General features: G+C 44.0%; 1 protein-coding gene across 2 annotated transcripts; it reads right to left on the minus strand.

The window, feature by feature from the left end:
* Positions 1–13,234: 13,234 nt before the first annotated feature.
* On the minus strand, positions 13,235–94,095 carry TIPARP (TCDD inducible poly(ADP-ribose) polymerase). Of its 2 annotated transcripts, none has more exons than XM_078667597.1 (6): positions 93,288–94,095; positions 81,838–82,820; positions 33,615–33,777; positions 24,907–25,088; positions 15,672–15,950; positions 13,235–13,940 (listed from the first exon to the last, which is right to left on the minus strand). In XM_078667597.1, exons 2-6 carry the CDS (start codon positions 82,785–82,787, stop codon positions 13,493–13,495), a joined length of 2,022 nt encoding a protein of 673 aa, XP_078523723.1. In that variant the 5' UTR covers positions 82,788–82,820; positions 93,288–94,095; the 3' UTR covers positions 13,235–13,492. The 2 variants fall into 2 exon arrangements, with proteins under 2 accessions (XP_078523723.1, XP_078523724.1); XM_078667598.1 differs by lacking the exon at positions 93,288–94,095 and adding an exon at positions 90,848–91,165.
* Positions 94,096–144,179: the final 50,084 nt, after the last annotated feature.

The following is a 144,179-nucleotide window of genomic DNA, read 5'->3' on the forward strand; positions in this document are numbered from 1 at the left end:
AAGAACATTTCCCAGGACTTAAAGACTTGTCAAAACATTGTTCCTAAGGACTGTCCCGCAAATGACATTGATACAACCCCTCCCTTGTTAGAGAAAACTCCGCAGCAGGAGTATAAACAGAAACTCCGGTCTAGTAAGATAAGTCAGTCAGTTTGATTGTCTAAGTCCTCCCCTAGGTGAAACGGTTAGACTGTTTCTGACATGTATAAAATAGACCCCCATAGTGAGAGAGTTAGTCAAAACTCAATCCGATGTATCGTTTTTCTAAGTTTCATATTATTCATCAGCATAATGGTTTCCTGCACTAGTTACGCATTTTTCCTGTGTTTTCCAGTTCCTCATGTAAATAAGCCTTCTAATGTTACAGTAGAGCACACGTTTAGTGATCTGCCTCCTCACGAATATTCATACCGCCTCGCTATGCGTAACAATACATTTATCCGCATGTTACATTACTCACACCAGGCCAGCAATGCCACTAATTGTTGGGTGTGTGGTCGACTCCCCCCTTTCCAGACGTCAAAGGGAGTTCTGCCACTTTTTCCTTATCCTTTTTCACATAATGGTTCGTGTGGAGCATGGTCCACGTTAACGTCATCCTCAACAGATATGTCTTTTCTTAACAGTACATGTTTCCCAGACAAGCAAGGTCTCCCCCACAGAACAGGTTTAGATCTAGAAAATGAAGTGTATAATTTAGGTAATTATTCTTCGAATTTCATGGTCCTGAATGTTCAGTCTGATACTACTCCAGACTCACCTGCTATTTCAGTATTACCAGTCAAAGGCGAATTATGTGTCCGAGATAATGGTTCTGTACACGTAGGACATAGTGATTGTACTACTATTATCAAGTATAGTGACAGTGGGAAATCTATTTTTAAAGCTTCACGTCATTCTTATTTTGTTTGTGGTCAAACCGCATATGTTCATCTGCCCCTCGATTGGGAGGGAACCTGTTACATTGCCTTCCTACTGCCACCTGTTTTCCTAGCCCCACCTGACTACCATAGGAATTCCTTCCTAGTACATACTAGACACAAGAGAAACCTCCCGATTGTCGACTATACTGAAACTGCTGCAGAGCAATTCATTGATATTGATAAAGGTGTGTTCCCTTATTTAGGTACAGTTGTAAATAGTAAGCTAATCCGTAGGTTAACAAGAACCCTTGAAGCTGTAGTAGATGAGACTGCCTCCGCTCTAGGTAACTTAACCGAAGAGCAATCCTTTATGAGAATTGTTGTGCTCCAGAATCGTCTCGTCCTTGACGTCATACTGGCCGATAGGGGCGGGGCCTGTAGAGTCATCGGATCCAGTTGTTGCATTTTCATTCCAAATAACGCGCCGTCTGTTTATTCAGCTATAACCAGACTCCATAAAATTGCCCATCTGTTACACCAAGATCCAGGCACCTGGACATGGTCCGGTTGGTTCTGGAATATAATTTCCGCCTGGGGATGGAAAGTCCTGTCCTTTCTAGGTATCGCAGTAGCGATCATATTCAGCTGCTGCCTCTGTATACAATGTGGCCCTGCGATTTGCGGCATGTGTGCTACCTCTTGTATTCCTAGTCCCAAGCCCCGTTCTAAATCCCGTTCCAAGACAATTCGAGATGAACAAATGGTACTGTATGAAATGATAGATGGTATCATGAATATTGATGTTTCCTGATGGAAACGTAGTGACAAGGAGGGAATGTGGAAAAGTAAATTTTGCCATGTTCTGTGTCTCTACGTGTCATCCATCATATGTTATGTGTGCATGACCAATATGCATATGTTATTCCCCATGTCCGATTCAAGACGCAATTACAGTTGTGTCCTCCTCTAGTATGCCAGTTTCCAGTCCTCGTGAATACTACGAATATCAGGCCTATGTAAAGCTACGTTGCCACGTTTCTCAGTGTGCACGTTATTTCATTATAAAGTCCCCGTTTCCAGGCCTCAACAGGGCCCGGACATCAGATTCAGCTCCTGTCTCCTGAACCCTCGCTGAGGAGCGATCCAGCCCCCACCTGTATCCTCGACCTTTCACTTACTTCCTGCCTCGCAGTGCCCGGTGCAGCTTGGCTCTGCCTCTGAGTCTGCCAAGACTATGTTGTGATTCCAGCTATCAGTTTAGTCCTCCTTCTCTGCATTTCTAAGCTACTGAACTGCATCAATAGTTTCCGTCATTGTCTAGCCTATGCGGCTCCATGTTAAGAGAAATACTGTATTTAATGGTCATTTAATATTCTTCATCACGCACTACATGTAGAATAAATGCATGCTCTAGTCTTAGAGTCAATTAGCTTTTCCCCTCATGACTTCTAGTTTATATCAACATGTTCCCTAAACATCAGATACTAGATAGGGTTTAGGTACATGTCGCTCCGACCCTCCAGACTTTAGTCTCTGCTCCTAGCACAGAGTTCATAGCCCCCAGCTTCTCCTAGTAACACGTCATTGCCAGTTTGCGCGCACCACCAGGTTAGAGGTCCCGGCTCCTTAGGTAGCCCCCTCCTATGTTTCCGCCCATTCATGACATATTCTGTTACGTTTGTATCACATGTCTGAGTTACACCTTCTTTTTACTCTTATCTTTCGCGACTGCTACGCGTCACGCCTTCTGCTACACCCACTGCTACGCCTACTGCAATATAATGCTATGTGTTCGCGCTATGTGTATATATGCTCATGTATTGTTATTAAAAGTTAGCGCGCTCATCCCAGATCGAGCCCCAGCAGCTGCTGGGCCCTGTCATCCTATTCCTATGCAGGTTGTCCTGTTCCTGTCCTTATGCTGTATTAAACCTGCAAAACTCCTACTACCTCGAATTTTGACTCTTATTTATTGAGCTATCTGTTATTCATTCATTCATTCAAAAATAGATCCGGTATTATTTATTTATATACCACAGAGAAACCTTATTACAAGCTCGACCGAAATCCACATTGGAGAGACTGGTCTGTGTCACCACGTTTGGACCTGATACTCATAAGCTTAGGAAATCAGTGCTGAGTAACTGGCATCTACTGGACAATCTAGAATGCCCCTTTCCACGCCCCTTGTTCGCTTACAAAAAAAAACAGAACATAGGCGAACAAATCATGAGGGCTGATGTATCCCTACCGAAAAAGAAGAACGACTTATTGAGTCAATGGAATTTGAAACCAATCACGGGGCACCATAAGTCCGGTACCTGTGTGGTATGCCCTAACACTATCGAGGGTAGTGAGTTCCAACAAGGTGACGTAAGATGGAAGCATACAGACTTTTCAAACTGTAAGACCAAAAATGTGGTCTACCTGGTTCAATGCCCTTGCGAAAAGATTTACATCGGTAAAACTACGCAACAAGTTAACACCCGGATATGCCAACATAGGTCAAGAATAAAAAATAGGATTAGGACTGCTCCAATGGTCGAACATTTCTTAACAGCAAAACATGATGAAAACTACTTGAGATGGACTGTGTTACACACCATCCGCCTCTCAAACCGTAATGTGGATATAGACAAAATGCTTCTTAAAAAAGAGGCATATTTAATCCTGAAATTCAATAGTGTGCAGAAGGGACTTAATAGTCTCTCTGAAATTGCTATATTGTAAATAACGCCCATTGCCTTGGCGCCTCGCAGCGGCCTGGGTCGCTCTGCTCGTCTCGAACTGTCTCCTCCTACCAATTTCTGTACTAGACACCCAAGCAGTGTAACACTAATCCATCTGCGCAAATTCTACTCCGGGTTTTACATTACCGGCATCCGCTGACACAATAAACTACAATTCCCACAAGTAATAATCATTCCAATGAGCCAACTACCCGGGCCACGACTTCCGGGTCCTACACTGTTCACCTGCGGAACACCGCAGACTGAGACTGAGGCTGAGACAGGTACGTGGAATCTGCCGCGCTCAGCTTTGCTGACAAACACACGCGCACTTAGAGAACCTCAGACAGATTACTGTTCCGCATTTATTTACAGCGGAAACGTTAACTAACGGGAGCCAGAGCAATCAACTTCTTGCAATTTCGACACGTGAAGAAGCCACTTGCGAACGGCGCGAATTTAAGGTATGCCACGACCCAAAACCCGCCCTTTAAGGGTTCTTTTTACAGAGAAAATATATCAAAACCCTTTTTCTTGCTCTCTTTTTGGTTTCAGCGCTGACGACCCTCTTCTCCTGAGAATATTAGACAGGACACCAAGCTAGAACGGCGATCGTCGCCAGGGCCCCCCCTCAAATCAATGAAGGTATTTTGCCCATAAATCTCTTAATTTTGTGCGTAGATACACACGCCGGTAGTTGCTTATTGTTCTGATTTTTTCAGGTGGCCTATGGTCTTTTCTCGACTGTACCCTAAGAAGCCCAAGCCCAGTCCCACACAGCCAGACTCAGCGGGCCTTGTCCCCTGAACTAATTTCGTCTCCAATTCTGGTAGGTTTCATTCCAGTATGAGTGCCACATAATGAGAAGGCGAGTTTAGCAGTCAAAATAATTTACATTCCTGTTTTTAATTGTCCCCAACAGACAGAGTAATTATGCCCTGATGAGACTCCAGAAAGTCGTGCACTGGATTCGAAACGCGTCGGCTAGTTAGAAAGGATAAGATTGGAAATTAGTCCTTTTGATCAGCAACTGCTGGCGACAGAAATATTTATAAATTGTCTGTGTTCTTTTTTCACTATTTTCCTTTTTGGTTTATTCATTTAAATACCTTATTGTCTTCTTACACATGTCAATATTGTTCTGTTTTGTTGTAAAAAAAATTTTTTGTTCATGATCACATGTTACACATTTTTGTAGAGTGTAAATATGTATACTAGATAAGTGTCTTTGTGTGCTTTGATGTGTCTCCTTCGACAAATTTTGAAAAATTAAAAAAATTGTTTGGTATAAATAAAAGTACCTTGTTGAATTTGACAGTGAGCGTTTTCAACTTTCCATAAAATGTGGATTTAAATGTAGGTGGCTAGGCAAAGTTTTTGGTGTTGCTGTTAATATAAGGTCCAGCCTTCCCACTTGTCCTTATGGGCCTAACTCCTTTTGTTTCACTCCCTTCGCTATGTAGGCATGACGGCCAGGAAGGTAAAGCTCAGAATCCAAGAACATAAAAGCAGCATCAGGCGCAATAAACAAGCCACCCATCTCACTAACCATTTTTTGACGATGAAACACTCTGTTGATGACATGGAATGGCTAGTTCTTGAACAACCATTCATCCCCTCGCATGTCAGTGATATTTCACACTATCTGTTCACAAAAGAACAGAAATGGATTTTTAAGTTAAAATGCGACACGGTGGGGCTGAATGATGAGATTCAGTGGATCCAGCTCTGATGATTGCGACAAATGACCCCATTATCTGAGACTCCGTTGTAGAGTATGTATCATATATTCTAAGTCCCTTTCATTCTAATCATAGACAGAGACTCAGTTTATATATTATATTAATACACAATTCGGTTCCTAGCTTGCTCAAAGCTGGTTAGTTACAGACAGGTGGGGCAGTATTCACAACAACAGAATAGGCACACCACATTGTTCGCCATCAATGAACCTATAGCTTCACAAGCAAATGAGGCCTAATGCATTATCTATGGAGTGTCGGTGAGGGTTCTTTTCGACCATCCAGTATTAGGGATTGCCCCTCCCCTCTCTGTTTCGAGTGCGTTTTGACTATGTCCTGCTTACTGCACTCCCCTGCTCTTTTCTTACTCCTGGTCCTCTATAAGGGCCTTATTTCTATATGCATGGTGCCTCTTTGACCCACGCCAGGACAGTCCCAACACCCTAAACAGTCAGACCCTCCTCTGTTTTTTAACGACAATCCCACTATTGTGGCCATGTTCGCTATACTCTTTAAAATCCCCGTCACAGGCCGAAGTTCACTTTTGGTTTTAGATCTTCGGTTTACGTGCGAACCTATTTGTCACACAACAAAGGCTGTCTTGTGTTACTGGTTCTTTTCCCTCTTTTGGTCCGTGTTCCGGAGTTTTATTTTTATAATTATACTTATAATCATTTCCATATTCAGTTTTATCATTTACTGTTTATGTGACCAGTGTGCGACTAACTATACTGTGACTGACTGTTCTAGCGATATTTCCGGGTCTATATTTCCATCCGGATGCCGGTGTAAGCGATGAATCCTTTACATCAGGAACCATCACGATACCGCTAGCATGTCCCCTTTCTGGTCCGCTCAGTCGGTATTTCAAACTAGACTGAGGGGTTTGCCCCGACAGGACCCCATGTCTCTCTACGGTCCGCATAGTGACGGATTCACTACATCCTCACACTTCCATACATTTGACCAATTACATTTGGGTGACGATGTCCACAATACTCGTAATGCCTTCCCTGACGATAAACTCTCTTCAGGCAGCAGTTGATTTCCGGTTTCCGGTTTCTGCATGAACCTATCATCACGCTGCAAATACGGCTCTGTCTGATTGATGTATGCTTACATGTTGGTCCGCATTTCGATGCTCCAACTTGATTAAGATCTGACTTCCGGCCCTTTATTTTCCTTCCGGGTAACGGTTTAAGCCATTGACTAATCGTGACGCACTTATGGGATGAACCAATCACGATACATCCACTGTGTTCCCTTTCTGGTCCGCATCCTATGCATTTATAGCGGACCTAGTCGCCATGTGAATCACCTTCCCCTCGGCTCAGAAGCCAGACCGTGGCACCGACGGACAGGTGGGTGATTTTACTCGCAGGATAACCTTTCATCAGCGTTCTTCATCGTTGATTTGTTAACCAGCCCATACTCGTGATTTGCTGGTTTATGACGATGCCTCTTTTCTCCGCTATTACAACTGATTTTTCAACAGGCGGCATGTTCTGAGTCTCTCAATTATAGGAATCATTTACCAATGGGTGACATAAGGTCATCTTCTCTGCACCGTTGCATGTACAATCTACGATGCAAGGTGTTTTTATTCCGAGCCAGATTTTGCACAGACCGCACAGACTATGCGGCGACTATAACTCGGAATGATGTAAATCTCCATTTTTTAGTGTCTATTATTACTCGACATCTACTACTCCTATTAGTAAAATATTTAGAGAATCCCACATGAGAACTAAGCTTTCCACCCTTAAATCTATTTCCCTTTACCCCTCTTTTTATACAGAGTGGGGTCCCCTTAACCTGAGCGAGTGCCAGGCGAGGTGAGGTTATCTCCATACTATTGATGGGTGAGTAATTCTAATCAATACGCCGAATACAGATTTACACACGAACGGTTGTTTACATTTGTTTTGCTGTGTTTATTATTTCTGTATTGACAGAAGAGTTCTAGTCATAATGACATGAGACTACCACACAATAATCATTGACTGGTAGGTCCACTTCATTATTATTCTTTTCTTTTCACTGTTGCAGTAGTGTTTAATATACAGGTCCTGAAGAAAGCCTGGTGAGGCTGAAACATGTTGACCAACCTTCTTCACAACCAATAGTAATATTTGTTTGAGAGACTATCGTCACTCTGCTTTTAACTTTGCCGTTATGTTGATCCCCTGTAATAAAGTTATACTTTGGCATCATAACAGGCAATTTTAATATCACTTTTACACATCTTTCTGAGCACTGCAACTTTCTACCCTTCAACCTATCAATATATCCTGCTGGCTGTCTTCCTCATACTGGTGGATCTCTCACTAGTATCTCTCTATACACGATTTGAGAGATATCTAGTAGATACCAGTTTCCAGCCAAAACCCAGATGATGAGACTCCGCCAATGGGTGGGCTGATGGGTCGACTTTCACCCCTTTGTATTCACACTGTTGTGTTTCTCTCTCCTCTTAGTGGCTACTTTCTTCACACTACATTTTGAGTGTTTAGTATATTGTAGTCTCTCCCAGACCCTTAGCATCCCCTGTGTGTTATTGTCAGTTAGTTGGGGGACAGGATGCAAGCTGGTCTTTAAAATAGGTTTCCCCTTAGACCCTTGTTCACATTTGTGTCTTTTGTATATTCTTTTCAATACCTTGCTTATTGTCCAACTCTTGAATATTTCAAAACATTTCCTTCAAAATTGATCTTCCCAATATAATTTCATGTTCTATCGGAAGGCTTAATTAAATTCATTCTTTTTTTGGAAATTCATGTTCAAGCAATAACAGCATAGTAGTAAAAGTGCAAGATAATTAGAGTACAAAATGTGACATAGATTTCATAACCTCCACTATTTTAATCAAGCAAACCCTACATACATAGCTTAACACTGAGGTACCCAGGGCTCTTGATCGTAGTTGCTGTTGAGGAAAGTCCTTTACTCATATTAAAGTACATAATGCTATGTCAATATTGCATAAGAATATGAAACCCAATACAAACAATATTGTTTCCACCATCTTCCTATTCGAAATTAAGATGCAGTAAAGTCTATTCAAAGTGCACAGTGCAATACAATATCTACTATATATCTTTTTCTTCTTTTCTTTTTTCTCCTTCATCTATTTTTTTTGTTCAGGTGGTCTAATCCCCTCTTAAAGTGACACCTGTGTTTAAATAGTATACCTCCGAGTAATACTCAAAAATAGTTCTAAGATTAGAACGTCTATGGAGTTCCTGTGATACAACTAAATGATTATTATATACAATATAAATTGATTAATTCAAAGGAAGAGGATTGAGAGAAAGAAAGTAGATGGATAAAAGGGAGAAAGGGAGGTAAAGAGGGGGGCAGAAAGGGGGAGGTAAAGGAAGAAAGGAGGGATGTGGGTTTTTACAGTTTTCAAGGGTTGTGCAAATTCTGAATGTGATCCATATTAATTTCTTCGCCATGCAATTGCCGCTATTCCAACATTATAGTTAGACAAACCGTTCTGCATCCATGTTGTGGCCCCAAGGTAATTCTGTCCCGATCGAGAGTATCAAACGTGATTCTTGCTTCCTCAGTTCTTTTTCATGGTCACCTCCTCTTGGGTGTGCCCTCACATGTTTGATACCCCAATATTTAAATGTTGATAAGGATCAGTTATGAGTTTGATCAACGTAACAGGCCATTGGGTAGTTCTTATCACCATTTTTTATCGCTCTCATATGTTGAAGGATTCTTAATTTCAAAATTGCTTTGGTGCTACCAACATATAATTTTTCGCAACCACATTTTAAATCATAGATGACATTTTCTGTGTTGCATGTTATTCTTTCCTTAAATGGCACCACATGGCCTTCAGCTGTTCGATAACTCTTGTAGTTCCGTCCATGTTTGCAGAAATTGCACTTTATAAAGTCCTCCATGTTCCTGGTCAAACAATTCCCATATCATTGCTGTTCTTATTTGCCAACATAGTGACCTGAGCTTAAAATGTCTCCCAAAGATCTCACTTTTTTAGATGTTACTTGTGATCCTTTCTCAAAAACTTCTCCGAGATTTTCATCATTTTTTAGGATGTGCCAATTATTTGTGAAAATTTTCTTAATGCCCAGCTGGGCCATATTATATTCCAGGTACAGTCTCTTTACTGTTTTGCTGTTCTCTTCCGGATTATTTTCCAGGTACAAAGACTGTCCTCTCTTTTTTTTCTTTTGACCTTCTCCTGTACTGTCATTGAGTATCCACATTCTCTGTAAGGTCCTCACCATCCTACACACTTCCTCATCATACAACTCATCTGTTGAGTAAACCCTCCTTGCTCTTAACATTTGGCCATATGAGATGCTCCATTTGAGGGTGTCTGGGTGGCCACTATTCGCATGTAGGATGGAGTTGGTTGCTGTCGGTTTCCTATGGATATTGGTTGTCAATATGTTGTCCCTGACCTCCAACTCTACATCCAAGACATTGCATGACTGACGACTCTGTATGTATGTAAATTGTAAATTAAAATCATTATGATTCAATCTTGCCAAAAAGAGTTTCGATTCACTTTCACTACCTTCCCACAGAATGAATAAGTTGTTGATGAATCAGGTCCATAGTGCCACTTTCTTTGTAAATTGGTTGTTCTCATCAGCCCAGGCTACCTCCTTCTCCCACCACCCCATGAATAAATCCGCCTAGGTGAAGGAGGTGCCCATCGCTGCCCCTTGTGCCTGCTGGTAAAATTTGCCATCAAATATATATATATATTTTTTTCAAAGTAGGTAGATGTGGAGTTAAGAATAGTAAATCTATATCTCCCTATATTCCCTTACTTTTTGATGTTTTTGCCCTCACTACTTCGACTTGGGTATTATGGTATAATGATATTCCCTTCTCGATATTCCAGACTACAGCCCCTGGATTTAAACACCTGGATTTAAACACCTCCCTTGATTCTCTGTGCTGAAGACAATTCCCACTGAAATCCGAATGCCCTGATCTCGAACCTTGCTAGGATTTCTGTCACAATATTGCAATTTTGTTTTTTACACGTTTCGTTTTATTTACTTGTTTATGAAATAATAATATTTATGGAATAATAAAAAAAGCGATCAGCCACTGGCTAAGAAGCTCACAGTGGTGCTTGGTTGTCCAATAGTTCCATCTGAGTCCTTTGTTACCTTAAACCCATTATAAAATGGAGAGCTTGACAGTCAGACTCTTCCTGGTGTGAATGAACTTAATATAGAGATATAGGGTGTGGGTTCTCTTGCAGGCACCTAGAAGACAATTGAGCCATTGCTTTGACAAGCAGGATAAACCCAGTAGCAAATTTCGAAAATCACCCTGGGTATTGCAAGAAAGGAAACTTCTCAGCATTAACATGCAACCATACCAAACTTTACAAAGAACACATCACAAGATGTGCATGTCTGCTTTTAATGCTTCACTTCCAGCATCAACCATATATTAGTAAGTATGACTCATGTTGATGTAAACCACAAGCCCACGATAGCTAAGTATGCAAGGACCATCTTCATTATCTATGGTGGTGGGTTCAGAAGGAAGAAGATGGCCGCCATTGCAGGAACAGGTGTGAAGTATGTGTTTCTTTGGAGTTCAAGAACCGCTGGAAATAAACAGTGAAAAATGTTCACATGACATCAGTAAAAGTTGGCCACATTGCTAACCAGATGAAAAGTTTAAACAAGTATCCGCTTGCAGACAATTCCTGTAGGTCTAGCTGTAATTCACTAAGACTTGCAAAAACAAGCATGCAAAAATGCTCACTCCTGCGTGCCTGTTTGACTCCACCTGAAGAGTGGCATATTTAATGATGATTTCACAACTAGTCTTTTGAGTGGTGTTGATAAAATATAAGTGAAATTTGGGAGAAAGGTTTGAACATGACAAATAAACTTATGAGATGGGAAGAGAGAAATATCAAAGTTGGTTTGAGGGAAATAAAAAGAACAACAACATGCAATATTGATCAGAATAAAAAGAAAAAACAGGAACAGCTAATGTTTTGCTCTCAAAGAGTGTCATAATCACTCTCTGACCATCTGTACTAAATGTACATATTTTCGCTGCTCTACAGCTGAAATGTAAGGGGCAGGTAGGTTTGTGTTCTTCTCCTTCTCTATATACCAATCACTTGTACTATGGGCATAAACACTATCAGAATAATCCCTTGCAAAATAAACATATTATCCTGAATAAGCAGGCCTGGCATGAATTGATCTCTCAAGAGCAAAGAAGAACAGTTGTAAAACTGGAGACAGACTCCTATTGCCAATCACAAAGCAAATAGTAAAGTTGTGCACTACTACTGTAAACTTGAAAATGGTAAATATACTTTAAATAATCAATGGCTTAAGATAGCTGAACCAAAGGAACCAATGGAGCCATGGTGTTGACCCGGCGCCACAAATGGCTGCATGGGGCTGATGCAAAGCCCATTTTCTGAATGAGATGACAAGAGTAGCGAGTTGTCACCACACCCAACTATACCGAGATTTGAAAAAGGAAGCAATAATGTGGGCATTAATTGGCCAATGGAGTGCATCATCTAATGACACAATATACAAATTATTTCCCTATGTGATATTTGTCTATTTAGAAACAGACAGCGATACCAGGAAATTCTGTCTAACCAGTCAGTCTTAATTATATTGTATGCAAAATTATGTTTACAAAAGTTACAATTACTGTCAACTCGTTGTTCGGGAGGCCTATATCTCATTTGCATTCTTCTCTGGGTGGCCAATCCTTTAATTGCGGAGTCGATAAATCAGATGAGACCTAAGACAATGTGTTTCATGATTATTTGGGTGTGTCCAACTTATCCTGTGAATTCTGTCTCATCATTTTTCGGTTTCCAAACTGGAGGTGAAACAGAGGTCAAACCATTCCTTTTGGAATTACATACAATTGGTAACAAAGACTGATGCACCAAGGTTGTGTCCCCGCCTGACAAGGAAACTCTTTGTTTTCAGCGGTATGTACATTTGTTACATTAGTCACATAAAATGGACAGAGTGTGGGCAAAGAAACAAATTGTCTGAAGGCTCCATAGAACATCACTCAAGTACAGTGTTGACACTGACACCTAAAAATGGCGACATTTTGAGAACACAAAGACAACAGCCAAAATGATTTGTAAAATTTAGATCTTGAACAAAGGTCTGCGATTCACACTGTGAGCATTGCCTGATACTGTTCCGTGGGACTGCTGGAAAGCCTTTTTATTTTAAAAAATCCCCTGATTTACCCTAGTCAAACAGCAGAATGCAACAGTAACAAAGCCATTAGATCAACATCTGCCATTGAGGTGCAGACTTGCTGGCTTTCAAATTTATTTTTCCAAGATGGCCACCCAAGTGGGGCTTGAGAGAGAGAGCAATGATTAATAGAGAGAGAGATTGAGAAATAGGAGGGGGAGAAAAGCGAGAGAGGGAGCTAAAATAGTCCCTCGTGAACTGAAATGCAAGGTCCCGACATCAGAAGTGGAAGGACACAACTTATCAAATAACCAAATTGAGGCGGAAATGCGCCTTCGATGGGACAACTCCAAGAATAGGAGAGAAAGCCATTTAATCAAGAGAATTGTATAAAAGAAAGCTATTAAATCATTAGCAGGGGATGAACATAAAGTTTGCAGTCCTCAGTGCGCACAATAGCTCTGTTGCTAAGAGACAGCTTTAGCTTTCTGAAGGCAAGATCTAAAATGTATATATCTATTAAATTAATTTCTTTCCAAATGTTTTTTCTTTTTCTGCCAAAAAGGTGCTGAACGTTGATATTTGAAATGCCTCCCATTGACATGTTTTTTAATTGAATTGATGAACAGTAACCAGTCCCACCATCTCAAACCCAGCCAAACGGTGCACGTCAACAGATAAACTTACACCAAAGCTTTTTCTTAAAACATGAATATTTACTAACATAAATAAAAACACTGTTTTATTAACAAAAGGCACACATTAAACGTTAAAACAATGGAAATATATTTACAATATGCACATATTAGAAAAGTGCACCATTGGTCATTGTTAAACTATCATATTGTACTAGCAACAATTTATGAGTTAGATGAACCGCCGCAGGTATCGAACGCCGATTCCACATTCACGAAGCCGTTTTCAACCAAGAATTCAGCAGAATCAACCATTTTTCAAATGGAAACAGTGTTACCAACTTCTTCATATTGAATGACAAAGTAGGGAAAAGTCTGGTCGTCATTGAATATAACGAAAATCTGAGGCTCAAAGAAATTGTCCACACAGGAGTCATAGAGGTCGCTAGTTGTGATGCCTGGACTAAGTGGGGGAGGCCTCCGCATCGTGTGATTCCCAATTGTGTACCTTCCAGTCAGTACTTTAGCCAGAAACATGTAATGGATGCCCTTGGAGGAGCGCTTGGAAAAGTTGTGAGAGTAACTCGCTTTTTTAGCAAAGTAACTGCCTTGTCCTAACATGGTGGCGTGTTTGCCACAAACTCGAGGATCAAAGTTGTGCTTGCAGATGCTGTCCACTGCGTCCTGGGATGTCCCGTGGAATAAATGTCTTTCGTTCTGCATCTTAACCAGTCCAGTCATTTTCCTAGACATATATTCTTTTTTCCTAAGAAAGGGAAGAAAAGAAAATATTTTGTTCAGACATACAAGTGTTTCCATGAATAGCAACAGTGTTCTTTTTTTTATTTCTAGAAGTGGAATTTCTAATGGACTCCCAAATTTTAAAAAGTCGGTCTGTTGTCTTTTGATAAGTGGAAGTTCTAGAAAATGGAATTTGACCAGAATAAGAGCCTCACAGTTAGCGCAAAATAGTCCCTTTAAATATGCCTTGTGAGTATGAGTGTAGTAGAAAAATCTGAGCTGACTTTCCGCAAAGAACTAAAAACAATCCTGTTCCCCAACCCTTAAGGCCTCTTATAGGGCTTCGAGCCGCAACCAGAGTCCCACGACTAAGGAAACAAACAGTAGCTTCTAGCGCGGGGACACACCAGCAGGTGTAACCAAGCGCTTTATAAAATGTATAATAATAATAAGTCTTACGTTTTTTTTTTTGTAGCCAGCACTATGGTATTCACAGTTATTTTCCCCTTGCACTGCATTCATGCCTCAAAACAAGAGTATTAGTTTTGTTATGTCCAATACCAAGATCCATAGCATAGCGTTACATTTATTTTTTACTGGCCCAGCATAAATAAATACTAATATATATATGTGCTTTGAAAACCCGAGTAAAATCTGGGTTAACAGTTTCCCACGAGTGCTGCGCCTTGTGTACCTAGCAGCAGTAATACTATTACACATCAAGTTGCTTGTTTCAGTATGTCATATGTACAACGGAGATGGAACTTTGGTCTAATGTATCTTTAGTATTGTTCTTGATTTTTCTTTTAAGTTACACAACTGTCCCTTTTCTGTATTTATCATTAGGATGTATTTTAGCAAAAATATCCTTAGTCGGGCGATGCTTCCGTAAGGGTTGTTTTAAGTGAATAAACAACGTTTACAAAGAAGCTTGATTGGTATGATATTTCAAAGTAATTTTATATTGTCTCTTGAAAATAAATATAAAAAAATACTGTGAAGAGGTTAAAAAACAATCTTTGTGATGCTGCATATCTTCTACAGAATAAGAACACAGTTTTAATTTGAAACTCCTTAGGGATGCTTGTTTCAATGGACTATTAGGTATGGTTTACACAAAATCACCCTAAACAGTTACGAAACATTCCTTAAAATGTTTTTTTAAACACCCCTTAATGCAAACCTTTAATGGTAGTGGCCATCACAAGGCAGAATAAACTGCCCACTGTTGCCAACTGGTTCTTGTTTATAGTGTGGGCTCGGCTACAGGTGCACACCTTGTCTACACAACCTCTGGGACGGCACTATAAAGGTCAACCCTGAATGCAGCGTTAACATCTGCATTGTAGATCCAGTTGCAGTTGTACAATGTGGGTGAAAGAAGACATGGGTCTATGGAATTTAATATTCTCCCAGATACCGGTCCAGAGGTGAGACACAACCATGTTAAAAAGGCTCATTAAAACAGGTGTTCTTTTCGGTAGAAATATGGGAAAGGTTGCAAAGGGGCCACCCAGGATACATAAAACAAACTGTTCTCTTCACCCAGCCCTGCATCAATATCAATCATAACCAATGGGTAATGCAGAATCCTTCTTTCTTTGATGATGTCTACTTGTGTTTTAAGACCAATCTTTCTTTCTAAAAATAGTACTGTCCAATTCCTGATGTCTCTATTATTAACCCCTACAGGCTGTAGTTAAAAACACTGTTGAAGGCCACAAACTTTACTACCTCGGAGGTTGCAATCACTCACCTCTTATACTTCTCCCAAAGGAAGAGGTTTTGCACTCGCAGAATCTTCAGAATGCGATACTTGGTCTCTGGTATGGTCTTGTGGAACAGATTGTAAACTGTCCTGAAGCTCTTATCTTCCTTGGGAACAGGCACTTGAAGGAAATCCAGGTGGGGGTCCACCATAGGGATCCAGGTTTCAGGGTAAACATTTGGTGTTGCGATGGCAGTGGGCGCTATGGTTTGCAAAGTTGTGGCTTCCACAGTGGTTGGGGCGAGAGGCGGGAGTGCACCAAGGGTCCTATGTTGGGAAAGAGGATATAACAAGAGATTTTAGACATGTATCCATAACTATAGGCCAGTGCATCACAATTCATTATAATCAGATATCTGCTATGCCCTAAAGTAAACAATGAGATTAGCAAATGTGAGCTTAATTTATTTTCAATATACATTTTAGGCCTTGATTCGTACATGCGATTCTATGCCAGATTTCCAAAGACAAAAATATTGTGCCTCAGAACTATCATAACCAATATTGATTCCCAGAATATTGTTAAAGTAAATACATGCATACATAAATACACACACATACATATCTCCATTTGACTCACTTGCCTTCCCAATATTTTGCTTTCTCATATTATGGGCGAGACGTTTTTGAGTACAACATTTGAAACTCGATATTCTGGCATGTTTACCACACGTGCAGCAGCTACCTTTTGCAGTCAAACAAGCATCACGGCAACGAGATCCGCTATTTAGGAGGCAACTGTACGTTAATTCCCACCAATCCCCACCGTCGGGTGCAAACACAGGGGACTGTTACTAAGAATAGCATCAAGGAAGTAAAACATTTGGGAGCAGAGGCAACTGTGCTGCGCCTTTTTTCCACTTCTCCTCCTATTCTGCTGCCTTGTGGAAAATGTTCCACTGTGCGCACATGGTTTCCGGGGATTATCTGTAAATTGTGCATTGCAGGAGGTGGGGGGAGGGGCGGATGTCTAGGGGCGCGGAAAGGGGTGCGCATCCATTTACAACGTACATAATCAGGGTGAACAAATACCTACGTCACTCCAAGCCTGCCTCAGCCACTCCGTGCCACATAGCATATTTAATGTGACAATAAAACACACCGTGAATCAACCGAGACTCTGGGGAGGCGGCAGGCGGGCAGTGAAACTGCACGCGCTGAGGCACTCGAAGCCTTGTGGGTTTTTTTTTCCAACCTGCGCCATTATGTTTTCAGTCACGCTCAACCCATTCCGCGCCCGCTCGCTCCAGGAGCATTTCAACAGTGTGCTGGGTCAGACTAACACGTTCTGAACCTGTGGGCGCCTCGCCACTTCCCCGAAAAGGGAAGAAGAAATAACTGCAGCTGCGCGCAGGAAATTGTTTTGCTGAAGTGTACTCGGCGAAATTATCAAAGGTCATTTGACGATTGGGCACAGAGATTGAGCTTCATAAATACAAATTTAAAAAGCTGAAGGAAGAAAAAGCAAGCAGGGAACCGAAGCCGGCAGGGCCTTCGTGACGACAGTGTCAAAAATATCACTGTTCAGCAAGGTGGGACTGGAAACCAAACTCAGCCCTGATAAAAATGTTCAGGCAAGACCCACACTGCACCGAGGCTGGTCTAGAATGGGGCCATGATGGTCATGGCAGCCCACCCTGCCCTAAAAGTCATTCTATAGTCCGCAGCCACTCTGGACTGGGTCATGGAAGAGTGGTAAAATGGCCACTCTGGACCGGGACATGGAGGAGTGGTAAAAATGGCCACTCTGGACCGGGACATGGAAGAGTGGTAAACATGGCCACTCTGGACCGGGCAGAGCTGGACTGGGAACAAAAACCGGCCCTGACAAAGTTCTTGGCCGGCTACCTCCACCTGTTCCCCCCCCACCCCCACCCCACCGGGGGTTGGGGTGCGGCCGAGCTCTTTGTCGGGGCTGGCAAAAACAGCCCCCAGGGGCCCAAAACCGGCCCACCCGTGTGGTGCACCGGGGGATTGCCCGGTGCCCGCTACGGCCAGCCCAGCCCTGGAACCGGGACATGGAAGAGTGGTAAAATGGCCACTCTGGACCAGGACATGGAAGAGTGGTAAAAATGGCCACTCTGGACCGTGAAAAGGAAGAGTGGTAAAATGGCCACTCTGGACCGGGACATGGAATAGAAGTAAAATGGCCACTATGGATCAGGACATGAAAGAGAGGTAATGGCCACTCTGGACCGGGACATGAAAGAGAGGTAAAATGGCCACAGTAGACCGGGACATGGAAACGTGGCAATGCCCACTCTGGACCAGGACATGGAAGTGGTAAAATGGCCACTCTGGACCGGGACATGGAAGAGTGGTAAAATCGCCACTCTGGACCGGAACATGGAAGAGTGGTAAAATCCCCACTCTGGACCGGAACATGGAAGAGTGGTAAAATCCCCACTCTGGACCGGGACATGGAAGTGTGGTAAAATAGCCACTCTGGACCTTGGCATGAAATAGAGGGAAAATGGTCACTATGGACGTGCTCTTCAGGCTGGAGTCTTTTCAAGTGTGCCACCGAATGGGTGCCTGCACAATTCCCCCCCTTCTCGAACCCTCACACCCACATCTCCACAGTCGTGATCAGTGTCCTATTTGGGGGTAGGGTAGGTACAACATCCAAAGGAGAAGCAGATAAGGGGTCGGGTGAAGGAGTGGAGCAAGGTGGGGCAACTCTGAGGATTTTCAGCAGGAATCAGGCAGGGGAAAGTCGAAGTGGGTTATTTAGGGTTTTGTGAGATTGCAGCTCTGTTCTAAATCAGCACCACAGTTGACACACCACATTTAGAGGTCAGCAACCTCCATGTTTACAATGATGGGACCTCAGTTGGCTCAGGTGAGGGAACCCTTCGTTTGGTGATCCATTCACACTATGAAGTCGCAGAGACACCTAGATGTGGCTCAGTTTGCAGTGTATGCTACGGAATATCAACAATAACTGAATCACTGGCTTCATCACCTTAGGCGTTCTCGCACACACTCTTGATAAAGTAATCAGTAATGTAATCCTTTCTTGCCTCCAGTTTGGTGGTCTGGCTGCCACATAGCGAATGGCTTTTATGGTTCCTAAGTTAGTAGTAGGCAAGTTAGTCAGCAAAGCACAATACAAACACACCTATGACTGCGCTAAATGCTGAACCACAATATTAGGGCAAAGGCGGCAATCAAGAACTGCCATTGTATTTGTTTCCTAAATGGGTAGAAACAAATAAGCTTGGGCTCACCCTCAAGGCAAGATCACTTGTGAGTTAACGCCAGAGAAGGTAACTGAATCCATGCAGTGCTACTAGACTCATGCAAGTCGGCTGCCTTGGATACAGCTAAAGTGCTGCTACACTAGTGCAAGTGTGCTGTGTCTGATACAGTTGCAGTGATGCACTTGTACAAGTGTGCTGCTCTGGATACAGCTGCAATGCAGCTACACTTGTGCAAGTGTGCAGCGTTGGATAAAGCAGCAGAGCTGCTACACTCGTGCAAGAGTGCTGCTTCCGATACAGTTGCAGTGCAGCTGCCCCCTGGCAACTGTGTTGTTTTGGATACAGCTGCACTGTGAATACACTTGTGCAAGTGTGCTGCTTTGAGTACAGCTGCAATGTGGCTTAACTCGTGCAAGTGTGCTGCTTAGAATACTGCTGCAATGCAGCTACACTCATGCAATTGTGCTGTTTTGGACACAACTGCAGTGTGGCTACACTCATCCAAGAGTGCTGCTTTGGACAAATCTGCAGTGCTGCTACACTCATGCATGAGTTGCACTGGATGCAGCTGCATATTTTGGTAGCGCAAACCATCAATCAACCATTGAAGGTGTAAATTAGGGCCACTGGAATTATGCGGGAGGAGTAGACCAAATTCTGTACCAGGGTTGTATTGGCAAAGTTTTCACCTCATTAATACCAGCTTAAAACTCAAACACATCAATAAGCAGCTGCAAGATGTGCCCTGTCAACCTGTGTTAAGGGCCATTCACTGTTCGCCAACAGATTACTACGGTTGCAGTCATTTTTAGCCCATTTGCAATAAAAACATTTTGTAAAAACCTGCGATTGTGTAGCAGCTAATGGATTGTGTGTTATGTTTTGTTTTTTAACATTTACCTCTGTATTTATCCATAATTTATTTTTGGCCATCTTATTGGTATTTAGCCATATTTTTTGTGTTTTAAGAATAAATGGAGCTGGAAAAGGGTGTATTACCACATTTAATTAACTGTTGGAAGTGCACTCAAACATGGAGGCCTGTCACGTTTTGGAAAGTTAAGCAGCCACGTATAACAAAAGACAACACTTACAGGTATATATTAGTGTTCTACTTTAAATATATGATAATACATGTCTGTATTCATGGAAATCTCATCCTGTTGTTTAACTCTCCATGCTGTCTATCTGCTCACCTGTTACCTGGAATTCTTGAAAGACAGCATGGAAAATCTCGCCCAAGAAGCACCATTTTCAGTAATTTTCCACTTTAAAAAATAAATACAGATAGAAAAAACATTGTTTTCTGTCTGTATTTATCCACAAAAATCACTAGAAACGGCAAAACGTAATCCTTAATTACGTGGCACAAATATAATTATGAAGACAATGAAGTTGATGCACAAACGCATTATTTCAGTGGCCTTGTTTTTAGCATTTAAAAAATATGGATACGGCTAAGCATCAAAAAACTACAGCTTTCAAGTATTTTAGCCCATTATATAATAATTTAATCCAGTATGAATTATTCACTCTAGTGTACTACACACTGATGACAGTTTCAGGACATAATTAAACAGCATGCGGCATTAATCAGATTACACATTCCAGTTCGTCTGAGTAAGCCACAGCAGGCCTCCTGGGAAGGCCGGCATCGCTATTGGGGCGGGGGTAGGGAGGGTGGGAGGAGAGGTTGAGGGTGGGCGGAGTGGAGGGAGGTTCGGCAACAGCCAGGGTCACATTGTACAGTCGGCATCGCTGGAGGTAGGGGCTCTAGTGAGGGTGCACCACCAGTGACTGACACTGGAGGGGGGTGTTCTGACCAGGTGCAGAACGGGCATCATTACAGTCGCGGGAACTGGTCAGGACTAAAATTGACATGTCCTGATGAGTCAACATGGATGATCATAATGACTTCATTGTAGATCAGGGCAGAACAGAAACATTTCAAACAAATTATCAATAAACCCACTGCTAAGGACTGCTGCTGGCCGCAACGGTGCGGCCATATAGGACTATACACTAACATGGAGGATTGGTGGCCGCCAGACTGTGTCGGCACTGGACTTGTCACATTTCTCTTTTTTCAGGAATGGGACATTTGCTTTGCTGTGGAACACACCAAGGGCAGCCATCTCCTAAATCGAGGCATAGAAATTAAGACTCAAAAAAGATGCACATGCAAAGTGAATATATTAGTGTGGTTTGGCCAGTGATCATTACTCATGTACGTTGAAAATGCGTGACCCTGTAGGCGCACTGCGTTCATCCCCTGAAAAACGTATTCAGAGGGTCATGGACTATGGAATGAGGATGTAGTCACAGCAGTAATGTCATAGTCCGCTGGATGGCTCTGTGATGTATATGGTGGTGACCGAGCTATGCAGTTATTTGCGGGCCACGAGCTGTCCACGAGCCTTCCAGTCTTCAAGTGTTAGCAATTTGTGTATCATTCAACTCCGTAATGACACCCTCTGCTTTTTACGCCATTTACAAATCACAGAAGAGTAGCCTGAAGCAAGATATGAAAACAAGATATTCTTTCCACCGCTAAAAGTGGCAAATAACTTATTTACGAGGATCACTGAAATGTCGAATCCTTTGACTTCCTGATGTTGTCATCGTGAGTACGAACAGCTGGGCAGATGTCTGCCTTTCGGAGGTAACAGAACCATCACTTCCAACACCCACAAAAAAAAAACACAGTGACATGACCAATGGCAAATCTACCTACACTTGGCCTACGTCATTCACAGTTCTTTAAAGAAATGAGGGGGACATTTATTTTTTCACGCAACACAGCGTCATATTTACTGAGATTGGCCTGCTGCTACCATCATCTCCAGGGTTGGAGGCCCAATAGGGATCTCTTCTGCGAGGCACAGACATTCCAGATGAGAGGATGTGGTCCCTCGGCTAGACTGCCGACTGGTGCTGGAAACCAGGGTTCGAGCCTCCGGGTCGCGTCCACATCCTATGATTATGGGCATATCACTTAATCTCCCCCGTGCCTGAATGTGTAATGTAAATACGGTGCTCGTGTAAAGCGCTCCAACACCTTCTGGTCGAGTTCGCGCTATATAAATATACAAACATAAAAACACCATGGTGCAGAGGAGTGTTGTGGTTTCCGGAAGCACGTCCCCTTTCAGCATCAAATCATGTGCCTGCTGGACGTGTCCTGTTGCACTTCAGCACTGATGCAGAACATAGTTTCTTTTCTTAGAAATGCGCACAGTTTCCCTTGCTAACACTTGCACGTGCTATTTTCTGAAGCAAAGCCTGGCCTGGTTATCTTAGTAGATCGTCACGATTAGAACTTGTAATCGAGCGGGGTAGAAATTCGATTAAAAAAACCAAACCGTGGACGTGCCTCTGCGCAGGCCTCCGAATGCAAGCCTGAAAAGGGACTAGCTGGTGGGAAACGCATTCCTGGGCATGCTGAATATGACCGCCATGAAATAGCTCTCGGTTTAGCAAAAAACACAAGTGAAAGTGTGTTTCCACGGCGATCTTTATCCCAGGCCCCACTTCCACATCGCCTAACGCGAGGCACCACTCGCGGACAATCCGCGCTGGGGCCGGGGAGCCCCCAATGAACTCGCTTTTGATTGGCCCAGCGTGCTGGCCTGCCAGTCACACTAATGACTTCCACCCTTCCTCCTAGGGGGACAATGTGTTCCTAACTACTGGACTCCAACAATAACGCTTCCAGCTGTGCCATGAGATCACGGAGATGGCATTTTTATTGGTTCTAATCAAAAAGGGCTCAAAAGCTGCACTCCGCTCGCGCGGCCTTTGATGCGTCAGCACGCCCCGCGTCGCGGCGGAACGTGGAGGGGCTGCGCTCAGAGTGTTCACGGGAACGGAGGAAATGCTTTTGAACTTTCCCTTCATGGATAATTGGAAACTCCTGGGAGGCACGAAACAGATTAGGAGAAACTCGCGTAGCCCACCAGCCCGATGAAACGGGAATGTCTGAAACGTGGGCAGTGCTTAATTTGTAAAATAATAAGAAGGGCCTGTACCCAAGGTTTTTCTCGGATTTTACATCTCTAATGTCGGTGGGTTAGATCATTTAGATTCCACCTAATGCCTCTTTCCTCAAGCGCCAGGCACTCCGTGCCCCTTTAATTCACTCTTGCACGTTCTTTTACATCCATGCATTCTATCTTTGTGTTTGTTTTTCGGTCTTTCTCTTCCTCCTTTTTCCCACTCGTGTTTTCTGTCTTGTTCTGGGTCAAAGTCTGATGAGGTTACAAAAAATCCCACCTGCAACTACCCGCCACGCGGGATTAGGGCGCTGGTTAGTTTTCAATTATAATCCGGTGTCTCTTTGCTGCAGCCCGTTTCACAATTTAATAATTCAAGCGATGTTATGCTCTGCTGGTTTTACAACATGATCTTTCATGTTCAACAGACGACCAGACGTGCCTGGGGAAGGGGGGATTAATGGGTTTGAGGGTATATTCCATCATGAAGGTATTGCTGCATTGATGTCATTTCGCATGAGAAGCCTGTACAAAATGTCAGCCTTTCCAGACAAATAGAAATCTTCTTTCAAAGATGAGGAAGATGCAGTCCGTCTTTTGCCAGGCATCGAGGTTTTAGAACCTTCTAGTGAATGAACTACGACCACAGTGACTGGGGTTATGCAATTTTGCAGCCATTATATTTCTCTCATAGACATAAATTTTCTACAAAATGCATAATCCTCAAATGGTGCAGAAAAAACCTTACTGAAAGCGCAGCAACACATGTTGCGAAGCAGTGCAAGGCTCTTGGCTTGGGTTGACTGGTCAGTTTTTGATTTCTTATTTTTGTATTTGGGTGTTAAACTGGTACTAATGAGGTGAAATCTTTTCCCCCCCAGAAAGTGTTAAAGTGGAAAAATGGCAATATAGTGAAATAATACGACCACAAATGTGTGCTGCATTAAGCCACGTAATGTGGCCAACCCTGCAGAATAATGTGGTCCAACCGTGCCACATAATTCCCAGACTAAGACTCATTCTTAACTTGCTATCTTCCTGGAAAGACTTAAAAAACTGCATCTGTTTAGTATTTTCCTCAATGACTAACTTCTGCTTCTCCCCGCCCAGTTCTGAGCACCTCCATCAAGATGGCTTCTTGTTACATCATTCCAGTTTTATGGGAAGTGCTCTGTTGTCTTTGTGGCTAGGCCTGTAGTTTACAAAATCCGTAAATAAGTAAGAAAAGGCTGCCTGATCAGAAATGCACCTCAAAGGGATTAAGAGGAACCATCTTTTGGAGCAGTAATAATCCCCAAAAGCTCATCAGTTTGTGATTAAGGCAGGGCTGATCAATCCCACAGCTGTGCAAAAACACTCCGCATTAACTTGCACGCAAACCTCTATCTCCTAAGACATTGCCTTCACACAAATGGATAAACTGCCGGAGCAAAGGTTTTCAGGATGGGAACAAAGATGACCCACCAAGCCTTTCTGTAAACCCTCCCAGGAAGAACTTTCACAAGAAAACTCAGTCTTATCTTTAATGCTTCCCTGTGACCACTTAGAAAGTTAATTCAAGTTTCTATGCCCAGAGGTAGAAATTGTCTGCCACTTGTTGCCACTGCCTCCACAGACACTTTTCTTGGTTACTCCAAGTGGCTTGCTTGTAAGACGCAAGGAAGCAGGAGACAACAGTGTGTCTTCTACAACTAGGCTGAGACTGCATTGAAAGGTCAGACCGTAGGTCACCATCTTCGAAGGCAAAGGTCTGTTCCCAATGGAGCCCATAGAGTTAAAGCAGATTAATGGTTTTATATATGTAGTTTTATATATGTAAGCTCTCAAAATAAAGTATGACCATATTTTGCTTACTACTTGACCATGTGGCTATTACGCTGGTGCTTTGTAGCTCAAACCATTTCCAACAAGCATATGAACTAGTTCAAAATAACAACAGCCAGCTTTCTGCCAATGATTCTCAAAGGCAATGCACAAGCCAATTATCAAGCAGGTATTAGTGACGTCATCACACAGGTGAGTACTTACTGTAAATGGGGTGTCAGCATTACAGAAGAGCGGAAGAGTGGCCTCCTCTTAATCTCTCTTCGGAAGCACGCGTTCTGCTGGAAGCCGTCCTTGATGTTCAGGATGTACTGGTTGTGCCACGTCACAAAGCGGACCTCGTTCAACCCCCGGCAATTGGCCTCCTCGATCAGTCTCACAACGGGCTGTTTTGGATACAACAAATGCCGAGATTAAATCATGACATAGAAAGGGAATGTTTCGCCAACAACATAAAGGCACCAGTACAAGCACTGCTATAATAAACTAGTCCTTTGAGCTGTTTATCACATAGAAGGCACTGACTTGGTTTATTACTGGTGCTGTCGGTAGTGGTTTGATAATGGTGTTGTTGGTTGAATGCTGGGGAACTAAGTGAATGGCAGTTATAATGCCAGCGGATTGCTTATATCTGTGGTTTCCATATGGAATTTGTCTAGAAATACAGTAAAAATACCACAAAATGCTGGAAGGAAGTGCCAGCTACTATCAATGTTGTTTTTCTCCGGGAAGTTTGTAAAAAGCCAAAATAAAACTGACCATGTGTTCCTTATATTTGTGTATTGTGTTTTTTTTGTAATAGTAAAAGTACATGCACTCGATTGGGCCACTACACAGTTTTGCAAGGAAAATTATCAATAATTTAGTCAACTACAGTTAGACATCGTGTAAGAGATTTTGTACATCATTTTAAGAAAACGTTCAACAATACTATGCTATCAGCTGTCTGGTTTTTGACGCATCATTTTGACCCATTGGATATATATACTGCGTTGTGTTGATTACGTTCCCAAAGGCACAATTAATACCAGAAAGCGACAACGTGCTAAGTCCTCCAGAAATGAAACCATTGATGCTATGCTCCAATCTAGCCAAAACGAGGGTCCGTAACACAGAGCCTGTACCCCAGCTAGCTATATAAAAAGGTAAAGGTTGTGTGGGGTAAACAGAGGCTTGTCCTTCTTCGCTGTCAGATTCAAACAAAGATCGTGGTGCCGATTCACAAAAGCATTTATGAGTACAGGAAGTAGCCCACAGGATTACTCATTTATGTACTCTTACATTTCTCTGTGATTCAGCCTGAAACGACCGGATGAGTTAGTAAAAGTGAAAAAAGGGCACAGACATTTCTATTTGTACTGTCTCTGAATTCTTACTCAATATTCCTAGTTTTCAGAACAACTCACAAAGATATTTTAAGAGTACATAAAAGAGAACTAGAGGAGTACAACTTTGTCTGCTCCAAAAAGCTTATGTGAATAGGCCCCAATGCCACCTCTTGGAGGCAGTGCTTAATTTGAGGCAGTGGTTTCCGGTGCTCTGCACCAGCACTTAATCATCAACAACAGCACTTTTCATGAGCACTAACTAAGTGCACATTCATTTTTGGTAGGCACATGGGGACTCGCTCCTGTTTCCCCAGCTCTAAAGTCGGCAATTCTGGCCATTATGCCACATCCTTTCCCCACTTTCATGGTAGTAGTTGGTGCTAATAGGGGAAATAAGCGGATCATCCTGACGAGAGCCCCAGCACTTTTTTTTTTACAAATTAACAAATACTAGGTGGGCTCTGCAGTTGATGTATTAAAGTTTTCCTCGGAGGCGAGAACTGAACCACTGTCTCCGGTGCACACGGGGTGAGGAACGAATAGTTTTCTTACCTGTCGGTGTAGTTTTGCAGCTTGAAGATCTTTCTGGATTCACTATGCTGTGCATTATTCCGCGGTCTTGTGGTTGGGTCCGGATTCGTAGTCTTTTCTTTGTTTTTTTTTTTTTTTTTTTTTTTTTCTCTTTGCCCAGGTGGGCGTCGGCGTCACACCCCCTTTGGGTGTATTTCCGGTGACGTCGGCATGCTTCCTGCGGAAGCTCCCACTCTTGGGCGCCATCTTCGGGTTCTTTTTTTCCGTGTTTCTTTCGTTTCCGAAGTAATGGCAATGTTCTTCTTAGTTTGTATTTACCGCTTTGTATTTTCAAAGTCTATTCTTAGTTAACCACCTCTTCTCTCTCCAGCCTCATCTTTCTGGCGGAGGTGGGTGGGTTCGCTAGTGAATCCAGAAAGATCTTCAAGCTGCAAAACTACACCGACAGGTAAGAAAACTATTCGTTTTGCAGCGTGAATCTTTCTGGATTCACTATGCTGTGCATAGATTTTGTAGCGGTTTCTCATCTCTGTGGCGGCTGGGTGGAAGATGAGCGTTGGGTGTTGAATATGTGCTGTAGCACCTTCTGTCCCACTTGAGCTTCCTTGTTCATTTGTATGTCCACACAGTAGTGCTTCGTGAACGTGTGCACCGAAGCCCATGTTGCCGCCAGGCATATGTCCTCTATGGGTGTGTTAGCCAGGAAGGCTATTGTAGCGCCCTTCTTCCTGGTGGAGTGGGCACGTGTCCCCTCAGCCAGTTCCTGTCCTGCCCGTTTGTGGCAGAGTTGGATTGTTTGTGCGATCCATCGTGCAATGGTCCTTTTGGTTACTGCTTTGCCCATGAAGCTGTTTGCGAAGGACACAAAAAACTGTTTCGTTTTCCTGTGCCCCTTTGTCCTTTCAATGTAGTGCATGACTGCCCTTCTGGCGTCCAGGGTGTGCAGAGCTCTCTCTGCGCTGGTTGTGGGTTTTTGGAAAAAACTCGGTATCTGTATAGACTGGTTCATGTGAAAATTGGATACCACCTTCGGCATGAAGTGTGGGTCAGTCCTCATCACAACTCTATCGTTGTGTATTTGTATGTATGGTTCTTGTAGCGTCAGCGCTTGAAGCTCGCTTACTCTGCGTAAGGACGTTATCGCAACCAGGAAGGCTGTTTTCATAGTTAGCATCTTTAGGGAGGCCTTGTGAAGTGGTTCAAAGGGCTCTTTCATGAGTTCCGTTAGGACTGTGTTCAAGTTCCATGCAGGTGGCGGCACCCGCTTGGGTGGTGCGATCCTTTTCGCTCCTTCTAGGAATCTCTTCACCACCTGTGATGTGAAGAAGCTCCTGCACGTTTCTCCCCTTGTGTAGGCTACTATCGCTGCCAAGTGAACTCTTAACGAGGATGAGCTAAGGTTCTTCTCCAGTAAGTGCGTCAGGTACCTTAGCACTGTGGAGTCCCTCTTCATCTTATTGTGGAGTCTTTCCTGTCTGCACCATATTGTGAATCTTTTCCATTTCGCAACGTAGCACTTTCGAGTGCTGGGCCTTCGTGCCTCCCGAAGTACCCTCAGGGTGCTTTCTGGTAGTCTCAAATGTGCGAACTCTATGTCCTCAGGAGCCACGCTACTAGGCTCATGCTCTCTGGCTCTGGATGCAGTACCTCTCCGTTCTGCATGGACAGTAGATCTTTCCTCCTGCTGAATCTGTGGGGTGCACACTGTGTCATCTCCATGATCTGCGAGTACCAGGTCTGCCTCGCCCACTGCGGTGCGACCAGTATCAGTGTCATGTTGCTCGCTCTGCACTTGCTCAGTACTCTGTGCATCAGTGGTATCGGGGGAAAGGCGTAGGCAAATGTCCTTGACCAATCTATCCATAGGGCATTCCCCAGTGTCCCCTCCTCGGGCTGCCTGGATGCGAAGTTTTGGCATTTTGCATTCTGGCGTGTGGCAAACAGGTCCACCGATGGTGTCCCCCACCTGTCGAACAGGTATCTTGTCTCCTGAGCATTGAGCTCCCACTCGTGGGATGCCGATGTCTGCCTGCTGAGCCAATCGGCTTGTATGTTGTCCTTCCCTGGTAGGTGTATGGCTAGCAGGTCTATCTTGAGAGGGATGGCCCATCTCCATATCTCCTGCGCCAGCGTTGAAAGCGGTGCGGACTGTGTGCCCCCCTGCTTGTTGATGTAGAACATCGCAGTGGTGTTGTCTGTTTGTATCAATACCCTGTGCTTGTACAGTCTTGTTTGAAAGGCCTTCAGTGCAAGGAAGATTGTCTTCAATTCTAAGTAATTGATGTGCTTTGTGGCATCCGTCGGTGTCCACAGTCCCCTCACCTTGAGCTCCTCCATGTGAGCGCCCCATCCCTTCAGGGATGCGTCTGTGGTGATGGTCACTGTTGGCGTTGGGGGCGTTAGAGGCTTTCCCCTTGCTATGTTCTCCATGGTCCACCATGTCATCTCCTTCTGCACTGCGTGCGTTACAACCACTAGATCCTCCCAACTGCCTGTAGCTTGTGACCATTGCTCCTGTAGCCATTCTTGAATGGGTCTCATGTGGAGTCGTACATTCGGTACCAGGTGGATGCATGATGCCATCATCCCCATGATCTTGCTCGCCGTCCTCACTGTCCGAGCTTGTCCCTTCCGGTAGAGGCGAGTTTCCTTCACCAGCGCCCTCGCCCTCTTCTCGCTGGGGAACACCTTGCCCTGTAAGGTGTTGATCTGTGCTCCCAGGAAGATCTTCACTTGTTCCGGCTCCATTGATGATTTCTTCCAATGGATGGAGAACCCCAGGTTTATGAGCGTGCTGGTCACTGTATGTGCGTGCAGCTTGCATTTCTGGTATGAGTTTGCTTTCACCAGCCAGTCGTCCAGGTAAGGGTATACATGTATTCCCTGCCTTCTTAGGTGCGCTGCGACTGCTGCGAGGCACTTTGTGAAAACTCTTGGTGCCGATTTTAGACCGAAGGCCAGTGTCGTGAACTGGTAGTGGCTTTCTCCGACGGTGAACCTGAGCATGTGCTTGTGCTTCCTGTTCATTGGGATGTGCAGGTATGCGTCTTTGAGGTCTATAGTGACCATGAAGTCCCCGGTCTGCAACTGTGGGAGCACCTCTTGCAGGGAGGTCATTTTGAATTTTTGCGTTCTTATGAATTTGTTCACGAACCGTAAATCGAGAATGGGCCTCATTGTCTCGTCTACTTTTGGTACCAGGAAGTATGTTGAGTATACTCCTGTGTTTCTTTCCTTGAAGGGTACCCTTTCTATGGCCTGCTTCTGCAGGAGTTCTTTTGCTTCTTCCTGAAGGCACTGCAGCTGCTTGCTTGCTAGCGGCTTTCTTCTTGGTTTTCTGCTTGTTGGCCTCGCCTCCAACTCTATGCAGTATCCGAATTGGATAATGTTGAGGATCCATTTGTCTGATGTGATTCCTCTCCACTCCTGGAGGTGGAATCTTAATCTTCCTCCCACTGGTGTCCTGTGGTCGTAGGTGTCTAGTTTGTCTTGACCCATCTGTACGTGCTGCCCCCTGGGATCTTTTTTGTGGGTGGGCACACGGATTTTTTTTGAAGTCACTTGGAGGTGGGCTGCTGGCCCCCTCTTCTATTTTGTCCCCGTCCATTTCTCCCTCGAAAGGACTGGCCTCTTTGTTGGTACTGCCAGGGCTGTTTCTGATGGCCCTGCTGACCCTGCGAGTCTGCCTGGTGCGTTTGCTGGAAAGCCTGGTGTGATGTACCTGGCTGGTTTCCGCCTCTTCCGCCGGGCCTCCGTGACGGGGTGCCCCTCTTGTTCCCTCTGAACTGCAATGCTCCCATGGATCTTGCTGTTTCGTTATCCTTCTTAAGTTGGCTGAGTTGCTCATCAACTGTTTGTCCGAAAAGCGTACTGCCGTTGAATGGTGTGTTCAGGATGCTGTGTTGCACCTCCGGTTTGAAACCGGATATCCTGAGCCAGGCGTGTCTCCTTTCCGTGACGCCCATCATCATGAGCCTGCTGGCGGTGTCTGCCCCATCCAGGGCCGTCTTAAGGCAAGAATTTGCAGCATTCTTCCCCTCTTCAATTAGCTTTTCGGCTTTCTGCTTGGCATCCTGGGGCAAGTCCTTCACCAACTGCCCCAGTCCCTCCATGATTTGGTACATGTGTCTGTTTACCAGGGCGTTGGAATTAGCCATGCGCCAGTGGGTCGCGGCATTCCGTTCGATCCTTCTGCCCACCAGATCCATCCTTTTGCTCTCTTTATCCGGTGGCGGGCCCGAGGTAGTGGGTACGTTAGCCCTCCTCCTTGCTGTGGCCGTGATAATGGAGTCTGCGGAGACCGTGCCCTGAATGTAGGCCGGGTCCTTTGCGGCATGCTTGTACTTCTTCTCAGTTCTGGGAGTTACTGCCTTGCATGTTGCGGGCTCCCTGAAAGCTTCCTTCCCCTGAGCCAAGACGCTCTCGAGCATCGGGAGGAACTGGCTCCTCGTTTGTGTTGGGAGCAATGTTTCCAGAAGGAAGTCTGCTTTCTGCTTCTCTTCGTCGAGCTTGAGCTTGAAAGCTGCTGCGGCAGATTGTATCACCGCGTTGTAGGCCCCGATGTCGTCCGGCGGCGAGGGCCTCGAGGGGTAGGTGTCGACCACCTCCTCCGGGCTGTCGGTGTCGACATCGATGTAATCTACCTCCTGAAGGTCATAGGGCGCCGACTCTGTGTCTGTCCTGCCCTCATCTTCCTCCCCATAGCTGTAGCTCTCGTGGGGATTCTCGTACTCCTCCTGGTCGTCGAACACCTCGACGTCCTGGTCTTGCTCGGTGACTTCGGCGACCTCTTCTTCTTCCTCCTCGACCGCCTCCAGCACTGGTGGCTTGGTCTTGTGAGGGATCGTGAAGGCCTTCATCCTTGCGTCGAAATCTTTTTTCCCGCTGCATGAAGTTCTCCATTTCTGCCTCGAGGCGCCTTCTTTTCTTTTCCATCTCGGCCGCGTGTTCCGCGTCGGATGGTTCCGCCGCTCTCTTCGACGGATGGCTCGTCGCCGTGCCTCTCGGAGTCGAAGTTTTCGACGTCGAACCGGATATCGGGTCTCTGGTCGTCGTCGACAGTTTCGGGTCTTTCTCCCTCGTCGATCGATCCTTTTCGGGGACGATTTTCGACGTCTTCTGCTGATCAGCAGCTCTCGGCGCCGGGGACTCCTTCTCTGAGGATCCGCTGGGCCTGGGAGTAGTCGCGGACGCCGCCTTTTTTGGCGTCGGCGCTTTCGGGGTCTTGCCCTCGATTTTTCGAGACTCAGAGTCTCTCGGGTTCTTGGGGGCCGAAGAGTCTCCTACCTTGTCAGAAGTCTTCGTGTAATCGGTCTCTACGACCGTGTAGCTGTCGTCTTCGGCGGCAGCGTTGTCTTCTTCCTCGGAGGACATCCCCAGCTCGTAGAGCGACGGGGTCGGGGCCTTCCCCTGCAGGGCGGCGTGTGCTACCCTCTGCCTCTCTCTCACACGAAGGGTCTTCGGGGTGAAGGCGGAACAGGCGTTGCAGTCTCCGCTTTCGTGGTCCACCGGTAGGCAAAGGTTGCATACCGGGTGCTGGTCCTTCTGCGCGTACTTGTGGTGGCAGTTACGGCAGAACTTGAACGGCGTGTTGTCCATCCTCGAGCGTCCAGGGCCTCTCTGGTCGCGTGTTCGTCGACGGTCGTCGAAGATCTGGATGGAAAACGCCTTATCTTTGCTTGTCTTTCGTCGGTGAAGTCCCCTGGAGTCTTCAGATGACTTCTCCTCGTCTTTTCTGTATTTTCTTTCTTCTTTCTCCAAAAATGTCTGGAGCCCAAACGGGAACGATCCAGACCCGACCGCGGAAAAAAAGAATCTGAAGATGGCGCCCAAGAGTGGGAGCTTCCGCAGGAAGCATGCCGACGTCACCGGAAATACACCCAAAGGGGGTGTGACGCCGACGCCCACCTGGGCAAAGAGAAAAAAAAAAAAAAAAAAAAAAAAACAAAGAAAAGACTACGAATCCGGACCCAACCACAAGACCGCGGAATAATGCACAGCATAGTGAATCCAGAAAGATTCACGCTGCAAAACTTCATGCGGCTGTCACTATTTTCAGTACTCTATGGAAGATTGCATTGAGTGGACGAAAATAATCCAAAACCTGAGACAAACAACACGATAAATATGTAAAAAGAAATGAAGAGTCCAACTGGTGCGACTTTATCCAGCCAAATATCCTGTAGACTAAACAGCTGTGCAGGAGACATATGGTGTGGACCAGTAATAGCTGTTGTTGCGATTCTTACACAACCGCCTCCGGCATATGGTGGCTGTTTCAGGAATTCCGCAGCATGGCAAACATCTATCTAGGGCAGAGGTTGCAATATATCCCTACAGCCTCCTAGGACAGTAGAGATAGCTTAGTAGTAGGGTGGTGTACTACATATTCTGTTAGAAAACGTGGGGTAGTTGTGGTAGAGATATACTGATTCCATGTTTCAAGACAAAACAGGAATATTGTCAGACAGGAGTGGCCAAGTGGCTCCTATCCGCTGCCACTATCTATATATTTGATTTTCTTTATTTGAATGGATTGGTAAATTCTTGCACTCCTAATACCTCCAAAAATAGATGTTTACTGTCTCCCACAGTAGAGCAGTCAATCTTTTTGGACATAGTGTAAAATATACCATTGGACATTTTGGGTCCTGCAGTTCTTCAAACACTGATGGTAAAAGCGTGTTTCTTTGTAGCTGAAATTTGGACATTATTTAAAAATGGATTTTATTGCAAGTGTATCTGCACTCTTATTATATTACTGTGTTATGCAATATGGAAATATGTTTAATTCAGGGCTTTTCTGGGAAAGTGCCTACATTTTGCTGGAGCAGAATTATTGTTTCTCTGACTAGTGTAGAGTAGAAGTGTGGACCAGTTGGTGGCACACACACATGCATGGCGGAGAAGAACACACAACAGCAGAACTTGTGAGAACGCATGTACGTTTTTAGCTGTAATTCCAAAACTGTGGGATTTTCAGTCTCATGGCAAGCAAAATAATTATTGAAATATTAGCAATAAACGTCTTGTTGACGGAAAAGACTGGCTTACCTCTGAATATTCTCTCCAGCCAAAGTGGTCCCTACAGAAGTACTTCCATACAGTGTGGTAAGGGGTGCTGGCACAGGAAGGGGTTGCCAGCCGCCGGATTTGGTCGAACTCATCAGAATTGTAGATGGTCATGAAATTCAAGTCTGCTGAAAGGTCGTGTCCCCTGAAACGAAAGAAAAACAAGAATATATCTCTGTTAATGCATTGCTACTTGCTAGGCTAAGGTGAGAAATAGAAAACAGTGACTGACCTTTTCTTACTTGTATAATTTCATGAAAGAAAGACTGACTTTCAGAAGTAACTCCCCGATGCTCTTATAACCTGGTCCCTAATCAGGAAACAGAGAACCGCTTTCTGTCCCTAGATTAATTCTAGATTTTCCACCCTACTGGTCTAACTGCTGGTAAGAGGCAGTAGGGTTACATTTCAGCTCTTGGATAGGCTGATCAGATAGCAGACTGCCTTATTGGCGCCATCATGTCCGACTTGGCACTTCCTCTTACCCTCCATGGTAAACTGGTACTTGTGGTTCCATCAGTGACAGTGGAGCGAATCAAAACTTCAAGTCCCATAATGCTTTATTTAGTAAGTTTAGTGAAAGCCACGATTTAGAAGGTTGTGGACACAAACTCCGGTAGTATCATTAGCAAAAATGCATGGCTCTTCACCTGGACCAACACTGGAAGGTGCTGGGTGAGGACAATGTTGGGGCGCTGGGGGGTGATATTGGGGCTGTTCACAGGGGATCTCAGGGTCGTATATGGAAACATTTGCGTGCTAAGGAAGTGTCCCAGAAGTGGGAAAAAACAGTGATCGACAGGTCACAAGTTTTCATCTCACTTGCCAACGCAGCTTTCCACCCTACTGAAGGCAGTAGGTAAATGGAGTCCATTGGTAACAGCAATGTATCTTATTTACAGCACTTACAAACAGCAAACGTGTGGTATGTAGTGCTATATAAAAAGAATGCATTAATATAGCTCCAGTAACACACAAACAAGGAGCTATGGGCATGGCTGTTGGAATAAATAATAGACATGCTTATTGAAAAAAGATCTTGGCAAGGCAAGGAATTAGGAGGTGCCTACGGAGGGTGATAGAGGGGCCCCTTTGTGATAATATACGGATGAAGTGCAAGAAAACAGCACTCCGTCCTATACCACAGGTATCTATGGGAAAAGTGAAGAAAACCTGTCTCTGTTTTCAAGATCAATACTTATACAGCAATATTTTTTTGTCAAAAACTGACATAAAAACGGTAAGCTTGTACACATGTAGGAAAATGCCAGAATATTCAATAAATGCATGTACTGTAAACCGGAATTATTCAGTTAAGATTGTGGCAGTTTTTCTCTTTTACATATGAGGACTACACATCACAAATCACTATTTTAGTTGCTGTGGGTGTCATGACAACAGAAGTGCAGCAATAAGATGATACAAAACAAGTATATAAAAACACGCACCCTTATGAGGACCTCTTGGCACCAAATTACATGTTAATTGTTACCCAACACAATGAAACTCTTTTTTATCGACCGTATAGACATGAAAGGCTGAGCATACACCTCTCTGACTAGAAGTTGTGACCATGAGGTCAAGCACATATCTCTGGAGGGAGCAGATACACGAATCCACTGATCCTCAAGACCCGGATGTAAGAGTTTGTGAAGGGATAATTGCTGTGCTGGACCCCTGAATACCCAGGTCTCTACTCATTCTCCGCCCCAAAAACATTGAGTTCAACTTTGGGAAATTGAAGCATGCCCTTGCTGCCCTTGGTTGTCCATTGTCTTATCCAGGAAGGACAGATTCATGCCAGATTTTCGGGATTTCAATACAATAACTACATCCAAAGAACCAGACCTATTTACTTACTTATACAATGCTTATCCTCCTAAATCTGTCATGGACCTAAGCAACCCTCAGGACCTGCAATGGTGTTACCAACAGGGGATCAACTTTATCTCCTTCGCTGCGGCGGCTATTCCGCCGCAGCACTAACGGTCGCGGGCGGGCGCGCGGCTCACCTGCGCTGGTGACAGAACCGTTCCGTCACGGCTCGCGGGTGAGCTGTGCTTGTGACGGAACGGTTCCGTCACGGCCCCGCCCGCTTAATGAAACGCGCCGCGCAGGCGGGAAATCAGCGCCGCGCAGGCACGGCAGCCGGGCCATGACGGAACTGTTCCGGCAAGAGCACAGCTCACCCGCGAGCCGTGACGGAACGGTTCCGTCAATAGCGTCGAAGCAGTTAAAGAAAACTGCTATTCCAAGCCCACAGAGAAACTGGAACACGGGGTGGAATAGAAAACGGCCAAAGGAATTGAAAAAACTTAAAAGCAAATAAAACAAAGAGAGAAAAATAATATACAAAAAAGAAAGGATTTAAGATTCCTTGATGAGGATCCAATTCTAACTTGCAGTTTCTGAACAATGTGGCCCTTTAAGCCATTGGCTTTCTTTGACCAGGCTTTTTTAGCCATTCACTTGAGATCAGCCCAGTGGAGCATTCGCCTCTCACTTAAGGTATTGACTGGTTAGATGCAACCTTCCACCCCCACTCAAGTGTTTGGTTTGAAAGGCATGAGGGATTACTTTACAGCTGCAGCCCTCTCCGCTGACCCTCTCCCGCTTCTTGGCTCCTTGTGTTAGCACATTAAAGCCAGACCTATAGGCTTTGCCAATGATAGCTTGGTTCGTGTTTATTCTCTGATCGCCCCATTCAGTAACGCAAAGCCAGGTGCGGTAGGACTTTTTGTCCCAGGTTCGAGGCGCTGTTGACTTGGATTATCCAGGAGAGACACACTGAAGCAGGCAAACTGTTCACATCACTCTGCTCAATATTTGTAATCAAGCTACCCAACAGGTGCAAGAATCAACAATTCCTCCTGATGATGAGAGGATATTATGGGGGAAGGGGTGTCAAGGATCAAGATGTGGCCTCGTCATTAACCACCTGCCGCTCATCTGCTATAGAGAGGTGGTTCATCGCACCACGAATCTGCATATGCAGAAAGGGAAAAAAACTGGCAGAATGTGAATGGAAAACTGATTTTATCGTTCTGAGCTTTATGGCTCACAGGTTTTTTTTTTCTTCAGTTTTTTCCTGAACAGTTCTCGCTGTCAAATTAGCAGGGTCATGTGCAGTCTTTCACTTAAGCACTTCCAAACAATATGAAGGAAAGATGAAAAGATTGAACGAGCGTGCACAAAGAGGCGAAATAAATAATGTAATCACAGTTCAAATTTTTTCAATTTCACAAAGTTGCTGGACACATTTTCAGGCAGGGTGTCGGATATATTGGAAAAGACCCATTGAATAACTAAATGTCAATTCATCAAAGACAGGTGATTTGGTGGCAGCGTTAAGGCACCTGACTCAACTGTTTGTCCCTTCTAACTCGAAGCTTCCTTTGAGGTTTTTTTTCCACATTCAATGCATAGACAAAGTGACAGATTAGGTGTGCCTACAACTTAAAGGGATACAAAAGGGGATGATGGACGGTGCGTTTGAACAAATCAAACACTCACCTCCAGTCAACTGATCTGGGTTTAATCCATCACCATTTGATTTGCTCAAACGCTCCGTCCATCATCCTCTTTTGTATCGCTTTGTTCGCCCTAAGTGTGGCAGGGTATGCTCAGACGCGAGTCCCTTGCTCACTTGGCCACTGGATTCAAGATAGCCTGGCTGATGAGGATTATGAATCCGAAACCGGTCCCAGGATGCTTGTTTCCGGTCCATGGAAGACATGGCTTGGCAGTTCGGGCTGGACTGTTCCCATGAGGCACAGGGTCAGACTGATTTGCATATAGCCATGTCTGAAATGGGGTGGCTGAGTGGGCTAAAGAATGGTGATGGATTAAACCCAGATCAGTTGACTGGGGGTGAGTGTTTGATTTGCTCAAACGCTCCGTCCATCATACCCCTTTTGTACAACTTAAAGGAGCACTAGCAAACCCAATATTTCTCGATTTTTGTTTTTTCCAAAGCACATCTTGTCGATTGAGGCATATAGGTAAAAAGAAAGTGTATTGCTGGTGCTCAAATGCATTGGCAAAAAAGAGAAAAGAAGTGCAAATACGTGTAAACACATATCATCGAGGAAGCCCACTTAGGTATCATCGTGCTACAGCTACCATCATGAAATATTTGCATGCATTCGTCACCACACATGCACACGCGTCTTGACACAGCTGCCATTTAATTTGTTTGATATTTATTTACCATTCCAAGATGATTATATATATATATATATATATATATATATATATATATATATATATATATATATATATATATATATATATATATATGTATATATATATATATATATATATAGGCAGATTTTATTTATTTCCAGTTACATGTTTCGACTGTGAACAGTCTTGATCAAAGACTGCTCTCTGCTTCAGGTTTTGAATCTAATCAAAATTGTCTGGCGTGCTTCGCCGGCACAGCACACCACCTACTAATGGGCCCTGAGATCGAAAGGAGCTCTTTGTTGAAGGATTTTTATTAAACCCTTAGAAATTCGGTGAAAAAAATGGTTAAAGTAACATTAGAGTTAGGTGAAAATGTCAGTACCAAAACACAGACATTCACCAGTTATAGTAGTTAACTATAACTTGCACCCTGCCATACGTGCTTATGATCTTGCATATTAGTTCATTCATTAAATGTTCTAAGACATCATTTAGGAGATCACTGATGACATCTCCATTTACATGATTGATGACATCAATGATGACATCGTTCAATGAGGGAGTTTGTTTTATACTTTGTAAAGTGGCAGGTAAGTATCAACCTAGTTCACTATCTGATGTTGTAGGTATTAACAGTGAACTTGTACTTGCACCACAATCTTATAGTAAAATTGTCGAAGATTTTTCCCTATTGGCCGTATGGATCTTTGTTGGTTGACATGAAGCGCTGTAAAGTGAGAAGACCTCAGTGAACACGTTTCTGGCTTCTGAAGTCAATGTGACTCCAAAATAAGGACCAAGAATCACCAAATAGGATTAAAAGGGATTTTATTTTAGGGTACTAATCAATCCAGTATATAAACAGAATAAAAATAAGTTCCAAAAGTACAACAAAGCAGTAGGCAAGCTGAAATATATTAGTAGATTGAGCCGTAATAAAATGAGATACAGAATAGTGACAGCCACAATAACATTTAAATAAATTAAAGTAAAAAGGTGTTCCATAAAGTAACTTCTTTTCTCTCTTCTGAACATAGATCGACTACAGAACCATCTATCATGTATGTCTATGTGGGGAGCTTAGAAGCTGTCAGCATAATTTAGACTTCTGTTGTAATCTTGGAAAAGGAAATACATGTGTAGCCTAAAGCTTCACACTTGCAGGAAAAGGTAAGCAGAGAGCTCTGCCCATCTCCAAGTCTTGAAGGAGTCTGCCCCCCCTAACTGTGGGAACACCTATTAAAATAACAAGAGTTTCAGAAGCATCCTTATCTCCTCCCACACCACCAGGAACCAGCCAAATCATTACTTGAGAGGAGTATCTGCACCCTCCCTTAAGTTTTCAATGGCATTGAAACTGGGACTGTAAACCGTAACCTTGAACACTCCACCATCCTAGTACATAATGAACAGAACTATTCAATGTTCAGGGCCAATTTCCTCACTTCAAGCCTCACTACCAACAGTCTAATACAAACAATGCTCCTTTCTCTAACTTAAGAGAAGCATGATAATGCACCTGCAAAAAGAAAGAAAGAATGTACTGTCAAGGCTAAACCCTTTTCAGTTGAGGCCTCTAGTCAGGCTACTTTAGCTTAGCAGTCAACATGAACTTTGAATATATTAATATATATAGACAAGTATAACATTAAGAATAAGTGCAAAACATGAATAAGAGAAGACGATTACATGTTTCAATGGAACATTAGTCCACTCGTATATACACCTCTAATCCGAACGATGATTACATTTCATTAATACATTTCAATGCTTCACACACATTAAGGAAGTTAAAGGCACACAGTGAATATACAATGTCAGATATGAGTATATAATGGCAGAATTGTGGCATATAAAGGGTGGAGCCTAAATTGTGCTGCTACAGTATCAATATTGGCTACTGGGCAGAGAAGACGTAGCAAAACATCACCAATGTATTAATTATGTAGAGTGCATCAATCACTATACACACAATTCAGCTGTTTTGAGTGCTGTGGTAAGAAAACTATATACATTAGCACTTGGCCCAAGGGTACAGCCACTCAGAATATCAGCACGCCAGGAACGGAGGCTATACATATATATATGTATATATAAATGTATTTCTGGTTAGAGTGTTTTCCTTTCCTAGCAGCTACTATAGCCTGCTGGTGTGCGTTTCCGGTTAGGAGAGGAGCAGTAAAAGCCGAGTTGTGAATCCTTTATTTCAGTGTAAAGTGCTGGCGCTCCCGGCAGCTGTGTTCTGAAGTCCTGGTAATCCCTCAACGGTGGCATAGGAGAAACAGCGGGACAAATGTGCTCAGAGGGCACAAAGTCAATAATGACATGATGTAACGTGTCTGAAACGCGCCATCTGCAAAAGGGCAGCGCTGTGCAAAATCTCAATTGCAGGCAGTGACCTGGAACAGGGAGGCCTTCCTCTCACGCGATGGACTTTGGATAATGGCGGTTTCCGTACCTGAGGCTCTATGGGACAAAGCAAGCCTTACCGACTCTGAAAGATGGTGCGAAATGCCATTATGTCACCGCTTAAACTAATTTATACTTCCCTTTACTAATCCACCAATAATCCATTTTGGTTCCGGAGTAGCGTGCTACTCGCCGAAAAGTGCTTTGACGCCTCATCAGAGGTAGTAAGTGCTATATAAATACAATTATTGGTTGGTGAACGTTCCTATATGTGGGTCTGCAACATTTATATTCCACTGCAAATCTGCTCGGCCTTGATATCCCTTCACTTGCTGCACTGCAGTCGCTCCATAACCCTGACAAAATGTCCGCCTTCCACAGAAATCTCCGATTTGATTGCAGGGCCTTTAAGTGGGCCCTTTAAATCTCGAGCGCGTGAGGCGTGAGAGTTAAAGTGAGGATTTGCATGAGAGACTCGGGAAGGACACGCGCTCCTTTCATGTGGTGCGCCGTGACCAGAGATTTCGCAATTAATTTCGCCCTTGCTATGGCACGACTCCGGCTAACGAATCAATGACAATGCACCGGCAGCGGGGATAATTTGAGAAAAGGTACACTTAACTTTGAGGCTGTACTTGTTGGAGGATGGGCTGAACGAACATGCACGAATTGACTCAACCATGTATTTTATAAAAAAAAAAGAATAACGTGCTTTGTAAATGACAAATGCTATTATCCACTGTAATGGTTACGAATAGATTTAATTCGGGATGAAAGCTTAGTTGACGTTTGCCAAGATTTGAACTCCTGACCTACAAACGGGAACAGTGGTGGTTTTCAGTGCTCCAGACAAATGGGAGTTTTGCCAGCTGGAGTGCTCTCAGTATTGGGGGGACGGACACTTTTTTGGCTTATTTTCAGTAATTTCATAAAACCGCTCCCCAAGGCAGAAAGTCTTTGTGCACCTATGCGTGACTCTTTGAGCCATCTATCTTGTCAGCCATAGGACTTCCTATCCTGTGTAAACATAAGGGTAGGGTGACCTGATTTTTAAAACCAAAAAACTGGGACATATAGAATACAGCCTACAATGGTGTATCCGCAAGTGGCACAGAATGACGTAGAAAACCCAAACAATGATGCACTAAAGAAACTTTTACCGACAGTTTCTTCTGTTTTAAGAATGTTCTTTTCCGAAAATGGCTGCCATCTAATCCTGCGCTGAAAACATGGCGCAAGCCTCGCTTTCTGCTTCGTTGACCCTCTCTGAAGTGTGTTCAGTTTACTGAAACTTGCGGGAACAGATAGTTTAAAAAACACAAAATAAAACCAAACTGGACTGTTAATGCAAATCTGGGATGCCTGGTCGCCCTACCAAGGTCTCGCAAGACCCCGTATATAAGTTATAGCCTCTCTTTGGCTATCATGTCAAACACAAACTGCATATACATATGTGCAGTGCAGGTGATGTCAGTGTGGCCCCCGGGGGGAGCAAGGGAGGCACCACCAACGCTCTTTATGCTATGGATACAAGCTCACTTTATTATCCAGCTTACTTTATTGTGATAATACTCACAACAACACATCCTTATCCATTCACTTTGGAAACTGATAAACCCAAAACAACAAATGAATGCATATAATATTCCAACCCACCACTTTGGTTCCAACAACCCATCCCCACCCTTTACAAAATTCTGCAGCATGTAGGCCATGCACAATTTCTGGAACCTACCAGTCCCCAGAGAGGCCAGTGGCACATTCCTCCTATTCACTCAACAGGAAGGCCTAGATCTCAAATAATGCTACTTTATCTCATGTTGCGTGTATTTCTCAGGCGTACATTCTGCAAATGAAACGGCCTGGGAGAGCCAATCAGGTTTGGTACCTTCATGCCCTGGTTTTGAGGATTCCACCACAGACTACAGTTCGGTGTTGTTTGAGTGAGTAGCAGGCAGCGTAAAACTATTTGTTTTATTTTTGATAAGATGTATTTGTTGGTAGTGTCCATCGGTTTGGTTTAAATGTTTAGACACAATCTAAGCTTTGTGGCTTGAACGCTGTTCGGCAAGTTTGTATGCTCGCTTGCCTGGGCTTGTTGTTGTATGGTAAGTGCTGACGATGGGGCTTGGTGCTGTTGTAGGCGCGATGGGTGCACCGCAACCCTGCCCTCACCTTGATCAAGCTGGTTAACAGGGTAATGACCCCATTCCTTCTACTTGCATAAATCAGTGCTCTACCCTTCGACTGACAGTGGCCCAGGGTGGGTATCTTACATGGTGCTGGGTGAAAGAGTGTCCTCTTCACAACAAATGAGACAAAATGAGTCCATTAGCCTCCTTGCCAATACCTAAGTGCGCACTGACAAGAAGGGCTACTGGCCACCTTGTCCCATTCCTTCCTCCAAGCCCTTTGCCAGAGTGATGTGGAGGGAGCTGCCTCTCTACATACATGACCCATGTACTGCGAAGCCCACTATATGGAGATATTGTCCCAGGAAAAAATTAGGATGATTTCAACCACACACTCCTTGCGTCTTTTCACTTCCTAGTGATAATACCCACAAGGGTGTCACAGTGCCAACTTGGGGTCCTGCCAAAGCGCATGGTCACCCAAGGTATAGAGGTGCTTTACAGATAAACAATAGTGTGACACAAGGTCTTACATAGAATTGATAATTTGCTGAAATAATATGTATAAGAAAATCTAATTTAACAGGTCCTTGGAGATGGGGAGAAGAACGAAAGGGGAGAGAGGAAAAGAGAATGGGAAGGAGAGGAAGGCGAGAGGAAGACTTGCAAAGGGAGTAGTAGACCCATCGAAGGGAGGAGGGTGGAAGTGGAAGTCTATGGTGGGGGAAGAGGGAAGAGTAAAGTGACAAGTGCGAGGGCAGAGGAGGGCGACAATAACAATTTATCTAGAACTCTATTAGAATAATAGCTTAGCTTAAGTTTTAGTCCAGTGAGTTTTTTTTAAAGTTTAGTTTAGTCTTATGTTAGATTACTTGTTCTTTCCAGAGGGTTGCATCCAGAAATGACTTGATGACTTAGCATTTCACATGCCTCAAGTGAGTAGTAACTGTTGTTAATGCGACCTCAAAGGGAAGGACTCAGGAACAAGTTACATATTAGCACTACGGGTAGAATGGCCCCTTATTACACTTCAGTTAACGCACATTTTGTCCTCAGCTATTACAGTAGGGAAGTCCCCTCGTTGTGCTGCCTTTAAGGGTGCGCAATCAGTAGACCTTGTGAAATGTTCACTTAACCTGCATTTTTCTCTTCAAGCACGCCCCTCTGTGCCACCTCATGAGACCGTCTTAAGGATGGATTTAAGGAACACAAACCACACCTTGCTAACCACCTCCTTAATCAGTGGTGCCATTACATTGAAACCATAGTAGTAGTAGGGAGCACACTATCGACTCAATCACCCCATTTCCCAAATTACACTACCCTAAGGGACAAATGAATTCTTATCTAGCTCATAAATGGGACCAACTTAGTTGTGAGATTTTCTAGCCAAAGCATTTTCAGTATAATTATGGATTTACCACACTTATCACATAATCCACACACTGCTGGAGAATGTGGGCATTTCACAAACAAATATATGCTTGTAACGCAAATGGATTGCAAAGTTACTTAACACATCACCACTTGTGCATGCACAATTGCAGCCCCTTTACAAATTACAACTGGTCATCGGAGTTGCTTTTTGCTGGTTTGACGTTAAACTGGTACTACTGAGGAAAAACTTTTGTCCAGGCAATATTAATGTGGTACAACGACAAAACATTAAAATAATACGGCCACAAATGTACTGCATAAAACCACACAATACTCTGCAGCGTCATCTTCAATTGCCACATAATTCCAGCGGCCGTTTTCCTAAACTACTGCACACGAATATTTGAAAAGCTGTTATTTTCGTGACCTTGAGGCTGCATCATGGCAATAATGTACGGTTATCTTTTAACTGGTTGCAATCGTTTCTGACGGAAAGATGTTTCCAGGTACAGCAAGGGACATGCCGCTCAGTGGAGATGTCATTAGACCAGGGAGTGCCTCAGGGCTCAGCTCTGAGCCCCACTCTTTTTAACTTATACATGGCCTCCCTGGCGAAAGTTGTACATTCCTTTGGGGTGGAATTGGTGTCGTACGCGGACGACACCCAGCTGCTAATCTCTCTATCGCAGAACACCTCCAACACCCCTAACAACTTTAAATCCTGTATGCAAGCACTAGCAGAATGGATGGATGCCCATTGTCTAAAACTCAATGGCTCTAAAACAGAGGTACTGGTGGTAGGGGGTAAAAGCGAAAACTGGTCGGCTGAGTGGTGGCCTTCATGTCTGGGCCCCACCCCCATACCCTGTCAGGAGGCTAAGAACTTAGGAATCTGGATGAATCCCACTCTCTCATATGATGACCACATAAGGCGTCTTGTGGGCAAATGTTTTGGAGTACTAAAGACCCTAAACAAAACTTTAGACCTCCTCCCTTTATCGGCCAGAAGGACACTAACGCAGGCACTGGTGACCTCGCGGTTAGATTATGGCAACATACTGTTCCTTGGGGCAACCGAGGGCAGCATAGGTCGCCTACAAGTCATACAGAACTCCGCCGCCAGACTGGTGTTAAGAAGACCCAGGAGAGCCAGCTCGAAAATGGCGCTGGATGCGCTTCATTGGCTACCTGTGAAGAAACGTGTGCTGTTTAAGTGCCTCCTTTTCTGTCACCGTATCGTCTGGGACAGGTCTCCGACTTACCTAAAGGATCTAGTCAGCCGATATGAACCTACTAGGACCCTCCGTTCGGAGGGTACCGGACTGCTGACAGTCCCCAGGATTAGGAAGGCTAGAATGGGCGGACGCTCCTTTGCGCTCCATGCAGCTCAACAATGGAACAAACTCCCCCCTGCTCTGAGACTGGAGAGCAGTGAAACACGGTTTAGAACCTTACTTAAAACACATCTATACACTGCTTAGATCCTGGTTTTTTTTTCTGTCTGCTGCTTTTCCTGGGACAGCTTCAGCGCGGGGACACGCCGTGATGGCGTTACTGAGCGCTCTATAAGCTCAATATTATTATTATTATTATTATTTAACTACAGAGCGGAACGCTGACATTCTTCTAAATACCATTCACGAGCATTTTCTGGCACTTCTAGGAGCTAACAAAAAGGCAGGCCAGGATGGACATTGTGTGCTACGCACCGTCCGATAACGCGTGAGCAGAACTCGGCTGCGTGTAGATCCCAGGCCACGGGAGGTAATTTGCCGTCGGCAAGGCTAAACCTTCTCGATAGGTCAGAGGCCCGGTTTCAACTCTCCACGTGGCGCTGAAGCACATTACCTCTCGCCTACACCATCGTGACAAGTAAAGTGTTAAGGAAAGGCCAGCCACAGGCTCAAATAAATAAAATAAATCTTGTCTGCTACTCCGTCAACGCTGAACACAAACATGTCCTGCACCCGACCTCTGGCGTTTTAATTCTGCAATCGAAGCCCAAACAGACCTTGGCAAAGGTCTAGCCTTGGCAAGCCAGTGTTTTTTTCATTTATTTATTTTGAAAACTTATATAATGTGCTTTAAAAATGCGTATGTTTGCAAAATAGAGTAGGTAAAAATACATATCGCAAAAATAAATCAACAGCATGAAATGCGAACAGAAGTTAAAGGAGAGACAGGCCTACCTGCCTTGGCACTGAAGAGGGGCGTAGGTGTGCATGGGCAAGAGGAGTATGCCGCCACGTGCAGTGACGAGTCCCGATAGCAGTTGTGGGCTGACCCTTGCCTGCATGGTGTAGGCTTTGGTGGACAGAAGCAAAATGGGACTGACACTTCAACCTACCAATGGACGATGAGGACGCGCACACATATTGTTATGATTTTTTGGCAAAACTTGGAAGAACCTAAAACTATCTTTAGGCCAGACCTAAAAAAAGCAACGGCAGTGACGCAAGCGATCACATGGACAACCCCCTTCTTCTTTGTAGAACCCTGGAAAGCAACCAAAAAGACTCAACACTTCAGTCAGTTTGTCCAAAAGTGCACTCTATTTTTTCTTTCCGTTATTATTTTTAAGAGGCTTTTACTATGCCTTTTGGTTACTTTACAGTACTATGAGCAACAACAGCTTATGAGGGCGTAATGGGGACCAACAGCCCTCAATAGGTGATGGTGGATCCATTTTCATGTTCTCCATCACAATCTCCTGGCAATAAAATTAAGTTATTGATATGGACGAGATGGAAGAGCTTAGTTTTCAGGCCCTTCCTGCATTCCATGTTGTTGTTCTCTGATCATTCATTGGAGTAGCATGAAATGAGGTCCCCGACACAGACAATTCAGCGATGGTCCCCTAATATAGCATCCTGGCAGTGTTAAACTAAGGCACTATATTAAGTAGGGGAACACCCTATCAGGTGGGTGTCTCCTCCATGGCTCATCCCCACTTACCCATTCCCAACTCCACCCCGATATTCACTGTCAACTTCCAAAAACAAACAAAATTCATGGCATTCAATTATTTTGGCTTCTCAGTGTGTATGTGAAGCAGAATCTTTTTTTGTGACTGTATGATTTAATAATACGGTTTCTAAATGATGAAGAAAAACAGGATTCACAACATTTAAAAGAAAATCAGGCCCTAAACACGAACCCACCTATTTATTTGTAGCTTACGAACTTTATCATCCGCCTCTCCCACACGCTGGAAACCTAACAACCAATTATATCTGACATTATGCGGCGTGTTTAATCAATGCAAAGTGCACAAACTCCCACGCCGATTCCGAGGCATGTTCCACACCATTATTATCTGTCTGTTCCCGAGAAAGCGGAGGCCGCACGCGGAATGCAAGAATAGCACTGCCTTCAGGAATAGACTACACGGAAGCACCAAAAACAGAAACGGCGACTACTGAAAAACATTTCACCAGAAACCTGTACTTTTAGCTAATGCATCACTTCCGAGGTCGTAACTAGGCCAGAGCAAAGTTTCTATTACGCCTGGCATAATGTCACATAATTTCAGTAATTTTATGTTACACTTGTTACATGAAATTCCCAAAATGATGCTATTACGCCATGCCACGCAATAATGCGCCATCTGCGGCAACAATTTAGTCCACGCAATAATGCGCCATCTGCGGCAACAATTTAGTCTGAGCATACAGGAGCAACGTGAACGACCAGAAAGCGAGCAACTACTGTTTGCGGCACTTGCGTTTTTGTGTAATTTTTTTGTACGAAATGAGTCCAAAATGGATGCGAGGGCACATTGCAAGATAAAATACTTTGCAAAATTACAGTTTTTCATGACTCTTTATTACACACGATTTCTCCACAATTTTTCATAATTGTGCAAATGCAAATTATGCAAATTTCTCATGCATCTCTAGTTGTAACAGCAAGTCTAGCAGATGCCCCTTGGTTTCTCTCACCCACTGTTTGCTTTAATGCATACTCTTCGCCTTTGCTCCGCTAAGGCGCATGGAAATAATTTTACGGGTCATAGTGAGCTAAGCCAGGGGAGTCACATGTTGGGTTGCCCCTCACCAGACGGTCATTATTACACCTGATTCCATTATACATCAGTTGCATATAAATTCATCTTGTGTTGATACCCTGATGATAATTCTTGGTTCCTAACTGGACCAACATTCCACACTCCAAGTCCAGCCATATTTACAGTTACTGGCCTAGCGAAGTTCAGATTTATCTATTTTCTGCTAGCAATCTCTACAGTCCCACCACTGCCAACTCTCTCTTCCGCACCTTGTCCCTCTCTGGGACAGCATAGTGAACAAAAGACTCCCATCTAGTGTGCAAAAGGCAGCCTTTATGGAAGTCTGCACAATCCTACAGAGTGGCATCACCTAACTCCATTGGTGTCCACATGAAACGACGTGTGGCACAATGGTTAGAGCGGCAGACCCTGATGCAGAGGTCTAGCCCGGGACCAGGGTTCAATTCCCCGCCTCGGCGGGTCTTGGGCCTAAAATTCCACGGACCTGATAATTCTCGCCTCGGTGCCTATTCCAATCATGGAGTCCCACTCTGCAACTCTGGGCAATAGTTTGCTTAATCTCCACAACGGCCCCCACAATGCTAAGGATGCCTGGCCTCCACCTTGGGGGTGCCCAGGAGTGGACACCTCACAGGGAAAGCCAGGATGGGTTCCACAGCGGTATTCGTACAAGCGCCTTGAGACCCTTGCGGGTGAGTAGTGCGCTATACAAGTATCAATTTACATTACATTTACATTTACATTACATTTACATTTACAAACCTAACCGAGACACCAATGCAAATTTACTCTTGCACCCTCCTCCTTTGCGTGCACCTCACACTTGAGCTTACCAGCCTCTTTCACCCACCAGGATACCATTCACTAATCCTCAACTCCTGAGATTTACACACAAAAAAAATCCTAACAGCCCTATCCCCACTTCCTGCTGCAAGTGCAACAAACGTACCCTACCAGCTCAATGCGCACTTCCAGCTGCCTGTGCAGTAAATGTTTCTTAACAGTCATATCCTCACTTCCTGCTGCATACGTAAGAAGGTGCCCAGTCAGCTCTATTCTCACTTCCTGCTGCCCGTACAAGAACATACCCTACCAGCCCTTCAAGCAGTCTTCATACTCTCACACCTTTCTTGGATCTATTAGTCACCCACCATTCAGAGAGATCTAAAATTGATTGCATCATTTAATGGCTGTGGTCCAAGTCCTGCCTCAGGACACCAAAGACAACTGGCATTCAATGCAGACTACATTCTGGACCTAAAATGTTTTCCGCATGGTGCCTTTGCTTCGACTGGGTCTCCTATAGCATCCCAAAGAGAAGCCATGTAGGTGGAAACTTAGTAATATCAATGCATCGCCAAGCAGCACATATAGACAAGGACCATGAAATTATGGAGTTACTAGGTTATCACGCAAAGAGAATCGCAGGGCATCGATCTGGAATGTAGATGGGACTACAGAGCCGGAAGATCTTCTAAACAAGGTCAAAAGGAAATGATGCCAAGGTCAAATATTCTAGCTCTCATGAGGTCTCTTCCAAAAAGTGATCCAGTCAGAGTGAAGAATCGGGCAAATGGAATAATTGTGACCAACTGGTTTGTGTAAGTGAGTAGGGAAGGCAGCTGAATGCTAGGGTAATCCAGTGGCCCAGGGATGTAGGGTGCTCCCCATACTTGTCATGAGATCACAGTTTCTCTCAAACAAATGGCTCAACGTGGGTGCAAGAAGATTATCTCAAGGACAGACAGGCATGTGGAGATTGAAGCAGTACCATGAAGAGAAGAGGAAAATGGCAGCACTGTGTCACTTTGCCCACGGGGCCAGTGAGTGCGTGCTGAGTCAACCCTTTTAGGAGAAAAATAGAAGCTGTAAAGATCGAACCAGAGGAACTAGAAGACTCACTGCACGTGGTTACTGACTCAAAGTAAAATATGAAATACCAACAATTCTTGTCCATAGGCAAATAAAGCCAGTTTCTAAGCACTTTTGGGATTGATGTTCATGCTACCTTCTTATGTTGACTAAATTGCCATCAGATATACAAAACTTTTTTCACACACCTCAAACAGATCGAGCCCAATCTAGCGCAAATCTATTTTGTGTGTGTGCACGCGTGCGGGGTCCCTATTGTTCCTAAACATCATAACTTTGGCCCCATGCCAGATGGCGAAGTCCCAACATTTAAATTGTCCAACGCAGCAAAGTCTGCTCCAGAACCGGTCTTAACAAATGCCCTTCTATCCGATTTAAAGCGGACTCCTGTAATGGAATAAATGAGGGTAGTCCATTCTTTGTCAATTCAATGATGTATTTATTCCAGTAGTATTCAGGAAGAGAGCCCCGCCAGGAGCAGACTGTGCTCTGCTCAGCCCATTCAGCAACTGATTCAATCATACCAACATTCTAACATTCAACATTCTAAGCTACACACATCCTGGCTGAGCAGCATACTACAACTCCATAACCTGCTCTCCACCCAGCTGGAAGGAGCGCCCCACCGCCACCCTCCTCCCCACCCACTGTCGCCCGACTTTGAATAAATCCTTGATCACGTGGCTGACATCTCTGGCTCCTCCATGGCCTGGGACACAGGCACGGAGGTGCACGCCTCGCCCTCAGCCCTCTGTGTCATGAGATAATGCAGTCTGCACAAAGCCCATTGTACTTTGGGAAGCTTGTCTGCTGCTTGTCAGAATACAATTCAGCAGGTGAAGGGTTAATTCTGTGACTACGCAACAACGCAGCGTTAAAGGGGCAAAGCAAGTGCCAGTGATGGAGTAATGATGTACTTGAAATACCCCAAAACTGGACTTGCACCATACACTTGCTTCTTTTTTTGTCCGTAAGTACAACAAGCATTGGCCAAGCCAACTTTGGACTTTAAAAGCCTTTTTTTTTCACAACATATACAAAGTGGAGTACATTTTTAAATAGAAAGACAACATGCACCTGTTTAAAGGTGGCATGCAAATGGTTGCAAAACAAATAAATTAGTACAAAAATATCCCACCATAAAAACAATTTTTAAAATACATCATATCAGAAATGAAAGCAGAAATTGGACCACCAATGAAGTGGTCTACTTTTTAGCGTACATGCTCGGTGAGGGAAGTCAATGACTTAAGTTGTCCTATGTTGCCAGGCATTGGGCGGGGGGAGAGGGGGGGATTTGAGCAAAACGTGAATGACGCTTGAACATACCAATGGATGACGAGGGCTGAATAAAAGCTGCATGCTATGACCTGCACTGCAGGTTACCAGCACTAATCCAAGTAGTAAGCCTTGTGCCGCTATGCTAATAAAAAATAAAAAAATCCTCCTTTCAACCTCTGGCCTATCCTTTCTCTCTACTATGAACCCCCAAACATCCTTCTCAAACATTCCCCTTCTTTTTTTTAGCAGTGTCACCCAACAAGCACTCATTACCACTACTTAGAAAAACAACTTATTACTCCCCCTTTCATATCCATTACGTTATTGTATCCCTACTCTAAACTCTACTAAGGAACAAGGTATCAAGAGCGCAAACCTAACACAACCAAGTCACAAAGGAAAGCATATACTAATCTACTACAAATCGCTTCAACGCCTCATCAGTGGTACCAAGCGGTATACAAATACAATTTACAATTACAACTTTATGCAGTAGCATGCAGTTTCCAAAAGGTAACTGTCATGCATTTCACTTTGATGAGGGGCAACGTTGATGATAAGGTGATAAAACCGTAAAGGGCACCCGCTGCCCCTGTGCTGCTGTTCTGCTGAGAGGGACCCGCTTCTGTTTTTACTGAGCAATGCCTTGGCGCCCTCATCCTGACAACGGAAAGCTGGCATTGGTCCAAACTGCAGGAAGGATGCTGCTGTCAGCACAACCCTGAGCTGAGCACCTTCAGCCATGATCAGTGACGCACAGTCAAGTCGCTGCCTGCCTGTGCCTCGGTGCTACAGCATGTGAGCGCCCGACACCGGCATGGTGCAAGAGCTGGAACCCTGTTCACAATTACAGGAGTAAGTCAAGGGTAGCACTGACGTACTTATGGAAGGAGTACTGCAAGAGTAATATTGATCATAATTTAATCTTTATGTCTTGGTCCTTGGGCTTTCCTCTAAATATCTTTCATGGATTACTGAGTTTTTCTGGTGTACGGCATGGTCATAAGTCAGGGACACTGGAATCATGCGATTGTGCAGCTGCAGCATTTTCCGCATAGTTATGGATTTGCCGCGCTTGCCACTTAATTCATCATCTGCTGTATTTTCTGCAGATTTTAACCATCAAAATTGTTTTAAGCTCAATCGGTTAAAAAGTTACTAAAATCATGGCAACGCATGCTCCAGCGCAGCGGAAGGTTCTTCACAAAGGTTGACTGGCCATCTTTTCGTAGTTTGTTGTTGTATTTTGTTGTGAAACTGGTACTAATGAACTGAACTCTTTACCCAGGCAGTGTTAACAAACAAATAAATAAATAATGAAGCAATACTATTGCAAATTGTGCGGCATTATGCCTCATAACTTGCCACATAATTTATTTAACCCTGCTGTATACTTTGCTCCTCCCCTGCTACATAATTCCAGTGGCTCTGTTCAAAATATGCTGTTACCCATAGACAAAATGTAACAAACTCACTGTCTAACTAACCTAAGTCGATCTCTGTTCCTGGGACATTCTGACAGGCACCTATGGATTTTGGTAACTATGACCATACATAAACAGAGCGTGAATATAACCGTGGCTATGCCTAGGCAAACAAATTAATTCTATGGGTTAGCACCTAGCATACTTATCATTTAGACCACAGAAGATGAAAACATGCCATGTGAATGGAATGTTCTCGTGTGGGGACGGAAGCCATGATCTTTCATTGACTCTCTGCTCACCCAAGCATGCTGCATTGGCTGTCAGTGGACCCGTGTATTTTCTTTCAAAATAATTCGTCTTAAATCATAAAGTGATCTATGCAAAGGCTTCACAATTCCTTGTTCTACAATTTACTCCTTATAAGCTTGGAAGGGCTTTGAGATCCTCTAATGAAAGTCATAGATTGGCACCAAAATGTACCAGAAATACCAAGAGGAGGGCTTTCTCAGCTCTAGCAATTAAGGCCTGGAATACATACCCATTAACTCACCTGCGTGTTTAATGGTATTAACCCTTCTAAAACGCATCATACTTCTGTAGACTTCAATAAAGTTCCAAAAATTATTTTTCTATATTGAATTGAATCGCTAACCGTCTTAAACATCTGGATTCACCCTCAATCGAGAGCCATCAGGTTGACAAGCGTGGAAATACAGGGAAATTAAGAATGTTGATATCTTATCCCATTTACATGATCTAATTTCCAAGAGAATGTGGTAGTAACCATTTTTGACTGGTTATCTGGAATGCTTGACAGAGTACTGTATAGTGTAATTTAACCTCTCAGCACAGAATCAAGTTACACATACATACTACCTCTCGTGCGCACTTCACGTAGTGACCCTTTAAAGCTACATCACAGCATTCATAAAAACAGATGTCCTGCTTTTCACTTGTCTTGAAAAGAGTCACAAAATGAGGCCAGCAGCCCTGTGAGTCTTTGAACAACCTTCAGTGCTGACGAACAGATGCTTTTCAAAGGGATCACCTTTTCCCCAGCTCGCGCTGGCTTTACAAGTCACGTGCTGGCGCGGTTACTGAGCAATGTGCAATATCTGCTTCGCGTTTGTGAGATGATAAGACAAAAGCAAGCTATAAAGCGCAGATGTGGCTTTGATGTAATCAGCCACAGGTGCCTTGCAGGTGTTGTTTTCATATGGCACCGCATAGCCGAGAACACCCAGCTCACTTCCTCCTCCCACCGTTGCATCTCGGTCAAACCAGTCACATACTGTCCCGTGGGCTGTCAACACACACCAACTCTTCAACCGATGTTACAGGGCATTTTGTTAAAAAACTGAGAGGAAGGGATTGTGGGCAGGCATAGGTAGAACAAATAACACGCAGTGCTGAGGTGCACTCACTTCTAAGCTGCAGCATACTTGAATTTGAATCCCTTGGGCTGCACTTGTTCGCAATGCCCTAACCAATCCTTTCAGCTGGTGCATGTGCGGCACCCAAGTCCTGGTCCGCAGAAGTAACAGTCCACCAGCTTCTTCATCTATAACCAGGGCCAGAATGGAAACAAAAATCAGCACTGGCACCAGGGTTGCAACCATCCTCACAATGCAGGAGGCTACAACTGGAATGGGGCTGTAGGTGCATGGCTGAGTCCAAGCAGATTATCCTTCTCTGAAAGCAGCCCCTTATCCTGCATCCCCCTGGAAACATTCCAGATTGGCAGAGCTCTGGCCACAACAGGGATTTTTCAACTTCACACTGTGAGATCCCATTGGACAGTACTATGAAACCCACTCCTCTATATCTGGGTGAACCCATTACAGTAGGGTTGTCCATCCAAGATCATGGACATCCAGACCCATGTTTGGGGCTAGTCAGTTAAGAAACATTCACAAGCAACTGATCCAAGTACAATGAAAAGGATCCAAATGCAAATACACTAATTTGAATGATCAGTGATTTTACTGAAAAAGTGGCTTGGATCCGCACACCGTGGACCTATATTGTAAACCCTGCATTACAGCCCGGTGGTTGCAGATCAATGGGGTTCAAGAACCACCAACTAGAAGATTCTGACCAGTATCCCTTAAGACAGTATCACTGAATCCTTATGCCAATCCCGCATGGTAACATTCAGGAAGACATATTGTCTCACCATATCACCTCTCTTTTGGAAAAGAGAGCCCTGCAATCAAGACTTGTAAACACTCGTGCAGATTGTTATATTTACGTAACTGGTCTCTGAGGATTTTCATGAAGCAAAATGGAGCTGGTAATCGCTCAAGAGCATCAGGTGTTTTGTTGCGTGATATACGCACCTCTTCTCCAATGAGGAGCTGAGGGATCGGTAGGTTTCCTGTAGTCATTTGAGTACCAGCTGCCATCTCAGTCCTAGACTGCAGTAGGCATGACTCAAGGGCAGATCTTCCACTACCTGCATTCTCCTTGGGTGTGAAACCACTTGCACGAAGACATCCTCAGAGATTGTACCTCTTTGCATGCAACATCAGGGCTCTGTATACCAAGAATGCAGGAGGACCTAATTCCTTTGGGTCAACCTGGTGAGGTGGTGTTCCCCTTGCGTGAGGACTGTGTGGCCACCGAGGATCCAACGAGAACATGGCAACAGGCCAACCACACAGAAGTACAAGCACACTGCTGTGTTATTTACCTGGAAAACGGGTGCTTCCACATTCCAATATAGACAACATAGGTATTAACCTGGGTAGTCCCTTTGTGTTCATGGTGACACCGATGTTCGTTCATTTTGTGTATAATTATGCTATGCAATGCATTTTTAGTCTTTCACCTTCACTGATCTATTCAACTTAAGATAATTTTAACTAATTTTAGTATGATGATAATTTTAGTATTTTAACTCATTTTAGTATAATACCTATTATAGTTTAACAGATTTGGTGAATTATTAGTAAGGCTTCCAGTTTACCGTTTTTTTACTGATTTTTACAGATACATACAGACAGAAAACAATATGTTTCTTATTTATATTTATTTTTAAAGGCAGAATAAATCTGGAAAATTCTGCTTCTTGTGAATTGATTCTCAATGTTGTCTATAGTGAATTCTAGGACAGCAGCTGGGCAGACAGACAGCATGGGGAGTTAAAAAACAGGTTGAGATTTCGCCAAATACAAGCATATGTTAACAGATACCTGTGGTATAAAGCCGATATCTACCTGTGGGTGTAGTGTTTTGATATATTTGGCTGCTTAATTTGCTATAAAGCGACAGGCATCAAAGTATAAGCCCATGTCTATCAGTTAAATGAAAATCTACCATTTTATTTATTCTCAAAACACAAAACAAATATAGATAAATAACAATAAGATGGCCAAAAAATAAATATGGATAAATACAGATGGAAATGTTACAAAAATAAATACCATAAAACTGGGAGCCTTAATTATTAGATTTTATATGTCCACATTTTATGAATAGATGAGCTGGTATTTTCCCACAAGTCCAAGAGAATCCCGAATGACTAAAACAGAGTTCTTCGAATGCAATATAAAAAATAAAAAAAGAGTGCACCTGAAAACATGTGGGTTCGTGCCTGCTCTGATGACAGCACATTTTTGTAACAGCATGCACGGCCTTGGTCTGTGCCTGAAGCAACCAATGAGTGGGAGCCGCCGCACATACCAGGACTGCGTGGTTGTTTACGCAATGTAAGGAGGGGGAACCTGTAATCAACAGTGTTACCAAAGGCCTCCACCCCTCTTCTAGACCTTGTTTATCAGAACCCCAACCCATACGGAAAGACGTAGTGCTAGTTCACTTTATTCATCCAACTGGACTAATGCGCCAGATTGCAATGGTCTGTAAAAGGAAAGCAATGTCTGTAAAAGAAAAGCAAGGATCTGTAAAAGGAAAGCACAGGTCCTGAAAATGGGTCTCCGACACCTGTGAGTTCTCAGGTCACCCGAAACATGAAGGGCGATGTATCGCATTCGCGAACATGTTGTAACCTGGGACTCACTCAATATTTCATACATGGTGACAGTTCTCAACAATGTTGTCACGATATGCAACCAACCAATGAAAAGCTAGATCTCAAAAGGGTGCGTCGTGAAAATGACAATGAAACATTGGCAGCTCTGGATTCATGAGCGTGATTTCCAAATAAAATTCAGGCAAGGTCTTAACAAATGAGATACATTTTATGCTGTTGCACTGTTTTGCATTATTTATATAATGCGTCATTTAGTGTTTGCATGCACATGACTTAGGCCCAGATGCATCAAGCTAAAAACCGTCGCAATGGGGCAGATGCTCAGAATCTGCCCCTTTGCGACCGGTATTTTTGCATTTGGGATGCATCATCCCAAATGCAAAAATCGCAATTTAAGATATCGCAACATTGCGATTACTTAAATTGCTATTGCATTTAAGGAATCTCAAATTGAGATTCCTTAAATGCAATGCATTAAAGTTAAAAAAATTAGCTATTTCGCTAATAGGGGGCGCAAATTACCATGAAGTTGAACTTCATGGTAATTTGCAAAAACTTTGAAAAATGCACTAAAGCGCATTTTTCAAAGTTCCATTTTACACACAGACATGCCCTTAGGGCATGTGTGTGTGAAAGATGTACCCATATGCAGATTTTCAGGGGTGCAACAGGGTGTCCTTTTGACACCCTGGCACCCTTGAAATTGCAATCTCGGCCGATAGGAATGAATGGGGAGGTATTCCTTAATTGCGAGTCGCAATTTGCGAGTCGCAATTAAGGAATTTTAAGAAATCGCTATTTTTTAAGCGAGTTCTTCATGCATGGCATTTTGCTATTCCTTATTAGCGAATCCTTATTTTTCGCTAATAAGGAATCGCAAAATGGATGGGGTTAGTCACGATTTTTTTGTATGTTATTGCATTTGATGCGCATGGTCGGAGGTCTCCTTGGGCACGTGGACAACATCCCGCTAGCATGTATACAAAGCGTCCCTGTTCTAGAACACCAGGCAACAGCCGCCAAAGTCAATGATTACTGTGCAGGCCAAGAGAATCTGCAATTGCCGTTACAGCGAATCTACCCCGGGTCCAAAACTGAATGTAGGCCTCTCTTGTCCTTAAAAGACGAAAAGTAATATAACATCCAGAAGGCCCTGTGTTCTACTGGACATGCGCATTTCTGTGACGACATCATGACCCATATGTGCATTTGAAATATTCCATATCTGATTACCTCTTTTATTTTAAATGTAATTTCTAATGCGACTCAATCTGTGTTTGTTTTGTCTAGTGTGTAAATTACCCATATCCATTTAAAAATACTATTCCACTTTATTATTCTGTCATTTTATTTATCAAAAATACACTAAAATAGCTCTAAAAGACTTTTTATTTGGAAAAATAATACTGTTAGCTTTTGTCACACAGTGCACTGATTACATACTGTTCTCCTATGAAAACCTGAGCATTCACGTCAGAGTAATAAACATAAACAAGTACCACCTGCCGGTGGCATGCTGCTGCTTTAATCGCTGGAGACCTTTGCACCTGCCTCGCCCAAGCACAAATGCACCTGCTTATCTATCTGCTGTCTTGGCAGAGAGCTCACCTCAGGACACCGACCTTCCCTGGCACACAGCCTTTCCTCCAGTCACACGCCCCAGATTGTGTCATTGTCTTTAGGGGTATTTATGACAGCGAGCCCCTGTGACGAAGGGTTCATCGGCAGCACAGCGAGTTTTGGTGTGAAATATCGGAGCAATGGAGTCAGAAAGGCCCCTGGCCATAGAAACCTTCGAGAGGGAGACGCTGTGAAGAACTGGCATTCGGCATGGAGGGGAGCAACACAGACTCGGCGTTTTAATGCACGAAAAAGGCCGCTTTATTGAAACCGACGTCATTACCCCCTCCTTTAATCACGTCCCTCCCCCTTACATTTTTAACTTGCACTTTGAAACGCCTATCCTGTTATTAAACGGTTGCCCTTTATTCCCTTCCACTTTAACCTACGTCTATTAACCTCTAACTACCTAAGTATCCTAAACCTTAACTATTAACTTCTTACTTCCTCCATGTGTTACTTTATTGCCAACCACCCTTGCCCTGATTCACCTATTTTTACAACAATATCTTAATCTAGAAACAAAGCAACTGAAACCGCCAACCGCCTTGCACCTGCTTAAAATGACAACATATATAAGCCATCTCCCTTTGTGCGCATGTGTTCAACAAAACCACCTACAGACCAAACTACCAGACGGAAGCCCTTCCTATTGGGTGGGTGGGAGGGAAAACAAATCTCCAATACTGCGCAACGGCCATTGTGTCACTCTGCTCAAAATGTTGGCCAGTGCAACTAAAACAGCTGGCTAAATAGCCGCCAGCCCCAAAACAGCCCAGGCTGTCCCGAAAGCCAAAAATCCCCAGGGGCACACCTCCCTAGGTCTGCTGCTCTCCAAAGCCCAATGGCTGCCAAGCAGCCTCAAAACATGTGTGATCCGAACAGTCCAGGATTTTTACCTGACCACATCTTTGCATTCTGGGAAATCTAGTTTGGTTTACCTCATCATAGAGATAAAGCCATAAGGCGGACGACTAGCTTATGCCAGGACTAACTCTACTAGAGGGCGGAATAATTAACAGCAGATGAAACCAGAAAAGATTCACGTTGCAAAAATAAATAAAATAAATAAATACAATTACCTATCTATTGCAATAGTTTTGCAGCTGGATGTTTCCCTGGGTTCACATGGACCACCCTGCCATTTTGGTGAACTGATGTCCAGTAATGTTAATGCACAAGCCAGTCCCCTGAAATGTTTAAATAGGCCCGTGGGCGAGGTGAGGGGCTGGAGGAAAGAGAAGAGAACATATAGCTACCCCCTGATCTGAAATGGGGGTTACTGGTCGGCATGCACGCACTGGAAAACCCAGTTATTTTAAATTAACACGCTAGCAGGTTAGTCTGTCAGAAGAGGTAGTGCCGGCTTATTCTTTCTGAATAAATGGGATATATTAATTTCATTTGATGGATAATCTGAGTGCTGAATGAAATGCCAAAACCGAATCATATATATTTTTTTTTAACATGCCACTGGCTCAACCGAAAATTACTTTTCTTTGGAAAGTAATTCTCTTTGCCATCTGTAATTTAACATCTGCGGATTCTATCAGTGAACGGAGGACGTATATTAAACAGCACTTCTACCAAATTAAATTATCAGCGGTTGATGGAAGAGATAAAAGGATTAAGCTGGAGCAAGAAGTACAGAAAGTTAACCTTCTGCTAGAAAGGACGCAAATGCTTTCCGGAACGCTTGTCCTACCACTACTACTGAAACGCATGCCCAGAACATACACATCCTTGGTATTACTCATCTGGCGACCGCCATAAGGACCGGTATTACCATATGTGGCATCACCGAGTAGAGGCAGAAGCTGGTGGATGAAGGCAGTGACAGAGAGAAAAGCCAGCAGAGGTGCGGTACAGTGGACCACTGCCAGAGAGAGCATGTAGTGGCCACTAACGGAGAAAGATACTAGTGCTAGAGTGCAGTGGCATCAACACAAAATGATGTCCCCTCGCAAAGTGTGATGAGGGGGCCGTCAACTCCCAGATCACAGAGATATTCATTGGTCTTGGGCTCAATCGGGACCCTCTGAACGGTTGGGCCCACTTACGCTGCAGGTGGCTTGCTCAGGAAAGCAGAGTCATTTTCCCAAGTGTTTACCTATTTCTTAGTCTATGCCACTGCATGCATTCTGAAAGGCATGCAATGGCATGGTTTTGGGAGGAGAAGGGTCCCCTCCAAAACAAGGAGTCAGCCCCACACACACATTGTAGGGGCTTTGGGGCCTAAGTTACAGCCCTACTAGAGTGGTACAGGCGCTCACTGACACAGAGAGATCCCTAGTGGGAGTGAGATACTTGTTGTTCTCGAGAGTGAAGCACAATTCCTCTTTTGGTACTGCGGTTAACAACACAATGAAACACCTGTATGAATGTGGTGCAGGAGGTGTGTGGTGTAGGTCGTCAGAAACAGAGGGAAGGTGGAAGGGAGAGACCGATACAGGTGGTCATTGAGACAGAGGGACCTGAGGGAGGGCACTATAGACATTCAGTGAAAGAGATAAACCTATGGAAATGTAGTGTAGGCGGCCACTGACAGAGGAGGAGAGACCTGTGGGAGCATGCTATAGATGGTCATGGATCGAGACAGGGGCACAAACAGACCTATGGCGTTGTGGAACAGGTGGTCACTGACAGACAATGAGATCTGTGGGAGTGTGATACAGGTGGTCATTCAGAGAGCGAGGCAGAGACACTGAGACCAGTGGAGTATGGGAGAGATGTAGTCACTGATAGAAAGCAATTGGCGGAAGAGTGTGTCAATCATAACCTATGCCACAGGGACCAGTGGGACTGTGCAATGAGTGGTCACTGACTGCGCGACCTGTGGGAGTGTGCTAAGGGTGGTCACCGACAGAGGGACCAGTGTTATTTCAGGAGGTCAATGACAGAATGAAGCAGTGGGAGTGTGGTGCCCGTGGTAGGGGCTGCATTCAAGGACAAGGCAATGCATTTTATAGCTGATAACAAGTGAGTTTCATGGACTTGGATGCGTGAACTATCAACAACTGACCACAGTAAAGAGTAATTTGTTTCTCCGTCTGGATTTCTTGCTTTTTAAATTTTCAAAACTGCTAGCTTAGTGATTGTATGTCTGCTTTCCTGTTCCCCCTGGTCACACACCATGAGTCATGTCATAGTACATGGTGCTGATTCGCCAAAATGCCAAAAGTGTCATAAAAGATGAATGGCATGTACCATTTGGCGAAAGATGACTTCACAGGATTGATCCTTTGTACCTACCTTAAGCCTTCAAAATTCCCCTATTTCCTCACTGAAACTGGTGAAAGGGTAAAGAGGGGAGTCTGGTGGAAGTATGGAAGTGGAAAACACATTATCTGTTGTCCACCCACATTTGATATCTCTACAGTGGGAGAACCGGAGTGACAATATTGCCTTGTTATTGCGCTGTTATGTTGCAACACTTTTTGTGCAACTTATAGTGTGCCTTTGGCAGAGTCTCTACGCACTGTTCGGTGTCAGAGGGTGTTATATATAGGATTATATACAGCCACGGGCATATTGTAAGGATATTGCAAGTCACCAAGGAGCTCGGGCCGAATGCATTAATAAACTTGGGGGGAACTTTTAGTATGCAATTGGTGAGCCACGCTGTGGCTTAAAGGTTTCTGATTTTTCCGTGAAGGCCCAACTCACATTTTGTTGATGTTGCATGTCAGCTGGTAGCAACCTCCCATGAAGTATGGCCCAAGAGGAAGCAGAATATGTAGTTTGCCCTGTAAGGAGCAAAAGAATCATGTGCAATGACAAACCACTGGCAACAACCCTGCCCTCTCTTCTGAGAGAGTCGCACTGAGACAGGCAGCGGAAGGTGGTAAAGGCACAAACCGTTGTCAAAGTTCTGAAGATGTCGGCTCCCTCGTTCCATGGGCGAGGTCATGGAGAAAGGGGGGGGGGCAAGCAAATGTACTGGCAAGGGAGTAAGAGGGACAGGATTGATGTCACTGCTTGCTTATGATACCTTATTACAACCGAATTGCGAGTTTTTTTTATTGCTGGTGTATTCTGAGATCATATCGCGCCTGTAATAAGAAAATAACAAGTGACAGTTTATAAAGACATTAATAGCTCCCACTTTTAAACAGGACTTTTTTTTAATTATGGTTATTGATACGGGGCTACCCCCATATCTAAGCGTTGTATGTAGCAGGGGCTACTATCTCGCTTTTTATTGACACTGAATGTACTGAATTGTGGCAGGATAGAACGCTGAAACAATCTTACCAGGACTCGAACTTGTGATCTACAGTTCACCATCGACGTCAGCAGAGAGCGTTTAACTGAGATATCCTGCAGACATCTCCTTAGAGTGATGTTGCCCCGCTGGAAGGTGCGCTCATGAAGGGGACTAAAGGGCAGATTACACTAAAAAACATAATCGCTCTAATTGTCACAAAAGGCAGGGAAATGTAAAGATCGTCGACCCGATAAAATATGTTCCTTAAAATATGACGTAATGTCGTTTTCATTGGGTCGGTACTAATCTGACAATATGTGCCAAGAAACCAGTAAAAACTGCCACTTCTGAAGTGGGGGCGTTATTATTCATCACGGCCTGCACTTTGCTTGCCCAACACAACCTTCACGCACGAGCCGACGTGCTTTGCTCAGCAGTGAAGGCGCGTGCAAGGTCCCGTGGCGCGCGGTGAATGTACACAGCAGTGCACAGAGGCAGTGACTCAGGTGTGAGGCACAGGATGTGAAACCGGACGCCCCTTCGCATGTGTCGACAGAAAGTTTCACAAACTGTAGGTCTTGGGGGCCCAGTACTTACATAGTGAAAAACAAATTCTATAATTCAACATGTTCCGGCAAAACAGGCATCCATCCCACAGGTGCATGGCAATGAGAGAACACCGGCAGAACAACCTTTAACGTAGGTTGTGCCCCTGAGGGGAAACAAAGTTTGGTTGTCTCGGGAATCAGGCAGTCCAGTGGGCACCTTCCCCCTGTTAATGCTGTTAAGTACAGCCAGACAGTGCCCACAACACAGGGCGGGTGTCTGACTGCCCGACGCACATGACAACTGAGCAGGGGCTGATAGAGTGAGAAACTACCACTATATGGCCGCATATAGCACAACTGGGGATACCCGGGCACCCAAAAGGCACTTCCGCCCAAACAAACAGAGTGGTTGATATGCCAACACCTGCAGGTCTTAGCAAATCCACAGAAAAGTACAGAGGCAAAACATTCAGCTTGTTGCATTCAGATGGCCGCTTCAATTTATTTTTTGGGTCATTTATCTATTGTATATGATATGCGCTACAGGGAAATTTTACCAATAGGTTATCAGCTTCATAATTGCATTTTATTTGGATTTCTCATCTGTTAATTGACGTAAGAAACACGTACGTCAATAATATATAATAATATATATGCCTCGAGTCCACTTCATAGTGTTAATTGTCCAATAAACAGCAAAAAGCTAATGCAGGGATGAAAATGAAATAGGACGAGTTCCCAGTCTGAAGTCTAATTAGAGGAATGGTTCATTAAAGAAGTCTTTTCTTCTCATTAAATTTTAATAGCTAACAGATAAACCAGGCTACTTGAAAGTAGAGTTTAAGATCTGGAGTTGAAATTAAAGACAGGGTATGACTGACTACAATGCTAACTTGCATTACAGTAGTGCTTCACACCACCCTTTTACGATTTCTAAGCACTGTAAACAGCAAGCTAATATTACCCATTCAATGCTAGGGATAACCTCTAGCATAGTTATTGAGGGAGTAAGACTCTGGGGAGCAGCATACTGATTAATAAAAACGCATTCAGTGACGTGGCTGAGGGTAAGTATGTCCCAACAGGGAGTGAGACAATGGGGAGCAGAATGATAAAAACAAAAAAATACATCCAATTCTATGTCTAATCCCCACCACTGTCCCCAGTGAGTGAAACAACTGGAGCAAAAAGTTGAAGAACACACACATACACCCAGCCACTGTAAGAGGAGGCCAGATGATCGAAACTCTTCACCGACTCCACCAAGTCCACCTGCCCGCCAGCCCCCGGGGCCATGTTACTTGGAGTTTTTTAATGCGGATTAGAGAACAGAGGCCATTGTCCCTGGATCTGAAGCCTCGCCGGAAGTCTCCTTCAAAGAGAGGCGGAATGGAATCACCCGCACTGCAAAGGTGACACCCCCCTACAACCCGGCAGTGGAACATCACCCGCAGGCAGGCGTCTGAATAGCTGAGGCTAGGGAACACGCTATCCGAGTCCTCGGATGACACCCTGCCATGCATCAGACGTCCACCCTAGCAACCGTAGCTATACACATCAGCAAAATAATCAGGGCTTCACGTAAAGAGGGCATTTACAAGGATTCTTAGCTGTAATGCCCAGGCACCTCCTTCATTCGACAACAATCATCAGCCCTTATTGACTGGACCGCTGCTCTGGGTGTATTTAGCTCACATCAAAGCGCAAGGATGTAATCTTCGTACACCTTGGGCAAACAAGCCTGCAGAGCCGCCTCTGCCTTTGATATACTCCGCTAACCTGGCTGTGAATGAGTCCTGCAGAATCTGTTGAAGTAAACAGCTCTGAGGAAGACTGTGAGCCATGGTAGCGCGTCTCAGTAGGTTACCCCAAGTGACCTGGTACTGTGCAATATGTGCTATATCCCCCTGCAATACGTTGTATTACAAAAATATTGCATCCGCTACATTGGCTACCACTACATCGTCAAAGGAAGTAGATGTGGAGTTAAGAAGAGGAAATGTATACTTACCATGACGATGTAGTGGATGTAAAAATAATTTTTTTAGGCCTCGATACAGCGGTATGCAACCCCGCTGTGGCATACCAAGCTTCCAGGCGTATTAAGAAAGCATATCCTGCAGTAGCAGCTACTACCCCCATAAGGACCTTTGGTACTTCTGGCACATCCCGGTTAAGCCTTGTCTCAGGGGTGATGAAGGCCGCAGGAGCAGCTAACATCCTGTAGATTCCACCGCTTGCCCTTCTTATAACACTGCAAAACGAAACACGGGACTTCGAGAGGCTAATGGTGGGACACGGATCTATCCTGTGATGTCACTCCCACTCCCCCACCATTTTGTTTAATTGACATCCATGAATGCTTCAAAGTTGGAGAAAGATAACAGAAGCAAACAGGAAGAGGACACATGTCCATTGTTTCTGAATGACCACGAGGACCGGTGTTGAACCCTGGCCAAGTGCCCCTGTGCTCAACGAGAACTAGAGTCAAACTATGATGAGTTCCAATCAGTCACAAAATTCACAGAACGCCCTCGACTTTTTTCTTCTTTAAAACAAACACATGCCACTGACAATGTCAACGGTGATGGAGTGAAGAATGTATTTCCTGGCTGGTGGTGGCATAATGAATTGCTGGGTTGCCAGGACCTATTGTCTTACTAGTCAATAACTTCAAATGGTAGCCCAAGAATCTGTCACGCAGGAGAGTGAGAGCAGCTGGCAATGAAATTGTTCTACAACAGGTGGCACAAACCACCATGAATACTGTGGCATTTCAGATATGATGACATCTTTCAAAATGGCTGTATGGAATGGGATGACATTATTAGTTTGTGCAATGGATCTTACTTCAACATCATATCTGGAGTCTAGAATATCAAAACGTTTTCATGTTTTGTGGTGAAAGTAAAGCTACAAAGTATCTGAGAGAGGGGCCAGTGTGGACACATCCCTTTGACTGGAATCTTAAGCCGTCGGTTTATTGCCTGTCATTATGTTTCTTCCTAAAGTCAGGCACTCCGACCAACGGAAGCCCCAGAGGGAAAACCCGCAGAGAAAATCACGCACATAGCACCAGAGAGACACCCTAAAAGATTATATCAAGATTCATGTAGTTTCCAAAAACCCCCGGACCCATTGTGAGCCAAAATTAGAATGGATGTCACTTTACAGCCAAGAGGAAAGGCCAGAGGTACCCAAATCTTTATTTTTATTGAAAACTTGGCAGCGATGGGAGCATGAGAGAAAATAAAAACAAATAAACATGAATTCGTCTGGTAAACTATAATGATGATAAGAAGAACCATACAAAGGAAAAATAAAAGTGCAGTGAAGCAGTTGAAATGAGCAGACACCACCAGTGTAATAAAGTCCCTTATCTATATGATGCTAGAGAACTGATCACGCCAGCATCTGGCAAAGTTCAGTCTCTGACACAAACATTATGCAGCATATCCAAGAGAGAATTCCTGGAGTATCTAACCGATTTTACTGTGCAATGTTTGTAACTATGGGATATTGCCAAATAGGCTGCATTAGGTCCTTTGAAGGGGCGTAGCAGAAGCAGAGTGAACCTAGCTGGATGTTGATGGCTATTTCCTTCTTGCATGACTCCATACAGATTTGTTTTATAGTTTTTAGGATAAAGGACAGTGCTGGACTGGACATTCTTGCAGTCTGGCCCTGCCAGATGGGCCGGCCTAAGAGGTAAAGTGTACGGGCTTCCTTTTTGGGTTCCATTAAAAGTCACAGGACTCCCCAAAAATTGGCCCACACACTGGTCCTTCAAGTTGAGCCACCTGACTGCCCCAGACTGACAGACTACTGGAAAGGCCAGTCCAACAAGGACCATAAATCGTGATATTCCAATATCTTCACTGAAAGCTCGCTGTTAAGCGTCGAGATGTGTACTGTATGAGTCTAGAGGTGCAAGGTGACTATATTGCAAACGTAATAATGTATCAAGATAATATCACATTCAGAACATCAAACGAACCACCCCATTGCAGGGTAAGTCTGGGTATGTAGACGAGGAGATAAGAATAGTGAATATATACTTTCCTTGCAATGTAGTCATTGGGTCAATTAGTGGAAACCACGTTACTGTGGGTCGACATCATTAACCTCGATATAGCCACATACAACTGGAGTAACACGGACCCAATCCGCCCCGGGACCATGGCCTAGCAGGAAAGAAGCATATCCTTTACCAATGACATAAACATCATCCATCTTGCTGGTCACTTTGCATGGCTCATGGGTAGAGAAACTGGTGCATTCTCAACTATTGATCTTCAGCCTGACATGCTTGGAGTGCAAATGATGATGAGAAGTGGTGCTGATTTTATATGAATTCAACAAAACAAAGAAAGCAATACTATGCTCGCTGGGTATTCATGTATCACATTCAAGCCTCAATTCTACATGTTTTGCTCATGAAGTTTACTCGAGACGTCAAACTCATTTAAAAAACACTTGGCAAGTCCAAACTGCAGCAAAGGCTCACTGACACACTATGTGGCTTGGTTAGCATTTTATACCAGCTCAAAAACAAATAAAAATTAATTGTTAACGACTGAGTAGGGCAATTGTAATTTTCGCTTATTGAAGTCAGAATATGTGCTAGTACAGTAAGTGCTCACAAGACTGCAGAAAACTGAAAAATCAGCATTACCATTGCCAAACGTTTAATGTACTGTTTTACCAGCTAAGGACAAACACATGCAAAAGCCCAAGTACCATAATATGCTATTATTAGACACCAAGGTTTATGGGGTTAAAGCAAAGAACTGTTCTTGCAAAGAATCAGGGTGAGGTTTGAGAGCGCTCTGAGCCAACATTCTAAAGGAATGTGCATTTACAGCAAATAAGCTGCCTGTTCTAATAACTTCAATGTAGTATATACTTGGCCTGGACAGAACCACGAATCAAAAATATACTACACAAAAATAATTTCTGCACCATGTGCATTTCACAGATACTCACAGCTGTATTTTGGGTATGACTAACTCCACATGCACTAGGGCCAACAAGCTATTATGTCAAACGAAAGTGGAGTAACATATTGTCTTTGCAAACTTGGAGAGTCCCCCAATTTTAGGTCACTGTCTGTTCCAAGATATATTGTGGACTTACCGAGAACATACAGGGGCTTGGAGTCAGCCTATTGCTTTACATTGGCTTGCTTTCCTATCACTCTCATATGGCTGCTTTTTATTCATCATGACCCAACATATCAGTCTTGTGTTTGTCCCTCCAAAAGAGCACAGCCTCTTTACCATCTCTTTTGACTGTCTGGCTTCTATGATTCGACTGCCTGCTTTTCAAGCACTACTTTTTTTCAGTTAAGCACTCCATGGGAGTGCATGTGTTTTCCAGCTGTCTCTCTCTCTCTAGTACTTCTCTCCCCCGCACCATGTTGCTCTCTGTTGCCATTTTTCTTCCCACCACCTTTAATGCTGTACTATCCTTCATGTACTTTCCCCTTTGCTTTCTCATCCTTCTGCTTCCTCCCCACACTCCATGTTGCTCTCTCCCCCATTGGTTATCCTCCTTTCACCCCCTCTGTGTTGCTTCTTGTGTAACTTAATTTTTGACGGCCCCCCGCTCACCCTCCCCAGGTACTGCCTCTCCACAACAATTCAACCTGCGCTCATCCCAGAGGGTACCCAGTCCACACAACACTTCAAAGTGAGCTTATTTACACCCCCACTTGGCCTGATCCCGCAGCCTGGTTTCTGGTCCAGGGAGGACCTGGCCTGGCACTTCGGGCTGGACTGTTCCCATGGGGATAAGTTGTGACTGATTTGCAAATGGCTAGGTCTAAACTGGGGTGGCATGGTGGGTAAAAGAACAATAGATTTAATCCCGATCTCTTGACTGAGGGTGAGTGTTTGAAAAGTTTCAGCACTCCGCCGATCATCTTGTTGTGTTTGCTATATCCGCCTTAAGTGGGCAAGAGTATGCCCAGACGTCGGTCCCTTGCTCGCTGTGCCACAGGTTTCAAGCTAGCCTGGCTGATGAGGTGCAATACCCAGAAATAGGTACCAGGATGCTGGTTTCTGATTCAGGGAGGACCTCGTCTGGAAGTTTGGGCTGGACTGTTCCCATGGGGAGCAGGGTCGAGACTGATTTGCATATGTCTGGGTCCAGAATGGGGTAGTACGGTGAGCAATAGAACAATGGGTTTAACCCAGATTTCTAGAGAGGGGGTGAGTGTTTGAAATCGTTTCAGCACCCCGTTCATAGTCTTTTTTGTGTTTGCTATGTTTGTGCTAAGTGGTCAAGTGTATGCCCAGACGCGAGTCCCTTGCTTGCTGTGCCACTGGACTCAAGCTATTTTATTTTTATTTTATTTATTTTCAAAGTTTTATATAGCGCGAACAAGATCTTCACAGATATCAGAGCGCTTTACATAGAGGGGTACATGAGGGAACATAGTCAAACAATAAGTCAAACAATACAGTACAGATAGGTGGCTGCAAAGCCCATCACGTGAGTAATAAGACAGCTCATACAAATAAGTAAATGGGTCAAGCATGTAGTACAGATCGGTGCAGGGTGTTAACAGAGATCGAGATAATAGATCAAGTGTATTTAGCCATGAGGATAGCTTTTACTTCTTTTTTAAAGAGTGTAGTGGAAGAGATAAGCCTGGTTTCGGGAGGGAGTGAGTTCCAAATCCTAGGCGCCAATCCTGAGAAGGAGCGCTTGTATGTTTTTTCCTTCCTGAATCTTCGAGGTTTCAGCAGAAGATTGTTTGTGCCTCTCGTGTTTCTAATTCCCCCAGAGATTGTCAGTTTCTGAGCGAGGTAGCCGGGTGAGTTTAGGTGAACCGCCTTGTGTGTCATGCAGGCGATTTTCAGATGTATTCTGGCTTCAAAAGGCAGCCAATTCAGGGATTTCAGGTCAGGGGTAATATGGGAGTTTGACCCAGTGATGAGTCTCGCTGCAGCATTCAGAGAAGCTCTTAGTGGTGCGGTAGTAGTTAGGGGGAGTCTGCAGAGGGCGGTGCTGCCGTATTCAATACGTGGGATGACTAGCGCTTGTACTGCTGTTTGGAAGTCTTTGGCTGGGAGGTGGGGTTTAAGTTTCCTCAGAGTATTGATCTGGAAGTTCGCTCCCTTTGTTGCCTTGCTGATATGTTGCTGCATGTTGAGGTTGGTGTCAAGAGTTATGCCTAAGGATTTTGCTGAATCCACTATGGTCGGTTGGACATTGAGTGCTGTTAGGTGCTTAAGCCATGTTTGTGTGGTAGATATTTTCGTGGGAGGTGAGATCAGAAGGAACTCAGTCTTCATAGCGTTGAGTTTGAGGTGGTTGTCAGCCAGCCAAGATTGAGTGCTTCTGATCGTTGAGTTCAGACGCAAGATGTCTTTGGGGGATTGTAGCTTGAGATATAGCTGAGTGTCATCGGCGTACATGTGAAAGTTTACGTTGGATGCATGTAGCAAGGAGGTGAGAGGTTCCATGACTAGGTTGAACAAAGTTGGGGATAGAGAGGATCCTTGGGGGACGCCTAGCGTTACAGGTATTGGCGAGGACATCAGGTTGTTGCTCTTGAATTTCTGCGACCTGTTGTGAAGAAAGGAAGTGAACCACTTGAGAACAGTTCCAGATAAACCCATTCTTGTGTTTAGTAGTTCTAGTAGCTTCTCATGTTTAACGGTGTCGAATGCTGAAGAGAGATCCAGAAGGATGAGGAGGCAGGTGTCGTTTTGGTCTAGAGGGGTGATGCCCCGAAACTGTCCAGGATGTTTGCTTCCGGTCCAGGGAAGGCATGGCCTGGCAGTTGGGGCTCTACTGATTCCATAAAGAATAGGGTCAAGACTGATTTGCATATGGCTGGTTCCAAACTGGTGTGGCATGGTGAGCAAAAGAACAATAGATTTAAACCAGATCTTTTGACTGGGGGTGAGTGTTTAAAAACCTTCAGCACTCCGTCCATCATCTTGTTATGTTTGCTGAGCTGCTTCCAAATGCCAATTCACGGGCACCTACAACAAGAATAAATACTAGAGACTGCTGAAACCAGCAGCTTCCCAAAGACCCGTTCAGTTCTTGGGATTAAGAGAACAAAAACCAATTAGTGCTATTTGATATGTAAATAGCAACGCAAAAATGTACAAACAGGAACGAAAGGGTTTTTGTTCATTATGGCGAAGCTCTACAATTCAAAAAGTCACTTCAAACATTTGTACGGCTCCCACATTTCTCTCAATGAGCCAAGGGATTTGTTTTAGACTCTCAAATCCAGCTGTGTATATTCAAGGCACACCAATGGTTACCAAGTGCCTTCTGTCGTCTAGCGCTGTTGGAGTTATCGCAGGCCTTCTGTCATTGGCGCAGTGCAGAGAGTTTGTTTAATTCCAGCAGTCAAACAAACTAAACAAAAGCTGTCCGCGCGGCACGCAGATCCCAGGAACAGCTTCTATATCCTAGGAGAAAGCGCCAATCAGTGTCATGATTAAATAGTCCAATCTAGGCCCGGTGACGAAAAGCGGTTCATTGAGCAAAGGTTTTTTCTCCAATTAAAACTTGCTGACACATTTTGCCGAAATTCAGTATATGATTGCCACCCCTGGCTTACACCTGAATTCTAGGAGTGATCCATGAGTACTCTTGACTTACTCCTGCAAATCAGGAGTACTAGAAGGGTGGGTCATAGCAAAACCTTTGTGAATCCGGCCCAAAGCACTTTGCGTACGGCATTGGTGTAGCCACTGAGTCCTGGGCCCTAGTGCAAGGAAGGAAATGGACTCCTGGCCGATGTTTTAAATGTGAAATACACCAATTAACAGTGTTCAGTGGAGCCCTCTAGGCCCTGGTGGTACTGCACCTTCTGCACCAATGAACTTGCAGTGACAGCCTTATGAGCTACCCACAACTAGGAATGGTCAAACCAACAAAGGGGGAAGTAGAGAAAAAGTCATTTAGATTTAAAGAAAACTTGGCAAGCTCGCAAAGTCCAAGCACTTTGACGAGATTAAATTTTTAAAAAAATGTTTTGCGAAGCACTCCGCAGTAGTAGGTGCTGTGAAGGGAGAAAACATAGCAAAACAAACCGCACTTTAGGCAGAATTCACTAACAGAAGTAGTTTTTTTTACACAAAATTGTTCACCAAAAGGATTTTGGTTTGTGCAATGTTTATCCAACGACAACTATTGCAAAGTTAACACATTTTCAAAAATCACAGAAGTGACTAGTTTGTAAGAACTGGAAAACTGTTGATGGTATATTTGAAAGTCAACCAATCCTGGTTTTTAACATGCACTATGAATTTGTCACCCTTGATAATTTATTTTTATATAAATTTGTTTAAATTATATCTCGAGAACATCTCTGCTTCTGTATCCAGCTGTTTTTGATTAAACGACTGCAGTTAAGAACTACATAAACTTTCTTTCTTTCTTTTTTTTAAATCCAGGAGTGGGCCAAACCCAGAAAACAGCATCCGGTGGAAGCTTTGCAGCTGGGGGTTACCGCTCCGCCTGCCAAAATCCTCCAAGATGCCTTCCCTGTTCCGATGGACGCTTAACAAGCGACCCTGTCATCGCCTCTTCCGGGATTCCTTCCTGCCGGGTGGAAAACAAACCGCGTGTGTGCATTCTGACACGTACAGTCTTCCAGCAGCAAGGGCCTGCAGGGAAACAGCTCGGAGGGCCGGTCCCTGCCTGTAAAATCCGACCCCAGCTCTCCAATTAGGCCGGTGGCCTGAAAGCAAGGCCCCTGCCCCGCGCCCTGCTCGACTCGCATCCGCACAATGCCTACATTATGGCCACACAGTGCAACAATGAGTCACCCTTCTGTGTAAATTGTGTTCACAACAAGAGGCATAAACAGCTCCCACCTGCTGGCGTGGCTGGCCGCCCCGGATCACGCACAGGGCCGAACAGACGTTTGCTTGTTGTGTGCGATCTGCCTAGATAGACCCGTAAAGCTAGTCCGACCACAAGAGATTAACAGCTTCGGCCAAAAATATGCGGTAACCATGCGAACCACGGGCTGCTGCCGGCCTGTTTGTGCGCCTCTCGGCAAGGCCCGACATGCCGCTATCTGGAGCCTGTTGCCTGGAAACACAACATCGCTGTGGAACACACGGGAGGCCAAGCAGAAGTGACCATGAGTAAACCACATGAAAAGCGCACTGGCATACGTCAAAAAGCCCAAAAAACAAACATTTGCTTGTCAAGAATTCAACAACAAAGCGGCCTGGCCGCCGGCAGAGCACGCTTCTATGAATGAAAGTCTGAATATAGTATGAAACTGCCCATTGATGGAGTCCTTGGTAGTACTCTGTTAGATAACTCAGTGAGTTCACCGTGCAGGTTGACATTTGCTGCGAGCCGCAGTTCAAGAGGTGGAATGCCAACAGGGCCATGCCAACCTATCATCCTTCCGAGGTCAATAAATCTAGTACTAGTAACTGAGGCAATAGTAACAACTGGTATTTGAAGCGCTTTTAAAAGGCAGCATCAGGAGCTATGATTTTTTAAAAATATATAATTTCAGGACTTTCCGTGGATTTTGGAGGCTGGGGTGAACAGTTTCACTATTTTTTAGGTAAATAAAACACTAAAGTGGCGTGCCACAAGCACTAAAAATGACATTTTACAACAATTTCTCCAATTAGTACTCTTTTGAGCAAACACTGCCCCACATAATACATATATTTTAAGCAATGTTGTTTGGAGTTTCCAATCAATGTTATTTCTTTATTTCGATCATAAAAAGATCATAAAAGATGTACACATAATACAATAATCATTAAAATGCCAGTAAAAAACCCAATAAAAACAGTAAGTGAATATACTAATACAAGTTTCCACATCCTGAACTTTGATGCGACAAAGTGATAGGTGCATGTGATTCTCACAGTCACCCACCCCAGCAGTGTTAACTTATACCTCCAAATCAGCACTGCATTAATACACGACACATTTCTACTTATAGCTGTAAACAAAGACCTCCCAATATGTGTGTAAAGTATCCCTCAGCAGACATACAGCAATAACAAATCATTATTGGCCCTCTTCCAATGCACTGTCTTCCATGGAGGTCTCACCATTCTAGTGCTGGTGTCATGTGTTCTGTGACAGGGCAGATGATGGAGAAGCTGCTTATTTACACCGATTCCGTATGTCCCCACACCTAGAAGCCCTGCATTGGCTAACTGTGAAAAAGAGGATCCGATTCAAGCCACTAGTCTTGGCACATAAAGACCTACATGGAACGGGCGCCATTTACCTTAGGAGGAGGCTATCACACTATGCCCCTCCTAGGACATGACGGTCCTCTTCTAGCCATTTAGCCACCATTTCCAGGGTCCGCTGGGCTAGAACCGGAGGTAGATCTTTCTCTTATCTTGGTGCCCAAGCTTGGAATCAACTCCCGCTGGCACTTCCGGCCACTTCGGAACTATCCATTTTCAGGAAGCAACTCAAAACCTGGCTATTCAGCAAATAAAAGTGCCGTTTTCATTCATTCATGGACACACATCCCTGAGACGCAACAAAACCCTGACAATTGGCCTCTATGATAGTGCCATCTGAATATATAGCTGAGAGAAACACAGGAAAGCTGGAACCACATGAATAAGGAGAGGAGAGAGCCGGGAAGTGATGCCTGCAGAATACAAATGGATAAACAAAAGATGAAAGTGTATTTTTTGTTTTCAGCCTCGAATAGCCTGACTTCGAGATTAACCAGTAAAATTGACCACACTTCATTTTTGACTCTTTCAGAATGGATCTAATGATGAACTACCCTCTTGAAGCCGCGGCTTGAGGTTAAGATATTTGAGGTACAGGGAGTCTGTAATTTCCTGTGTTTCAGACTTTTATTAAAGGCAAAGTTAAACCCGCGATGGATCATCCCTTCATAGTCTCTAAAATAAATGGAACCAAACTACCTCTGATTCAGCAAAGTTCTGAAAACTAAACTCTTCAAGAAGTCATTTGCCGCAATTCGTTCCTCGGTGTGTTGTGATCGTGGAATACAGGCAGACACTGCCACCTCATACTGCTGGACTTTACCAACCTACTTTTTACTTTATATTGTTTTTCCATGCTTTCATATGTATACAAAATTGCCATGAAATTATAACAAATACAACCTGTTTTTTATAAACCATGAAATACATAAATACATTAGCCACTGTTGTTCGTATTTGGTTCTACTATGTCAGCAACAGTTGAATGGCAGATGGTCCTCCTCTATAAGCCTTTAGGAATGAGGACACATATAACAAGAATTGGCAAAGCCAATGGGTCTTACTTATGTGAGAATTATTGGCTTTGACAATGTCTTTGAGCCATGTGGTAGAGCAGCTGCTGTGCAGCATGGTTAAAAGTTAGGAAAAAGGCACTTTGCAAAAGCGAGCGATCACCGCACCCAAAAAGTTTCTTTTCTTATGGTGGGTGAGGACAACTCAGGCACCGGAAGGGAACATGGGAAGAAACAAGTAACACAGACAACAGGATGGTGGGAGGGAATAAACAACAAGGACAATAGAAGCGGTGGAGGGGAAAAAACAACACAGACAATGGGAGGGAAAAAGCAGCATGAACGGGAGGGAACAAGCTACACAGACGTTGGACAGGGGAACAACAACAATAATAATGATAGGGGATGAAGGAAGAAAAAGAATAGTACCTTAAGAACAGTATGATTAGTTGAAGAACACTAATCAAAATTAATCAATTAGTACTTGATCCATGCTCCATGGAAGGGAGAAACTAAAGTAGAGGAAGTGAACCTGGCATGCGCTGGCCAATTAGGAAGCAGCAAATATGAGTAACAATGAAGCCAATGAATGGTAAGCAATGGGCAGACTTCAAGCCCCTTTTAGTAAATAAAATGTCTTACACACCACCGCGTATGCTCTGTTTCGGGCGAGATCTGAAAAGGGAACCTACATGCATATGCCAAATTAAATAGAAAACTATAAAATAGCAGATGCCAAATGGCTACCATCAGTTCAAAATCACAGAGCACAACATGCACAGCTAGTGAAATAGCCACATAAATCATGACAGGTCACATTTTACTGCAAGCTTAAGTGCCACTTGACTTGCAGTCCCCTGAAGAATATAATGTTTAAAAAATGAAGAATGTGCTTTAGCATTACTTGCTATTTTTGTTAAAGGACTTTGTAATGTATATGCTATTTTAGGATAGCCATGTCTGCTGACTTTTATAGTGCAGAGCCATATGTCTTTGAGAGCATCACGTTTACTTCTGGTGACTAAACAATCCATAATGGTAGACTGCATAGGTGAGACTGCATAGGTGACAACAGAATTTGGCACTAACATTTCCAGACTGAATCGACTGTGCTGGTGCCTGTGCATCTGTGCATTAACATTAGGACTCTTAAAAAGCCAACCCTGGCCCCGACAGGCCAGTACAACAATTACACAGTTTGTATCAGTCCCAATGGCTTGTTAACATCAGTGAAACTCTGAAGTGGCTCCGCTACAACATGTGTAATCCCGAGATCAGAGCAAACTTGCAGACATACAAGTACACTTTATGCAATCTGTCCCAGCTAATACACATTTTCAGTAATGAGCCAAGGAAAGTCTTCCTCTTAAAGGGGCGGGACACAGTTCCCAACATTAGATTTCTAGTTGGAGTCTTGTTTAAAAAAATATATACCCAAGTCATTTCATATATAAATGTAAATGTCATGGTACTTATAGAGCGCACTGTCACCAGACGGTCACCTTGCCTTGTCGCCTATTCGGCTTCCTAGCGCTGATACTCATACCGCTGTGGAACCCATCCTGGCTTTCCCTGTGAAGTGTCCACTCATGGGCACCCCCAGGGTGAAGCCAGGCATCCTTAGCGCTGTAGAGGCCTATGTGGAGGCTAAGCAAGCATTGCCCAGAGTTGCAGCGTGGGGCCCGTGATTAGAATAGGCACCGAGGCGAGAATTAACAGGTCCGAGGAAATTGAGCCCGAGACCCCACCGAGGCGGGAATCGAACCCTGGTCCCTGGCCAGAACTCTGCAGCAGGGTCTGCCGCTCTAACCATTGAGCCACACTCCTCCACATATAATGAGGCCAAGGTAACAGAAGGCGGGCGCCCTCCGTGGTGGGCAAAGAGAAAGCAAGTGGTGTAAGACTAACCAGCAACGCTAGGGGAATATTGGTCCAGACCCACCTGCAAAGAAGGAGCATAGTGAGGCACGATGCCGATGCAGACCGAGACAGGGTATAGTGAGGCACCAGCCCCTACTGCAGGGACAAAGCAAAGTTGGGTCTGATCCAACAACTAAGAGGGAGTACATTTGGGTTATGTCGGACATCCAGAAGAGACATATCACAGTGGGGCCATACTAAAGACAAGGCAGAGCATAGAGCAGACACACTCAAGGAGTGAGAAGAGACCGTGCTTAGCGGAGCTGGCCGAACAGCAGATTCTATGGATAGTGGCAGAGGAAACATCAATATTGTGGGAGAGGTCTTGCAAATACTGCTAACAGACAAATAAAAGCATATATGATACAGAGGTCCTATACTTTTCACTCTAAAAATCCCCTAAAAAATACTGCCTTAAAGGGATGCTTTTGCCAAATATTGTCACTCCACGGAAGTTTATTACTTCAAACAGAACAACGAGTGAAGCTCACCAGACCATGCCCAGACAGGACCAAATAGGGTGACCATCTTCACTTAGGTCATCAATGACGCTGTTGCCACTTTTGGTTTTCTGTGTGATATTCTGATTTTTGTAGTCTTATTTTGCTTCAATTGAACAAAATAGACGAAGGTACCTGTAATCAATGATTATTAGATGAAAGACTCAGGGTTGGAGACAGTGTACGGAATGTGATGTCCACCCAAAGACCACTACATACAGCATGATATACATGCACCCATCTGAGAGCTGCATCAACAGAGGACAATGCACACACACCAAGCACCAAGGTTCGCTCTGTACTGGAACAAGCGGGGTCACAACAGCGCTACACGAAAAGCACTCCACTGGATCCCAGTAGAGCCTAGTATTAAAATAAATATTCTAATCACCATGCTCGTCGTAATCTGACGTTCTGGCCCAGGATATGTGCAGAATTAGATAGTACAGTATATCTCAAGAAGGAACCCCCAATCAAACTTCATGCTAACTTGTTGCAAACCAACACTCAAAAGGATATAACTCAGGGAAGGCTGCAAAGTAGGGGAAGAACCCTTGTAGTACACATTCCCAAGCTATGGGATGACACACCTCTCGCAAAAAGAGTAATTCCAAGTATGCATTATTTGGGAAAGTATTGAAAATACAATGTTTTAAAGACCCAACAAGGAACTCCGGAGGCCGCTTGGTGAAAGAAACTTGGTCCACTTAATATACGAGTCCACCTTATATTGCCACTAGCCACAACAGCAATATTTGTGTCTGATAAACTGCTGTGTGTCATGGCCAAACAAGCCTGGGGCTATACTTTCCACTTATGCATACAGGGCATGATTTATAGTTTGCGGAGAGGGTGTTCGGTCACAAATGTGGCAGAATACCCTGTCCACTAAACCCCCTATCCACCCAGTCTAGAGCCAACCAGATAGTGATCTTTCCAATGGTAGTGTCCCCTGCTCCCCTGTAGGGAAACTCACTCTGACGGGCCGAAAGAGTAGGGCCCTTCGGAGTAAGGCCATGAGACCGCCCGCCCCGCTTTGAGTGGATTGTTGTTTTTTTCTTCCCCGCCCGTCACTGCCAAGAAGTGCGTCTGGCGGAACCGTTGAGGACAAAAAAAATAGGACCCCACCACCCTGGGAAAAACTCTAGGAGTGTGGGCATCATTCGTTTTTTGTCTTTCAAAAACAAGCTCCCGCTTTGAGAGTATAGTTTTGAAAGACAAAAAAAGCTAGGTGCACGGCTGCCTGAAAGACAGCAACCACACTACACAAGCAGAGCCGACAGTGACCTATAAATATGGTGGCGGTAGTCCATCAGGGTAGTGGACGTCACGTCCTCTAAACCCCTGATGGTCGACGGGCCACCTGCCAAACTTAAAGTCAGGCAATTAAGAGTTCCAAATGTATTAATGATCAGTTCTTGTTTCCAATCTTTGCATCCACAGTTCTTGGATAAGAGGGAAAGGTTGAATTGTGCTCAATATAAAACACTCAAATAAATTAATACTAGTCTGTGAAATGGCTTAGGCCTCTTATAACCACCCGGAGTGTGCTCTGCACATGCCAGTTAAACAAGCATTGGAAATGCAATAGGTCTCGCAGCATTAGAGTTAGTGCATTTAGAATTGTTTATGGGTTTTTTGTTGTAAATCTTTTGCATTTTTTTTTTTTTTTGCCAATGCTAAAGAATTACAAATCAAAAAAGCAATAAACAATTGTAAAAGCTGTAACTAAAAATCCTACGAGACCTATTGCACTGTGTGAGGGTGAGGTGTTGAGGGTGAGTGAGGGTGGGGGTGAGTGAGGAGTTGAGTGTGAGTGAGGTGTTTAGGGTGCCGTTACTGCACAGTATGAGACTGGAGGGTAGGCAGCCTGGGAGTGCCTGGGGAAGGAGTAGCATGACTGCACAAAATCAGACTGTAGGGTGGGGGGGATGTGAGTGGTTGGGGATAGAGCAGTATGATGTCACAATACGAGACTGGAGATTACAGGGCCAGGGAGTAAGAGGATGCAATACAAGAGTTGAATGAGAATTTAGAAGTGAAATGGCACAGCATGAGACTGAAGGATGAGGGGTCTGTGAGTGCCTGGGGACGGAGGTGTGTGACTGCACCGGTATTAGACTGGAGGGTGGGGGGGCGTGTGAGTACCTGTGGATGGAGGGGTGTGATGGCACAGCATGAGACTGGAGGATGAGGGGTCTGCGAGTGCCTGGGGACGGAGGTGTGTGACTGCACCGGTATTAGACTGGAGGGTGGGGGGGCGTGTGAGTACCTGTGGATGGAGGGGTGTGATGGCACAGCATGAGACTGGAGGTTGGGGGACTGGGAGTGTCCAGTGTTGGAGGGAATGATGACACTGTATGAGAATGGAGAGTTGGGGCCTGAAAGTATCTTAGGATAGAGGCGTGGGGTGGCACAGTGTGGGGAGCTTTAGCGCCTGCAAGGATGGTGAAGTACGAAGTCACAGTAAGAGTCTGGAGGGTCAGGGGCCAGGGAGTTTCTGAGGAAGGTGGGTGTGACGTCGTAGTGCCATATTGGAGGGTGAGATGCTTGGGCACCTCCAGAGACGGCGGAGCGTGATGCACAACATGAGTCTTGAGGGTGAAGACCTGGGAGTGTCCTGGGATGGAAGAGTGCAATGGTACAGTATGTTCATGGGGGGTGCGTGGGGGGAGGGGCGTGGGAGTGTCTTTGAGTGGAGGGGTGTAATGTTGCAGTACAAGCCTGGAGGGGGAGAGTATTGGGCGCCCATAGGGATGGAGGAGTGTGCTGTCACAGCATGAGCCTGGAGGGTGAGGGGCTGCATAAATAATCACCTGGCCAATGCTGGTTTGTCTTGAAGCCTGCACGTTGAAAAGAAGTGTATCCTTTTGATTGGCGATTTTAATGCATTCCATAAAGAAACAAAGAATTTAGCTAAATGCAAGTTAACGTGCAAACCAATTTGGGACAACTTTAAGTTCCCTCTCGCTTACTCCCAAACGTTGACACGTATGGCCGAGCTCTAATGACCACTGTTTGCGGTGTGAGCACAGCCCCGCAACTGAGGAGCAGGGAGAACGAAGACTAGCATTCGGAGCAGTGGCAGCAAAAGGATGTATGCAGCCTACCCCTGCTGAGCACCTTCTCATATAACTGTACGTGTGCAAGGGGACAGTATAGTACATGGCGGGACGACGCATAAAAAGATACCGAAAGGCGACGGCACACTCTCCTGTGCAATGCCCCATTCCCTAGGAAATACCAGTGAAGCCATTAAACTGCTGGAAACTCCCCAGAGAAAGTATTTTCACCAGGGCAGATATGCACTGCACAGGAAGTGTTGGATGCGGCCACAGGACACTACGCACCACTGACACAGAGTTATACAGGTCGGGTGGCTTTGGTCTGCGGAAGGTTAATCCCCAGCATCGGTCCCTGTTGCTTGTTTCACACTGTTCTACCTGCTGCTTCAGGACGCCGATCGCCAAAGTGGTCGGTGAAGAGAGAGGAGCCAGTTAATGTAGAAGGGACGCACGCAGCAGCTCGGCATGCTGTGAAAGCCAGCATCACTCCGCAAGAAAAGACAGATGGCAGAGAAGTGCAATAGACAAGAAAGGGTGGAGGGGGCAGGGGAGGAGGGGGCAGGGGAGGAGGGGTCCGGGGAGGAGGGAAGGGCCAGAGGGACTTGATGGGAGTGGTGGGGGGGAGGGGGAGGGTATAGAGAGGGAGAGGAGGAGAGACAGGACAGGGGGAAGCAGCAGAGACACGGCGGGTAAAATAAACAAACAAGCCTTTCACCGTAACACGGCTGGCAGGGGAGGGGGCGGAGAGGGGAGAGGTGCGACACGGCAGTAGGAGGAGGAGGGGGGAGGAGAGTAGGGGAGGCACGGCCTAGCGGCAGGCAGGCAGGGGAGGAGAGGAGGAGGGGGGAGGAGAGTAGGGGAGGCACGGCCTAGCGGCCGTGCAATCAAGTAGTGAGGGGGCGGAGCTGGGGGAGGCTGTGTGAGAGAGTAGGCAAGGCAGGCGGCTGGGGGCATGTGCACGCGCTTTTAAGCTCAATGCACATGCGCATTGAGCTTAAAAGTCACGGGCACTGCAAGGAATCGCCACGATTCCTTGCAAGTTAGATAAAGTCTGGATGAGCCCCTATAGTCTCGCTTGCTCGATGCGCATGCGCATCGACAGGCGAGACCTAAAAAGGTGCATATACAGTTGAACTTTAACGCAGATTCATCCACGGTGTCTTTAACACCGGCCATAAGCCGTGCATGCTTGAATCATTCGTAGTGATGCTAAATATAATGTAGTGAAAAATAAGAGGATTGTTCTACCTGGATCAAGCACATTCTGTTCTTTTTAAACAATTTATCTGTGTATGCAATGGGAGAGTCTGTGATTGTGTGGCGAGTACTGAAAAGGGACGCTGTACAAGCTGGAAAGAATAGCTCGGCCTTATCACTGTTCATCATGTAGGCAGGATAGAGAGGGTACTTACTGATATTTCAGCTTGATTCTGTCGCTGTCTGGGTTGCAGTAGAGTCGCTCCAGGTGCTCCTGTGAGTCGTCGTTCACGCTCTGCCAGGCGCCGGTGGATCTACTTCTGACCTGCCAGTGGTAGGGGAGCACGGTGTGGTGCCTTGGGCAGTCCCTCCCGTGGAAACAAGTCCCCTCAAGGAAAGCCACACAGATTTCTATGCCCTCCTCCTGATGGATGTGATACTGCAGTTGGTTCAGAAGCTCAAAAAGAAGCAGAAGGGAAGCCTCCTCTGTTTGGCCTTGGAATAGTCCAGTGTTTGTGTTAGTACTGTAGGTTAAACTGCATTGTCCCAGGCAGCTGCCATCTTGGAACACTCCCGCTGTGCAACTGTCTGTAGTCTTGTCTGGGCAGAATGAACTGGCAGCATTCGTTGGGCTCATTGGCAAGTGGGCATCTTGAAAAGGAGCATTGGCAGCACTAGCAGCAGTCGCATCAGGCGTTTCGGCCTGAAACACTTGGTCAGAAGACTCAATGAGGCCACACTGGTTATTTGAGGAGTCCTGGTCCTGCAACACAGAGGACAAGGGGTCTACCAGGGACCCGAGGCCTGGAGGCCCAGAGATCACTGCACTAGTTTGTGGGCAAGGAGATCCCTTTTTCCCAACTGGTTCACATAAATTGTTAGGGCTTGTGCCCTGGCTCCTGGGCACAAACACCCCATCTAGTGCACCGGCTCCTAACAAGCTTTTAAAGAATGGTTCTAAAGCCCGGAGGGTCTCCTTGTCCAGCCGTGCTTGGGCTTGCTTCTTTTTAAAGCAGGGCTTCAAGGGTGGGATCTTCTCGGTCAACCTCCGCTGATGGGGGAATGCACCTTCGGCAACCTGGGTGCACTTCATTACTGCACAGGGAGTCGTGCTGATGCAGGTAGCTGCTGGCTCTGACGCCATCAGGTGCAAGCTTTCCGCCATGATGCTACAAATCCACAGCTGCGTAGAATTAACCTGTGGGGGAACAAAATCAAAGCCTTAAACTTTCAAATATATGCAGACAAATGCAAACAAGACCACCCATATAATGTGATTTACCTCTAGAAGACCCCAAACAGGCATATAAGTTGTTAAACAAAGCAACTTTAGGCTACTGACTTCCAATTTTTTATCAAAGTGTACAGTCTTCCACATCACCACGTGCACACAATTGGTGGCCTGTGGACCCCCATGCACTTATACAAGATCTCACAAGTACAGCAGTATATTAGACAACGATAAGTCCTCTTTCATGACAACAAACTTATAATTGTTCACTTTAGAACAACAGCACATGTGCACCACACAACAAAATTTGAACAATAGGGACAATTATAAAGTCCATATCCAGAAAGAAAAGTGGTTCAGTTTTTCTTTTTAATCCAGTTTCATTTTGCGTAGATAAAAACAGAGTCCAGTTCTAATGACTCAACACACAGTACAGCTGAAGTGTTTCGTCCTAGTACAGGACTTCTTCAGGGCACTAAATGATGGTGGAGTCAAATACTTCCATGAACTGAGAGGTCCTATAAATCTCTGCTCGTAAGCAGTTTCCCATTCAGTGAATTCTATAATTATATCAAAAGCTTGGTGCCATCTGAGTGGAGGCCACAACTGAAAAGTAAACTCTGAGCACATCCCACCCTGATGGGTTCCAACGCCACCAGAATATGTACCGGTAAAGTTCAAAGTAAATACTGTAGCAATTTATCTTCAGATTGTAACACGAGGGTCTAGAAATAAGAAGGATGACCTAACCTTCATCAAGTGGTTTCATCCGTCTTATTTCTAGACCCTCGTGTGACATTCTGAAGATAAATTGCTACAGGATTTACACGTCAGCCCAGTAGGCCACACACAACACATGCAAGCACCCTCTTTCTTCACTGTTTCATCTGCAACGTTTTTACATGAGTTTGACACTAACAGAAGAACCCCGTACACTGCCCTTGTAAAGACTAGAAGGTCTACTTCTTTTGTTTTCTTTAATTCATTTGTTTTGGTCTATTTTTTAGGGAATTGCCAGAGGTTGTTTCAGTAAGTTTTAGGACGAGTAGAGGCCATGACAGGAGATCCCACGGAGCGGGATTGTCTATCGAAAGGTGGATAATGTCCTATTACTTACCGGTAATCTTCATTACTCCGTGTCCCGTAGTCCGACACCTTCATGGATTATCTCACTTTGTATATGAAGGTGTCGAGGACGGAGGGACCTGGGGGTAATGTCCTATTACTTACCGGTAATCTTCATTACTCCGGGTCCCGTAGTCCTCGACACCTTCATGGATTATCTCAATTTGTATATGAAGGTGTCGAGGACGGAGGGACCTGGGGGTAATGTCCTATTACTTACCGATAATCTTCATTACTCCGGGTCCCGTAGTCCTCGACACCTTCATATACAAAGTGAGATTATCCATGAAGGTGTCGAGGACTGAGGGACCTGGGGGTAACAGGAGTTCCAATAATAAGTCAACACACCAAGAATTGTTAGAGCTGTCTGCTGTGTTGCAGTACAAAAGAACGGGTTAAACACAGAATGCGCAGCAGACTGACCGCGGTGGACCTCATTTACCTCTAAAACTAGAATGTCTAGGTACAGCTCGGATTTAGTAAATCCGTGAACATTTTACTCTGGGCCACAAAGTACGTTTTATAAAAATAAAAATCAACGAATATACTGAAAGCAAGAGACGCAGACTTGATGCTGTCAGGTGATTACTAAAAGCAAAGCAGCAGGCGTGTGACCTTCCACTGACGGCCTCGGGATACAGGGGACGGCGCAGCGCTTTGAAGTCACATATTCATAGCACCGGAGAAGCCGAGCCCTTGATGTCTGCTGAAAGGGTTAGGATATAGGGCCAGGCAATGTGCAGAAAGCGCTGCACAGGTCTTTGTAAGCACTAAGCTTCTCGCACTACAAAGGTGGCCTTCGAGGCGCTCAGAGGGAGCACATGAGCTCCAGGGAGAAGCGCGCCGGACCTCGAAGTGCATACATCTTAGAAGGAAAGCCCCGAAGGGGTCATTAAAGGTAGGGGTGAAGATCAGAGTGCTTTGAAGTTTGTACTAGGACTGGTGGGCGCTCCATGGGTGCTGGGGGTGGGCACACAAAGAACTGCCAGAAATGTGTGGTGGTCGCCTGGTGCCCTTTTGACAGTCGCAGCGAGGAGGCCTGCACAGTGCAGGGCTTTGAAGTGCTACTAGCAGTGAATCCCTTTCACACACAGCCTCCGCGAAGACGACGGGGTCACACAGAGTGCAGGAAGCCAGGCACGGCTTTGAAGCCGCATATTTCTTGCACTAAGGGGGTGGAGCCGTGGGCGTGGCCCAGAGAGGAATGTAGTGGGCTTTCCTCTCTCATAATTAACGCACCACACTTTACGCCGTTCACGCTCCGAGGGGGCTGAAATGCGCAAGAAAATATGCACGAGGCGCTGGAGGTCACATACCTCCAGCACCAGGGGAGGCGGAGGCATTTTCCGGCGCTTCTTAAAGAGGCAGAGAATGCACAGAAAAACCGAGAGGGCAATCACTCAAAATAAATGAGAGAGAGAGAAAAAAAAATATATATATATATATATATATATATATATATATATATATATATATATATATATATATATATATATATATATATATATATATATCACAAAAAAATGTTAAAGTCTTGCTTTAGTCACACACACTAATCTCTCCCTTTCACTGCCCCACCTAGTGCGTCACTTATGCACCTCGCAGGAATTTCAAAGAAACCAACCATGCTGCCCATCAACGGCTACCTGGCTATATGTTCATCAATGCGCGCCAACAGCCCTGTGACGCAACAAGCAACTTGCCTTAATGGTTTTCCCTGAGAGTTGACTCAGGCGGGGCTCGGGTCAAGCATTGAGCAAGAAGACACTTCGGCCACAAACTTATCACTTATGGCCAGATCAGAGGCTAGAACGCCAGGAGAAGTGGTATCCGCAAATGACCAAGCCTCCTTTAAAGATGGCGAATAATGTTATGTTGGATAACCGCAGGCTAGGATGCGGTGTTCAACTCTAACATAGCCGATTTAATCTTTCGGTGATCCATTTTCCCCAATCTGTGATGAAATATAACCTGAATTTTTTAAACAAGGATCCCTCTTTCTTCTCAACATTAAAGAACTGTTTCTACTTGGGAAACTCTGGATTTACACTGGCTGAAGTTGCGTATTCAGCCGGACAACAGCTGGAATGATGTTTGTCACAGGTCCTAGTCACTGCTCAAGTTCTTCATGAATACACTTGGCTGGATCCTGTGACGACTCCATTCGTAATTCTTCTTTAATTTTCTCATTAGCCAACTAAACCAACAAAAATTAGTTTGAGATATTGGACAAATCAATCACGCAACTTTGTGGTGCTATTTGGGAACTAGTCCCTAAATTTATTCTAATCTTTAATGAAATCTGTGGATTCAGGATGGAGTAGAATTCAGTTCTGTCACACCGTTAAAGTTAAAAACTTAAAGGTATGACAATTTAGCTGGCACAGTGGTTTGATCCCAGTTCAGGCTAAATTTAAATTTGTAGTATGGGCCAATGGAAAATGCTTCTGGGCGACAATAATTTGGCCACCCCAACCGCCTATCAATTGCTATGCACTACATACAGGTCTTGATTAAGGCAAACAATGAATAAGACGGGGAAAACACAAAACCACTGGAACACAAACAAAAGAAGAGCTGTAAAGTTAGTTTGGACTACCAGTTTTCAAGGCTGCATCCAATTATATTACCAAGGCACAACTGCTCCATGACCAAACACCACTTTTCATTCATCAGAGAGTTGCTTCTATTTGCTGTAATATGAAATGCAGTTGATGCCAGATCCCACTATTAGACTGGACTGACCCACAGCCTAAATGTATGGTCAAGGTGAAATCTGGCTCACACTAGCAACCATATTCTGGTCAATCTACTAAAAAACGTGCCTGATACTGGCTTGCCATTTCTTCTGGAGGTTTTCACTCTCAATTTACAGGAAGCGTGCCTGACCAGAAAAAAAGAAAAGTGGTCACTTGGCACTTAAAAAGCTGACCACAGACCCTGAAAATCTGTCCAGTTACAGACCCACTCCTTGGCAAGATTAGAGCGAGGCTGGTGAATTGTTTCACTATCCTAAATCAGGTTGGATTCCAACCACACTAAGGGATTTGCATGGTGGAGGTAGCACCACAATTAACTCAGGCTTATGAAGGACAATATAGTCTCAGCACGGGTTTCTACTCGATTAAGTGCCTTTGAAACTGTTGAGCATCCTATCCTGCTCAAGGTGACCGAAAAAGACAAGATAGTCTCAGACCTGTCTTTGATACAGTTTTATTTGTTGGGTTATTCCCATTCAGCCACGATCAGCCATTTTTTCCTCTTATCCAGCCACATTCCATATGGTGCACCACAAGTTCACTCGGTTTCATCTATCTTCTTTCATATTTTCATCTAGGATGTCATGGTCACTAAATTGCATGTTTGAGTTGCACTGAGGACACATAGGTAATGAAGGAGGACACATAGGTAATGAAGTGATTGACAACATAGCATCACTTCAAGGTGGGTTTGTGTTTATTTTTTGTGGGCCTGTGAATCGATCGGCAGTCACTGGCTGACTCTCAGCTCGGTTAAATCAAACGTGGTGGAGTTTGGGGGCAAAAATAACTTGTGATCATATCAGAACGGATAGAGGAACTGAGGGTTTGCTCTATTTGCTCTTATGCATCTCAGACCCTTGAGAGTGAAATAAACTTTTTCTCTGGAGCATGTTTGCACCGAAACCATATCCTTATGAATATTACGTATTCTTCAGCTAAGAAGGTAAAACTTCAGCAGTTTCAACTGTGATACACTAGTGTATTGATTATGCAAGGCCATGACAATGTATCTTCTGAACAAATTTCAACTTGTTGAGACTTCCTTAACTGGGCTAGGTATGGATGTAAGGAATCCCAGCTAATTTCCATCACATTTTGAGCTCCGCACAGGTACCTAAAGCTTTTGTAGCGTGTTAGCTACTGCCCAGAAGACTGATATTGGACCTGCAACAGTACCTCTGAATGCAAAATTGCAGTTCTGTCACAATACTGGTGTGCTTTTTTTCTGCTCATCAGAAGCTACTTGTGAGTTCACGGCCAGGAGCAAAATGAGGGACAGCCGTGCTTTTTCAATTATGATACTCTCATAACGGAACTTCCATCTGCAGAATATTGTGAGGGAGCAACAGTTCTTAGCTTTTAAAAAGACAATAAAACCCTACCTCTGGCCTAAAGAGTCATCTGCACATTGGTGTTTTCAGTTACTATAGTGCAAAGAACACGCCGGGCTATCAAGGGAGACTTGTGTGTCCACCATCAACCACAGATTTTTTTTGTGCCTCGGCAGGCTCCTAGTCACAAAAATGAAGTGAAGACACTAACACTTTTAAAGTCGAGCCTCACTGAATATTTCCATGCATATGGATGTGGTTCTTCGTGATTGGTCAGCACCAACTGACGAGCTTGGAATCCCGCAGAAGGAACACAAAACACACACAAAGTGCAATGATAACATAATGCAGGTATGTGATCGTGAAAGCCACGTGAGAGACTTTCCTAGAAATATCATTATGTGCTTAATCATAACAAAACAAGAAGGTGCGGAAAGAAAGGAACGGATGTTAGCGCACACCGGTGGCACTTATAAGTGGCGTAACTCCTCACTTCCGGGGCTACCTCGGTGAGGAGCCACACAATGCTTCCTCCCAGTGCGCTCGAGTATTGCTTTAGAGTTTTCTGGATCCAGTAGGATGCCTGGGGTAATATTGACATGGAGGGGAATCTGCAGTTAGCTAGAGTATCCACCAGAAAGAGCGTCACCGAAGACAAGTAACTTGTTCATTATGCCATGGTTATTGTTAGAGTTAGAAAAAATAGCAATGAACAAACCTGATCTGCCATTGTTCAGTGGGGGACCAGGTGTTTGCAGGCAGAAAGATGACTTTTTTTGTCAAGGTGCATTTCTAGCATGCCCACAGAAAGCTGGACATTGAGTTTCTGAATCCAAATGCTTCGGTGTTCTCCAATCGCACTGATTAAATATTGTGATCCATGAATTGCACTGGATTTGGACAGAATATCCTTTACAAAAAGTGACATAACATATGTATGAATAGCATTAGCTCACCTCCACACACCAGCACTCTGGCACTTCTATACCTCAACCCTGTGTTTTGGTGATTGTTCACTTTCCAGACTTTCATACTAGTTCACAGAAATGCAAAGCTCTCTCATTATGGTTTGCATACATTTTCAGCTGTTTTGCAAGGCTAAGTGTACACAACACAGATATTTAAAATGGGTTTCCCATTTGTTTGCCTAAGTCACTACCTCAGGCAAAATGTCAGCTCATCAACATTTTTCTGTGTGTACAGGGTGGTCTGAATGCAAATGTCTACCTTTTCAGTTATACTTCATTTGTAAGCATACTCGTTCTCACTCAAAATCCCTTCCTTTTGTGAGAGATTCAAATGATCTCTTGCAAACTTTATCACGCACCCTACTAAAAACACCAGTCCCCTCTCCTATACACACCCTGCCTCATATGAAATCCTCCTTCTCACTGTTACACAACCTGTCTGAAACATAATCGTCTCTCACAGCAGGTCATAAGAATCCTCCTGTCTCTCTCAGTCCCAGACACTGTCCCCTATCTAAGCCCTAGAACATCCCGGCTTATTAAATACAAACAGGTCCGGTCTGTTCCACAGGGCTTGCGCTGACGTCTCTTGTGACATCAGCGATCTTGCTGCAGGCATTTGCCCTGCCTCGTGTTAGTACACACAGCACATTAGCCACACCAGGCACATTTTTTTCCATCTCACAAACACGCTATCGCATCAGTGCATCTAGCAGTGAAAAGGTATTATGAAAGCAGTACTGCTCAAGGGGACAGTGAAGACATTTTCATATGGCATACCAGGGGTAGAGACAGGCAGAACGTTCCCAACATCCTATACAGTGTGCATCAGGAATGTATCAATGTTCTTTCTTTCAATAACAGGTTGAACCTATTTTTTGTGGCATTATTTTGTGAATCTCAATTGCAGATTCACAATTCCTTGAACTATCAATAGAGACAGCTGCAGATTCAGAGAAGGGTTCTACCTGCCCATCACAATCTCATGATAGTTTCCATTTCTCTAAACAAAAGCACAATAACACCATGAGCGACAATAAAAAAATACATAATGTATTAGAGTCACATTATACCTATGAGAGCACAAGGCAACTGAGGTTGCCTAGCTGGAGGCTCTGGCTCTTGCCTTCTTTAACTGAAGAAGAATACATCTCTAGCTGTGAGAAGTAGTGTTTTTCCTTTCCAAACACACAGTCACAACTTTACCAATGCAAAACCGCACTAGGCCGTACAGACACACAACCTTTTTATAAGTTAAAAACACAGAGACACACAATTATGCAATGTGTTACAGACACAAAATTCTCCTATATGTTATCATCACACAATCACAAACTGCTTTATAGACATACCAGTGAGATGCCTTTTAAACACACTCAGGTAATTATACTGTGGCTTACAGAAGCACATGTCTTTTAAAGGCACAACAACACACCATATCTAACAAAGCAGAGACTAAAAGTCAGATCTTTGAACATTCACAGCCACTTTCCCCGCATAACACAGACACGACCGTAAGGGGTCATGTACAATTTTTTCTATTTGTATCTCTTCCCTGTGTGACTTTACAACTTGTACATTTGCACCTTTTTTTTCCCTGTTTGTATCTTTTATGTAACTCATGTAATCCTAAATCCTTATGTATCGCAACTGGTTATTTTGTAAAGCGCTCTCTGACACCTTCGGGTAATGTTCGCGCTATAGAAAATCGCATTAAATACATAGATAAACAAAATAAATAAAAGACTGCAACTCCTTGCCCCAACACATACATCCTTGTGGACGGGAGGCCAATAACCCCCACTTACCTCCACTCTCACTCATGGGGCGCAAGTCTCGCCCCACGGAGCACGACACAGCCTCACGAGCGGCCAGCTCACAGCTCTCATTTCCTCTAGTGTACTCGAGGGCGGACAGGGGACGCCCTCACTTCCGGGATGAACTCTTGGCCCGCCGCCGCCGTCCCATCCCCAGCGCTCCCCTGTGCGGTCACGCGCCGGGTGCGCTCCCCAGCTGTCGTGAGAGGCTCACGTGCCGCGCTTTTGTTTCCCAGCACGCAGCCGCCTCCAGAGCACGCAGAGGCCCGAGGTCACGCACCCGCCGCGACACCCAGCCCTGCTCTGCACAGTATCACTCTGTCTCCCGAACACACCCATCCTTTCATGCTCACATGCACGCTTCTCTTACTCAACACACACACGCGCACGAAAAGAGCCACAAGGCCGCCTCCCCGCGCTGGGTCACACGTTAACCCGCTCTGCACCACCGCGCGCTGGCACGCGAGGCGTTTCACAGACCCGGGTCACGCAACGCCCCGCTCGCGGCCCAGATGTGCACGTGACTCAGGGCAGCTGGAAGGGGCTCACTCGTTTCTTCTGGGACTTGAAGTGTTGGCTTCTGCAGTTAGACGTGCAGAGCTACCCCCAAAAAAAGGGTCTGGTTGGCAGCAGCCCTGTCAGAGTTTCAGAGGTTGCCAGGCAGATGTAATAACTTTGGTATATCTCGTCCAGCGCTTCAACTCCTCCTCGGGGCTATTTAGCGCTATATAAATTCTATTACTAAAACTGCCCTGTTTGGAATTTGTGAAAATATACCGAGTAAATCATTCCAGGAAAATAAACTACTGCGATGTGTAGTTTAAGATGTGCCCTCCACGTGACATTACATTATTGCGCACCCCAGGCCCCTCCAGATGTCTCAGGCGCTGTGTTGCCCTTCCTACCAGTATCTGCAACGCTCTGGCTGCACGCAGGCCGGGGGTGGGGGCAGGGATGGGAGCTGGCTCTGCGGAGTCCGTGCTATCTACCCAGATCTCGCACGTAGGTGAAAACCGACTCTCAACAAACACTGCTATCCACCCCTGGAGTGCGAGGGGCCCTCGGCACCCAGGGAAGTAAACACCACCCAGGGACAGGAGTGACAATAAGTGTGAATCACTAAGTCTCCCATTTGTGGCAGCCCGGGGGGGGGGGGGGGGCAGATTACTCTAGGAAACATCTACATATGGTTATAGCATTCATTTTACCAATGTGATTTCATCTCAACAATGAGCACACACAACGTATTCTTTATATCTAGATGTCAATATACATATGTCATGCCCTTATTTTGCAGAGTACAAGACAAACTTGAGTAAATTACGAAGAGATGGTCCATAATGCAAACGGAAACATCAATTTTGTGGTGCGCCCCAATATTTAGTGTGCTTCGCCGCGCAGTGTTAGTACCTCCGTCTACGAGGTGAGAATTGAAAAAAAAGCACAAGAACTCACATTTTCTCTTCTAGCTGACACTTAGGTGTGATCGCTTCGGCAGCACGCACATGTACTCAAATAGGAGGTGACACTTGGGTAATATGAATAAATAAAGATCGAATTCGTCCAGGGTGATGGCGTGTCCAGATTTCTAAACTGCACAGCTTAGAAACTGAAAACCCAGTTAGAGTTGAAACCCCCATAACCATGTGTGATCCTGAGCATAACTCTATTATGAAAACCCACAAAGCTTTTCTGAAAGAGTGGAGCGTCTCTTGGGGAAACTTGGGGTTTACACTCAAGTCAGGAGTAAAGGCATTTCCGCAAGGACGCCTCGAGCATGAGTGTAGCAGCAGCGCATGCGCCACTAATACGAATAGTAATCTTTTTTATATAGCGCTCCTGTTGACCACTTCTTAGTTTTCTATACGCTATACGTAGCTGTTAATACCATGACACTGTTTTCGTGCTATTCAATTTTTAAGGGCACTCGAGCACCTCAGACTGAATCTGGGATGCAAAGGGTTAAAATGTACAGCCGGTGGACGCCGCTAGACACGCACCGGGCTGTAAAGACTGGCAGACTCCAGCCACGGCTCTTTCATTTGGACGTGAATGGATTGTACAGGAAACATGTGGATTCGCTCATCGCTGGGTTAAAATACAGATGTGCCGAGTCCACTCTGGGGGTAAACCCCCTCAGGATATAAATGTAACGTTTAAAAAAAAGTTATTTCCCTAAAATACATTGGTCTACGATGAATGTGAGGGGAAGACAGGATAATACGAATTGTGTATATAGATGTGTGTATATATATATATATATATATATATATATATATATATATATATATATATATATATATATATATATATATATATATATATATATATATATATATATATATATATATATATATATCCAAAACAGAGCCAACACAATAACACTCAGAGCGGACTGAAACACTGGAACAAATGCGGCATCGTACATTACCTGACTACGGGCTCGCTGGGGGCAGAGGGGAAGGCATGATGCCCCTAGCGCTTGGTAACTCCAGTCCGGGGTGTTTGTCTCATGCACAGCGCCTCCTTCCCCGAGCTGGAGGTGGTGGGGGTGCCGCAGGCCAGTCCCCCACTGTCCGGGATACGCCGCGGAGAGGCTCTCTCCCCGGCCAGCCGCTCTCCTCCCTGGGTTTGCGCCGGGAGGTGGCTTCGATCTGCCAAGCGCTTCCTTCCCAGGTGTGGGTGCAGGCTGCCCCGGCTCTCCGTGGGACGACTGGTCTCTCCTTGGGTTAGAACTGGAAGGGTGGCACGTGGGCAAACAAGCTGGAGGTGCCCTCTGGTTGAGCGACCCCCTCTCAGGGGTGTGTGCAGCAGGTTGGATGGGGGTCTCCACGAGTACACTTCTGCAGCAGATCGGAATGGCTTTTGTGCAGGTTCGTGGTGCACTAGACTTGTGTGCAGCAGCAGGCAGGGAAGGTTATTTGTGCACTAGCCTCTTGTGCACTGTTGAGTGTGCACCAGCAGGTCAGGACGGCTCTTTGTGCACCAGCTTCTTGTGCACAGCAGGTCGGGAGGGCTCTTTGTGCACCAGCCTCTTGTGCACAGCCCTGGGTTGTGAGCACCGGCCGGCAGCAGTGACCCGGGACTCTATGTGTGACCTGAGGCAGCAGCCGGCTGGACCAGCTCTCGTCGTCAGCCGTCTCCCTCTGCGTCTGCAGGGATGCACTCAGGAAGGTGTCTCGTCTCTCCCCGACCTGCTGGTGTGTTCGTGACAAACCACCCATCCTTCCCTCCCTCCCTCCCCCACCTCCTCCGCAGCGCACAGAGCCGAGAGAGGGGGCGGGGGCTCCGCTCTCACGTTGCACTTGGGTGTTTTAAATGTTGCTTCCAGTAACCACTCCGAGGGCAGCGGCACGACTCGGGGCGGAGCTGGAGACACCTCACGGTACCAGGAAGTGATGCTCTGGCCGGTTAAATGTGGATCGGGAGGGAAGGGCAGTCTGGCTGACATGTTTTCCCTCTGCTGCGCCTGCTATAATCCTATGGCCGTTGGGAAGAGGCTCTGCTGCTCTCTAGTGGACGAAGACTGGAAGCAGGTCTCAGTGCTACATGGGGGCCACACTGTGATTTTAAAAAGGGTGGCAGCTATCAGCAGTGCAGCAGGTGCAGCTGTACCGGAACCCAGGAGTCTGAGACACTTTCTACAGCTGAAGTGTTTTTTTTTTCACTACCAAACCTTGGGGAGCCCAGATTCCTTCCTTGCATAAGGTTCTATTTAGTCTTTTCTACTTTCAAATTTATTTTTTTACAGTTTTATATAGTGTAAACTTGATACAAAGATATTGGAGCGCTTTACATGAGAAACAATTATAATGCACAAGGGCACATTCAGGTTTTTAGGTCGAGCCTGGGCAGCGCATGCGCTCCGGCAAGCTGTATTGGTATATGCAATAGAAGCCCCGCCCATTCTCCACCCTTATTTGTCATTGGCTTGTGTCATTGCCCTTCGCAAATGCTGGCTTCTGATTCATTAATTGGCTTGTTAATCCCTCCGTAGTACCGCCTAGGCACCTCCCATAAGGACTGGCCCTTTTACTTCAGTTGTTACACGGTACGTCTTTTTTTAGTCTGTAAGCACTATTTTCTTTAATGAATTTCTCTTACTGCAGGCTCGACATGCTTTCCTGTAGATTATAGTTCCAAACAACGGCGGATACAGTGACCGCACTATCCTGTGGTGTTCCCTGGTTATGTATAGCAAACAGTCAATCTGATTTGAGTGTGCACAAGACTGCTCCAGCACTTGCCTTTGTTGACTGCCAACTGCTGTGCAGACAAATGAAGAAGTCAAACTTTTGGAGCGGTGCACCATTCAGTATTGAGACCAGTAGTAGTCAAGTAATAAGATATCACAGAAGAGGACAGCTCTCCATACCGCCCAATCGACAGATACAGAGCAGACCGGCCCTTACCAAGGAGGCCCGTGCAGCCAGGACTACCAACCCCGCACCTCCGTTTCCTCACCAGGCAACGTGGACCATATGCCCTGAAGAAGTTCATTTCCATGAACGAAACACGTTGGCTGGCAATTTTTTGTAAATAAAGGATTATTCAAGACTTTAACATCACAAGACTCATTGATTACTTGACTACTACTGGTCTCAATACAGAGTGGTGCACCGCTCCAAAAGTTTGACTACGACATGCTTTCCTGCAACATTCAGACCTCCAAGCGGGCTTTTACTTTCCAAGCAGCCTGGGACCCTGGCGCCCGCTTCTTTGAATAGGTCTTGCATTTACAAGAGTTTGAGCTATTGCCATTGTAAATGACAATACCTTTTATCTCTGTGTTAATTAGCAAAACAGATAAATGAAAGGCATTGTCATTTACAATGCCAATAGCTTAAACTCCCGCAAATGTGAGACCTATTGCATTTCAAATACAATTTTTTTAGGCACCGGTTGATTTATCCAGACTCACAGGATGTTGACCCAATGCCCTGCAGACTCAGACCTGCTTCTCCAGTTCCAAAACGGCAGCTGGCCACAGCCTCTTTGCTTGATTATAAAATCATTTTTATTCCAGATGTGGCTGAATTTACTCGTGTAATTATACAAGGATGTTCTTACATTACGTTTGCATAGTTTTGCTCCATGCAGCCTGTTTTGGGCATTCCATTGCAGGACTAGTCTGTACCCGACTAAGTGCATCAGCGCTCACAAACATGCAAGTTTTGTTCATTTAGATTATTATTCCTGTGACGGCCAAGTGTAAATCTATATGCAGAGCGAGGTAGCGGTGCTGGAACGATTTTAAGAGTGGAGGCGCTGTCATCAATTTTATAAAAAGTACAGTTGATGGACAGAATACTGAACAATGTCAAACATTCAACCCAGTACAGTGAATTGGGCATAGATCCATAGTTCTTTTTGCTCCCCATGCCATTCCAGTTTAAACCCGCCATATGCAAATCACTCTTGACCCTGCTCCCCACTGGAACAGTGCAGCCGGAACAGCGAGGTCAGGCCCTCCCTGGTTAGTAAACAAACATCATGGGACAGGTTTTGGGGTATCACCCCTCATCAGCCAGGCCAACTTGACTCCAGTGGCATGGAGAGAATGGGACACAGGACCCACGTCGCTGCATACCCATCCCACTTGGGGTGACAAATGCACAAAGAACAATTAATAGACAGAATGCTGAATAATGTCAAACATTCACCCCAGTACAGAGATCTGGGCCTAAATCCATAATGTTTGTGCTCCCCATGCCATTCCATCCATCATCTCTGTGTCTTTTGCTTTCTTACCCTAGCCATATGCAACTCAGTCTTGACCCTGCTCCCCATGGGAACATTCCAGCCTAAACTGCCAGGCCAGGTCCTCCCTGGACCGGAAACAAGCATCGTGGGACCGGTTTCGGGGTATCCCTTCTCATCAGCCAGGCTAGCTTGACTCCAGTATCATGGAGATCACACGACCCATGTCTGAGCATAAACAGCCCACTCACTGTGACAATGCAAAAAGAAAAGTTGCTGGATAGAATGCTTGAACAATGTCAAACATTCACCCCAGTACAGCGATCTGGACCTAAATCCATAGTTTTTTTGCCCCCATGCATTCCATCAATCATCTGTGTCTCTTTTGCTTTCTTACCCTAAGTGCGCCGGGTATGCCCAGACGTGGGTCTCGGCTTCACTGTGCCACTGGATTCAAGCTAGCCTGGCTGAGGAGGGGGTGATACCCCGAAACCAGTCCCAAGATGCTTGTTTCTGCTCCATAGAGGACCTGGCTTGGCAGTTTGGGCCTGACTGTTCCCATGAGGAGCAGGGTCAAGACGGCTTTGCAAACAACTGTGTCTAAACTAGGGTGGCATGGTAAGCAAAAGAATGATGGATTTAATTCAGGCCTCTTGACTGGAGGTGAATGTTTGATTTGTTCTGCATTCCGTCCATCGTCTGTATGTCTTTTGCCATCAGTTTTACATCACTGAAGTATTAGAGATTTTTAAAAATCCAAGCAGGAGCGGCCGATGTTGGAGTTTAGTGGCGGGGTGGGCGGGAAGGGGGCATAGGGGTCGCGGGGTAGGAGAGGGGCAAAATAAAAAAAAACAATAATAAAAAAACTTACTTGCAGCCTGCCATGTCACGCTCATCTGCTCTTCTCCAGGTGGCACAGGCTCCCAGAATGCTATGCGGCCAATCCTAAAGCTGCTCTCATACAGGAGAGCTGCTTCAGGATTTGCCTGAGCACCCTCAATATGTGCTCCAGGACAAACTGTGCCTGTGCCTGCTCTCCCCAACCTAGCTGCATTGCTGGGATGGAGAGAGTTTTCATTGCGCATGATGGTTTGGCCAGCCTGAGACAGCTGGCCAAACCATCATGCACAGTGAAGGGAGTGCAGAGACCACTTCCCTCAGTGCCTGTCATTCCCAGGCGCGCCCTTAAGACTCGGCACGAAAAAGGAAAAATAAAACGTTGCTTAATATTGTTTTATTTTTCCTTTCCTGACGTTTTTGGGGGGTGAGCCTCCTCCGCCATAGCGGAGGAGCTACCGCTGAACCCAAGCGTCACACAAAGAGCAACTGTAGCAAATGAGCCACGCTCATTCTGAAAGAGAGTGGTAAAGGTGCAGTATGTCGTTTGCGGTGCATTTTGGAGCACACTGTTGCAAATATATTACTGAGGGATGGGTTAGTAGCGTACTGTCATTTACAGAATGGCTATTCTCTATTGAAAGGGCCATTACATTTGCCAAGGATATATTGTGTGGCTATTGGGTTTCAGAAAATGTGTCCTTTGCACATCACCAAGTGTCTTGATTTGCTTTGATACAATTAAGATCGTTGTTTCCATAATACTTCAGAATTACAGTAAAAAGTGCTTCATGTGTGCTTTCCTTGCTGCTGATATATTTTTAAATATTTGTACAGTTCATTTATATGTATTTCAATTTTGTTTTGTGTTAGAAAAAAATTTTGCCTTTCCTTTCACACCAGCAAGACTGTCACATAGTTTATTTTACAAAAACCCTTTCACTTTTCTATCAGAGAAAGTAAAGTAACCACCAATTTCCCTGTTTTGAGAATAAGGGGGAATCTGTCAGAAGACATAGTCTATTAATACAAAGGAGGGACTAGCAGGTGGAGGAATGAACGTTACTAGAAAGTTAACGTCCTGAGTTTTGCCCTGGAAATGGTGCCTGGAACCTACCCCTCACTCTGTCTGGTCGGGACCTATGCCTCTGAACCCACAGCAAGTGTGAGAAGATGCAAACACAATTTACAAGCATCTTTATTGATCATTTGCCTTCCGAACTCAGCAAGGTTATTTTGGGAGTTCTGTAGTACTCCCGCACCCAAGTTCCCCCGCCTATAGAGTAGGGGTTAGAAGGGAATAGTGGCTGGCTGCGTCAAAGAGCTGTTTTTTACTGTGGGCTGGGCAGACAGGAGACAACACAGAGGGAGGGGGGCATGTGACGGGGCAATACAGACAATGTAGGGTGTATTTGTATTTGTTAAGCGCGACATTCATCTCGAGGGATATCACGGCGCTAGGAAAGCTGTGACCTGAAGTGAGGATGGTAGATACTGGGGACATCTGCGAAAAGAGAAACCTAGGCAATAGACTGCAAAATGTCAGCAATTACATCCTAGTAAACAGATGTGTTTTCAGCTTCTTTCTAAATGACATATAGTCGTCAGTAAGGTGAAGGGCCAAAGGAAGTTTGTTCCAGTGAGCGGCCGCCAGATGAGAGAAAGAGCGGCCCCTTGCTCTAACTTTCTAGAAAAAAGTGCTATAACACTGTCAGCGCAGTGCCATATTGCTTGTTTTTTTATTGTTACATGGTGGGAGGCATGAGGCGACATGGAAGGAGGGAAAGGGAGGTAGCGAGGATTGAAGAAGTGATTGGAAAATCTTTTCATTTTAGAAAATTTTAAGTGTTGGCGCTTCTTGCATCTTTACACTTACCCTCTTGTGTTGAGCTCAACTCGATCATCTTGAACTCAGGTGTGTGTACTTAATATTTTAAAAGAGAGTTTGCATGCATTTATTCTTAACATCTCTAACTTATAAGGTGAATGCTTCATGGAGGAAGAGAGAGCGAGTTTGAGGAAACACGGACAGCAAAGGGCAGGAGAGGGGACTGGGAGCAACCACACACACAATGAAGGTGGGAGGGGAGGCAGGGGCAAGCAGGCAAGTGGGCAGGAGGAACAAAGAGGGGGCATGTATACAAGGGAGACAGCTCAAACAACACACTTGTAGAGTGAATAAATACAAAGATAAACCTATTACCTGAAAAAATGAGCAGTGGAAGCATACAAGTAATGTGTCCATGCTCTAGGGTAGGGACAAACACACAGGACCCGATTCACAAAATTAATCTAAGACAAAATCCTAACTTTACGACTTTCGGTATTCACAAAAGGCATTTAGTAGTAGTAAAGTTAGGATTCCTAACTTTACTACTACTAAACTGAGAAAAATCCTAAATTTTGTCTCAGATTACTTTTGTGAATCGGGCCCACAGAGAGGAAAGAAGTCAATGGCAGCTGACCAATATGAAACAAGGAAATGGGAGTGGCAATGAAGTCAACCAATAATAAGAAATTGGCAGCCTCTAAGCCCACTGTTAGATAACAAAAAGGTCTTGAAGAGACAGCACATGCTCTGTCTAGGTGAGACCTAAAAATGAAAAGTATAACTTCTACCTCCAAAAGGAATATACTGCTTCCTCACCTACAGACTTGAGAGTAGCAGGCATATCTTAAATGTGAATTGGCACCCAAACTAGGGCTGAAACAGAACAAACATAGGGAGCTGTGATAGAACGGGAGCAGGCAAACCAACACAAAGCTCCAAGATTGATTCAACAGTTTTAGTAAATACGCAAGGTAGGCCTAAGATAAAACTACAATTGATATATAATACACTTGTACAACCCAGGGTAGAGTTGGTGCAAAACTATCAATGAACTGCAATGAGATGGAACTGAACAACACATACCTAAAATAAAACTACCCAGAACTGTATGAGAGCCAACATGATCTGAAAACGACCAATAGAATTGACCCATAAAATTACCAAAGCAGAACCATCACCATAAAGCTGAAACAGAGCCGGAAATGAACGGACACATAATTAACAATAGCTAAAGCAGAATCAAAATCAGATTGGAACTGAAACAACACAATCTGGAAAACAACTTAGAACTGTGACACAAGCGCAAAAAGTAAGATTTGGAAGTGCACACAAAAAGCAGGGAGACACTTTCTAAATGTAGTTTTGCAGGATCATATAGTGTAATCCAGGCCAATCAGGCATCCGAGTATATTAAAGGCAAACGATAAAACGTGCCGAGAAATACATCAATGCACGCAAAATAAGTCAAGAGCAGGCATTTTGAAGGCCAAAACAACCTATCGGATCAAAACAGACGAAAATAGTTCCCAGAGGCACTTCAACACAACAACTTAAAGGCTTTCACTCGTTAGCAGCGGTTTTGTATTTTAAAATGATGTCTTACAGTAGTGAATTGTCAGATCTTGATTCTGTATATCCAGTATTAAAGCAACAGATGGACAGTCACACCTGATTAAAAAAAAAAACAATACATGAACTAGTATATTGTACGTAGCATCTTCCTCCTTCTTGTATCTATAAAAACAAATAGTATATTATACAATCCTTTATTTTATTAGTGTGTAGTGCATAAAACAACCAGTAAACATCAACATTGTAACAAGAATTACTAAATATTTTAAGGCCATGATGCATATAAAGGATTACAGTAGATTCACATAGATATGCAGATAATAAGTAAAATACAATTAAATTCACAATTGTAAGCAGAGGCTTAGATTGGTTGCTGGTTGTTTTTATGGATAGTCCGACGTGTTTTATTTTAGTTTTCTTTGAATAACTCAGCAAATAACTCTCGTTTCTGCCATAAGTCTTGGGGGTCAGCTTTATTTTAAGGGCCAGCCAACTGTTTTATATGCTCAAAGAGTTTTTTTTAAGATGACTTGTTGAAGAGTTCATCTGTATTCTGTTATAGGAGAATTTAACTATAAACATGTGCCTTTTTTGTAAGTTTTGCCTTCCCACCTGAAGTTTCAAGGTAAGTACTAGACTGCCACTGTCACCATATCAATTACTTCTCTCTAAGAGCTTTTCTCCCTTCATTTTATTATTTGCAGTACCAATATGATGATTGTTTAGATATATTTTTTAAGATGTGAGGCAGTGCTTAGAAAGAGTACCAGTGTCCAAAGCTCTATGTAGAAGCCTGCCGTCGCCATTAGTAAATGTTGGTTTGCCGAATACCTAGGCTGCACAGTCTTAAACCCACCTAAGGTTCCTTAGTCCACTACCAGACACGCCATGCCCTTTTACCTCCCTCTTGCAGGGTCCTGATTTCTCGCTCTGTGATGATTTTTCCGGCTTTCTTTTTCTCCGACTTTCAGATGTGTGTGAGTGTCTCGCTCTCTCTCTGTCAGTGGCATAGCTAGGCCTTTTGCCACCTGTGGCGGCCCCTGTGTTTTCTGCTCGCAGTGGCCGAATTTAAAAGCAGGGAGTGCTGGCGATTTTCCACAACGGCCGCAGGTAAGAGTGGGGCGGAAAGGCCGCCACCCCCCAAAACTTGTGCCGCCTGGGGCGGAGTGCCCCCCCATTGCTACGCCACAGATCTCTCTCTCTCTCTCTCTCTCTCTCTCTCTCTCTCTCTCTCTCTCTCTCTCTCTCTCTCTCTCTACATAATATCGCATGCAGAAAAATAAGGGCTTATCCCAAAAAATAAGTGCTGGTTGCCCCCACCGAAAAATCACAAGCTCAAATTAAGCACTGGTGTGAGGTCTATCCTGATGTTATACATGGATTAATGTGGTGGGAAGACAGATAGCTCAGAGATGTGGGAGAAGAATGAAGAACAAAGTAAACTCTAGAAAATATGTTAGGTAAATTGATCGTTATCGTACCCCGTGTCCAAAATCATCATCTTTTTTGCACATTCATGGTCACGATGTTTAAGATTAGAAGTGAGGAGAGCATTTGAAATTCATCAGACTAGCCAAGCAATTTTGTCTTTTATAATCTGTATTATATTGGCATTTTTCCGAATGAGGTCTAATGTAGCTCCTTTTATATGTGTAACACTTGGTCACTGTTCAAAAGGTTCCTTATTTAAAAAGAAGGTTGTAAGATTTGACACAGCATTGTCAGCAATGTTTTTCACATTTCTAAATTAATTACCCTTTTTCGTGTTATAATTTTTTGGGGGAGTTCAAAGATAGGCAATTTTATAGGTTACAAAACAATATAATGTCTATAATGAGATTAGAACAGACTCATAAATAATTAATACAAATAAAACACAAATCATGCAGATCTGGGACAAAAAAGGTATTTAATTGATCCCTAAATATTGTAGGGTTTGAGTCTGTGGGCTTCTATAAATATCTGAGAATGATAATTAGTCATAAACTACATTTTTTGAGATCATGAACAGCATACCTTGGTTTATAGCGGATTACTGCTTCCGGGCTTACTTCGATTTAAAAATTACAGCGGTGACTGGATTTCTGAACTATTTTTAAAATCTTACTCTTCATTCTTACTCTTCATAAATTGAATCCATTTTGTATTATGGCATCCCCATGTCACTAATAGGAGAATCTTCTGATTTTAGAAAATATGAAGTGTAGGCGATTTGTAAAATTTATGCTTACCATGATGTGTGTACTTAATATTTTAAAAGAGAGGTGGCATATATTCATTTTTTAATATCTCTAACTTAGGAGGGGAATGCTGCTAAAGTGAAGTACTGTCTGAAGGACCTATGGACCAGCTTGAGTGTTACGCCCACAAAACGATAAGTGCAGTTGCATCCTTATTTAAAAGCTACAACATGCATAATAATTATTAAAAAAAATATTACCTCCTGACCATTTAAATGCGAACAAAAAAGTTCTTAAGCATCTAATTAAGGAAAAATCATTTCATGCTGACAGGTAGTCAATAGAATTAAAAAGTACAGAGGCTCACTTTTATGGGGTTACGATGCATTTTAGAATTGCTGATTATTTGTCCACCATTTTAAACTCTATCCAATGGTGTAATTTACCTTCATTTTTTTATTATTACGATTGCCTGTGTACAATAATATTTATTGTAAGTTTAATAATGATTTCAATTTCTGTCTGTGTTATCACCGCCCGCTTCACTATTTTGCCTATATAAAGATACAATACCCTGTCTACCAGCTGAGGAACGAATGTATTTGATTAGTGAGCTGTTTTGCAAATGGTTAGCTCTATATTTGATCATTTGATTACTTTAAAACTGTGTCGAGTCGAGGTAGCAATTTTTTTTTAATGGTATTTGACACAAATGTAAAAAAATTTATTGTTAGAGAACATATTTTTATCTTGTCTGATTGTAGTGTATGTTTATATGAACAAACATAGTCTAATAAATTATTAAAACTGAGATTAGAAATTATGGAAAATATATATACTACGGCTAGAAAATAACCAGCACAGATCGTGAAGAAATGTCCCCCAAGGTTGGAAAAGAACCAACAAAGAATTGAAAACTGAAGCAGCAAATAGAAGAGAACCAGTAAAGGATATGAAACAAATCACACTAATCTGGAACAGAACCGACAACATTTGGAAAAAAAATCTCAGAGTTGGAACCGAATAAAACAAAAATCGAACTAAATCCACAAAAACCTGTAAAAGAACTAGGATAGAACAAACGCCTGAAATAGAACAAGCTAAGAGCTGGAACAGTAGTGGGGCAGAGCCAAAGTAGTACTGGAAAGAAATGCAAACCTGGAACAGAATAATCACAAAACTGGAAAAGAATCGGCACACTGCACGTAGATGTAACAGAACCAGTATACAATTTGAACAGCTATAACAAAGGTATGAATAGTACCAGCACAGAGCCAAACCAGCACAGGACTGGTTTAGAACTTGTAATCAACTTGCAACCAGAACAGGAAAAGAACGTGGACAGAGCAGCAGTACAAAACGAAACAAATAAACAAGAATCATAAAGCAATGTAATAAAACACTCATGAACTGGGAGAGAATTATCTCAGAACTGGGAAAGAGGCAATCATGAATCTGGAACAGAATCAGATTCCAGCAAAGCCAGTACAAATATGGAATATAGCCAACTTAGAGCTGGGTATAAATAGAAAACTATGGCAATATAATTAGCACAGAACTGAATGCTCAACATAATAGTGCCAGAATAAACGAAGAAAGAACTGGAAAACAACTACAAAAGATGCAGCACCAATCCTGCTTGAAAATAGCCAACACATAGAGATGGAAGAGAGCCAGTACTAGGCATAAAATATGAAACAGAAACAGAAGAAGGATTGTACAAAACCCAGTAAAGAAATTAACAGAATCAACACAGAGCTGGAACATAACTAGCGAAAACTGGAACAAACCAAAACAGAACCGAACCTGAATCAACATTCAGTCGAAAAAAAGTGGCACTTAACCACCACAAAACTGGAATAGAACTAGCATTCAACAATAACAGCATTCACAGAGCTGCAGCACAATCATAATAGAAATTAAATAGAACCAACACAAAGCCAGACAGAACCAGAAATGGATTGGAAAAGAACCAACACATAGCCGGAGGAGTAACTGCAGAAAGCTAGAACAGAATCTGCAACGGGCAGAAAACAATCTAACAATTGGGGGCCGATTACGATGGCGGTCAGATCACAACCTACAGCTCATCGGTTGCAGTCCAACCGACTTCTGCTGCAGCCTGACCGTCATATTACAATGCATGCGGTTGTTCTACATTCTGTCCATCAACTGTGTTTTTTGCAATTTTCACCCTGAGTGGGCTGGGTATGCTCAGACGTGAGTCCCAGGCTCTCCACACCACTGGAGTCAAGCTATTCAGGCTGAATGAAGGCTGATAGCCAGAAACCGGTCCTTGGATGCTTGATTCCGGTCTGGGAAAGACATGGCTTGGTAGTTCGGACTGGACTGTTCCCATGAGGCACAGGGTCGGAGCTGATTTGCATATAGCCAGTGTCTAACCCAGGGTGGTGTGGAGTGCAAAAAACGATGGATTTAGGCCCAGATCCTTGTACTGGGGTGAATGTATGACATTGTTCTACATTCTGTCCATCAACTGTGTTTTTGCAATTTTCACCCCGAGTGGGCTGGGTATGCTCAGACGTGAGTCCCAGGCTCTCCACACCACTGGAGTCAAGCTATTCAGGCTGAATGAAGGCTGATAGCCAGAAACCGGTCCTTGGATGCTTGATTCCGGTCTGGGAAAGACATGGCTTGGTAGTTCGGACTGGACTGTTCCCATGAGGCACAGGGTCAGAGGTGATTTGCATATAGCCAGTGTCTAACCCAGGGTGGTGTGGAGTGCAAAAAAACAATGGATTTAGGCCCAGATCCTTGTACTGGGGTGAATGTATGACATTGTTCTACATTCTGTCCATCAACTGTGTTTTTTGCAATTTTCACCCCGAGTGGGCTGGGTATGCTCAGACGTGAATCCCAGGCTCTCCACACCACTGGAGACAAGCTATTCAGGCTGAATGAAGGCTGATAGCCAGAAACCGGTCCTTGGATGCTTGATTCCGGTCTGGGAAAGACATGGCTTGGTAGTTCGGACTGGACTGTTCCCATGAGGCACAGGGTCAGAGGTGATTTGCATATAGCCAGTGTCTAACCCAGGGTGGTGTGGAGTGCAAAAAAACAATGGATTTAGGCCCAGATCCTTGTACTGGGGTGAATGTATGACATTGTTCTACATTCTGTCCATCAACTGTGTTTTTTGCGGTTGGAGGCAGCAGGCGGAGGGACTGTCCGACACTTTACGCTGGCTCAAAGAGCACATCGGTGCATTGGAACACACCATAATCCCCTTATGAAGGCGGAGCCAGGCTCGCTTCTGCCATCGGGATTATGAGCCCAGTTTCCTACAGCCTTTTCATGTCAGCCTTTCCAACATGGAAAGGCTGTCGGAAAGCGTCTTTGGGGGCCCCTAGCAGGGTCCCCTTACCCCCTTACCCTCCACAATAGGCACGGCAGATTTCCCTGTAGACACGAAGCGCTATTCTTCTTTGACCATGACTAAAACTTGGATATATGTTCTTGACTGAATATGTGGAAATGCTAGAAAATGACGCTGATATATTGTAAATCGGATGATTTAAACTAGCCTTGAGAAAGCCCTGGCTCTACTCGCCAAACAGGGTGAAACACGTGTCAGCTGTCCATTCTCTCTGTTTCATTAAAAATAATTAAAAATAATATAGAAAAATGACAAATGAGTGAAATGGATGAAATGAAGTGTAAAACATAAATAAAAAGAATTATCTTCACTCCAATAAATTTGTTTTTGTGCTGTCTTCAAAAAAACAAAACAGAAGATTGACCCATTTATGGGGGAGAATATATGTATTTGAAAAGGAGGAACACATGCTCAAATACCTTTTCCACATTTCTTACTTCTGAGGCTGGACAGGTCCAGAGCCTCGAGCATAACCCCTCCAAAACATCAGGTATTCATATCCAGACCCAGGATCTCTGGACCACGTTTCTCTTTTACAAACCCTCCACAATGGGGCATGGGGCACCTATGGTACACCCCAAAACATACCTCCACCGCGTGGCAGGCACTACATGGTGCATGCCACACTGTGCAGGAATGTTTGAAAACATCAATTTTTTAAAGGAAGCTTGTGTTGTGGGCCTTTTCTGCCCGCCGCATAAGCTACCATTGAAAAATGGATGTTTCCGACCACCCTATAGGCGTTCGCATCCAAATACTGCAGTCAGAACCGCCGACTAAGGTCGGCCGGTTCCCAATCCACATATCCGCCCGATATCGTAACTAGGCCCGATTTAGAACAGGGTCAGTACTTAGAACAGCCAACACAGAACTAGAATGAAATCTGCATAGGATTGGGTAAGAACTAGCTTAAACCTAGAACACTGCCAATAGTAAGCTGGAAAAGAGGAAGAAATTAGCTAGATTGCTTCAGCATAGAATCCAGACAAAGCTCAATTATAACTAGTCTACAACCCTTCTTTCTCTCACTTTCCCATCTAAAAACGTAACACCTGAAAGCATATTGCACTAAAGTGCTTCTATGCTTTTATCTTTGCCATTTCTACATCACTCTATGATATGGTTATTAATGGCCATGATGCTCTGAGTTTCTCAACTTTTGAAGATGGCTTACTTGAATCTACTAAGTAATAGGACCTTGCCTAAGAGTGTGTGGACCTTTTCCATGAATATATTAATAGTGTCTCAACTTCTGCTTGATATCATGTCATAAGGCCCCCACAAGAACCCTATAACGGACATGTTTTATGCGCATTCAGGTGTGTGTTTCTATACATATAGGGGTTTATTTAGAGATTGCCTTATCCTGATAGGCAGATAAGAAACTCTGCCATTAATGTGCCAAACCCTTGCTTCATTTATTTAGAGTTGAGCAAACCGCCATGTTTCCGCCTGCTGAGACCTCTCTGACTCTTCTAGTGGAAATCTTAGCCCGACAGCCACATGGACATTGGGCCTTCTGTCCAGGTACAACGGAAAGGTAAGCCATATTGAGGGCAGATGTTCTGACATACTTATTTCCTGTTAGTACCTGCCAGGAAAAGCTAAGCTTTCCCAAACAGGGTCAGGTGGCATTCAGAACACAAAACTGCAGATGAAATAGCTTTCTGTAATGGGGGATTTCCTGCTTCTGGGTTCCAATTGACATAAAAGACAACATGTTTTAGTACCTTGCTGAAAAAAATAACCCCATTGACATCCACCAACATTTAGGTTTATACAGTGCATTACATGGTACCGAGCACCAGCACTTTTCTATTTTGAGAGGGAGAGAACCTGCACTTTTCCAGAAAAACGTATTACTTTTAATTGGAGAGTGCCGACACTTCTCAAGAAAAACATAATACTCTTAATTGGAGAGTGCCGGCAATTCTCCAGAAAAACGTAATACTTTTAATTGGAGAGTACCAGCACTTCTAAGAAGGAAGCAGGTACTCTGGTACCTGCACTTCTATGTTTCCATTTCAAGCACTGCTTTTATATATTACAGGCATATACCAGATTCACTTCTAAGAAAGAAACTACATCACCTACAATAATTGATGACCGAGCAACTAGTGATGCCATAATAGTAACATAGTTAGTTCCCTTCAGACTTCTCAGTAACCCAAACTAAGAACACGGAGAGCTTGCCACTGGCTTTCAGGACCACCCCATGCAGGTAGGTTGAGCGGGCAAGGCGCGAAGAGGCGGTCCTGGGTGCACGTTTCTCTGAAACAGCTTTCAACAGAGTCCATGTGATGTTCACTGCTCCACTGGCAGAGAGAATGCAAGCAGAGTACAGCAGCCCCCCAGGAACTGATGAGGCTAAATGGAGGTAGGGAGAGAATTCAGAGAAAATTCTCGTTCTGGTTTTTTGTGTGCAGGAAAACCATAACAAAATGGATTGTTTTTTAAGACTTCTGCAGTTACAGCAACAATCAAATTGTAAAATGAGAGATTCAAGTATTTTGGGAAGAGGCTGGAAACAGCACAACTGATACACTGGGACTATGTGACATATACAGTGGCTCCCCCAGGATGGGTCCCATAAAGACACAAGGAGACATGGAAGTGGCAAACATTCTCACAAGGGCACAGAGACACACTTGTGAAACATGGTAATGTACAGGAAGAAACTGGCAGTCACAGTCATGAATATGAGAATGGCAAAGACACTAGGTAGACACAGACGCAGGTCACACGCTCAAGAATTAGCATCCCTCCCACTCACTGTCTAAAACCTCTTCGTTATCCACCAGCTCAAGTCACAAATCATTCACCCAACTACCTCCTCACCCACTTACTGACTCATCAAGTTGCTCATTTACTCACGTCACCACTACTCCCTAAACTCATTAATTCAAGCACTAATACAATCACTCATCCAACCACTTTCTACTCACACTTCCCCTCACCCCACTCAAACACCTACTCACTCTTCCAACTCAACGCATTAATCCACCCCCTCATTTCCTCACTCACTCCATGTTTGTTTTATTAATTTTAAAGAGCATCATGCTTACAGGCTCAAGCGAAACAGCAACAAATAACTACCTAATATAACACAGTGCATATAATTCTAACTACTAAAAGTAGTCCAAATAAAACAATTAGAAATCAGCCTACTAGTTTGCTCCTGCTCCCAGAAAGATATCCAACAACAGACTCATTCAGTCACCCACTCACTTGCATGGTCACTTGTGCACTCACCCAAGTATCCAATCTCTCACTGACTCATTTATCCAACACCACGATGGAACATATGAAATTGTATTTTTGTGATTACTACTTTGCACCATTGGGGATGAACAATCAAGAGAAACAACAAAATGCACCCAGAAAGAAAACACAAAACACACTCCACCACCAATAGCAACTCTCCCCCACAAGCAACAGGAAAGTGCAACATATTGAATTTATATTAGCACATATCAACTGTGCACCATTGTGTTTGAAAACAGTTATCAGAAAACAGTCTCACATGCACATACACCAACACACTCACACTAAATATAAAAAAAATACACAATCCATAATTAATACAAATCTCTTCACACATACAACATGACACTGCCATCAATGGAATTTAAACTGGCACATGTAAAGCTTGAACAATCCTTTATGTTCTCAAACACTTATAAAAAAAGGAAATGTAGATAAAATGACATGCACAAGTACACACAAAATACATACAATACACACCTCACCTTTAATTTTAATGCACTCACACCTACAAGTCTACAGTGGAACATATGCAATTTTAATGTTCAAATAAAAAAACTTTGCACCATACACCATTGTTTGTGTTCTGGTGTACACACACAAGCTACATATAAAACATACTCCAATTCAGTGTTTTATTTTAACAAACAATTGGCACAGAAGGCACATGAAAGACAAACACACACAAACACACACACAACACCACAGAAAATTGGTGAGGCCTCCTCTCAAAATCTTACAGCCTTTATCACCCCTTTGGCACGTTCAGGTTTCTGACAATGCCATTTGGCCTAATCTCAGCGGCCTCGGTCTTCCAGAGAGTTATGGAACGCATCTTGAGGGGGTCAAAATATATCAGGATGATGTTCTGGTTTTTGGGGTGGACTCTGAAGAGCACGATCTCAGGCTGAGACTGGCGTTGAAGAGGTGAGTGATGCTGGATTAACTTTACGGGCCAACAAGTGCAAATTTGATGTACCTGAGATCAAATATTTGGGTTACCAAGCCTCTGCAAGTGGTATTAAGCCCAAAGCAGCTTTTGTTGACACAATTTGCAAACTCAGATCTCCTCAAAATAAAGATGAACTTGTGAAGTTTCGTGGCAAGGCGGAAGTTTATCACAAATTCGTGCTCAATTTTGCAGGGGTCACCCGAAATTTAAGAGATCTTCTGAAGAAGGGGTCTGAGTTTGCATGGTCGAGTGTGTGTGAAGAGGAATTTCAACACCTTAAGAAGTGTCTTACAAAGGCACAAGATCTGGGCAGTTTTGACCCAAGAAAGGATTCTTACTTGATGGCAGATGCCAGCTCCAAGGGTTTGGGTGTGGTTCTGTTTCAGAAATTCGATGGAGTAGAGAAAGTTGTACTGTTCATGTCCAGACCTTTCAGAGGGGCAGAGTTTAACTATTCTGTTGTGGAAAGAGAGGCATTAGCTATTTATTGGGCTATATGCAAATTGTGTAAGTTCCTTTGGGGAAGCAAATTTGAAGTACTCACGGATGATAAGCCATTGAAAGAGTTTTTTACAAAATAAGGAATTGATTTTGCTTCTCATCGAATTCGGAAGTGGGTTGTTGCATTACAGGAGTTCAATTTTATTGTCTCTTATCTGCCAGGTGTGTGCAATATTCTTGCTGATTGTTTTTCTAGGTTGGGCAATGACCAAGAAGATTCGGTAGTGTGTGATAGTTTTGGAGGTGAAGAATAAAAAATTAGCTGGCTATCGCGCCAAGAATTTTCAATTCTATTAAGGACACGGAGGCGAGGATTATGCTTTCTCTTTCATTTATTGCTACACAAAGCAGCCAATGAAACCTTATTAATGTATAACAAAAACTACATTTCCCATCATACATATGACACCTCACATCCTGTCAGAGCCCATAAGAGCCAGTCAATACCGGATATCCTCCTCTTTCTTTGCTACGAACAGTACAGTCCATGAAATAACTCAAGTCCAACAGTAACATCCTCCAACGTGGAAGAACCATCCAACTGGAAATAAACCTCTTCTTAACAGGAAGCATATTTAATCCATCTTCTTCTCAGAACCTGGAAGAATGAAAGATAGAAACCTGTAATTTCTGTTTAAAACAGATTATAAACACACGTGTGGGCAAAGCATTACAACATTTGGAAGGGAGACGAAAATGGCTTGGCCGTTCCACGCTTCCAAAAAAGTCTTGTGTTGCATCTTCCTGAGGATGGGCAACATATCGTCAGTTCGCTACATCAACAAACTGGGAGGCACGAGATCCTCCATGTTAGTAGAGATAGCGAAGGACTTTTGGCACTATTGCCTGAGTCACCAGATATCGGTCATAGCCGAATATATTCCGGGTTAGTCGAACATGGTGGCGGACTGGCATTCCCGACACCTCAAGGACTACAGCGATTGGCAACTCCAACCTCAGGTAGTCCATTGGTTACAGGCAATCTGGGGGCCATGCCGGATCGACCTCTTTGCGTCCAAGTTGAATCGGCAAATGCCCCAGTTCTTCAGCTGGAGACGGGATCTGTTAGCTCTGGCGACGGATGCCTTCACTCAGGACTGGTCCCAGTCTCTGAATTATGCCTTTCCCCCATTCACATTGACAGATCACTGAAACAATATCGATAGCAAAACTATAGACCTACAAAAATATCGAGTAAAAAATATAGAATGCCAAAATATCAACTTTCTATCTCCAAACAGGTATGTACAAAAATATCGAATCAAAAATATTGTTGTAAAAAATATAGATAGTCAAAATATCGAATTTTTTAAATAGTTAAAAGTAATTTTAAATTAATTAAATAATAAATATAACTAACTTAAACATACTTAAAATACTGAAATAACATTAAAATTAATAAATAATTAATATAAATAAATAAAAAAATGTATACATATACATATATATATATATATATATATATAAACATAGTATAAAAAAAATATACAATATATTTACCATAGGATAGCGAGAGGGTTACATTTACTATTACCACTCCAGTGAGTGCAACAGTATAAAAAACATTGGATAGCGTAGCAGTAAAAATTACTATTCCCACTCCAGTGAGTGCAACAGTAGGGAAAGCGTTGGAAAGCGGGAGGGTAAAAATTACTATTCCCACTCCAGAGAGTGCAACAGTAGGGAAAGCTTTGGATAGCGAAGGGGTTAAAATTACTATTCCCACTCCAGTGAGTGCAACAGTAAGGAAAGCGTTGGATAGCGTAGGGGTAACAATTACTATTCCCACTCCAGAGAGTGCAACAGTAGGGAAGTCGTTGGATAGCGTAGGGGTAAAAATTACTATTCCCACTCCAATGAGTGCAACAGTAGGGAAAGCGTTGGATAGCGTAGGGGTAAAAATTACTATTCCCACTCCAGTGAGTGCAACAGTAGGGAAAGCGTTGGATAGTAAGAGGGTAAAAATTACTATTCCCACTCCAGTGAATGCAACAGTAGGGAAAGCGTTGGATAGCGTAGGGGTAACAATTACTATTCCCACTCCAGAGAGTGCAAAAGTAGGGAAAACGTTGGATAGCGTAGGGGTAAAAATTACTATTCCCACTCCAGTGAGTGCAACAGTAGGGAAAGCGTTGGATAGCGTAGGGGTAAAAATTACTTTTCCCACTCCAGAGAGTGCAACAGTAGGGTAAGCGTTGGATAGCGTAGAGGTAAAAATTACTATTCCCACTCCAGAGAGTGCAACAGTAGGGAAAGCGTTGGATAGCGTAGGAGTAAAAATGACTATTCCCACTCCAGAGAGTGCAACAGTAGGGTAAGCATTGGATAGCGTACGGGAAAAAATTACTATTCCCACTCCAGTGAGTGCAACAGTAGGGAAGGCGTTGGATAGCAGGAAGGTAAACATTACTATTCCCACTCCAAATAGAGCAACAGTAGAGAAAGTAAATACTTTGTATATAATTAAAAATAAATTAAATATTAATACCAATTACAAATTAATTAAAATTAATTCCTAATTTAAGATATTATAATAACTTATTCAATTAAAAATAATAAAATTAATTTAATTACTAAAAATAATTACCTATTAATACAAAATATTTACCAATAACAATTAATTATTAAAAATTTTAAAAATAATTAACAATTAATTCAAAATAAATACCAATTTATATATTAAAAAATTAAATTAATTACAATTAAATGACTTCCCACCCAATTCCCCTATAAACCCACAACCCACCACAAAAATTAAATACATAAAATTAACATAATTATCAATTAATCAATTAATAAAAATTAATTACCAAATATATATTAATTAATAAGGCGAATCGCGTTCTAATTTGTGTACATATTCTTATCTTTCAAACAGAGCTGTGTTTACAAACGTCTAGCACCAATAGCTGCACTTGTTTCAACTCTGCGGCTGTATCGACCAATTAACAAACAGACCGGCGGGTCACATGGTTCAGTAGACAAATCCTGGTATGCCTTTTATATGGGTGCGGCTCGTGACGCCGGTACCTCCCCAGTCGGTTTAGATGCCGGCGTTGGAGTACCGATGGATAGGTGAGCCCGAGATAGTTTCTTTCTTGTTTTTTACTTTTGTCTCTGTCTTTGCGATACTCCTGATAGTGACTTGCTGTTTTGAACTCTAAGTTCTATAGTAGTGTTCTGCTGTGTTCGTCCTGTTTAAATTTAAATTTACGGCACTCTGCATGTCGTTTGAAACGGAGCATCGAATCCATTTGACTCCGCGAGTCCAGCCTTGTGCTAATACCAACTAGTCATTATTTGTGATTAGCGGCTGAGCTTCTAATTCTACTGATACACTGCTCCTTTCTTTACTAAACGGGGACATGGTCAGATTCTGCATGTTCATAAATACAATATACAGCGCACATTCTATAATATGAAGCAATTGAGAGTTTTAATTGTAGCAGTTGGGTGTTTGGGAGTGTGTCACATTAGGTTTGTGTGCTCACTACAATGAGGGGTATGTTTTCACTTGTGCTTACTTACCCTGATACAGAGCGGTGCTTCACTCTACTCCTGAGCCGCTGCCAGGTGGGGTGAGGTCTTCACTTCTTACAAACCTGGTAAGATTTATAAATTTTTTCATGTGGAATATAATTTTATACCCCTGAATGTCATAATGGAATACTACTACAATGGGTATTGATAGCACGCTGATTTGGCTATACTAAGGTTAATAGTTTACAACCTAGTGATGTTTGTGTATTAACATGTGTTTGAGAAACCAGTGGCACTTACCTTCTTTTTTCTGACTTTTTCCAGCTAAAACACACGACCTGTAAGAATAAGACAGGAATTGACACCTAGAAACCTTCAGGTGATCTCTGTACTTGTCTTTATATATGTTTTTTCACTTTTCATCTATTTAAGTCATTGCAGTAGCAATATTTGTTGTTGGGTCCTGAAGAAAGCAAGGACAACTACGTCCCCAGTTGCTGAAACATGTCGACCTGGTACCACATCTAGACAGCTATTTTTCAACCTGTCTTGGCAAATTTTTAAACGTTGGTAGGGCGAGTATCACTCGAATAAAATTGTTCATTACTCCCCGATCCAATTTTAATTGCACTTTTTTATTCTTTTGTATTTTGTTTCTTTTTTTGCACTGCACACTGTTAGTCACTGTATGACTTGCCACTTACCTCTTTAAGGAAGTGTAGGACCATACTACCCTCTATTTCAGTCAAAGGTACCACTTTACCATCCTAGTCACCTTTGTTCATGAGAATAGTACATCTGGGTATATGGCCTAAAAAGGAATCCCAAATGATGAAGGGCGGTTCGGAGTGGTGACTGATGGGTACCTTAGACCATCTACCAGGGTGTCTTTGTGTACCACCTTTCTCAGTTAGTTGATAGGTTTCTGTGCTCTCTAGTTACTTGCACGGTTGACTCACTGTACCTATAGACCCTCTGGAACCCTTTTTTGTTGTATACTGTTCGGGAATGTTCCCAGAGTTGAGGTCTTTAAATATTCCCTTGGGTCCCCAACCTGATCGTTGTGTTGTTATTGGTACCAGTAAGCCTACGAATGCTTAATAATTCGACCGCGAGCGGCCATAATGTCCCCCAGCCCGCTGAGCGGGAAATACAAACTCTAAGCTGCTCAGATGCAGCGAGACTCAGCCGCACTCTCCGATCGTAGCGGGAGTGGCGGGGGGGCTAAAATCACAAGCGTGAAGCGCGCGCTACCACAAGCATCACTGTCCCGAACCGGGACCTCACCAACTGAGCGCGCGTCTCCCTACACAAAGGGGGGGGCGGCTCATTAACAAAAGCGAGCGTGAGGCTCGCGAGCACAAATACAAGCAGACAAGCAATAAGCAGCACAAGCGGGATAGGCGCGCGCATTAAAATACATCAGAAAACTTGTCAGGAATGCATTAAAGTCAGTATAAAGTTATAGGTATAAAGGCACTTAACTGGCTGCGTGAGCAGCAAAGAAAGAGGAGGATATCCGGTATTGACTGGCTCTTATGGGCTCTGACAGGATGTGAGGTGTCATATACATCATGGGAAATATAGTTTTTGTTATACAATAATAAGTTTTCATTGGCTGCTGTGTGTAACAATAAATGAAAGAGAAAGCATAATACGAAGCCTCCGGTCCTGTAATAGAATTTGAGGAGGAAGTTGATGCTTGCTTGATTAGTGATGGTAATGTTTCTGAAGGTGATTGGAGAGAGGCATTAGCGAAGGATGTACTTTTGCAAAAGGTGATGACTATGATTTCTAAGGGTTGGTGTGAAAAGTAAGTTAGTGATCCAGAGTTTATTGGTTTTTGGCAGGTTAAGGATGAATTGTCCGTTGTGGATGGTCTTCTCATGAGCGGTAGCAGATTAGCTCCCTCACAGGTCTTATGGGATAGGCTATTGAAGAGCGCTCACGCCAGCCATATGGGTATAGTTAAAACGAAGGAGAGGCTAAGAGAGGCTTATTGGTGGTCAGCTATGGATGTTTGGATTGAATGGGAGGTTAGGAAGTGCACGGAATGTGCGTGCAGCGATAACGTTTTGAAATGTAGAACTCAACCCATGGTATTGAAAGAGAGGTCAGATGGGCCTTGGTTGGACATTGCAACATTTTTGGTCCTGTTAAAATAAAGACTCGCGATCAAATATGTTCTTGTTTGTATGGACATGTACTCTCACTGGCCAGAAGTTAAAGTGGTGAGCTTGATTGAGTCTTCGGTGATTGAGTTTTTAGACGGCCTTTTCGAAAGGGAAGTATTTCCTCTTTCTTTGCTCTCAGACAATGGTGTGCAATTTACTTCAACCGTGGTTGAAGAGTTTTTGTCCTCTAGGTGCATTAAACATAAGAAGGCAGCCCTCTACCATCCTGAAAGTAATGGAGTTGTTGAGAGATTTGTGAAGGTGTTGAAAGAAACTTTGCAACAAGCAGTAGCAAATGGAGGTGACTGGGAGGCAGCCATAAAAAAAGAAGTGAGGAAGTACAGATTTATTTCACACTCTTCTACAGGTGTTTCTCCCTTTCGGGTATTCAAAAAGAGGGTGGCGAATACAGAAGTTTGTCCATCTTGGGTCAGCTTCAAGAGACTAGTGGTCGATGAAAAGTTTGATTGTGTGGAAGGCTGGAGAGAAAGGGAGTGTGCAGAGATGGTATGATGAGAGGAAAGCGGTCAAAGGCACTGTGGTCTCTGTGGGTGACTAGGTAAAAATAAAATCTCCCCGCCTGGGGAAAAGTGGCTCAAAATTCAGTGTACCTTTTAAGGTAGTAAAGGTATTTAAGAGCGCCATTAAGACCAGTGACCCTAGGGTATGGATCTTAAACAGAGTGGTTAAATGTCAACCCACGGATGTGTCTGCAAGTTCTAGGGTTGATCCACAACAAATGATTCCCAGATCTCGCAGATTGATTCAACGGCCTGCCAAGCTTCAGGTTTACTAGATACTTTGATGTTGTGCTACATTTTTCCCTTTTGTTCCTTATGTTTACCTGGTTTTCATATGCTTAGTTCTTCTTGTTTCTTTTTGTTCTCTGCAGAAATAGCTTTGTGGCATTTTGTGAAATGTATAAAATGACACAGTCTTCAGACCCCGACTCTGTTGCCTGTTCTCCAGGCCGCTGTGTTTAATTAAACCAACTGTTTTCCAAACGCCTCTTGTATTTAATTTTTTAAGGTAAATTCACAATCAAGCAACACTGTTAATAATGTGGCGATGTCCTTAAAAATGGCAAACATCATCATTGTCACAATCTACGTAAAACAACATAAAAAATCTGCAAATATTCCACTACATGTCTGTTATTTGAACAACAGCATGTGTTAGATGAGAACCAATGTGTTGTGCATTTGAAGTGAAATACTTCTACAGTACCAGCACAAGACACATAGGTTCTCTTCATTGCTATCTGTGAGGAAACACGCACTTGCTGAATTCACCCCCTCTTTATGCCCCCCTTTTGACTAGTAGGCACTGGTGTAATAGCCCTGCCAAACAGTACTGGTGCATGGTTGATTGGCTTATACCCAATTGGCAAATCTCAACTTACTTAGTGGGAGAGGTGTGGCGCCGCGGCCAGGGCGACTGACGCTGGAATCTGGGGACCACGGTTCGATCCCCGGCTCCGGCGGCAGGTTAGCCCAGCACCATGTGACTCTGGGCAATAGCTCGCTTAATCTTCCCGACGGCCCCCCAGCGCCTAGAGACCCTTACGGGTGATTGTGCGCTTTACAAATGTGGACTTTTACTTGTAAGTCCCTAATGTATGGTCCAATGGCTACCCAGGGCCTGCAAGTTAGACTGTCCCCTAAGGGTCTGCAGCACTTGTTTTACCACCCTGAGTGGGACAAGGCAAAGTATGGCTTCCAGACTGCCACTGCAGACTGGAAGGGCAGTTTAACACTGCTAACTCGACTTTGCCATTTAAGGTAATGGCAAAACCCAGTCCTTCCTTTTTCATATATATATATAAGGTAGGCCAGTCAAGTCCTATTGGCAGAGTGCTGTATACTTAAAGTTGTAACATGTACTTATACTTTTTCCAGCAGTAAAAACCCGAAATTGTCATTTTAACTATGTAAAAGGCTAGTAGCCCCATTGGCAGTGCGGAGTTACAGGTTGACACCTCAACCCTACTAACATCTGACTGAAAGTTCTAAAGTTGAGACTGTAAGGTTTCAAAAGAATCAGTGCATTTAATCTGATATAATGGCTAAATCGAGTTTAACGTCACTGGTGGGCAAAGTGCAAGTTTAGAAGTTGCCACTTTAGTTGGCCAAGGTATCCAGTGCCCAATTATAGTTGCACACAAGGACTGTCCTCACAGACAGCCTTCTACCCTCTGGGGGAGACATGTGACCAACTCCCAGGAAAGGACACAATAGAAGCCTGCGTGGTGGAGAGGTGTTATCTCTCCGTGGCAGGAAGCCACATGGGTGTTAGCCCAAAAGGTGAGCTTCAAAGGAGAATCCAGCTTTGAAGGGGCAAATAGGAAATACTTGGGAGAGGGGCTACTCTATTGTTTAGGCAAACAGGCTGGCACTAGCGACAGAATGGGGAAACTGTTCATCAAACCGGTATTCCAGGGGTGTATAGCCCCCATGGTAGTCACACCTCTGGGTTGGAATAGAGAGCTTTGCATGCCGAGAGAGGGGTTCTGCAATCTTGAGAGTGGACTGTATATGGACCTCTGGGATAGCTAGATGCCACACTTCACAGGAAGTTGTCATCAGGTGGGAGGGACCTTTTCTGAGGGCATTTTCTGGGCTTAAAGAGGGCATCCCTGGCACAGATGACTGAGATCTTGTTGGACTGGGGAAGAGGACTGAAGAAGCACTGCCCTGCTGCACCAAGGACCTGGTTGCACAGGCGAAAACTGCATTTGTTAAGCTTGGTGGATAGACAAGGATATGGGTACTGTACATGCTGTGTCCTGCTTGTGGAGAAGTTGACTCCTGAGCGTAGCTGAAACAGGAGACTCCAAGGGTCAGTTGGCTGACTTCCTGTTCACAGCACAGGGCCACAAAAGCTTAAGAAGCCTGCCGGGCTGAGTTGGTAGCCTAGATCTTCGCATCGCAGGTCCATGCTGCCATGCAGCACCAAGGACCAAGACACAATGCTCAAAGGTGCCCCAGAGTCTGCGGGACCCAGGAGGTCACTGGAGTGCAACTTGATCACCCAGAATGCAAGTTATTGCCTAAGGAAGGATTCCACTGTGACCACGGTAGTGGGTGACTGTCAGCCCAGTGGCAAATGGTCTTCTGTCAGGCTTGAGAGGACTGCAAGGGACATCAAGCCCTTTGGCCAGGACCAACTCAACAAGCCTGTGGATTGAGGTGTTGCCCTAGGAAGTCCCCTGTTGACTCTATCACATGTACAGCGTCCTTGAGGATCTTCAGCATCCTGTATCCCTTGCACCAGGACGACTTCCATAGGTGTCCCTGGCAGGAGGATACAAAGCCTGGAATTGACTCAAGCAGGGGACTTCATCCCCTGGGCAGACTTTAAAATTTAGGGGTGAGAGGCATGCGGCCCCTCGCCACAAGCTGGTTACCAGCTCCATGGGCCCAGGGCCGGCTTTAAGGCAGTGCGACCGGTGCGGTCGCACTGGGCGCCGACCTGTGGAGGGGTCGCTGACCTCAGGGGGGATCTTTGTTTAGTAATATCTTGTGATTGGCAAGATGAGGAGCACTTTTGCCATGTGGTAGTGAAAGAATTTGAGGAGGCGGTCAAGGTCGTGGGGTGCGTCAAAAGTGATTTTCACAACAGGAGCCACCAGCGCTAAAGCCGGCCCTGTGGGCACCCATCCCTTAGGGTCTGATGTGAGCAGTGTCTCGGGGAACTCATCCCGAGGGAGACTGCTGCTCAAGCCCAGGAGAGTGCAGGAATTCCCTGCCTACAATCTCCTGGGCAGAGTACACAACTTTGCTCCCACGCGGGTGGGAGCAAAGAAAAGCTGCTCCCGCCCAGGCCAGAGTAAAGGAATGGAGCCTGCTCCTGTTGACAACCACGAAGGGTGTTGGTTAGGTAACCGTCAGAGCCCTCAGAGGGCTTTGGGCCTCTCTGCAAAGCTCCCAACACAGGACACAATATGGGATCCCCATGTGTGTCACAAAAAATCAAAAGAGGGAAGCGTAGAGGTTGAGATAGAATCACCCTCCTGGACAGTTCATCAAAACATATGGATTCTATCAATGTGTGGAGGTGCAATATATTTATAAGGATTTTTACGGAAATTTTTAATTAAAGTGAAGTGATAGGCTCTCTCTTAAAGATGAAAAGATGAGAGCACATGTGCTTGTTTAAAATACCCCTCACACACTAAAAAAATCCGTTAGTGTCATGCTTCATCATAGGGGTCTTCCCGTCCCTATAACGGGGCGGGGCGTGCTACGACCAGACGGACTACGCGGGAGCACTATAAATGTGACAGAGCTATGTGTAGGTGTAGTGATGAAAAGTGGAGTGTAGGGATCTAACTAGTGAGTGCAAAAAATACAAAAATTAAAAATTCCCTGGCTAGTAGAACAAATACACTTTATTGGAGTCTCTGGCTGGGAATGTTAAAACAGGGGATGTAGGTAGAGCAACTACTGACTACCAAGTCGACATGTTTCATAGGCAGTCCCCTACTGCCTACTCATCAGGACCAAATCGTGATCCCTACTGTAAATAGCTCAGTTCTAAAATAATAGGCCTACTGTCCTACAAATATACCGGCAAAAATAAGCTGGATATTTGTGCCTCAGGGCATGAGCTGGCCCAGGTGAGGCAAGGCATCAAAAAATAAATGCCAAAAAACGATGACCATTGGTCTCTGTAAAGGAAAAGGAGGAAAACGAGGAAGAAAGCACAGACATATTCATGTCATTACTGCTGGTCATGAAATGTGCATCGTTGATACGCTTTGATATTCACAACCATAACCTGTTTGATAAAATTCATAATGCTAGGTACAATCACCTTCACCGCAGGTTTGAATATATTAGTAAAAATGCACCTCTTGTTATTGGACAGAGTGTACGTCATAGAACCATCCAAATGGACGTGGTTCATTCATAACCCATCATACATACATTAGTGGCTCAACACATTCATACATACGATCCCAAAAGCATCAAGAAGGACATCAATATTTCGTATTTCTTCAAGATCGATATTCTAGACACAGTATATCGTTTTTCAGCATAGCTATTATGGAAATCATGCCAGTGTAGGAGGTCATAAATTACACTCGTTATATACATACTTTTCGGTAGTTTTCTCAGTGCCCCATGAGCTGGTAGGAGGAGGGTGGTTAGCGCGGTCTACTGAAAAATAAATGTGACCGCCCCCACTGTTAGACGTGGTTCGTTCGTTTCCTGACAGTGAAATGGCCCAGTAACCCGTTTATTAAAGACTCGGGGTCTGAGTCTATCACTTACGTTACCGGCTTGAGCGAATAGCCTGTCATTCCTCCCGTCCGAGCTCCGTGGATGGGTCGGCCCTCGTCTGCCGGTAGACTTATATTGTGCCTTCCATCAAGCACATTGTTACACGGGGAAACGCCCAAAGCAAACACTAGAATGGGCAAATCCAAGATGGCCGCCGCAGAACGGCTCAATGTGAGGATTTTGACCGGTAGTCTTTTCTCGTTTTCTATCGCCAGGGTGAGGGTCCCGGATTCGCTCAATGCAGCTAAATATAAATTATATATTCATACTCTGCCTCATTATTCAATTCTAACCCTCCCAATTAAAAGTTTTTGGTGTTCCCAGGTCAGGCAGAGAAAATAATAAGAAATAAATAAAAAACTTAATGTAATGTGACATTCAAAGGACACCCCATTCTTAGTACTTGATACTTGGTGTTCCTAGATCAAAAAATTTTTAATGAAATATAAATTCAAAATGTAGTCAATATTCTCAGTTTCAGGAAACAAAATATTTTCACTCTAATTATCATGGGTCACATTCGTCGTTCAGCTGGTGGTTTTTTTTGCGCCCGGTCCAGTGTTACTGCATTCCTGCTAGATTGGTATAGCCCAAGGGTCATAGGAATCAGCTCGCAGATTACCCAAAAAGACAGATAGGTTCATTATGTATCTATTGCATGGCCTTCTGAAGCCAGTATCCCTACCTGATGTAATCAACAAACATGAACTCTGGAACAATGCCATTCCTTGGGGTTAGGTGTGAACCTCATCCGTCTATCCCCATGCAATAGATACATAATGAACCTATCTGTCTTTTTGGGTAATCTGCGAGCTGATTCCTATGACCCTTGGGCTATACCAATCTAGCAGGAATGCAGTAACACTGGACCGGGCGCAAAAAAAACCACCAGCTGAACGACGAATGTGACCCATGATAATTAGAGTGAAAATATTTTGTTTCCTGAAACTGAGAATATTGACTACATTTTGAATTTATATTTCATTAAAATTTTTTTGATCTAGGAACACCAAGTATCAAGTACTAAGAATGGGGTGTCCTTTGAATGTCACATTACATTAAGTTTTTTATTTATTTCTTATTATTTTCTCTGCCTGACCTGGGAACACCAAAAACTTTTAATTGGGAGGGTTAGAATTGAATAATGAGGCAGAGTATGAATATATAATTTATATTTAGCTGCATTGAGCGAATCCGGGACCCTCACCCTGGCGATAGAAAACGAGAAAAGACTACCGGTCAAAATCCTCACATTGAGCCGTTCTGCGGCGGCCATCTTGGATTTGCCCATTCTAGTGTTTGCTTTGGGCGTTTCCCCGTGTAACAATGTGCTTGATGGAAGGCACAATATAAGTCTACCGGCAGACGAGGGCCGACCCATCCACGGAGCTCGGACGGGAGGAATGACAGGCTATTCGCTCAAGCCGGTAACGTAAGTGATAGACTCAGACCCCGAGTCTTTAATAAACGGGTTACTGGGCCATTTCACTGTCAGGAAACGAACGAACCACGTCTAACAGTGGGGGCGGTCACATTTATTTTTCAGTAGACCGCGCTAACCACCCTCCTCCTACCAGCTCATGGGGCACTGAGAAAACTACCGAAAAGTATGTATATAACGAGTGTAATTTATGACCTCCTACACTGGCATGATTTCCATAATAGCTATGCTGAAAAACGATATACTGTGTCTAGAATATCGATCTTGAAGAAATACGAAATATTGATGTCCTTCTTGATGCTTTTGGGATCGTATGTATGAATGTGTTGAGCCACTAATGTATGTATGATGGGTTATGAATGAACCACGTCCATTTGGATGGTTCTATGACGTACACTCTGTCCAATAACAAGAGGTGCATTTTTACTAATATATTCAAACCTGCGGTGAAGGTGATTGTACCTAGCATTATGAATTTTATCAAACAGGTTATGGTTGTGAATATCAAAGCGTATCAACGATGCACATTTCATGACCAGCAGTAATGACATGAATATGTCTGTGCTTTCTTCCTCGTTTTCCTCCTTTTCCTTTACAGAGACCAATGGTCATCGTTTTTTGGCATTTATTTTTTGATGCCTTGCCTCACCTGGGCCAGCTCATGCCCTGAGGCACAAATATCCAGCTTATTTTTGCCGGTATATTTGTAGGACAGTAGGCCTATTATTTTAGAACTGAGCTATTTACAGTAGGGATCACGATTTGGTCCTGATGAGTAGGCAGTAGGGGACTGCCTATGAAACATGTCGACTTGGTAGTCAGTAGTTGCTCTACCTACATCCCCTGTTTTAACATTCCCAGCCAGAGACTCCAATAAAGTGTATTTGTTCTACTAGCCAGGGAATTTTTAATTTTTGTATTTTTTGCACTCACTAGTTAGATCCCTACACTCCACTTTTCATCACTACACCTACACATAGCTCTGTCACATTTATAGTGCTCCCGCGTAGTCCGTCTGGTCGTAGCACGCCCCGCCCCGTTATAGGGACGGGAAGACCCCTATGATGAAGCATGACACTAACGGATTTTTTTAGTGTGTGAGGGGTATTTTAAACAAGCACATGTGCTCTCATCTTTTCATCTTTAAGAGAGAGCCTATCACTTCACTTTAATTAAAAATTTCCGTAAAAATCCTTATAAATATATTGCACCTCCACACATTGATAGAATCCATATGTTTTGATGAAATCCCCATGTGTGTGCCAGGGCACCCACTTTAAAAAACAATGCCTTCTCCCACCGGCATCCCCCCTGTATCGGTGCTGGCTGGGGAGCTAAAGGAGGCAGTGGAGTTCATGGGTTCCCTTCCTGGCCCCCAACACTGGTACATGCTGTGGGTACCTCGGGTGGCCACTTAAAACAATTGCAGCGCCTGCCCGCACTAAGTATAGGTGCTGTCCGTGCAGACGTCAGTGGGCAAAGGGGCCTTAGGCCTCCCCCCTCCCGGCCCAAAACTGTAAAACAAAATTTTAAAATGGTTGCAGCGGATGGATAGAGGGAATCCCTTTAATCATCAAATTTGTCTATGAAAGCGAAAAATCAATTATATTTTTATGATATAGAAGGGTCCAGTTGAAGAACTAATATATTTTAATGACCTCCTTAGCTCCAGAAGTATAGACATCCAGTTTTCCATGACTCACAGTAAAACAGAAATACATTTCTTGGATTTGACAATCAAACATGAGGTAGGAGGGATATATAGCAACCTGTTTACAAAAGAAACCACTGCTACATAATTCTACACTATTCTAGCGCCATCAGGGAGATCTGAAGGATAATCTACCCTATTGCCAGTTTCTGATGTCAGAAGGAGCTGCTATATAAATGAGGGCTGTTTTAGAAATGCTAATATCCTTATTGAGTATTTACAAGAAAAAAGGTAGTCTAAGAAACTTTTGAGCACCGAAACGTGCCATGCCTACTGGAACCTAAAACTAGAAAATGAACCATATTGTGTGTCACTACCTTTCGTGGAAGTACAAATGCTATTAATTATTTTTTTATATATATAAATTGTAATATCATCTCCGGGCTAGCATAGTTTCATGAACCACCACTTTTTGCCCTCTAGCGTAATGACATTATCAAAGACAGTCTAGTTCGATCACATACAGCAAGAAAGTAAAAAAAACACCAACTTAAGAACGCTTCTGAATCTCTCACCTCTGAAAGGACACCTTAGATGTGAAAACTGTTCTACGCGTGCCAATTCCATTGAAGGTGATGAATTCAGATATAATAATAAAATAATCAAACACATGGAGTTGACGAATTGCAATTCAATGAATGCTGTACACTGCATAATTTGTGCTTGTGGCAAAGCATATATATAGAAAAAAACAATCAGGAAATAAAAAACGGATTGTACAGCATAAATCCAGAATCCGATGTAAAATATTTAATGCATCAATGGTACAACATTTTGTAGAAATGAACCATACAGGATGTAACATTAAATGGACTGCCCTCCAGCATGTCAAAGGCACAAATTTAGAGAATTCTTTACTAAGATAAGAGACCAATTTGATTCTTCACCTTCGTACTACAGAAAAAGGCCTAAATGAAATGTCAGAAATTAACAACATATTTGGATAAAAGCTTCTGCAGTGCCCATGTTGCTGGGGAATGTTGAGTACAACATTTGAAAAATACAGGGGCCGGGCAATAAATTCACATCATACAATAAATTAACTTCAGGCCCCATGGCTCGAGAAGATATGGATCTAAAAATCCTTCAAATTATGTGCAATCAATGACCCCCTAGGAGCTTCTCGTGGAACCTACCAGGCGTCCTGCATTTCGCCATTGCCGGGAGGGGAACGGCCGCACCGGGGTGAGTCCAGGCAACGCCGTGAGGGGAACGGCCGGACTGCATTACCCAGGTGCCCCGGCGGCGCTCACTTGACGGCAGCAACACCGCGCCCGGAGGCGCTTGAAAAGGAAGGAACGCCTCCCGCAACCGCGGGACGCGTGCGGGACGAGCCGGACGAAGCCCGGACAAAGGGCGGACAGTCTGTGACAGTCCGGGACTGGTCGAGGCTGGGCTGGGCCGTGTTTCTTGGTCCGCCAGTACAAGAACTCTGTCGACACGTAGAACAATTAAACCGACCGGGTAATGGTGAATACTCTCGTTAATGAACACATAGTATATAAATTGTGGGCAACTGGAGATAATATCCCTATGTGTCTAAGTACTGTATGGCAATTCTAGGATTGCTATTTTAATACCCAGGTGATAGGGTAATTATCATTTCATTAATCGTGCTTATCGGATTTTATGTAGGAAATTTAAGTATATTTACTTCTGAGAAGGGCCATCTTTTTAAATTTATAATGTCCAAAAATAACGGAGGGAATATTCGACCGGCTGTAGCCACTCTTGACAATTATCTTGTCAAAGTGGTAGACAAAATTAACAAAGAACGCAGGCAATCTTTAAGTCTAGGGAGTTCTTTTGAACCACCCCCTAGCCCTGTTCAGGCTACTCTTCCTATATCTATTGCCTTAATGGATGTTAGCGGTGTGTTAAACCCCCAAGACCCCTTTACCATGCCAGCATCTCTTGATTTAGAGAATATACCAGTGGAGAATAAGACCTGTAATGATTCTGTGGTAACATGCTCACCTGTCCCCAAAGCACAGAGGGTTCTCAGGTCTGGAAGACATGTAAGTAGGCAGGTTCAGGCTAAGCGGGATGTTAATTGTAAAAACAAAAAACACACCGAAACAGCCCCCAAAGGGACCCAAAAGGACCCAGAAACTGCCACGAATAAATCTTACTTGAAATTAGCTCCCGAGCAGCTAGAGATGCTGGTTGGCGTTATTGACGATAGGATCGCCAAAATTGTACAACCCTTACTTGACAAATTGGATCTTGTTTCTGGGGCATTGAAACGGCTAGGTGGTCTCGTGCAAACCCTTTCTACTTCTAACATTGGCTCGGTATCCTTAGAACCAGCCCATGGCAGTACCTGTGAGCCACAGAAGTTGCCGAATGATGGTTCTAGTAATGTTGTGATAGCGGACTCTAATCCTGTACCCCCAATTATACCTTCGACTCTGACAACTAGGAAGCCACTGGGAACCACCGTAGTTAATAAAAAACTGTATGGCTATTCTCAGCCTAATTTACCACCTGAGTGCGCACCATATGTGGCAGTTTTGACTAATGTCCCTCCAGTAAGGGAGGAGGGACCAGCTGGAACATTTGAAACTCATGATATGTTAAAGAACAAAACCGTGGCCTGGCTTAACAGGGAATGTGGTTTCCCAGTCGCCCTAGCAGATCAGATTTTGGTAACTACCAGAACTAATTGGATAGGCACCTCAAAAAAGAACACTTTGGGTGATTGTGTTATTGTCAACTTTAACAGCCCCCGTCTTGCTTCCACTGCTTTGATTAGAGCTACCTCTCGCCCCCCTAACGATCAGGGCATTTCACTCCGACCTTTGGCCTACTTCTATAGACATCATACTGGCCAGCCTAATAATGACAACGGATGGGACAGAGTGAAAGGCCCAAGTAGGTTTAACATATCAAGTGGGCCACAGGTAGCTACCTTTAATCGTTTTCAATGTCTAAGCGGGTTGGACTGTAATGATTGACTGGGCTCTGGTTTGATCTGTGAGGATCTTGCTTTTACAGGAGTAGAACCCATATTTACAACGCCAGGGCTTGTATCCGCAGATCCCCCGCGTAATGCAGGTTGTATCACAGACAGTTTAGAGGGGGAAGTAGGAGAATGTAATGTGGTATTGCAAGAAGATGATTGTGAAAGTATTATCACTCCGCTTATAACCAATCTACTGGGCAATCAACATACCAAAGGGGCAACTGGATTTTCTAGTTGCCATATCGCTAGTTGGAATATAGCGGGTCTAGCATCTAAAACAGATTGTCTGGGGTGGTCGGATTTTTTAGCACTCTTTGATATCATATGTCTGCAGGAAACGTGGTGTAAAGATTACAAAGGTTATAATGGTTATGTTTCCTATCAATTACCTGCCACTGATTCCATTTCTGGAAGAGCAAAGGGTGGGCTCTTGGTCTTGATCTCTGTCAAGACCCCTTTTATTGTAAGAAAACATGTATTGGTTGGGACACACGCCCAGATTTTATGGCTTTCCCAGAAAAATGTCAGAAATATGCTTTTGATTAATTTCTACAATAACATCTTTGATAGCTCAAGGGTCCTCGTGGTGAACGCTTTAATTAGCGCACTTGATGAAATCACTACGGGTTCCAATGTTGTTTTCGATTTGCTTTTGGCTGGGGATTTTAATACGACAGTCTGCCCATTTTCTGATCTTAATATATGTGGGGTGGTTAACTGCTTTGGAGATGGTGATCTCCATTTTCATCATAATCAATATGGGGAGTCACTTAACAACCTCCTAGCATCTTATGACATGGACATCTTGGTCAACGAGAAAAATGATCAAAATGAGACAATCCCCACTTTTACAGGTCGGGGGGCTAACACTGTGATTGATTTTATTTGTTCTTCCACAAGTGTTGTTCCTTGGATTACATCCCCTAAAGTCGTTGATATTTCTCTCAGCGATCACAACTGTTTAACTATTGAGGACTTTCCTTTGAAAAACAATGTCCATCTAGTACTATCCATATCGAGAATATAGAACCCCATAGGTCTAATGGGATTAGACTTAGATGGAAAGAGGATAAAGCAGAATTGACGTCAGATTTTATCATTAACAGCTGCTTATCTGATATTATTGTGATCCTTGAGGATGTAGACGATACTGCCGATATTATTCGACATTTTATCCAAATTAACTTAGTCATTGATTGTAGGTTAACTTATTCAGCTAAGCGCAAGGCAGACCACCAAAGGGGCTGGTTCGATCAAGCATGCACCTCTGCGCTAAAAGAGCTAAAAAGGGCATTGGTAGCCAAACCAAGAGATAAGAGCTTGGTTTTTAACCTTAGAGTCAGTTATAGGGCCACATTAAATAGAAGGAAACTGGAACTTCAGCAAGAGGCCTGGGATAATTTGGCCCAGGCAGCTGAAACCAATAACTGCACCCTGTTTTGGGCCACAGTGAACAGTCCGTTCCTTAAAGATGAGAAGGTCCCTGAATTAACATCGAAGGTTAACAGAGAAACATGGGTCTCTCATTTTTCTAATATCTTTGATACGGATAAAGCTATGGGGCAAAAAGTAGAGCATTGGCCCATTGTCCCCCTGTATATTACTGTTACGGAAGTCCTAGATAGTATTAGGGCGAGCAAAGGGGGGAGGGCACAGGGCCCGGACGGGGTGCCTATAGATATTTATAAACTAGTTCCAGAATTATGGGGCCCTATTCTAGTCAAAACTTTTAATGCAGCAGTTTGTAATGCGATGCCCCCTACTTGGGAAGAATCGATTATTATTCCGATTTATAAAAAAGGAGACCGGAGTGATGTGAAGAACTACCGCCCGATCTCCCTATTAGATTCTTCGGTAAAAGTCATGAGTAGGGTGCTTCTGGCCAGGTTGGAGGAATGGGTTGAGGCCAATAGTATCCTGGCAGAATGTCAATATGGTTTTAGAAAGGGGCGGGGGACGATCGAACAGTGTTTAAACCTTGAACTGTTGATTGGAAAGTATACACAGGACAAGTCGGGCACTATCTATCTCTGCTTTGCAGATCTGAGTAGTGCTTTCGATTTGGTGGACCATGCAATTCTGTGGGCCAAGCTGCTGGAAATGGGGGCACCGGAAGGTATCGTTTATTTTTTAGCCCGTCTTTACTCTAAATTACGTACTAGTGTACGATACGGTACCAATGGTGAGTGTACTACTAAGTTTAGGATTGGACGGGGTATTAGACAAGGGTGCGTCCTTGCCCCCTTGCTCTTCACCCTTTTCATTAACGAAGTGGATTCCGTCCTAAAAACCATTGTAGCAGATGCCCCTAAAGTTAGTGATATCAGCGTCCCGGTATTACTTTACGCGGATGACGCTGTTTTACTGTCCCGCACCCCGATGGGCCTCCAACGCCTAATAGATGGGTTTGCACAGTTTATAAAAGGGAGAAAGCTCGTGATTAATACATCAAAGACCTATATTATGGAATGTGGGAAGGGGCGCAACGGAAAGGTATCCTCTTACTTTATTGACGGGGAAAAAATCAAAAAAACTGAAAACTTTTCATATCTGGGTATCACATTTTCTAACAATAACAGCTGGAAAAGCGAGTACAAAAATGTGAGGGCCAAGATGGCGAAGAGCGCCCATGGAGTGTTTACAATGGCCACAAAACTAGGGGATAGGCGGGTTAGGGATATGCTTAAAATATTCCAGACTAGGTGTCTCTCGACCGCACTGTACGGTGCAGGGATATGGGGCTTTGCCCCTGCAGGTAGCTTATAAGTGGAGGAGAACATCCTTTTAAAAAGACTCTTGTGTCTACCTAATTCTGCCTCTAATGAAATACTACATAGAGAACTCGGCATTCACCATCTTACCGATCTGATTCTCCTTAGACCCCTTATGTTGTGGCGATCCATTTGGATTAAAGAAGAAACATCTCTATGTAGAGCCATTATTATTGACTGCCTCTCAATGGATAATTACCTCAAGATCCCATGGATTAAATATAATCAAGATAGTTTCCAGGAGATCTTTGGCCTCGACATTAAAGTAGACAATTACGGGGCCTCTGATTTATCTAAACCTGAGATGAAGAAGTCTTTTTTGAATCTTCTTTCTGAGAGACGGATTAGTAATAGTGGCAACCTATCCACCTGTGTGTCATATAAAGGTTTGAGTGAATTTGAAGGTTATCAACCATATCTGACCCAAGTGACTAGAATATCGCATAGGTTTGTATTAACCAGATTAAGAATGGGGATTGTCCACAATTTGGTGGCTTTCCCTATTCTTAACAGTCACCCGGTTGGACCATGCCCGTGTGATAATTCTTCTGCACAAAGCACTATGCACTTTCTTTTGTTATGCCAAATGTATAGGTATATGCGAATAGCTTATCTAAAACCTATCTTTGTAAAGTTTGGGGTGAGGACTGTTAATGACTCCATGAAACTGCTTTTTAACTTGCATCATCCGGATGTCTGTTTTTATACGGCTACCTTCCTCCTTAAAGCAATCAATGTAAGGAAAAGTATGTGTTTTTAATTATTTATTAATACCTTGCCTGTATTTCTTTGTTTTGCTTTTTAACCCTGAAAATTGTCCGAAATGTTATTTTAATGTGCTTTTATGGACATTGTTTTTTTTGTTCCGAATAAAGCCTTATGAAATGAATGACCCCCTAGGAGAGTTTACCATATTTGCTTTTTAAAGCACTCCGAGCTGGAGTTGTATGCTTCTCTGCAGAAACCCTTGTGGTGGGCTCTGTGGCTGCACTTTGTGGCCTGGAAAATGCTAAAGATGACTCAAGACTTTTTTTATGTATTTTAAAAAGGCTTTATTATAAATGTGCTATGCCAATTACTGTTCTTAAACATTGTAATGTGAGAATTTATAAAATAAACATTTGATTATAGTTAGTGGTGATTTTTTGACAAAGCCTGTAGTTCTGCTTTATATATTCTGATTTTCTGATCCTGTGATACAGTCAGTAGGCTCCCTGCTGTTTATATTTTGGTGTTTTGATCCTTTGAAAAAGCCTGTAGGTTTGCCTTACATAAAATGACACTCTTATATTTTGTTAAATGACATAATCAGTTGGGGCCAGGCCCTGCTCCCAACACCCTGCTGCATATGGCCGGAGGCTGAATTCAGCGGGGGTTGGGCACACGCAAGGTGTTGGGCGCCTAAAGGGGGTTGGGTGAACGCAGGCCCTGCACCCACCCCAGACAACGATGGAAAACGTACTTTATGTTAAAAAACAATAGAGATTTTCTAAAAAAATCAATGGTTAAGGTGATGTAATAGTAATACTATCTTACTAGTCATTAAAGAAAACCACTGAAAAAACAAAGGTTAAAGGGATTCTATAGTTAGGTGAAAATGTCAGTTAAAATGTAACATTTTAAACAAAACAACTGAAATTCAACAGTTATGGTTATCTGAAGTAGCTATAGCTTCTGCCCTAAAACAGCTATAACTCGAGCCCTTGCCATGCACTGCTAATTACCTCCCATATTATATCACTGAAGACATGCTCTAGAACATCATTGATAACATCACTGCAACATCTGACAACGTTTTACCATTGGTGACAACTGGTGTGAGTTATAGCTACTTGAAATAACTTTAACTGGTGCTTTATAGGGGGTTTGTTCATTTAAAACAGTATGTTTTAACTGACATTTTCACCTAATTATAACGTCCCTCTAAACTTTGTTTTTTGAGTGAATATGTATATTAGGCATGGGTGGAATTTTGATTATGCCAGAGTAATTGGAGTAATTTCGGTAATTCCGCTTTACTGTTTGATGCAGAATTACCGATAATAACATGACTACCCCTGCTTGCATAGTTAAGAATAACTTTATGGGGAAAAAATCCTACAGTTAGCAAACATTTAGCTAGTTTGAGTAACTGTTCATGCTTCCTATTCTTGGTCTGTTGAACTTAGTGCTATGTTTTAGCACAAAATGCATCTTTATGTCCATTTTGGAAGTAATGACGTTAAATGCAGAATTACACCTCTCATGTAATTCTGCGTAATCATGTGGATTGCTTGGCCCCGCTCAGTCGGTTTCAGACAACTATATAGAATAGAAACAGCTCAATTGTCCGTCAGTGATGATGTACGGTGCATGCTAGGTTCAAGAAGCTGAATTATTATTTTGGGTGGATGGTAGTACACCAGAAGTAATAATGTCCCTAACCGCTGAAGTCCAGGCAAAGGATTCAACAATTTATACCTGAACTCAAACCCTAGTAGCTATGGGACAAAGCAGACAGGCTTAACTTAGTCTAAATGTGTGAAGCATTTAGAAGTACCAAAACAGTTAACACAATAAAAATCCCACTCCAATTTATAGTAAATAGAGGAAAATGTAATAGGCAAAATGAGAAAAATCCAATAAAGGGAACCATGCTATGAATGAAAAAGTAAAGTGCTAATAGAAGGTACTGTCAGCATGTGACAAGGAACTAGGTATGTTTTCAAGCCAACCCCAATGGAGCGTGGATACACCATGCAGGTTGATCCCAGTCGAAAATGTTACCTTATGACTTATTCTCTGCAAAGGAACTCAACATCTTCCAGCGGGGTAAGGTTGTAGACTGTATCGGGGAAAGTACTCTCGAATCCAGATAGCCTTTGGACAAGGTCCTACTAAAGAAGTTGGTTTTAGCGGGAAAGACTCCAAACAGGAATAGTTTGAATTTCATACCCAGACAGGTCGTGAGGTTAGCCAAGATTTCTTTATTGGACAAAGACTGTTTGTTCAGCTTAGAATTCTTTAGTGGGACGAGTTGCAGGCTGTGTCTGGAAAAGCCACACCAAAGTTAAATAGGCTTTCCATGAGGGCCTGCTGAGGAGGTTTTTGAGTGGCAAAAAGCTTAGAGCGTGATCAACTTGCTCAGCAAGATCGCTTCCTGGGCAGAATGACTTGAATGGGTGGCCCTGGTCTGTAAATCCAAAATATCTCTGTTAGACCTGCCATCTTTTGGCGTGTTTCCCCAGTCTTTTTGCTTTCTGACCTCCTGGTTTTGACTCTGTTTTTGCTAGGTTGGTGTCTCTGCGCACTTTCTCACTGCTGTTCATTGTTTAAGTGCAAGTGTTCCTATCGTAAATTGAATTATGGATTGGTGTTTCCATTATGGCACATTTGATTTACTGATCAGTCCCTAGTAAAGTGCACTGGGAGTATCAGGGCCTGTAAATCAAATGCTGCTAGTGTGTCTGCAGCACTGATTGTGCCACCCACATGATCAGCCTTTCTTTTTCTTTTGTCCTGGCCGCCATTTTGCTGCTGCTCTTGGCCGCTTTTCTCTTGACCCTGACCCGCCATCTTGTCCTTTAGCCTTTCCCTCGTTTCCCCCTTGATGATCCTCTGATTTGCCTTTTCTCCATACCCGTGTATCCCTCCCACCCTCCCTTGGTGCTGTGATTGCGTGCCCCCTCCGACCCCACTTAATGGAACTCTGCTCTTCTGCATTTTTGGGTCTTGACCTGAGAAAATCTATGTGTATATATATGTATATAGAGATAACTCTAATCACTAGTACATGCAGTAGACCTTTGTACTCTCTATCATTCCTATGTGACTCTTAGAGTTTATCCATCTGTATCTCTTCCTTGAGTGACTTTACTACTTGTACATTTGCAATTTTTCTTTCTGTTTGTATCTCTTCCTTGTGTGACTTCATCTTGTACATTTGCATTTTTTTCTGTTTGTATCTTTTATGTAACGCATGCAATCCTAAGTCCTTATGTTTTGCAACTGGTTCTTATGTAAAGCGCTCTGACACCTGCGTGTAAAGTTTGCGCTATATAAAATCAAATAAAATAAAATTAAATAAAATAAAAGGGTTCTCAGTCCTGCCATTGCAGTGTCTGTGTGCAGTTTTTACTGCCATGTCAACTTGCCAAGTGCACCCACTTGCCAAGCCCTAACCTTCCCTTTTATTATGTGTGAGTCACCCCTAAGGTAGGCCCAAGGTACTTCTATGGTCAGGGTGCAGTGTATATGAAAGGTAGGACATGTTCTGAGGTGTGTGACATGTCATGATAGTGAACTACAGTGTAATTTGTTTTTCACTGTTGAAAGGCTACTTGTCCATTAGGATAGAATGGGGAATACTCTGTAACATTTTACTGTTATGTCTTCCCATTGGGACAAGATAGAGAAATTGACTTTAGTATGCCTGAACTCAGAATGTAATAATGCATCTTTTAGTAAAGATGATTTTTATATTCTGTGTTTGAAAGTACAACTTTTGGAAAGTAGATATTTTCTAGCGTAGCCATCCTGTGTGCCTCTGCTTGGTTGTGGATTGACTGTCTGGCTTTGGAGTGAAAGGGGTTGGGGATGTGCATTCTCTTCAGATATCCACTAGGAGGCGAGGTGTGTCCTGCCTTTCCTGGATGAGTCAGGGCTGGGCTGAATAGACCTGGGCTGCATTTAGAGTAGTGGGAGGAGATTTCCTTGCACCAGAATCGGCCTGGTCTGCCTTGGACAATGCTGTCTTCACCTCCAGTCGGAAGGCTGGGCCAGAGAGGATCAAACTGGTTTGTTCTGAGCACAGACACTCTCTGCAAAAGAGAACAAAGTGAAATGCAGTATAAATATCGGGGCTCAGAACTTTAAAACTCGCTTGGATCAAGGAACCTGCCAAGAAGAAGAGCTGGAAGAACTGCTAGGAGGAGTACTGCCCGTTGCTGTGTTGTTGCTTTGTTGAGTTGGCCTGCAGTTTCTGCTTCTGACTTGAGCAGTGAAAGGACTGGACTAAACTTTCTTCACTTGTCGCTGAGTATCTGCAAGGGCTTGAAAGAGGGCTTGCCTCCTGTTCACAAAGTCTCAGGGACAGCAAAGACTTCACTTACCTCTGGGTACTGCCTCTGGAATAGTGGGTTTCAGTTGCCACAGAGGGGGAAATCAGCCAACACTGTCACCGACACTGCTGTGGACTCTGTGTCCTGAAGGCACAGCAGAGGGCGCCGCCGCAATTCGCACTGCAACTCTGGTCTCACCGCCGACCGCAGCAATCACCGAGCTACTGTTTGCACCGCAACCTGTGGGCACCACACTCCTCACGCCTTGCTTCAATCCGCCGCCCTGGTCTCACCGATGACGTCGCTGCCCACTAACCTCGACACTTGAGACTGCACCGTAGTTTGGGGTCACTGCTCATAAGTCACACGACGCACTGCTCCGTCCCACACCGCAGTCTAGGATGCCCGACACCAGCTCCCATCAACAGGCACTGTCCCTTACACCATGCCCTGTCAGCATTGCCACGAGCACCGCCTCACTCCGCACTGCAGCCCTGGTCTCACCGACGTTGCTAGACGACTGTCACTGAGCTGTTGCCGGCACCTTGACTTGAGGGCACAGCACACCGCACCGATACGCTTCATATCGCAACCGCAACAGTTGCCATGACAGGCCCGCACTGACATGGTCGGCCGGAACCAAGGGTACTGTTTACAAGTCTGCTGACACTAACGCTGGCCCTCACCAATGTGGTCAGCTGGTACTGATGGATTCTGTTGTTTTCAGCGCTGCAGTATCACCAGACGGAGCTACCAACTTCAAGGAACTGCATTTTACCTGCAAAGTGCCTCTTTTTGTTTACTAAATGTTGGGCTTTTATCATTTTGGTCTTGTGTGCACAGATAAATATTGGTTATTTTTCTAAAACTGGTGTGGTGTCCTTTTGTAGTGTTTTCTCTCTATTACTGTTGGTTGTGTGCAAATGCTTCACACAATGCCTCTGAGATAAGCCTGACTGCTCCTGCCAAGCTACCAAGAGGGGGAGTAGGGGTATTTTTAGGAGTGTATCGCCCTTATCCTGACTAGAAGGAAGGGCCCCTATTTGGTCAAAGGTGCAAGCCATTGCCAACTAGAGACCCCCATTTCTAACAATCTCTAAGTCTCAACTTTTCAGAGATTGTTCGAAAGGTCCAGCTGGGCACAGTCAAGGAACCTCAGGAACAGAACGTAGGGGCCAGAACTTACTCCAGCAGGGGCTAACACAAGGGTCCAGTCCAGGTCTAGTTGCCATTGGTCAGGTGGGCACCTCAGGGAAAAAGCCTCTTGCAGTTTGTTGTGTCTATGTGGGCACATCGGAGGTCAGCCAAATGTCCCTTCAGGCCCACCTCTTTGCCCTTTTTACAAATTGGAGCAAGTCTAGCCCTTCAGGTCTCCTCACACATCTCAAACCACAGGTACAATCTGCCTTCTGTCCATAAAGTGATCTTAGGAGCTGTGGGTCAGGTACCATGTATGGAGGTTTCATTGGTCAGTGGGCAGGGGTAGTTCTTCAACACTACCTCACCAATAGAGAAAAAGTTCCCGGGGCAACCCTACCCACCTTTGTTGCACATCCTGTTTGTTTTACTGCAAACTGGCCCATAAGTCAATATCCTAAGGGGAAACCAAGATGACACAGGCATTTTGCCCTTAGAAGGAGCTAGAGTGTCAGGCAGGGCAGAATCTTGGGAAATTAGCAGACCCTTCTGCTAAGATTCACCAAACTAGTTCTGGGATCGACACCCTCTCCCACTGGGATAGTGACCAAATGTTTTGCAGAGGGCCTAAATATCTTAGGCTTCCCTTCCTCAGGCTTCTCCCTGTAATAGAAAATTAATAGGCAGGCTTCACCTCTGCCCCTTCAAAGTTAATGAAGTTCCTAAAGCATCCCCAGATGCTCTTCTTGAGCTGATATGGCTCACGTGTCCCACACCCTGTCAATCGCTGTCACCAGGCCTAAGCCATTGCCTTGCCCTGGGAGCTGTTTTCATATCTCATTATGGTCAATCATGACAAGGTAGGTGCTGGCAGGCTTATACAAATTAGCCTCCAGGAGCTTCAGGTAGAGACACTGTAACTTTTTCAAAGTCACCTTTCCTACATAAGTAGTAAAAATCATACTTTGACACCGAATTGGATTTTTAATAAACATTAAAAATAATGGTTGAATTAATTGTCTAGCTCGTCCCAAACTTGAGCTAACAGAATTAATATATTAATCTGTACTCTAGTTTTTCTTCTAGGACAGCTAGAGCCTTGCCCAGTGAAAATAGCGTTTGGGGGCTTGTCACTGCAGAGACATTGTAACATTGCATTTCTACATGTCCACTTTTAAATACCACGCACTCTACCTTGTGAGCTACAAGGCCTACATATTGGTGACTCATTAATGTCTAAAAGAAAGATTTTTCTTCTGTAAAAAGGCTTGTTTGGTGAGCTCGGGCTGCAGGTTCGAACTACAGCAGTCAGGCTACAATGATAGGCATGAAGAGCCATGCTTTTCTTTTCTATTTAACTTTCCATGGCATGGGTGTATTCCTGCACTATATACTATGTTCTTATGGGAAAGTTAAATATGTCAATTAGGAGTTAGGCAATTATTTCAGAGTTTAGGGGGTCAGAGCACATGCAGTGAGTGTGATTAGCACTGTCCCAATGTTCAAAACACCAGCAGCATCAGTCCAAAGAAACGGGAGTGATCACACCAAAAAGGGCACCTTTTCACATCAGGTGAGAAGGCAGAAAGTATGTATTTCACTAGAGCTCTCTGCAACCTTCATATGATTTCTCATGATGTTCTTTTTATTAGATTACATGATACTGGCATCAGTCGAAGATGACTGTCAAACAATGAGAATATCCTCCTTTTAGTCTGCAATTGCCATTCATGGTAGTGAAGTAAGGAGTATCACAGGGACCATCACTGAGCCCCAACTTATTTAACATATATGCCACTCACTTAGCCTCTTTAAGTAGATCCTATGTCTTCACCTTTGTCTAATTGAGGATTCGAATGCATTCTCTAAGGAAGGGCTCAAAATTTGCATCACAGCTGTGGCGGCTTTGATATCTGCCAAATCTTTCACGCTAAATTCGGAAAGAGTGGAAATTTTGATTCTGGGTATCCTCTCCATGATATGGTTGAGAAATTGGTATCTGGAACAACTCGGCAACTTCCTCAGCCCAAGTTTGGAAGATAAAAACCTCAAAGTCATTGTTGATGCCTCTCTTTCTTTAAATCACACATCAACATAATGGCATCCTCTTGTTTTGAATTACTTGAATTTTTCTGTTAAAATGTTCTCATTTCTATCATTAGTATCCAGTCAAAATCAGTGTTCCAAGCTGTTTTTTTGTAGATTGAATTATTGTAATGCTATGGTTTTGGGTATGTCCAAATGTATCTTTGCAACATTCCATCTCCAACAAAATCTGCCAGCACAGATGCTGTGCCCTACCAACAAGCATTGGCAATGCACTATGACACACCCACCTGCCTAATATTGTAAGCATGCTCAACACGCCTATCTACAAATTGACGCAGAGTTCACCCCAGCCCCCCCCCCCCCTTTATCTACTTTCTACATTGGATCAATAATTTGAACATTTGAACAAGTAATACAGGTGGGGAAAGAAGTAATACTAGGGGCGAAGTAGTACAGGGGCAGAAGCAACATGGTTGGGGGAGGACCAAAGCAACACAGAGGGTGCTGATGAAAGAAGAAATATGGGCGAGAGAGAGGAACATGGAGCATTGTCGAAAAAAGAGAAACACATGGGCTAGAGAGAGGGACGTGCAGCTGTTGGGGAAGCACATGAGCGAGAAAGCAGCATGGGCGAGAAGCACACAAGGGCAAGCAGAACACTGAGAAGGGGTAGAAGGTGCACATAGAAGAGGGAGAGCAATACAGAGTGCAGTGAAAGGGCAAGAACAGTTCAGGAGAGAGACAGCTGTAAAACTAATGTACTCTTGTGGAGTGCTTAACTAAAAAGGAAAAAGTAGTGCTCCAAAAGTGAACAGTGGAAGGAGGCAAGTACTGCATTCATGCTCCAGTGGAGAGACATATTTTGAGGCAACAAGGGAACCCAAAACATTTGACCAGGAACCTTGGGAATCAATTCTTTTGAACAACTGCGGTCCCCGGAATGGGGAATATGCAATCAATAAATATAGACTCAGTCGTTACTATATTCAAAGGACATGTCCAGCCGTAATTGTTATTTAGGACACAGGCTTGTGCCCCATTTTATGTACTGTTTTGTTGCAATCGCTTGTTTATTCTTTATTAAGTAAATATTAGACCTCTGTCCGGCTGGACATGTCCTTTGAATATAGTAACGACTGAGTCTATATTTATTGATTGCATATTCCCCATTCCGGGGACCCCTGTTGTTCAAAAGGACCAGTGGAGAGACAGACACAAGGAGAGGAAGTAAAGCTCAAACAGCTGATGAATAAAAAGCAAGCAAACAAGAGTGACAAGAAAGCCAACTAATGGTAAGCAATGGGTGGCCTCTAAGCCCACTGTAAGCTGACAATAGGTATTTTACGCCAACAAACAGCTTGCGCTGAAAATGACCAATTAAAAAAGAATTCAATTTAGGACCTATCTATCTTCAAGTAAAATGTAGTCATTACCACCCTTCATGCACTCTTCATTCATCCACTGCTCGTACGGTCTCAGTGCATTGATTTGGAGGTGCTCCTTTAATGTATTGTCAGCCAAGGAGTGCAACCTACAGCCACTAAGTCAAAGATCTGAGACTAACCATCTCACTTTTAGAAAGGGACTCAAGATGTGGCTATCTCACAAATGCTGACTTCTGTGCTTCTCTCATTCTTTACTCACCTGTTGACTGATTACTTAGTGCCAGGCACCTATGGGTAACAGCGTGCTTTACAAATCTCATAACATAATCTGTTGGGGCAGCAGTTTACAAGTGTTTGGTAGTTATGAATCCTTGTTGTTTACTTTGTCTATTTCTCGGTGGGTGTGGCCATGTTTATGGGTCCTCTTAATCCAAGATGGTGGGCAAAATAATACAACACAGGGTTAACAGATACCAATGGTTTCAATACATTTCCTGTGGTATCACTTCTTGCCTTTGCTGTATATAAGGACGCTTGGTCCAGAGATGCATGTATCGCAGTGCATTCAAAGTCTATTTTTTTCATTGCATTCATTACCCACTAGCTATTTTTGTATCATATTTTTTATTTTATTCCTTTTTCAGTTACCTCCTGATGGACCCCTGGATTCCAGATTCAATATTGTCTCTTTTCTCCTCCTGGGTTGGGAGACTGACACCGTACATGTTTTCCTAAAATCATCATCATAACCAATCATGACTGCTTTTTGCCTTGGCATTTGTCTGCCCTGTGGCTCTGTCCTCCAATTGGGACCAAATGGAGAAGGGGTTGACCACTTTCATGTACTAGACTGCACAGGGTGGCAACACTGGTACTGGAAAGAGTCCCCCTTTCTTTTGGCAATCAAACAGAAGGGGCCTGGTACTTCATCCAGTACTTGAAATAACACTGGCTTTGCAAGTGAAATATCATTTTTGCATTACAGGGGAACACTGACAGATAAGGCAGTTATTGTTTAGCTGGATATCTGCCAGCCACAGTAAAATAAGCTGACTTTGAAGTGTTGTAATTTGCTGACAATGAAACACATTCAGCAGTGCCCAAATGTTGTTTTCGTGCCGTTGGGAGTAGCAACCTGCAGGCAGTGAGGAGGCTTTCTTACTTTCTCTTGCAGGGCCCAAAACAAAGGCCTGATTTCAAGGGCCACTGGCGTAACGAAAAGTGAGGGGGCCTACCAGCACGGTACTTAGAGGGCCCCCCTCCGGGCTCAATCAGGAGCTCTCCGGCCGCAGTGCAGTGCCGAGGGGGCCCCTTGGAGCTAGAGGCCCCCCCCGCACCGCGGGGGCTGCGTGGGCCTGTGTTACGCCCCTGTCACCAGCCCTCCTTGTATGCGATTGTCACCTTGGCTGGGAGCTACCTGGAGCTTAATACATGCCAATGCAATGGAGGGAAAAATAGGCAACAGCTTGTGATCACTTGACATGTTCCTAAGAGAAACTATTATATGATGGCAGATGTTTGTCTTTGTTCAACCCCTGTATGTAAGAGAGATGCATGCACGGTACGAATGTCAGATGTATCAATTTTATGTCAGTGACTACACAAAATATGACTCTTTTTTTAATGTATTTTAATTTATAGCATTACTCATCATAATGTAGGGTGTCGGAGCACTTTACATTTCACACACATACACAGATGTACCAGGCACTCTATGCTACTTTATGAGTTAACACTGTCGCTAGATAAAACACAGATCACTCCAGAAAGTGCATTAACCACCAGAGTTATATTACAGTTATTATTATCCCCTGAAAATTGCTGGTCACACAAAAATCTCTACGACTCCGTAACATATTATAAAATGCACCTCTTCGTGACCAACTAAGTGAGTCACATCACAATTACTGTCACATTTGTCCTTGTTGTCAATTTCTTTGTGGCTCAGTCTTTAAAAAAAAAAGAAATGTAAAAGCTGGCTGTCAGACTCTGCTTTTCATGACTCTACCCCCTTTCTGCTGCCACATCTTGAACTTATTTGTGAGTTCCCGGAGTAATTGTTTTTCCATTTCCACCAATCATTACGCCCAAGGGTTACTTCAGCATTTCCCAGTTCAAACCCCGGCCTTGGGCCCTCTCCTGCCCAGCTTTAGAGCCCATGATAAACCAGCTACGCCACTGGAAGGACAGGTACAAAAACTGCACTAGATTCTTGCACCTGTGGTATGGTGCAAATGTTGGTGCAAAATTGCACTGCATCAGTGCAATGTGTCCCGTGAGTAGGCTCCGTTTTTTTTTCATGAACCATTGACCCTTAGTTAAAAATTCGGGGAAGATTTGACTTTACAGTAACAAGCTGAAATGTTTCTACCGCTCACCGATACCGCTTTTTTTCTTGAAGAACGTTGTGGTGCAACATCCTGAAACTACACTGAAACGTGTTATCAGCTCAGGAAAATAGCACATAGAAAAACATCGAGGTTTCCGGCATTTTATCGTAAAGTTTCCCCAGGTGACAATAGAAACCGGCAGCTTCTGAACAGTTAAAACTGTTTAACCAACTGAGAACCAACCGCTGTTCAAATCAACAATGTTCAAACCGCCTTCTGCCTTCCTCCTTTCCCACATCTCTTTTTTCCCCCTTTTGTCCTTCTTCTCTCTCTGTCTCTGTCTCTTCTAAAGCACCTGCTATGCCAGGTGTAATTAACATGGAGTAGCTGTAGAAAACAGCAGATGTGCGCGTGGTGACCTTCTGCCTACAAAACCAGCCTCCAATGCAGGGCACAAGTCCTAAAAAAAGAAGTGAGGGGACTAACCTGATTAGGTAGTATGCAAGTGACATCACGGTGTGCGACATCACGGTGCGCGACATCACGGCGCACAACATCATGGCGCATGACGTCACACATGGCATCACAGAAATTGACATCATAGAAAGTGGCATCACAATCCACGAGTTTACAGGAAGTGGCATCACAAGAAGTGACATCAGATCTAAAGCCCTCACATATATGTTTAGCAGGTCTATCATGTGTACGTTTGAGCACACTGCGAGGATAATAGCACAGTGAACTATGGAAGATGATATGTGACTTCTAAATCTTGCAATCCCCCAGTTTTATGTAGCACATTATGTACTTTCATTTACAAACGTATATCATTTATTGTACATGTAATATGCATGTGTTGATGTAAAGTGCTCTGACAACCTGCATTGGGATGAGTAGGGCTTTACAAGAAAAAACGGTGGTACTTAAATTATTTCAACTCCTCCTCAGGTGTAGTAAGCTCTATATAAATGCAATTTGCTTTGTGTAAATACCGGGAAAGAGCAACACATCTGGCATTCTTAAAGTGCATGCATATCTCCTAAACAGGGACGAACAAAGTGAAAAGTTGCCTCTCTGAAATACGTGTGAGGTGCTAACAAGGTGTGAGCCTTTGTTACCCCTCCGCTTCATTCTCATCAGGTGTGAGCCTCCTGACTGCTCCCAGCCAAGAGACTCCGAACAAAAGGAGGCCTGATGACCCCTCAAATTTGGCCTTTGTTATGAGCCCAGCAGGAGTATTAAATAAGAATGCCCCTTCTGCGCCTGCATGTTGTTGCTTGTTGCAGATGGAAAGCAGACAACGTGTAGGTGCTACTGAAAGT

The sequence above is a fragment of the Lissotriton helveticus genome, chromosome 11 (assembly GCF_964261635.1).
Source record: "Lissotriton helveticus chromosome 11, aLisHel1.1, whole genome shotgun sequence".
NCBI classification, from domain to species: domain Eukaryota; kingdom Metazoa; phylum Chordata; class Amphibia; order Caudata; family Salamandridae; genus Lissotriton; species Lissotriton helveticus.

Bases quoted from the DNA above. Each gene is read 5' to 3' on its own strand.
- TIPARP (XM_078667597.1), bottom strand. From the start codon at position 82,787: ATGGCGGAAAGCTTGCACCTGATGGCGTCAGAGCCAGCAGCTACCTGC. The intron at 25,089-33,614 runs GTAAGCCAGTCT...TATCCAAAACAG, and splicing joins GCTGGAGAGAATATTCAGAG to CCCGTTGTGAGACTGATCGA. The intron at 15,951-24,906 runs GTAAGTACTCAC...TTCCCAACATAG, and splicing joins ATGCTGACACCCCATTTACA to GACCCTTGGTGCACTCCCGC.